Raw genomic sequence first — 127,817 nt, 5'->3', positions numbered from 1 at the left:
TTGAACGCCACCCCCCACCAATAGTCTACTTTAGAACATTTCCCTTGCCCCAGAAGAAATTCTGGACCCTTAAGCAGCTACTCATGGTTCTCCCTGATAACCTCACTAGCTGTAGGCAACCATTAATCTACTTCTGACCCTATAGATTTGCCCGTTGTGGGTATTATCCTTTAATTTTTATTTGAAAGTGCACTTAGGGATTAGGAATCCTGATCCCTAAAATGATAGACTTCTGTGATAAATCAGATTGCTGTGACAAAAATAGGAGGGGAAAGGAAATGGTTTTAATAAGTTCTATGCACCGGCTCAGCATCCATAGCTCAGTGGTTTGGGTGCCGGCCACATACACTGAGTCACGTAGGTTTGAACTCAGCCCAGGCCTGCTGAACAATGACAACTGCAACAACAACAACAACAACAAAATAGCCAGGCGTTGTGGTAGGCGCCTGTAGTCCCAGCTACTTGGGAGGCTGAGGCAAGAGGAATCGCTTAAGCCCAAGAGTTTGAGCTTGCTGTGAGCTGTGACTGTGACGCTACTGCACTCTACCCAGGGCGATAGCTTGAGACTCTGTCTCAAAAAAAAAAAAAAAAAAATATATATATATATGTTGTATGTTCTAACATATATATTATTATTTTCACAACTTTTTTACCAGCCAGGTTTATCAACAGTTTAAAAACCTAGGTTTAAAGAAATTAAGTAACTTGTCAAAGGTTACAAAGTTAGTAACAGATTAAAGTTATAAACCTCCTTTTCTGGCTGGGGGTGTGTGGCTCACACTTGTAATCCTAGCACCCTGGGAGGCTGAGGTGGATTGATTTCCAGCCTGAACAAGAAAGTTCTGTGAACAGAGACTCTATCTCTACTAAAAATAGAAAAACTAGCCGGGTATGTTAGGTAGTGCATGCCTGTAATCTCAGCTACACGGGAGGCTGAGGCAAAAGGATCATCTGAGCTAGAGTTTGAGGTTGCTGTGATGGGCACTTTACTCAGAGCAACAGAGTGAGTCTCTGTTTCAAAAAAAAAAAACGAAGAAGGCTTGGGCGGTGCCTGTGGCTTAGGGAGTAGGGCGCTGGCCCCAAACCTGGTCCCAGCCAAACTGCAACAAAAGGATAGCCAGGCGTTGTGGTAGGTGCCTGTAGTCGCAGCTACTCGGGAGGCTAAGGCAAGAGAATCACCTCCGGGGTCCTCAAACTGCGGCCCGCAGGCCACATGAGGCGATGTGACTGTATTTGTTCCTGTTTTGTTTTTTTTTACTTCAAAATAAGATATGTGCAGTGTTCATAGGAATTTGTTCATAGTTGTTTTTTTTTTTTTTTTAAACTATAGTCCGGCCCTCCATCAGACTGAGGGACAGTGAACTGGCCCCCTGTTTAAAAAGTTTGAGGATGCCAAAAAAAAAAAAAAAAGTTTGAGGATGCCTTGTTGTGTGACCAGAGACGCAAACGAACAGCAGGTTTGCTGTGGGTATAAATTTGCTCTTGTAATTATTAAGTTAATGTAGGATAATATTTAGAAATAAACATATCCTACATGCCTGACCTAAGCCCAAGAACTGGAGGTTGCTGTGAGCTATGATGCCATAGAACTCTACTGAGGGTGACAAAGTGAGACTTGGTCTATAGAAAAAACAAAACAAAACCCATAGAAGGCTCTGCTCCCATAGCACAATGGTTATGGTGCTGGCCACATGCACCAAGGCTGATGGGTTCGAACCCAGCATGGGCCAGCTAAACAACAAAACAAATGTAACAACAATAACAAAAAATAGCCGGGTGTTGTGGTGGGTGCCTGTAGTCCCAGCTACTTGGGAAGCTGAGGCAAGAGAATCACCTAAGCCCAAGAGCTGGAGGTTGCTGTGCGCTGTGCTGCCTCCACACTCTACCGAGGGCAACATAGTCTCAAAAAAGAAAAAACAAACAAACACACAAAACAAAGAAGCAAACAACCCCTCCCCCCTTGGTTTCCTAACTAGATTTTATTCATCTCCTTTGCACCACATCAATGGTTCCCAAACTTTGGTGGGTACTAGAATCAGGTGGAAGGCTTGTCAAACACAGATTGCTGAGCTCCACACACAGAGTTTCTGATTGTCTAGTTCTGGGTGGGGCCCAATCACTTACATTCCCAGATGCTGCTGCTGCTGGTCTGTGTTGCCTAACAGTGTCTGAGAATGTGATTCATTAAGGTCACAGAGCTAGATGTTAAAGTAGCTTTAACATCATCTAGTCATCTCTCTCAGAACAGTACTTATGATCTGTCAAAACAATTGCAGATTGATAAAAGGTGGAAAGCAGTTAGAAAAAGGCAATACAGACAACTGAAATGCTTTGAATGGCGAAGTATGATACCATCTATTTTCCTGTTTGGGGAGTTAGGAAAGCATATAGAGAGTTGATTACTTTGCATGTGGCACCCAGAGGTAGAACATTTCAATTGGATGCAAAATGTAATGTTCCTAGTTTAGTTCAGAACGATGGCTACTTAAGGAGGGAGAAGGCAGGCAAACAAAGGACTGTCCCCGGCAATGTCTCTTATTGTTCTTTGGCTACAGCTGCAGTTGCATACTCATGCTGACTTCATCCCCAAATATTAACTAGGCCAGCACTTGATCAGACTGGATTCTGTATCAAGAAGAAAAAATTATCATAGATATTGAGAAAATGTATTTCCTTGACTCTGCTCTAATTCTGAATTTTATTAAAAGTATTTGATTTTTTTTCTTAATAGGAGAGGAAGGAGGACAGCTTGAAATCACTTAATTTAGAATATGTGGTGCAATTGCTACAGCAGGCTGAAATGTGATTTGAACATTCCCTAGCTATGGGATTTGGTGATCAGGCTCCCAAGAGAGATGACACAGCACAGGGAATAGCAGACGGCTTGCCTTGCTTTGGAGGAAGCAGAGACACGAAAGTCCTTGTTGAGGTCACTGGTGTTGAGAGTACTTTTTTTTTTTTTTTTAGAGACAGAGTCTTACTTTGTCACCCTCGGTGGAGTGCTGTGGTGTCACAGCTCACAGCAATCTCTAGCTCTTGGGCTATTCTCTTGCCTCAGCCACCCAAGTAGCTGGGACTACAGGTGCCTGCCACAATGCCCGGCTATTTTTTTTGTTGCAGTTTGGTTGGGGCCGGGTTCAAACCTGCCACCCTTGGTATATGTGGCTGGCACCCTACTCACTGAGCCACAAGTACCGCCCTGAGAATACTCTTCATAATTTAACTGTACATGGGTAACTTCCTTATATGGAGGCAAGCCAGCCCTAGGGATAGGGAAGGGAAAGGAAGACAGGGAATGCAGAGTGCAGCTGGCTGTCCTTTGCTAATTATGTCTTACCTTTACATAGAATGCTTTTGGGGCAGCGCCTGTGGTTCAGTGAGCAGGGCGCCGGCCTCATATACCGAGGGTGGCGGGTTCAAACCCAGCCCTGGCCAAACTGCAACAAAAAAATAGCCGGGCGTTGTGGCGGGCGCCTGTAGTCCCAGCTACTGGGGAGGCTGAGGCAGGAGAATCGCCTAAGCCCAGGAGTTGGAGGTTGCTGTGAGCTGTGTGACGCCACAGCACTCTACTGAGGGCAATAAAGTGAGACTCTGTCTCTACAAAAAAAAAAAAAAATGCTTTTGATTTTTTTTCAGAGTTCTTTTCATGTATACTATGTATTAACTCATGCACAGAGGCCAAATGTCACTTTTTTTTTTTTTTTTTTTTTTAAGAGACAGAGTCTCACTCTGTTGCCCTCGATAGAGTACTGTGACATCATAGTTCATAGCAACCTCTAGCTCTTGGGCTTAGACAATTCTCTTGCCTCAGCCTCCCAAGTAGCTGGGGCTACAGGTGCCTGCCACAATGCCCAGCTATTTTTTGTTGCAGTTTGGTTGGAGGCCGGTTTGAACCCATCACCCTCGGTATATGGGGCCGGCACCCTACTCACTGAGCTACAGGTGCCACCCCAAATGTCATTATTGTTATACAAGGTGTAGAGAAGCGTGGTGAGTTGGTAATAGATGAATTAGGACTAGATGTAGACAGTTACTCTGAAATGTCAGGAAAACAAAACATTCAAAAGCAAGAGTAGTAATCACATAAATACTATCAAAGGCACCCTGCCTTTCCTTCCAAAGTGGTGGAAATAAAGTTTACTTGTTAGTGCCTTTATACGTCTTCTAAATTCATTCATTTGTTCATTCATTCCTTCAATAACCATGTATTGAATTCTTTCTACTTGCCTGTCATTCTGCTTAGTGAGCCTGGGGAATGTAGAAATGAGACATGGTGTCTCTTCATTTATTGAGGTCCTACTATGTGCACGAAATTGGTCTAGGTGTTGAGGATACAGTAATTAAAAAAGAAAAAGAGCAAGAAATATATAAACTAGTTTGGAGGCAAGGCAATCAAAACTAACAAATCAAAGGGAAACAAATACTGTGAGCCCGTAGTTCAGTGAGTAGGGTGCAGGCCACATACATCAAGGCTGGCGGGTTCCAACCCAATCCCTGGGCCAGCTAAACAACAATGACAATTGCAGCAAAAAAAAAATAGCCAGGCCTTGTGGCGGGCGCCTGTAGTCCCAGCTACTTGGGAGGTTGAGGCAAGAGAATCGCTTAAGCCCAAGAGTTTGAGGTTGCTGTGGGCTGAGACGTCACAGCACTCTAATCAGGGCAACACCTTGAGACTCTGTCTCAAAAAAATAAAAAAAAAGATAAAGCAACTATAGTACAATATGGTATTTGTTTTTGTTTTTGTTTTGAGGCAAGGTCTTGTTCTGTTGCCCAGGCTTGAGAAAAGTGACATCATCACAGCTCACTGCAACCTCCAACTCCTAGGCTTAAGCAATTCCTCTTGCCTCAGCCTGCAAGTAGCTGGGACTATAGGTACACACCACCGTGTCTGGCTAATTTTCCTATTTTCTTTTTTTTAGAATCAGACTCTCATTATGTTGTTCAACCTGGTCTTAAATTCTTGGCCTCAAATGATCCTCCTGCCTGGGCCTCCCTGAGTGCTAGGATTACAGGTTTGTTAATGGCAGCATCTAGGGTATGTTGGTGTTTACTATAGAATCTTTCAACAATGTTTACATTTTTTGTGATAAAATGTTATGGAAGCAAAGCTATAGGAATGACAAGGAAGGTGGGGATTTGGAAAAAGTTCTTGAAGGACATGGCATTCTTTTAATCCTCCTACTTAATATCCCCAGGCTAACACTCAGGCTGGTCTCCAACTCTTGGCCTCAAGCAATCCTCCAGCCCCCACCTCCTGAAGTCCGCTTGAGTACCAGGTGGTGGGTCTTCTCATCTTAGTTTCCTGTCTGAGCTGCTATGGAGTTTGCTGGTGGGAGGTGACACAAAATACAGCCATCTCTTGGTATTTGTGGGAGATTTATTCTAGTAACAGACTGCATATAACCAAATCCAAGACCCTCAGTGCACCCCGTGGAACCCTCAAATAGGAAAAATCAGCCCTCAGTACAAGAGGGTTCTGTGGCAAATACTGTGTTTTCCATTTTTCAACCAAAGGGTTGAAAAAAACAACCACATATAAGTGGACCTGTGTAGTTCAAACCCATGTTATTCAAGGGTCAACTCTATTTCAAAAGTAAGAAGAATGTGTTTTTTAGGCTCAGTGCCTGTAGCTCAGCAGCTAGGGCGCCAGCCACATACACTGGAGCTGGCAGGTTCGAATCCAGCCCAGGCCCGCTGAATGACCACTGCAATAAAACAGCTGGGTGTTATAGTGGGCTCCTGTAGTCCCAGCTACTTGGGAGGCTGAGGCAGGAGAATTGCTTGAGCCCAAGAGTTTGAGGTTTCTGTGAGCTGTGATGCCACAGTACTCTACCCAGGGTGACATAGTGAAACTCTGTCTCAAGAAAAAAAAGAATATGTTTTCTGATACTCTTATTTTTTGTTAGTAACTTATCTTATCTTTCAAAGTAATTTACAATTTAAAGTAAGTTAGTGAATGCTATTGACATAAGTTCTGTTTTAGACTTGAGGCTCCATTAGCTATCAATGACTGGAAGTTACTAGTCTAGTCCCATCCCTGTCAGGTGTGCCCCAGCAAAACTTCCCTTTCCAGTTTCAACTCCTTAGAGTCCTTTTTTTCTTCAAACATTAATATAGGGCATAGACCGTGCTAGACACTATTCTGAGAATTTTACACATAATAATTCATTTAAGCCTCACAAAAATCTTAGGACGTAGTTGCCATTATTATTCCCATTTAACAGATGAGAACACCAAGACCCAGGGAGAGTAAGGAACTTGCTCAGGGACCTGAAAGTGAATATAGAAGTCTGGCTTCAAAGGTGGTGGCTGTTCTTAGCCACCATAATGGTGTTTGAGTGTTATTTGAATGTTTCCACAAACCCCTAACTCCACAGGAACCTGTGTACGGGATTTGAGATGCTGTGGTCTGGAAGAGCACTGATTTTTTTTATGTAGAGAGTACGCGCCTCTCAAGTCACCTTTCTTTGGGGAGTTGCACGAGATCAGGCCTGCTAAAGAGAATGGCACTTGGGGGTTTCCAAGAGCGGAAATATCTAAAGCCAGCGGCTGACATATTATTTTGGCAAACGGGTGGGAGAAAAATCTCATTTTCTGAAACACAAATTTTTTAGCCTGGATAATAGGTAAATGACATTAACTCTTTGTCCATCGTAATCTTCCAAGTGTGTTCAAATTTTGCTCCTAAACCTGGGTCATTCCATACATTATTTAATCTGCCTACTAATCCGTTCAGGCTTTTTTTTCTTTTTGAAATAGTACACCAAACAGTACAGCTTGTTCTTTGCTCCCTGGTCTACTAAGGGAGTGCCGAGAAAGGGTTAATCCGGCGGGTGGGAGGGAGGGAGGGTCGGGCTCACACCTTTCCCAAAGACCTCGGGCGGGGCCGGGAGGGGCGGAGGCTGGGGACAGACGCCTCGCCGCCTCGCCTTGGCGAATAGCAGCGCGCTGCCCGCCCGGATTGGAGCAGCAGCATCACGCTGACCTCTGCCTGGGATGTAAACCCGGCCGGCCGCTGCGGGCAGAGGCAGGCTCTCAGCTCCTCTAGGGAACCCAGCTCTGCCACCAGGCTCCGAGCGGCTCGCTGGCGAGCAGCGGCAGCCTCGGCCCCGGCAGCGCCCAGCCGCGGCTGCGGGAAGCGGAGGGAGCCCGACGCGGGCGCGGGCGGGGAGCGTGCGCCGGTTCGCACAGGCAGCGGGAGGAGGGGCGGTGCGAGCCATGGCCGGGGACAGCGAGCAGACCCTGCAGAACCACCAGCAGCCCAACGGCGGCGAGCCCTTCCTGATCGGCGTCAGCGGGGGCACGGCCAGCGGCAAGGTACTGCGGGGCCGCGGTCCCATCCCGGCCCGGGCCGGCGGGCGGCGCATGTAGCTGGCGGCTGCGGGCCATGTCAGTTGCTGCAGCCACCGCGTGGCCCGCGTGCCTGGGCTCCCGGCCGCGCTCCAGCGCCGAGTGTTCCCCGCGCGGGCTCAGGGTTCCGGGCTGAGGGGCGGGTGGAGACTCGGGTCATCTAGGTTCCGGGGGCACCCGGCCAGGGTGGCAGGGTTGGTGCGCTCTCGGTCGCTTTTTTCCCCCAGCTGCAACTCGTGGCCGGGGTCCTGTGGGGGAGGGGCAGGGAAAGCAGATGCTTATTGTTTTCCGAGTCCAGTGCGGGGGGCGAGGGCTTCAAGCACGATCCCCCACGGGCGCCTGATGTACTCCTTTCCCCCGGCCTTGCACAGACGAGCTCGCCTCGCGGCGCAGCCTGGGTGCCGAGGGCGGAGCGAGCCGGGCCGGGAGGGCTGCGAGGGCGGTGTGAGCGCGCGAGGCGGCGTCCCGGGGAAGGGGAGCCCCATGTGGGGCTGGACGCAGGGGCTGGGGATTACAGGGTTTTCCGGGTAAAAGCCCGAGAGCCCGGTCCGCGCGGTGCATCAATGAACGGTCAGAGCAAGTGGCTCCCGTGTTTCATGGTGATAGGAGCTAACGCGGTCGGCTTCAATGAGAAAGTTGTACTGGCACTGCCTCCAGTGTCCCGGGCGTGCGCCTCTTGGATCCACGGAAAGGGGTCATCATATGGCTTTCTGACCCTTCTAGCAGCCTGTTTCCTTTGTTTTAGCCGCGAGACAAGGGAAATGACTCCCTGGCTTTACCCGGCGCCTTTTCTGCAGGTGGAGAAGGGTGGAGTCCTCCCAGATGGTTCTTTCTTTGCTCCCCTAACTGCCTTTAAGAAGTGGCTACTCGTTTCCTCCGTGGTGTAACAGCCTCCAACTTTATTGGCAGCACGGGTTCCTCAAGAGGAGCCTGCGAGAGCTTGGTGCTGCGTGCCTGGCGAGGCAGGACGATGCTTCCCAGGGCTGGGGAGAGCCGAGCCGAGCAGGAAGGCTGGTTGGCGCCATGAGGAGAGAGCCACGAGGTTTTTGCTCCGGAGCCTACTCGTCCGTACCCCTCCTCCATTTTGCTTTTCCATTTTACCCTCCAGGTCTGACTACTTGGACGCTAGGGGCCCAGACCCGGTGGCGGGTGCTGTGAAACTTCTTTTTTAAGTTAATCTGGTCCCTAGCTTCTGGGGCTAGGAATCTGCCCGCGTTAGGTCCCTGAAGTTTGCATTGTTTGCTCCCTGGTTGCATGCTTTTTTTCAATGTATTCTTTACTAGTGGCACTTCAAAACCAGGATGCCAGCCTTTTCAGGAAGCTTTACCTGTTCTTTTAGAATTCTTGTCTTGTTTCCGTAGTATATTCCTGTTGTTGGATTGAGACTTTGTTGCTGCTGCTGTTGTTGTTCACGGCAGCATTTCCAGCGCTCCCACCATAATGCCTGGCATTTAGTGGGGTCTAAATTTTAACATGAAGTGAAGTCTTTCCTGGGGGGAGGGCTGTCGTCACTTAAATTTGCAGATGGGAGGAATACTTAGAAACAAAATAACCTTGGTAACATCTGGATAATTAATCACCACACAGGTGGACACCGAGACCTTTAAAAGGTTAAGCAACGTGTCTATCTGTGTTTCAGTCCTCACCTTTTGCAGGTGATATTCAGTATAAGCTCGTGTGTTACTTAGGTAACGGTGTGAAACAGAAGATGGTAGTGAGACAAGGTGAGAATAACCAGTTGTCTGCTGTCCCTCTTTTTCATCCAGGAGGAAAAGTATAGCAGCTCCCAGGAAAGGAAGGGTCTGTTTTTATTCACTTTTCAATGAATGTTGTACATTTTTGACATACAATAATTTGTCACCGTTTAGGATTATTTTTATAATTTTTGTTATAAGAAAGGTCCAAAGGAGTATAGGGCTTCTAACATTTTGTATTATGTCAGTCCTTAGCAGCTTGCAAAGAATTTCAGAGTATTTTCTTTCTTGGGGAGACTGTATCCTCTTTGGAAATCTCAAATCTGAACATGGTGGTACAATAAGGTTTGGAAGCAAGGCAGGTTGATACTTGGTGCCAGTTAAAGGGAGTTGGGAGAGGGCAAAGGGCCTTAGAGCATCATCAAAAATCAGGTTTAGCGGTAGAAGGAACCAACCTCAGGTTCTGGAGTCCCAACAGTTAGTCTCAGCACTTGAAAATCAGGAAAATGAGGCTTGAGTTAATAATGGATTCAAATCATGTATATAGTGGTGGATCTAGCAGTGCTCAGTCCCTGCTGTTTCCTTGTTTAAGAAGAATCTAGAAAGGCTTGCAGAAAAGAGTACGTGTTTGTGCCGTCAACTTGAAAAGGGGCTGATTGGAAATGGCTAGGGATGAATGTTGGATTTCAGAGGTACTTAACTAAAGGAAATAGAAATGGAGACTGCCCATACCCTGTTGCCCTGCAGTCCTATATATATCTTGATTGTTTCTCCTTCCTCTTATCTCTCCTTAGTAAACAGTTTCTCTTGAGGGATCGGAGGCATTTTCCTGTGTGGGCTCTAATTTGTCTCAATGTTGTGGCTGCCCAGGGTACAAGTATTTTATCTCAGACTAAATTATTTTGGTTGTAGAAGACAAGAATAGTTATTGCAGCTCCATATATCACATATTTTAGTTTGTTTTAGAAATGAAGATGAATTAGAACTTTACAGTAAACTTTGCTCAGTTGATGTGGCAAATTATTGTTTAAAACTCATCTTTTTTTTTTTTTTTTTTGTAGAGACAGAGTCTCACTTTATGGCCCTCGGTAGAGTGCCGTGGCCTCACACAGCTCACAGCAACCTCCAACTCCTGGGCTTACGCGATTCTCTTGCCTCAGCCTCCCGAGTAGCTGGGACTACAGGCGCCCGCCACAACGCCCGGCTATTTTTTTGTTGTTGCAGTTTTGGCCGGGGCCGGGTTTGAACCCGCCACCCTCGGCATATGGGGCTGGCGCCCTACTCACTGAGCCACAGGCGCAGCCCCTTTAAAACTCATCTTAAAATTGGGGCGGGTTGAGAAAGTTATTCTGACCAATGTTAAAAACCAGATTCTCGGGCGGCGCCTATGGCTTAAGGAGTAGGGCGCCGGTCCCATATGCCGGAGGTGGCGGGTTCAAACCTGTCCCCGGCCAAAAAAAAAAACCAGTTTCTCCTAAATTGAGTTCGGAGATAGCAAGAAGTAACCCTGGAGCCGGGCGTTGTGGCGGGCGCCTGTAGTCCCAGCTACTCGGGAGGCTGAGGCAAGAGAATCGCCTAAGCCCAGGGGTTGGAGGTTGCTGTGAGCTGTGTGAGGCCACGGCACTCTACCGAGGGCCATAGGATGAGACTCTGTCTCTACAAAAAAAAAAAAAAAAAAAAAAAAAAGAAGTAACACTGGAAGGGAAATAAAAAGTTCTAAAATTTTTTGCTGTCTATGTTAGATAGTATGCCTATGACTTTTACATGCCCTTTCTTATCGTTTTCATTTTTGCTGTTCTTGTGACTGTTTCCTTGACCAATTTGCCCCTTTATGCTGCCATCAAGTGGTCTGCAAATTCCTCTAAATTTGCCCCTTTATGCTGCCATCAAAGTGGTCTGCCTTAGGTGTAGTTCTGATTGTGTCATTCTCCTTTTTGGGAACCTTGAATGACTCCTTATTGCCCAGAGTACAGGTCAAATGTTTGAGCACAGTGCAAATCCACTTGGCCCCCAGATGTCCCAGGCTGTTTATTTTTCTACACAGCTAAATACACCCAGGCATATCTTACTGAATTGTCTTTACTTCTGCTTTTGCTATGGTCTTCTCTTTGGAATGCCCTTTAGTCCTTTGAAGCCTTAGCTCTTGTTGATACGTCTCGCATGGAGTTTTGTTATCCGTTTCCTTAATCAGAATTATTTTCTTTTCCTTCTTCTGCTTCCATAAACTTAGCACATTTTGGCTTATACTATGTTTTTTTTTTTTTTTTTGAGAGTGTCTCAAGCTGTTGCCCTGGTTAGAGTGCTGTGGTGTCATAGCTCACAACAATCTACAACTCTTGGACTCAAGTGATCCTCGTGCCTCAGTTTTTCTATTTTTAGTAGCAAAGCGGTTTCACTTTTGCTCAGGCTGGTCTTGAACCCGTGAGCTCAAGCTGTCTACCTGCCTCAGCCTCCCAAAGTGCTAGGATTACAGGCACGAGCCACTGCGCCCAGCCCTATGCTTATTTGTTGACTGCTTCCCTCATTAGCATATATGTACCATAAGAGAATACTGTACTGAGTGCTTAGGATAGGGGGAAATCAGAATTTAAAGAAATATTGGGTGGTGCCTGTGGCTCAGTGAGTAGGGCGCTGGCCCCATATACCAAGGGTGGCGGGTTCAAACTCGGCCCCGGCAAAACTGCAACAAAAAAAAATAGCTGGGTGTTGTGGTGGGCGCCTATAGTTCCAGCTACTTGGGAGGCTGAGGCAAGAGAATCACCTAAGCCCAGGAGCTGGAGATTGCTGTGAGCTGTGATGCCACAGCACTCTACAGAGGGCCACAAAGTGAGACTCTATAAAAAAAAATTTAAGGAAATATTAGGGAAAGTCTTTGTCCTTAGTGTTTACTGTTTATAAAGTGCTTAAATTGTTTATGATCAAGTCTAACTTATATATCTATATGTATCTTTTTTGAGGGGAGGGAGAGGAACAGAGTCTTACTCTGTCTTCCTGGCTAGAGTGCTGTGGCATTGTAGCTCACAGCAACCTCAAACTCCTGAGATCAAGTGATCCACCTGTCTTGGCTGTGAGCTGCCAATCTTGGCCATCTCCTTTGAAGTCAGGCAAGTGTCTTCCCCGCTGGTAGATGACAGTGGAAGATGAGGTTAGGAGAATGTTGGACTTAGTAACAGAACTGGGATTGGGATCCAGATTTCTCCTTTTCTTTCTTTATTTTATTTTATTTTATTTTTTTTTTTGGCTGGGGCTGGGTTTGAACCCACCACCTCCGGCATATGGGACCGGCACCCTACTCCTTAAGCCACAGGCACCGCCCTCTTTATTTTTTTTTTGAGACAGTCTCATGCTGTCACCCCGGGTAGAGTGCTCTGCTGGCGTCACAGCTCACAGCAACCTCAAACTCTTGGGCTTAAGCGATTCTCCTGCCTCAGCCTCTCAAGTAGCTGGGACTACAGGCACCTGCCACAATGCCTGGCTATTTTTCTGTTGCAGTTGTCATTGTTTTAGCTGGCCTGGGCTGGATTTGAACCAGCCAGCCTTGGGTGTATGTTCCTGGTACCCTACCCACTGAGCTAAGAGCGCTGCCAAGAGATTTTTCCTTTTCTAAATCTATACCTGTTTTGAACTTTCTCCACAAGCAGCAGCCCCTCCTCATAAGTATTTTTAGGGAGGTTTGTCAGTGTGTGAGTAATACAGGACACAAGAGGTGTGGACTGTCACCTCAGTGCAGCTTTCCCTTGAGTCAGCATCTGCTTTTGGAAAGCTTCAGAATGTGCTTGGGTCTGTGTCACCTTGGCTCCCATCACCCCATTCTTGGAACCTCAGCATCCATTGCCATCTGGCCAGATCACTTATTCCACATCATCCTTCTGTTCGGTGCGCCCAGAGCTGTGGGAACTGGTTTGGGCCTTCTGCCCTGTTCTTTTCAGTGTTGGCATTGTGCATTCTCTATCATCCCAGACTGCTGCTGTGGCTGGGAAGGCCTGGTGTGATCTGGCCTTTCTGACCTCTTACCCTTTCCCCTTTGCTCTAGTTAGGTCAGCCACACCCACTGTTTGGCACGCCATGCCATCATCTGTCCAAGGATGTATGCACTTGAAGCTTGCTCTGCCTACAGTTCTGCCTTGTTTAGTGTTCAGTGCCGAGCACAGGGCCTGGTAGGATGAAGCAGAAACAGCAGGCCCTGCGGCCTCCAGCAGTTCCTCTCATTATTCCTTTCCCCAGCTTGTGTTCCTTCTTTATTCCTTGGGTGTCTTTGAAGTGTGGTTTCTGATGTTCTCTCTGGCTATGGTCACCTCACTCCAGCTTTCTTTGTTGAGTATTGTGAGTTTCTGCGGTGGGGACAGATTGTATTTGGGAATTTCACAGCTGAAGACCTGACCTTTTCTGCCAGTGGGTTCTGCTAGTGCTGCGGAATTGCTCAAGATCTCTAAATCTTTTAAACGTTATGTCTCCGGTTTTTCAAATCAACAAAAAAAGGTTTGAGAGTGTACTCCTTATGTGTGTATGTATATATAGGCTGCCTTATCTATCCATTATACCATTTATTAAATAACATTTGTTTATCCTTAAAGCATCTGATCATCTTTTCATATGTGTGTCATTTAAGATACATAGATATGACCCATGTGTACTTACGAAATATAAAAACAGGCATTATAAGCCAGATGTGGTGGCTCACGCCTGTAATCCTTGCACTCTGGGAGTCTGAGGCAGGTGGATTGCTTGAGCTCATAGGTTCAAGACCAGCCTGAGTAAGAGTGAGACCCCATCTCTACAAATAGCCGGGTATTGTGGCAGGAGCCTGTAGTCCCAGCTAGTTGGGAGGCTGAGCAAGAGAATTGCTTAAGCCCAAGAGTTTGAGGTTGCTGTGAGCTGTGATGGCATAGCACTCTACTGAGGGTGACGAAGTGAGACTGTCTCAAAAAAAAAAAATAGGCATTATAAAAGAATGAAAAAATGAAACATTTTAGATGCATGATTTCCTTAATGGAATAAACTCTTCTGATTCTTAACTAAAATATTTGTGATTAAAGAATGTTTTATTTTTAAAAGGGATTTTTAAGTCTTGTGTAATACTTGATGATTCTTGGATGACCTTGGTGGTATTAGTTTGGTGATAATACCAGGCTGAAGATTTTGTTCTAAGTTTAGTCTTTTGAATTTTGATTTGATGACTGTCATATTTGAAAAAGTTACCCCATAAAAAGATCCAAGTAGAAGAAAGTCATCATTTGCAGTACTTACTAAATCATTATAGTCCCATCCCCCAATTATGCAGTGGCTTTTTTTTTTAGAGATGCAGTCTCACTTTGTTGCCCTCAATAGAGTGCTGTGGCACCACAGCTTACAGCAACCTCCAGCTCCTGGGCTTAGGTGATTCTCTTGCCTCAGCCTCCTGAGTAAGCTGGGACTACAGGCGCTCGCCACAACGCCTGGCTATTTTTTGTTGTTGTTGTTGCAATTCGGCTGGGCTGGGTTGGAACCCGCCACCCTGGGACTGGCACCCTACCCACTGAGCCACAGACGCCACCCTGCAGTGGATTTTGTTAAAAACCAGCTAGGAAATTTTTCTTTTTCTTTTTTATTATTTTTTATTGTTGGGGGTTCATTAAAGGTACAAGAAACCAGGTTACATTGATTGTATTTCTTAGGTAAAATCCCTCTCAGCTAGGAAATTTTTATCTTGCGTTATCCATCACTTGTTTTGCAGACCAGGGTGCTACATTTATAAAGTTTTAACTAGTAGATTAAAATCCCATTGAAAAGCCTCATTGGGAGTATTGTAAAATACATTAGAAATTTTTAAGTTTTTACAAGTTTCTGTTTATGAGTTTTATAGGTACACACAGTTTTTGGCAACAAAGTTGCTTAACAATGGAAACATTATAACTTTTTTATTTTATTTTTATTTTTAGAGGCAGAGTCTCACTTTGTTGCCCTTGGTAGAGGGCTGTGGCATCACAGTTTACAGCAACCTTTAGCTCTTGGGCTTAGGCAGTTCTCTTGCCTCAGCCTCCCGAGTAGCTGGGACTACAGGCGCCTGCCACAAAGCCCGGCTATATTTTTGTTGTAGTTTGGCTGGGCCGGGTTCGAACCCACCATCCTTGGTATATGGGGCTGGGTGCCCTACTTACTGAGCCACAGGTGCCACCCTATCAAAAAAATTTTTTTTTTTTTTTTTTTTTTTGTGTTTTTTGGCCGGGGCTGGGTTTGAACCCGCCACCTCCGGCATATGGGACCGGCACCCTACTCCTTGAGCCACAGGTGCCGCCCAAAAAATTTTTTTTTTAGACAGAGCCTCAAGCTGTCGCCCTGGGTAGAGTGCTGTGGCATTACAGCTCATAGCAACCTCCAACTCCTGGACTCAAGTGATTCTCTTGCCTCAGCCTCCCAAGTAGCGTAGCTGGGACTACAGGTGCTGCCACAACGCCTGGCTGTTTTTTGCTTGCAGCCGTCATTGTTGTTTGGCGGGCCCAGGCTGGATTTGAACCCGCCTGCTCAGGTGTATGTGGCTGGCGCCTTAGCTGCTTTTGAGCCACAGGCGCCGAGCCCCTATCAAAAATTTTTTTTTTTTTTTTTTTTTTGTAGAGACAGAGTCTCACTGTACGGCCCTCAGTAGAGTGCCGTGGTGTTACACGGCTCACAGCAACCTCTAACTCTTGGGCTTACGCGATTCTCTTGCCTCAGCCTCCCGAGTAGCTGGGACTACAGGCGCCCGCCACAACGCCCAGCTATTTTTTTGTTGCAATTTGGCCGGGGCTGGGTTTGAACCCGCCACCCTCGGCATATGGGGCCGGTACCCTACTCACTGAGCCACAGGCGCCGCCCTATCAAAATTTTTTTAACATTTAATTTTTTTTCTTTTTTTGAGACAGAGTCTCATTATGTAACCCTCAGTAGAGTGCTTTGGGGTCACAGCTCACAGCAACCTCAAACTCTTGGGCTTAAGCGATTCTCTTGCCTCAGCCTCCCGAATAGCTGGGACTACCGGCACCTGTCACAAAGCCCAGCTATATTTGGTTGCACTTGTCATTGTTGTTTAGAAGGCCTAAGCCAGGCTGGAACCCGCCAGCCTTGGTGTATGTGACCCGTGCCCTACTCACTGAGCTAAGTGTGCTGAGCTTTAACAGGTAATTTTTTTTTTTTTTTGTAGAGGCAGAGTCTCACTTTACCGCCCTCGGTAGAGTGCCATGACATCACAGGACTCACAGCAACTTCTAGCTCTTGGGTTTACGTGATTCTCTTGCCTCAGCCTCCCCAGTAGCTGGGACTACAGGCGCCCGCCACAACACCCGACTATTTTTTGGTTGCAGTTTGGCCGGGGCTGGGCTTGAACCCGCCACCCTTGGCATATGGGGCCGGCGCCCTACTCACTGAGCCATAGGTGCCGCCCAACAGGTAATTTTTAATAAATATTTTAGTTTTCTTTCAGTCTCATAAAGCTTCAATCCTGTATAAAATACCAAGTCAAACAACTCTTTAAAAGTGAAATATGAAGAAGTGCCAACTTTATAGGAAAATAAAAAGATTAGACTTTTTCTTTTTTTTTTTTTGTAGAGACAGAGTCTCACTTTATGGCCCTTGGTAGAGTGCTGTGGCCTCACCCAGCTCAAGGATTAGACTTTTTCTTTCCCTTTTTTTTTTTTTTTCTTATTTTTTCCTTTTTTTTTGAGACAGCCTCAAGCTATTGCCCTGGGTAGAGTGCTGTGGCATCACACCTCACAGCAACCTTCAACTCCTGGGCTTAAGCTATTCTCTTGCCTCAGCCTTCCAAGTAGCTGGGACTACAGGCACCCGCCACAATGCCTGGCTGTTTTTTGGTTGTAGTTGTCCTCGTTTGGCAGGCCTGGGCTGGATTCGAATCCGCCAGCTCTGGTGTATGTGGTTGGTGCTTTAGCCACTTGAGCTACAGGCGTCAAGCTTCTTCTTTTTTTTTTTTTTTAAGAGTGGTTTGGTTTACTCTGTTGCCCAGGCTGAAGTACATGGCATCAGACTAGCTCAGAGCAACCTCAAACTCCTGGGTTCAAGTGACTGACACTCCTGCCTCAGCCTCCTGAGTACCTGGGACTACAACTGCCCACCAAAACACCCTAATTTTTTCATCTTTAGTAGAAAATGGAGTCTTGCTCTGAGCTCTTGAGGTCAAGGGATCCTCCTGCCTCCACCTCCCAGAGGGGTGGGAGGGAATATAGGCATGAGCCATCACGGTGGCCATGACAGAATTTCTTAAAATGAAAGGTGTAATAGTTGTCAGAGGTTGACAAAAAATGCTAATCAGCATTCATTCATATGTATGCAACAGTAAAAGTCTTATATGAGAATTCATGTAGAGAAAGCCTAAGTATTTACAATTGTTAAAGTACTGTCAGTAGACAATTTAATATAAATGATCTGAAAAGTATAAACCTCCAGCATTGGGCTTTTAGGCCTCTGAAAAGCCTGATGTAGGGGCAATGGTTTGTTTTTTTTTTTTTTTTTGTAGAGACAAGGTCTCACCCTATGGCCCTCGGTAGAGTGCCATGGCATCACACGGCTCATAGCAACCTCCAGCTCTTGGGCTTACGTGATTCTCTTGCCTCAGCTTCCCGAGCAGCTGGGACCACAGGCGCCTGCCACAATGCCCAGCTATTTTTCTGTTGCAGTTTGGCTTGGGCTGGGCTTGAACCCGCCACCCTTGCTATATGGGACCGGCGCCCTACTCAATGAGCCACAGGTGCCGCCCAGGGGGCAATGGTTTTATATTGAATGTATGTTTTGAGCATTTCAAACAATGGAAGAGGGTGATAATTCTGAAAAAGATCAGTTTGCTTTGCCAGTTCACTATTAAAAAAGATAGCCTGGGCGGTGCTTGTGGCTCAACGGGGTAGGGTGCTGGCCCTATATGCTGGAGGTGGTAGGTTCAAACCCAGCCCCAGCCAAAAAAAAAAAAAAAAGAACTGCAAAAAAAAAAAGAGAAAAAAAGAAAAAAAGATAGCCTTTTGATAGCCTAGGGTTTAAATTTTTTTATTTTTATTTTTCTTGTTTTTCAACAGTAATTTTCAGTTGGTTACCTCCTGTGAAGCTATAGGAATAGTGTCAGTATTTCTTTCTTTCTTTTTTTTTTAAAATATGGAACGCTTCATGAATTTGCGTGTCATCCTTGCGCAGGGGCCATCCTAATCTTCTCTGTATATGTGCTGCCGAAGTGAGCACAAGTGTCTGTATTTTTGTGATTTTTGGGGCTGGGTTTGAACCTGCCACCTCCAGCATATGGGGCTGGCACCTACTCCTCTGAACCACAGGCGCCGCGTCAGTATTTTTGTGAATCCCCACACTTGAGCCTTGTGGGCCCGATGCAAGTGGCCTGTGGTAAGAATTTTGTGCCTGGTTCATACATGGCTGGAGCATTAGAATTTTGTGTGTGGTCTTGTAGAATTGTGCTTCTTTTATTGCTTTAAGTAGTTCATGAGTGTGCTTTTTGGTCTGGTATTTTGGCTATTTTTTTGTCCCTCCCCATCCCCCGTGGTTGTCTAGCAAGAGACAAGGGCCATTTTGTCATCTTAGCAAGCATGCTGTGTTTTACCTGGCTTGTCCTCTAGAAGTCCAGAGTTCTGCTGATGTCTCTGGGATTTCCTTCTTGAAAGGGAAGATAAGCCCTGGCCGGGTGTGGTGGCTCACACCTGTAATTCTAGCATTCTGGGAGGCTGAGGTGGGTGGATTGCCTGAGCTCATGAGTTAGAGACCAGCCTAAGCCAGAGGGAGACCTCATCTCTAAAAAAATAACCGGGCGGCGGCCCCATATGCCGAGGGTGGCGGCCCCATATGCCGAGGGTGGCGGGTTCAAACCCAGCCCCGGCCAAACTGCAACAAAAAAATAGCCGGTGTTGTGGCGGGCGCCTGTAGTCCCAGCTACTTGGGAGGCTGAGGCAGGAGAATCGCCTAAGCCCAGGAGTTGGAGGTTGCGTGAGCTGTGGGATGCCACGGCACTGTACTGAGGGCCATAAAGTGAGACTCTGTCTCTACCAAAAAAAAACAAACAAACAAAAAAAAAAAAACTGGGCATTGTGGCGGGTGCCTATAGCCCCAGCTGCTTGGGAGACTGAGGCAAGAGAATCGCTTAAGCCCAAGACTTTGAGGTGTTTGAGGTTGCTGTGAGCTGTGACGCCAAAAAAAAAAAAAAATAGGAAAGTGAAGATGAGCCCTATCTTTTGCCTTTGTTGGCTCAAGGCTGTCCAGAGAAAGTTTCTGTTGTAATGGACAGGTAAGAGTGCTGATTTTAAACTGTGATCTTCAAACATGTTTGCGTTCATAATCACTAAGAGAATTTTGGAGAATTCCTTCTCCTATTGAATATTTTTGGTATCTTTTTTTTCATCAGAGGAGTAGTAAACAGGGTTACAAAGGAAGTAATTCTGATATACATAAATGCTGACATTTAAAAATAATAGGCCATGGGGTGGCGCCTGTGGCTCAGCGGGTAGGGTGCCGGCCCCATATGCCAAGGGTGGCGGGTTCAAACCCAGCCCCGGCCAAACTGCAACAAAAACATAGCCGGGCGTTGTGGCGGGTGCCTGTAGTCCCAGCTACTTGGGAGGCTGAGTCAAGAGAATCGCCTAAGCCCAAGGATTTGGAGGTTGCTGTGAGCTGTGTGACGCCACGGCACTCTACTGAGGGCGATAAGGTGAGACTCTGTCTCTACAAAAAAATAAATAAATAAAATACTAGGCCATGGCTCGGTGCCTGTGGCTTAAGCGGCTAAGGCACCAGCCACATACACCTGAGCTGGCTGGCAGGTTCGAATTCAGCCCGGGCCCGCCAAACAACAATGATGGCTGCAACCAAAAAAATAGCCGGGCGTTGTGGCGGGCACCTATGGTCCCAGCTACTTAGGAGGCTGAGGCAAGAGAATCGCTTAAGCCCAGGAGTTGGAGGTTGCTGTGAGCGACCCAGGGCGACAAAAAAAAAAAAAAAAAAGGCTAGATGTGGTGGCTCATGCCTATAATCCTAACACTCTGGGAGACCAAGGCCAGTCGATTGCCTGAGCTCATATGTTTGAGACCATCCTGAGCCAGAGTGAGACCCTGGTGTTGTGGTGGGCACCTGTAGTTCCAGCTACTTGGGAGGCTGAGGCAAGACAATCCTGTTAAATCCAAGAGTTTGAGGTTGCTGCGAGCAGTGACATCATGTCACCCAGGGTGACAAAGTGAGGCTCTGTCTCAAAAAATAAAACAAATAAAAATAATAGTTGCTTTATTTATTTATTTTATTTATTTTTTGAGACAGGGTCTCAAGCTGTTGCCCCGGGTAGAGTGCTGTGGCATCATAGCTCATGGCAACCTTAAGCTCATGGATTAAGTGATTATCTTCTTACCTTAGTTTTTCTATTTTTAGTAGAGATGGGATCTCTCCCTTTTGCTCAGGCTGGTCTCAAATTTGTGAGCTCAAGTAATCCACCTGTCTTGGCTTCCCAGAGTGCTAGAATTATAGGCGTGAGCCATTGAGCCAGGTCTGCTGGATTCTTTTTTTTTTTTTAATTTGGACGGGGCTGGGTTTGAACCCGCAACCTCCCGCATATGGGACTGGCGCCCTACCCGCTGAGCCACAGGTGCCGCCCAGCTGGATTCTTTTAAATGTATGTGGTGGGCTCTAAGTACTCTGATAATTTGACCTATTGTCATACATTTAAAGATACATGAAAAAGCTCTTATTTGAGTCATAAATGTCCATGTTTTTATGTCTTTCTTTTTTTTTTTTTTTGAGACAGTGTCTTACTTTCTTGCCCTTGGTAGAGTACCATTGCGTCACAGCTCACAGCAACCTCCAGCTCTTGGGTTAGGTGATTCTTTTGCCTCACCCTCCCTAGTAGCTGCGACTACAGGTGCCTGCCACAATGCCTAGCTATTTTTTTGTTGCAGTTTGGCCTGGGCCGGGTGTGAACCTGCCACCCTCGGTATATGGGGCCGGTGCCCTACTCACTGAGCCACAGGCACTGCCCCTTTTTTCTGTTTTTCTTAAAATCACATTTCAATTCCACTGCCCCCATAAAATGTTAATTTCATTTTATTTATTTATTTATTTTTGAGACAGGGCCTCAAGCTATTGCCCTGGTTATAGTGCCCTGGCGTTGCAGCTCACAGCAACCTCCAACTCCTGGGCTTAAGCGATTCTGTTGCCTCTGCCTCCCAAGTACTGGGACTAAAGGGCACCCACCACAACACCTGGCTAATTTTTGGTTGTAGTTGGCATTGTTGTTTGGCAGGCTCGGGCTGGATTTGAACCCGCAAGCTCTGGTGTATGTGGCTGGCGCCTTGACTGCTTGAGCTACAGGAGCTGAGCCATCATTTCATTTATTAATTAATTAATTTTTTGAGATAGGATTTTGCTCTTTTGCCCAGGCTGGAGTGTTGTGGTGTCATAGCTCACAGCAACCTCAACTGTTAGGCTTAAGTTATCCTCCTGCATAAGCCTCCCTAGTAGCTCAGACTACAGGCACCATCACTATGCCCAGCTAATTTTTCCGTTTTTTGTAGAAACGTAATCTTCTTTTGCTCAGGCTGGTCTTGAATGTTTGGCCTCAACTAATTGTCCTGCCTTAGCCTCCCAAAATGCTGAGATTGCAGGGGTGAGCCACCATACCCAACCAATTTTGATTGTTTTTCTGCTTGGAAACATTATTGGTCATGTTATTAGGTTATTAAGTATTAAATGTCCTATTTCTTGAAGAACTAAGTTTGACAGGTTGTCTTTCTTTCTTTCCTTCTTTTTTATTTAAATTTATTGTTGGGGATTCATTGAGGGTACACAAAACCAGGTTACACTGATTGCGTTTGTTAGGTAACAGGTTGTATTTCACATTGACACTTGTTTTATTTTTTATTTTTATTTTTTGTAGAGACAGAGTCTCACCTTATCGCCCTTGGTAGAGTGCTATGGCATCACACGGCTCACAGCAACCTCCAACTCCTGGGCTTAGGCGATTCTCCTGCCTCAGCCTCCCAAGTAGCTGGGACTACAGGCACCCACCACAACGCCTGGCTATTACACACTTGTTTTATTTTTATTTTGAAGACAAGTCTGTCAAATGTACATGTTGGCTTGTGGTTATTCGCTTTTTTTTTGTAGAGACAGAGTCTCACTTTACTGCTTTCGGTAGAGTGCCATGATGTCACAGGACTCACAGCAACCTCTAGCTCTTGGGCTTCCGCGATTCTCTTGCCTCAGCCTTTCGAGCAGCTGGGACTACAGGCGCCCGCCACAACGCCTGGCTGTTTTTTGGTTGCGGTTCAGCCGGGGCTGGGTTATGAACCCGCCACCCTTGGTATATGGGGCTGGTGCCCTACTCACTGAGCCACAGGCGCCACCTATTATTCGCTTTTTTAAGAGGAATTTTTGTGCAACCATGGTTAAGTCAAAAATTTGTTATTTTCACAGATGAGTTCCATCGTGGTACCAATGCACAGATAGCTTGAAATATTAGTTAAGTGTTTTGGGAAAGATATGGCTAAAGAACGTACACATAATATGTGCCTGGTTCTGTTGATTTTTTTTTCTTTTTCTTTTTTATTTTTGAGACTGAGTCTCACTATGTCACCCGTGATAGTGTGCTGTGACATCACAGTTCACAGCAACCTCAAAACTCTTAGGCTTAAGAGATTCTCTTACCTCAGTCTCCCAAGTAGCTGGGATTACAGGCGACCACCACAATGCTCGGCTGTTTTTTTTATTGCAGCTGCCATTTTTTTGTTTAGCTGGCCTGGGCTGGGTTTGAATCCCCCAACCTGGGTGTATGTGGCCGGCTCCATAATCACTGTGCTACAGGTGCCGAGCCAGGTGATTTTAAACTTGAAAATGAGCCACATGGGTGCCCTGAGACCAACGTGGATAATGATGAGCTGAAAGCTATCGTGGAAGCGAATCCATCTCACCCTATGTGTGAATTAGCAGCAACGTTTGGTATTATTATTACAACAACATTGGACCATTTGAAACCAATCAGCAAGATAAAGTAGGTGGATAGGTGGGTTCTACATATATTAAATGAGCATCAGGGACAAATCTGGAAGCTTGCCTTTCTTTGCTGTCACTACATGAAGGCAAACCATCTCTACATCATATCATTATGTGTGATAAAAAAGGAATACTATTTGATAATTGCAAGTGTTTGGCACAGTGGTTGGCTAAAGATGAAGTGCTGAAACACTGTCGAAAAATAAATATTTATCAAAAAAATGTAAAGGTGTTTATTTGGTGGTCCAGTGCTGCTATTTTCCACTACAGCTTCATGATAGCTGGTCAGTTGTTTACAGTGTGTCTGTTGCAACCATTTGGACAATGTGATGAGGATACTTGCATTTAAGCAGCTGAGATTGTTCAGTAGGGACAGGCCAATCCTTTTGTACCACAACGCAGGGCCATATGTCACACAAAGAACCTTGCTCAAGCTACAGTAGCTCGACTTGGAAACTCTGTCATCCACCATATTCATCAGAGTGTACACCAACTGAGCACCGCTTCTTCCAAGCTTTGGACCACTTCCTGCAAGGAAAATTATTGAATTCTCAATAAGCTGTGGAAATGGCCTTTCATGGCCTTTCATTGTCACTTGCTCTCCAGGCTTCTGGCACAAACCAACTGCCATTAAGATGGCAAAACTGTCAATAGTTTAGGCATGTACTTTTTTCTTTCTTTTTTTTTTGAGACAGACTCTCACTATGTCACCCTTAGTAGAGTGCTCTGGCGTCACAGCTCACAGCAACCTCAGACTCTTGGCTTAGCCTCCCTCAGTAGAGTGCTCTGGCGTCACAGCTCACAGAAACCTCAGACTCTTGGCTTAGCCTCCCAAGCAGCTAGGACTACAGGTGCCTGCCACAACACCTGGCTTGTTTTTTTTTTTGAGACAGAGTCTTACTTTGTCACCCTCGGTAGAGTGCTGTGGCATCACAGCTCACAGCAACCTCAAACTCTTGGGTTCAAGTGATTCTCTTACCTCAGCCTCCCAAGTAGTGAGACTACAGGTGCCTGCCACAGGCATGTACTTTTTTTTAAAATTAATTAATTAATTATTTTTTTTGGTTGTAGTTGTCGTTGTTTGGCAGGCCCGGGCTGGGTTCGAACTGGCCAGCTCCAGTGTACGTGGCTGGTGCCCTAGCCACTGAGCTACAGGTGCCGAGCCAAGGCATGTACTTTTATTAGTAGAACTGCTTTTTTTTTTGAGACAGAGCCTCAAGCTGTCACCCTGGTTAGAGTGCTATGGTGTCACAGCTCACAGCAACCTCCAACTCCTGGGCTCAGCTCACAGCAACCTCCAACTCCTGGCTCAAGCGAGTCTTCTGCCTCCGCCTCCCAAGTAGCTGAGACTACAGGCGCCCGGCTATTTTTTGGTTGCAGTCATTGTTTTTTTTTTTTTTTTTTTGTGGTTTTTGGCCGGGGCTGGGTTTGAACCTGCCACCTCTGGCATATGGGACTGGTGCCCTACTCCTTGAGCCACAGGCGCCACCCTGCAGTCGTCATTGTTTGGTGGGCCCCGGGCTGGATTCACACCCGCCAGCTCCAGTGTTCGTGGCTGGTGCCCTAGCCACTGAGCTACAGGTGCTGAGCCAAGGCATGCACTTTTTTTTTTTTTTTTTTTGTAGAGACAGAGTCTCACTTTATGGCCCTCGGTAGAGTGCCATGGCCTCACACAGCTCACAGCAACCTCCAACTCTTGGGCTTAAGCGATTCTCTTGCCTCAGCCTCCCGAGCAGCTGGGACTACAGGCGCCCGCCACAACGCCCGGCTATTTTCTGGTTGTTTTGCATTTTGGCCGGGGCCGGGTTTGAACCCGCCACCCTCGGTATATGGGGCTGGCGCCCTACCGACTGAGCCACAGGCGCCGCCCAAGGCATGCACTTTTATTAGTAGAACTGCTTTTTGTTTGAGAACTTTAAACTTTTGGTCAAAGTTGGATATTTCATATTTAATATCATACCATGATACTAAAGTACATATATATATTGAGATATTATTTCCTGTTCTCATAAGTCTCTGAAGTATTCATTTCTGTGGATTGCATTACTACTATACTAATTAGTATAACACTGATCAAAACAGACACTTTAGACATTCGGAGGAAAGCATCTTGATGAGATAGACGGAGCCCTCCACCCCCAATTATTTCCTGATTCTGTGGATGATTACTACTTAACGGTAGAATGGGATTTTTCATTTCTATGTATCCAAACTATTGAGACCTTTGTTTACATAAGTAGATGAGAGTGGAAGGGTTTTGTTATATCAAGGTCACAATTACTCGATTTTTAATGTTTCATATATGTCAGAATACAATGGATTTTTGTGGTTCAACCAACTTACCATTCACCTCTTCCAATTTTGTTGAAAGCAGAAAACTAGGTGGGACATGGTGGCTCACACCTATAATCCTAGCGTTCTAGGAGGCTGAGGTAGGTGGATTGCTTGAGCTCAGGTGTTCAAGACCAGCCTGAGCAAGAGTGAGACTCTTTCTCAAAAAAAAAAAAAAAAAAAATAGCTGAGTGTTGTACCGGGTGCCTGCAGTCCCATCTACTTGGAAGGCTGAGGCAAGAGGATCACTTGAGCCCAAAAGTTTAAAGTTGCTGTGAGCTGTGATGCCACAGCGCCCTATGGAAGGTGACAAAGTGACAAAAAAAAAAAAAAGGCAGAAAACTGGAAACCTTTAGACTTGTATAGGATTTATTATCCAGTCTTTCTGTCATTCATTTTCTAGTATTGCACTAGTGTTTCAGATCACCCCTTGCATGGATTCAGAATGGAGGTGTGAGGGTAGGAGACGCCTGATTGTGAAGGGGTAAGTAGGAAAGGGGACACTTGGACACCTCCCCCATATGTCACGTCGTCTTGGAAAGGCTCCTTTTGGGAGAGTTAAATCTGAGACTTGATTAATTGATTCCCTCACAACTATTCTTGCCCACACATGCCTGTGGGCAGTCTCCATGTACCATAGTTTGAAGGTAACTGGTTTAGATAACTTAGTGTTTGTTTTGTGCTGCTATAAGTATGCCTGAGACTGGTATAATTAAAAATGAATAGAATTTATTTCTCACCATTCAGGAGGCTGGGAAGTCCAAGATTGAGGAGCTGGCATTTGGCGAGGGACTTTGTGCTGTATTGTGGTCATCCTATGGTGGAAGGGCAGAGTAGGGGTGAGGGGAGAGAGTATATGTTCATGGAGGCTTGTGCACAAGGAGTCCAAACTCTCCTTCTATAAGGGGCCTACTCCCATGATAACAGCATTATTACCTGCTAACTCCATACCTCCCAGTAGACTCCACCTCCCAACACCACTGCACTGGGAATCAAGCCCCAACACGTGAACTCTGGGGAACACATTCAGACCATAGCGCTTGGGTTCCAGCCGATTGTTGCCACTTAAATAAGTGTCTGTATATTCATCTATGGAAGAGGGTTCTTACAGCTCTTAAAATCTCATAGTTCTATAGCTATCTTTGAGTATCCTGTAATTGTTTTCTTATCTCTGGTCACACAGACCTAGCACTTCTCAATCTGAGCTTGCATAAGTGGGCAGGCATTGGTCAGCTTCCTTTGGAGTTCTTAAAGACTGACATCCCCTGCGTCTTGCCAACTTTACTTCAACTAGTTGTCAGCTAGCTTTCCCACAGGTCCTGTGTGCTCACTCTGAATCCAAACCCCTTGTAAGACACTGCTCCTTTTGGGTGCTCCTCTTGGGTATTGCTAAAGCATGGTAAACAGACCTGAGAGCCCTCCCTCCCCCTCCCCCCACCCACCTCTGTGTGGTCCTTGCTTGTTTAGTCTGTCTTCTCTAGACCAGGCCCTCAGGATCAGAGATGATGTTTTTCCTCACTGTTGCCTGAGGTTAACATACGGTCCAAAGACAGGGTAAGTTCTCAAATGTTTGTTGAATAACCAAATATTAAGGACTGCCTTCCCTCTCTTTCTTCTTTTTTTTTTTTTTTTTGAGACAGAGTCTCACTCTGTCACCTTGGGTAGAGTGCCATGGCATTCTAGCTTGCAGCAACCTCAGACTCTGGAGCTCAGGTGATCTCTATGCCTTAGCCTCCCGAGTAGCTGGGACTACAGGTGCCTGCCACGACATCCGGCTAGTTTTTGGAAATGGGGGTCTTGCTCAGGATGGTCTCAAACTCCTGAGCTATGGTGATTCACGTGCCTCAGCCTCCCAGAGTACTAGAATTACAGGTGTGAGCACAGTGCCTGGCCAACAACCTCCTTCTCAAACTTCATGTAGGATGGGAATCTCAGCATGTCCAGTATTTAACTGTCATCTTACCTCTCAGACATACTCATTCTGTAGCCCTTCCCATCTCTATTGATGGCAGCTTCATCCTTCTAGCTGTTCAGGCCTAAAACCTTTGAGTCATGCTTGGGTACTCTGTTTCTGTCTTGCAGTCACTCAGGCTGTCCAGAGAACTAGTGGTAGAATAGCTGGTGAGAGTGCTGGATGGTGGTCTTTAAACTTGTTTGGGTTTGTGACCACCAAATCAGTCCATCAAGATGTCTTGTTGGCACTGTCTTCACAGCATTCCCACATCCTGACCACCTTCACATCCTGGCTCCCACCCTGGCCCAGGCCACCATCATCTCTCAGTTGGGTCATTGCAGTAGTCTCCTGACTCATCTGCCTCTTCTGCCCTTGTCCCTGTATGTCCTGTTCTCATCATAGCAGCCAGAGTGACCCTGTTCAAGTCAGGTAATTCCCTGCTCTGCATAAAACCCTGCAGTGAAAAAACAACAACAAAAAACAACCCTCCAGTGGCTTCCCATTTTAATACCAGAGTCGTCAAAAAGGTCAATTAAGGCCCTGCAGGCCACACCCGGTGGCTCACACCTGTAATCCTAGCACTCTGGGAGGCCAGGGCAGGTGGATTGCTTGAACTCACGGGTTGGAGACCAGCCTGAGCAAGAGCAAGACCCCATCTCTAAAAATAACTGGGCAGTATAGTGGGCGCCTGTAGTCCCATCTTCTTGGGGGACTGAGATAAGAGAATGGCTTGAGCCCAAGAGTCTTGAGGGTGCTGTGAGCTCTGATGCCATGGCACTCTTCCCAGGGTGCCAAAGTGAGACTCTGTCTCAAAATCAAAAACAAAACCAACAAATGAAAAAACAAGGCCTTGCAAAAAAAAAAAAAAAAGGGTCCTTTGCATTGGCAGGTCATTCTACCAGGACTTCTGTTCCCATGGATATCTGTGTGGTTGACCCTTTTGCCTCCTTGAAATGTCTGTGCGTGTGTCTTGTCATGACCACACCATTTAAAATTGTATGCATGGCGGCGCCCCTAGCTCAGTGGGTAGAGTGCCAGCCAAATACACCAGGATTGGCAGGTTTGAACTTGGCCTGGGCCAGCTAAAATCAACAATGACAACTGCAACAAAAAAATAGCCAGGCGTTGTGATGGGCACCTGTGGTCCCAGCTACTCAGGAGGCTGAGGCAAGAGAATCACTTAAGCCCAAGAGTTAGAGGTTGCTGTGAGCTGTGACACCACAGCACTCTACCCAGGGCAACAGCTTGAGGCTCTGTCTCAAAAAAAAATCATATGCAGTAGGCACTAAAATATCTATTGAAGGAATGCATTACTTCTTTACTCAGTTACCTCTTCTTAGTTTTCAGCATTTGAACCTGTTGCTGGGAGGAGATGCGGACAGTCGTCTCTTTGCTGTACACATTTGTATTCCTCTTGTGTCCCTTCACGCAGATAGAATTGCTGGCCCATTGTGAGTTCCAGAGCCTGGCAGAAGGGCACATGCTAGATGATTTAGGTGCCTGTTTAATGGTTCATCTTAAAAAGAATCTTCTGGAGAGTGATTTTAACAGCTCTTTGTTGTCAAGTTCTGAACAGTGTTGTTACCTATTTTGTTTAAGATGCTTATTTTTAATTTTTTAAGAAATAGTCAGACTTTGTTGCCCTCGGTAGAGTGCCATGGCGTTACAGCTCACAGCGAACACCAGCTCTTGGGCTTAGGTGATTCTCTTGCCTCAGCCTCCTGAGTAGCTGGGACTACAGGTGCCCGTCACAATGCCTGGCTATTTTTTTTTGTTGCAGTTTGTCTGGGGCCGGGTTTGAACCCACCACCCTCGGTATATGGGGCTGGCACCCTACTCATTGAGCCACAGGCACCACTACCTATTTTTAATTTTTTTTTTCTTTCTTTTTTTTTTTTTTTTTTTGTGGTTTTTGGCCAGGCTAGGTTTGAACCCACCACCTCTGGCATATGGGACCAGCGCCCTACTCCTTGAGCCACAGGCGCCGCCCCTATTTTTAATTTTTTGAGACAGTCTTACTGTCACCCTCAGTAGTGTGCTGTGTTGTCATAGGTCACAGCAACTTCAAATTCCTGGGTTTGAGCAATCTTCTTGCCTTAGCCTCCGGAGTAGCTGAGACTATATGTGTCTGCCACAATGCCTGGCTGGTTTTTCTGTTTTTCATAAACACAGGGTATTGCTCTTGCTCAGACTAGTCTCAAACTCCTGAGCTCGAGCAATCCATCTGTCTCAGCCTCCCAGAGTGCTGGGATTACAGGTGTGAGCCACCGTGTCCGGCCAGAATCAGAGAGCCTTTAAAAAGACCTGACAAAGACACTTTGCAAAGCTGTATTGTAATTTCATATTGTCCCATCTGGATGATCAGTGTTCTTCTTTCATCATACACAGATGATATATACGTATTAGAAATGTTACAGTTTCACTGTAGAGCCGCAGTGTTAATGTCTGAGGCAGTACTGTTGGAAACGTTCTTTTTTTGGACAAAAGAAGTGTAACTACCTTTACAATTGTGAAGCAGTTAGGGTGCTTGGCTTTCCGTTCTAGTAAATTTATGATGAGATTGATACAAAGTCGTTCTGGGCAGGTCAGAACTCAGAACATGGGGCAACTACTGAGGACAGCAGGTAGCCGGCCCCATCTGTGTGGCTCACTGGTTGGCATCTCTGCCAACAGATGTGTGGGGATCAGGGTGTGACATTTATTGAGGCAGCTGTCGTTTGACTGCTCTGTTGCTGTAGAGGGTTTCTGAGGCTCTGTTTCTAGCATATGGCACGTTGGTTGTCTGAGGCAACTTTGCCTGGAATTTCTCCAGAATTCTAAATTTGGGGTGGAGATGGGCTAAGAGCCATGTCGTTTTGGGTGAGGCATATCTGGTGGTGACCTATTTTGTTTTTGAGCTGAGACATGCTTTTTTTGATTAGTCAGTGGCTGCATTCTTCTCTACCTCTTTTGTGGTGAAAGTAAACATTTGAAAGTAGCAAGAGCAGAATATTGAGTGGTATACAGTGTTTGAGCAAGAGAGGCGGTGAATACACTTTGGGAAGGAAGCCAGGTGAGCCTTCCTTATCTTGATTGCAGAAGGCGCAGACTGAAGACAAGGTCAGGAGACATCTATGCTTGAGGTGGAAACGACATGTCCTCTGGGAATAACTCCCAGGCTTGTTTCCAGGCTGTATTTGCTAGGTTTTGGTGAATTGACGCTTTTTTTTTTTTTTTTTCCCGAGATTGTGACTGTGTCTCACGCCATTGCTCAGGCTAGAGTGCCATGATGTCATCATAGCTTATAGCTTACTGCAACCCCAAAACTCCTGTGTTCAGGTGATCCCCCAGCCTCAGCCTCCCAAGTAGCTGGGGAGTACAGGCACCCACCACGACACTCAGTTAATTTCTCTCTCTCTCTTTTTTTTTTGGCCGGGGCTGGGTTTGAACCCACTACCTCTAGCATATGGGGCTGGTGCCACAGGCGCCCCCCCCCTTCTCTTTTTTTTTTTTTTTTGTAGAGACAAGGTCTGGCTCTTGCTCAGGCTGGTCTTGAACTTCTCCCGACTCAGCCTTCCAAAGTGCTAGGATTACAGCATGAGTCACCGTCCCTGGCCTAGTTGGCTTGAAGCTTTTTATGTCTCCACTTCAAGTTAGGATTGAGAAGATTAAAAACCCCTAGTTTGTTTGGAAAATGTTTTCTTAAAGTAAGCTCAGGCCAGTTGATGGAGTGGAAAAAACATATGCTTTGGAGTCAGCCAGGCTCCTGTTAGCATCCCTGCTCGGCTACTTTTAATCTGTTTCTGAACCCATTCCTACATCTGTGAAAAGGAGATAATGTCTAGTTTGGAGAGCTGTTAGTATTAAATGATAAAATGTCCGCAGAAGTGTACGTATAGGTTAACATTTTTGTAGTGGGCAGGCTCGTTAGCCAGTGTCTTAAAAAAAACTAAAAAATTTTAAATTGGAAACATGTATTTTATGGTGCGCACATTAATGTTTTGATGTATATATATTGTCGAATGGCTAAATTAGACTAATTAGCATATCCATTACCTCACCCATTTTTTTGGTCTGAAGTCTGCTCTCTGAGAAGTTTTCAAGCATGCAATACATTGTGGTTGACTAGTCGGTGTGTAGTATAATATAGCTCTTTTTTTTTTTTTTTGTAGAGACAGAGCCTCACTTTATCGCCCTCAGTAGGGTATACTGGCATCACACAGCTCACAGCAACCTCCCAACTCCTGGGCGTAGGTGATTCTCTTGCCTCAGCCTTCCAAGTAGCTGGGACTACAGGCATCTGCCACAGTGCCCAGCTATTTTTTTGTTGCAGTTTGACCGGGGCTGGGTTTGAACCCGCCACCCTCGGTATATGGGGCCAGTGCACTACCCACTGAGCCACAGGCACCGCCCTAATATAGCTTTTGAACTTGTTTCTCCTGCCTATCTTTGGCCAGTCTTGGTGCCCGATTCTTTTTTTTTTTTTTTTGAGACAGAGTCTCACTTTGTCTCCCTCAGTAGAGTGCTGTAGCATCACAGCTCACAGCAACCTCCAACTCCTGGGTTTAGGAGATTCTCTTGCCTCAGCCTCCCAAGTAGCTGGGACTACAGGCGCCCACTATAACACCAGGCTATTTTTTGTTGCAGTTTGGCCAGGGCCAGGTTCAAACCCGCCACCCTCAGTATATGGGGCTAGCGCCCTACCCACTGAGCCACAGGCACTGCCCTTTTTTTTTTGAGACAGAGTCTCAAGCTGTCACCCTGGGTAGAGTGCCCTAGTGTCACCACTCACAGCAACCTCAGACTCTTGGGCTTAAGCGATTCTCTTGCCTCAGCCTCCAAAGTAGCTGGGAAAATAGGCACCTGCCACAAGGCCCGGCATTTTTTCTTTTTTTTGGTTGTAATTGTCATTGTTGTTTGGCAGTCCGGGGCTGGATTTGAACCCCACCAACTCTGTTGTATGTGGCCGGCGACCTAGCCGCTGAGCTTGGTGTCCAATTCTAACAAGCACAGCTCCCTGGCACCTGTGTTCTTGCAGGGTTCATGAATGGTGGCATGGATAGCGATATGAACCAGCTAGTTAACAATTTGATTCCATCCCAATAATGTGGTGTTAATTACTTAAGGGCCTTTGTAATTTCTTCTTTGCTGAAAGGCACATAACTCATCAGATATTGGGCACCCTTTTCTAGGAGTGACCTTCAAGTTTTCTTAATCTCTCGTTACCAGCTTGCTGTAGGAAGTCTTGGCTATCTTTGTATATTTAATTAAGTTGGAGCTTTTCTTTAAAAGAGTTAAGGAGACTTGTCTTATAATGGGTACTTAGGGAAACAAAAAGCATTTAATGAACATTTCTCTTTAAAAAAAACCTTTTAGTAGAAGTGGAACATGTAACAAAGTTTATAGATTCTGAGTGCGGGGTTCCGTGTATTATCGCAAAGTGGACATTGGTTATTACCAGCACCACAGATGGCCCCCCCAGCCATCACATCCTCTGTCAGCTATTTCCTGATTACCTGCTAGAGATAAGGCAGTTTTTACAGCTGTAGTTTAACTTACCCTTGTGTAAGAGATACATAATTATGAAAATAAAATCTCCATGTGCCTAGCAAAATCCTTCTTTAATCCAGATCACAAATTTTCTCCTTTGGAACGTCTACCCTTTTCTTGCTCCTAAAAGGTCCATGTCTTTGTTCATTCAATCCTTCATTCAGTAAATATGTATCACTTACCTAAAGGTGTGTCAGGCACCTGCCAGGCACTGGGAACCCAGGAGCGCCTTGGAGAAAGCCCCTGACTGCAGGGAGCTCACATGTCCAGCTCTGACTCTGTTAATCTACCGCCTGACATAGCCCCTCACCACACAGTAGATGTGTAGTAAGTGTCTGTCAGACTGAACAAAATAATACCCCCTTTACTGGTCCCCTGTAGCATTCATTTTCTTGTATTGTGGTCTGCTGTTTTTACCTCTGACGTCTGCATTCCAGAATCCTGGAATGCAGTTGATCCCTCTTGTATCCTCAGCTTCTTATGTGGAGAGGGCTGCAGTCTGAGTGCTGAGGGTGGGATAAGGGCCATGTCAGTGGGATAGTAAGTGCTGTCGCAGGTCAAGAGGATTTGGAAAGTATTCATGGCCATGGTAAAGCTGCTTTTGCCAGAGTCACCGTTCATCACGCAGTCTCCAAATCCCTTAAAGCTGGTGGTTCCTTATCATTTCTGTGACGTTTGCCCATGTCCTCTGGGAGACTAGTGGCTGGTCTGCTTTCTGCCTGTCCCACTGTTCTTTCTCAGTCATCCTTGTGGGCTCTTCTCTGCCTACGTATGGAATTGTTATGGCTCAGAACCTCCTTCTTGGGTCACTGGCTCTCGCCTTCTCCACACCCTGCATTGTCCATTTGTCAGTCATTCTCAGGTTGTCTGTTTATTTCCTGCCCTGAGTCCTTTCCTGGGTTTCTCGCCCATTCATCTGCTACTGAGCATTTCCATTTGATATTCTTGAGCTACATTTATTATCCAGACTAGACTCATATGATAGTCAGCTCTCTCCTGCTCGGTCCTGCTGCCCTGCACACAAATGTCCAGGACAGGAGCCTTACAGTCGTCTCTGTCACGCCTTGCCTCCACACCTCCCACATCCCTCCAGTCTCCTGGTACGCTCAGTTCTACTTTCTGAATTTTTCTTGAAATTACTTGCCCTTCCAGTCGGTATCCATCATTTCCTCCGTGGATAACTCTCCAGTGACTGATTTCCCAGCTGCCAGACCTGGACCTCCTCCAGAATATTCTCCTCATCGCTGCTGGAGTGATCTGTTGCATTTGTTAATGCAACTCTGATCATGTCCGTCCCTCCCCTAGAATTCTGTAGTGGCTTTTCTTTGCCTTTGGTCTTGCTGTCATCATTTCCTCCCAGCTAAGCCACAGAAGGCTTAGTCTCTCCAGCCTTGCTTCCTGTCACTCCCCATCTGCTCAACCTGTCCTCCCCGCCCCTGAATTGTCAGCTGTTCCCCTTTCCCAGCACTCAGGGCTTCCCTTCCACACCTCTGTTCAAGTGGCAGCTGCTTCTGCTATCTGGTCCCTTGCTTATCCTTCAAAGCCCTCCTCAGCTGTCACCTCCCCCAGGAAGTGTTGTCTGTCAGTCCGCTGCAGTCTGAATGGAGGTCCCCACCCTGCCCTTTTCTTCCTCAGACGTCCTGTGCTGCTGTCTACCTATTTGGCCTTCCCAGTTCCCTAGTAGACCATCTTTATCTCTATTGCCTGCCTAAAACGTGTTAAGTGTTCATAAGTGCTTGAGTGAATGTGTCGAAGTATGTTTTTGCCACGAATGTGGGATTGGATTATGTGAGGCTGCATCCACGTCATTTTTCTTTTCTTGTTTTATCACCAGAATTTGAAATGTGATTAAGTTAATCCCACATGTACGGTTTTTGGGAAAGTCTGCTGTAAATGAACTCGGTAAGATAGCAAAAGTTAACTACTTTTCTGTTGAGCTCTTGATTGGAGTTTCGAGAGGTTGTTAGCCCATAGGTAGAGGTGGCACAGGTTTTTTTTTTTTTTTTTTTTTGTAGAGACAGAGTCTCACTTTCTCGCCCTCAGTAGAGTGCGGTGGCATCACAGCTCACAGCAACCTCCAGCTCTTGGGCTTAGGCGATTCTCTTGCCTCAGCCTCCCGAGTAGCTGGGACTACAGGCGCCTACTACAACGTCCAGCCATTTATTTGTTGCAGTTTAGCCGGGGCTGGGTTTGAATCCACCACCCTTGGTATATGGGGTCAGCGCCCCACCCACTGAGCCACAGGTGCTGCCTGGAATTTTAATTTATTAGAAAGAACACCCTTTTCCACATTTTGCCATATATATATATATATATATATATATATTTATTTATTTTTAAATGTTTGAGACAGTCTCACTCTGTTGCCCTGGCTGGGTAGAATGCTGTGGCATCATGGTAGTACACAGCAACCTCAAACTTCTGGGCTTGAGCAATCCTCTTGTCTCAGCCGCACAAATAGCTGGGACTACAGGTGCCCGCCATAACGCCAGGCTATTTTTTAGAGATATGTCTGGCTCTTGCTTAGGCTGGTCCTGAACCTCAAGTGATCCACCTACCTCAGCCTCCCAGAGTGCTGGGACTACAAGTCTGAGCCACCACGCCAGCCCTAAAAAAGAATTGCTCAAGGTCCAGCTAATTTTTCTATTTTTAGTAGAGATGGGGTCTTGAACTCCTGACTTAACGTGATCCACTGGCCTTAGTATCCCAGAGTGCTAGGATTACAGGAGTGAACTACCATGTTCGGCCCATATTTTTTCTTCTTCTTCTTCTTCTTCTTCTTCTTTTTTTTTTTTTTTTGTTGAGACAGAATCTTACTTTGTCGCCGTCAGTAGAGCACTATGGTGTCACAGCAACCTCAAACTCTTGGGCTCTAGTGATTCTCTTGTCTCAGCCTCCTGAATAGTTGGTACTACAGGCACCTGCCTCAACGCCAGGCTATTTTTTTAGAGACAGGGTCTCATTCTTGCTTAGGCTGTTCTTGAACTTGGGAGTTCAGGCAGTCCACCCACCTCAGCTTCCCAGAGTGCTGAGATTATAGGTGTGAGCCACCACCCCTGGCCCTATATATTTATATATATATATTTTTCTTAATCAAAAGTAACATGAAGTTTTTTTTCCTTGAGACAGAGTCTTACTCTGTGGCCCTGGATGGAGTGCCTTGGTCTCCTAGCTCACAGCAACCTCAAATTCCTGGGTTCAAGCAATCCTCTTGCCTCAGCCTTCTGAGACCCTTCTGACTGGCTGGGTCTGTAGGCATGCACCAGTCTAACTTTGTCTTTTTTTTTTTTTTTTTGAGACAGAGTGTCACTAGGTTACCCTTGGTAGAGTGCCTTAGCATCACAGCTCACAGCAACCTCAAACTCTTGGGCTTCAGCAATTCTCTTGCCTCAGCCTCCGAAGTCGCTGGGACAACAGGCACCCTCCACAGCACCCAGCTATTTTTTGTTGCAGTTGTCATTGTTGTTTAGCTGGCTGTTTTGAATCCGCCAGCCCGGGTATATGTGGCCGGCGCCATTAACCACTGTGCTGCGGACGCAGAGCCCTAACTTGTAGTTTTGTAAACCATTGACACAATCCTGTTTGAGTGCCTACTGCTGCTTTCCACCCCACTGCCTTGTTTTATTATCCTTATTATCACTTAATAGTATCTGCAATTATTTATGTGTATATTGTCTATTTCCTTTCAAGGTACCTCTAGTAATTGCTAGTATTTCGCGAGCACTGACTGTATGCTGGGTGCTCTTCCAAGTGTTTTATTTGTGTTAACTCCTGTATTCCCTCCAAGAGGGACCAAGAATTACAGGGACCATGAGGTGTGTCCCTGTAATTATCCCTAGTCTCAACCCAAGGAGACTGCAGCAGAGAGAAGTTAAATGAGTATCCCTGGTGCCACAGCCAGTAAGTGGTGGGGTTGGAATTTAAATCCAAGCAGCCTGGCTCCAAAGTCCAAAGAACCCCCTCTCCTCCTCTGAGTCTCCGTGCAGGCCTGAGAGGGCAGGATGCCTACTCTGGCAGTGTCTGCACCTAGAAACCCTCCTGATAGTTGTCATGAAGTGTGTAATGAACAGGGGGTATTCCAGGTGAAAAGGAGCAATAAAGCCCTTTAGCACCTGTGATACTCTAATATTAAGAAATGCATATTTAGGCCAGATACAGTGGCTCCCACCTGTAATCCTAGGACTCTGGGAGGACGGCATGGGTGCAGTGCTTGAGCTGAGGACTTCAAGACCAGTGGAAGCAAGAATGAGACCTATCTCTACTAAAAGTAGAAAAACTGGGCAGGGCGCAGTGATTGATGCATGTAATCCTAGTACTCTGGGAGGCCGAGGCAGATGGATTGCTTGAGCTCAGGTGTTCAAGACCAGTGGGAACAAGAATGAGACCTCTTTCTACTAAAAGTAGAAAAACTAGCTGGGGCGTTGTGAGCACCTGCAGTCCCAGCTACTCAGGAGGCTGAAGCAGGAGTTTCACTTGAGCCCTAGAGTTTGAGATTGCTGTGAACGAGGATGCCATGGCACTCACTCTACCCAGGGTGATGGAGTGATACTCTGTTTCAAAAAACAAACAAGAAAAAAGTTAAAAAATGTATGCATATTTGATCTTTGCCCTGTGGATAGGGGGACTAGAGAATCTCTTGCTTTTCTGCAGTGATAACAGAGTTCTTAAATCCTTTGGAATTTTCCAGGTGATAGGTGCGTCTTGTTCTAACAAGGCAGCTCTTTGTGGGCTCCTAGATAGCCTCAGGATCAGACTGGTTGACGGGAGAGCCAGCGAGTGATGAGAGGATTAGAACTTTTAACCCTATTCCTCATCTCCAGGGAGGGGAGGGAGCCAAAGGTCAAGTTAATCACCAGTGGTCAATAATGTGATCAACCATGCCCACGTATTGAAGTTTCCGTGAAGACCTAAAGGACAGACAGGGTTCAGATGAGCACGTGGATAGCTGGGCATGTGTAGGTTCCTAAGAGGGTGTGGAAGGCCCGCACCCCTTCCCACATGCCTTGCCCTGTGCATCTCTGCCATCTGCTCTTTATCTGTATCCTTCATAGAAAATGGGTAAATGAGCTCAGTGCCTGCGGCTCAAGCGGCTAAGGCGCCAACCACATACACCTGAGCTGGGGGGTTCAAATCCAGCCCGGTCCCACCAAACAATGACGGCTGCAACCAAAAAATAGCCGGGCATTGTGGCAGGCGCCTAGAGTCCCAGCTATTTGGGTGGTGGAGGCAGTAGAATCGCTTGTGCCCAGGAGTAGGAGATTGCTGTGAGCTGTGATGCCACAGCACTCTACCCAGGGCAAAAGCTTGAGGCTCTGTCTCAAAAAAAAAAAAAAAAAGAAAGAAAATGGGTAAATGCAAGCAAGTAAAGACTTTCCCTGAGTTCTGTGAGGTCCTTTGGCAAATTACTCGATCCTTATTTAAGGATGGTTGGTCCCAGGCCCACAACCTGGGACATGTGTTGGCCTCTGAAGAGGGGGCAATCTTGTGGGACTGAGCCTTTATGTGATCTGGGGGATCTGACACTGACTCTGGGTAGGTGGTGTCAGAATTGAATTATCAGGACCCCTGATTGTCTGCTGGACAACTGACTGCTTGGCTGGTGGGGAGAAATCCCCATGTTTTACTGACTAGAGGTGAAGTAGTCGTGGGGAGTAGAGAGTAGGAAAGGCCCTTTGGTTTTTTTTACTATGACTTCTTGGACTGTCCTTCCTCAGGGGTTATTTGCTATAATTTGATTATTTTTCTCATAAAGCTTTTTCAATTACAAATATGTTTATGCACAGACATAGTACTTATTACATAAGCGTTATCCCTCTTGGGAAACCCATTTTTTTTTCCTTTCACAATTCTTTGGGGGGAACATGTCCCTTGAGAGGTGGCATTATCTTAGCTGCGTAACAATGACCTGGATCTGAGCTTGTTTTAGATTAACCAAATGTCAGTCTCCTTGAGATTTGGGAAACCTTTTAGTCTCATAGCATAGTGTGTGTGTGTGGGGTGGGCGGGGAGGAGCCCTCCTGCAGATGGCCACTGCCATCAGCTTTCCAATGATTTTTTTTTTGTGGTTTTTGGCTGGGGCTCGGTTTGAACCTGCCACCTCCAGCCACCTCCAGCACCCTACTCCTTGAGCCACAGGCGCCGCCCGATTTTTTTTTTTTTTTTTTAAAGAAACGGAGTCTCACTTTATCGCCCTCGGTAGAGTGCTGTGGTGTCACAACTTACAGCAACCTCCAACTCCTGGGCTTAAGCAACTCTCTTGACTCAGCCTCCCAAGTAGCTGGGACTACAGGTGCCCACCAAAATGCCCGATTGGCGGGGGCCGGGTTTGAACCCGCCACCCTCGGTATATGGGGCCATTGCCCTACTCACTGAGCCATAGGTGCTGCCCAGCTTTCCAATGATTCTTACAAGAAGACATCATCCATCTTCTATAAGGAAAGTTTTTTAATTCCTAAGGATATATTTTCTTTTCTTTTGCAGTTTTTTTTGGCTGGGGCTGGGTTTGAACCCACCACCTCTGGCATACGGGGTCAGTGCCCTACCCCTTTGAGCCACAGGCGCCGCCCAGGATGTATTTTCTTTAGAATTTTTTTTTTTTTTTTGTAGAGACAGAGTCTTACTGTACCGCCCTCAGGTAGAGTGCTGTGGAGTCACACGGCTCACAGCAACCTCTAACTCTTGGGCTTACCCAATTCTCTTGCCTCAACCTCCCAAGCAGCTGGGACTACAGGCACCTGCCACAATGCCTGGCTATTTTTTTGTTGTTGTTGTTGCAGTTTGGCCGGGGCTGGGTTTGAACCCACCACCCTCAGCATATGGGGCCAGCGCCCTACTCATTGAGCCACAGGCGCCGCCCTTTTCTTTAGAATTTTAATGGAGTTGTCTTGTCTTAGTCTCTAACTGTGCTGATAAGAAAAAAGAGACTACCTTTTTTTTAGTCTGAAAGGTGTTTATGTCTTATCTTCCCCTGTCTTCTCCTCCAGTGGAACCAGATAGCATAGCATGGCCTACACTGTGCTGTCTTAGATTGCCCTGGGGTCCATAGATGAAATTACGTGAAATTACGTGTAGAATTTTGATAAGTGTGCACATTTTTTGGGAAAGGATTCCATCCCAGATTCCAGTATTGAGGATGGGCAGAGCTCTTTTTGATAAGGGAATCAGCATACTCTGTCTCCTTGGCAACAAGGATCCTGGAAGCTGACTTGATTTAGGAGTTAGAAATTATTTTTTTCATCCCAGTCCCAGAAAATGAGATAGATGGGAATAAAATGAGAGGGAGTTTGGATTGTTTTTCACTCATCAGGTGGATGTGTGGGATATCCCCCTGTATCCAGGGATCTCTTGTTCAGGGTCAGTCTGCTCTTTTTGATCCTTATGTGGATCAAAAACTATACCGACATAGTGTATATATGCCTCATATTTAACTAGCCCTTTTCTTTTTCTTTTCTTCCTCTTTCTCTCTCTCTCTCTTTTGTTTGAGACAGAGTCTTAGTGTTGCCCTTGATAGAGCGCTGTGGTGTCACAGCTCACAGCAACCTCAAAGTCTTGGGCACAAGTGATTCTCTTGCCTCAGCCTCCCAAGGAGCTGGGACTATAGACACTTGCCACAACACATGGCTATTTTTAATTATTTTTTTTTTAAATTGTAGTTGTTGTTGTTTAGCAGGCCCACTGTAACCACTGAGCATACTCTGTTGATTTGCTGTTGTTGAAGATGAGGTTTTCTTTTTTTAAATTTTTTATTTATTTTTTTTTGAGACAGAGTCTCAAGCTATTGCCTTGGGTAGAGTGTTGTCGTGTCGTAGCTCACAGCAACCTCCAGCTGGGGCTTAAGCGATCCTCTTGCCTCAATTTTTCTATTTGTAGAGACAAGGTCTTTCTTTTGGTCAGGCTGGTCTTGAACTGGTGAGCTTAAGCAGTCCACCCACCTCGGCGTCCCAGAGTGCTAGGGTTACAGGTGTGAGCCACTGCACCTGGCCCTGAAGATGAGGCTTTAACTGGCTCTTCACTATACATTTCCCTCTGGTCTCATGAAATTATAATAAGGTTTTGCTGAATTTGACATTTAATGTTACATAACAATCATGATAGTGTGAACATTTTCATTGCTTAATTCAAATTGAAAAAAAAAAAACAGAATAGAGTATTGTCCATTGGCCTTTATTTTGAGTGAGATTAAAGGTTGTCATGTGGTTGCAGTCTGTATTTTGTGACTTGCTCATTGTCCTCAGATCCTCAGTTTTGTCTCATTGGTTTGTACAAACAGCCTGAAATCTAACAAAGAATTGGTAGAGGGTACACGTCTTCTTCTTCTTCTTTTTTTTTGAGACAGTCTCACTATGTCACCCTCAGTAGAGTGCCGCAGCGTCACAGCTCACAGCAACCTCAAACTCTTGGGCTTAAGCAATTCTCTTGCCTCAGCCTCCTGAGTAGCTGGGACTCCAGGCACCTGCCACAACGCCCAGCTTTTTATTTTTTATTATTATTATTTTTTTTTAGTTTAGCTGGCCTGGGCTGGTTTCAATCCCATCAGTCCTGGAGCATGTGGGCCGGCGCCCTAACCCCTGAGCTACGGGCACCCAGCCAAGGATAAACTTTTTGGAGAAACGTGGGCTTCAGATAGATGAGTGTGGGGTAGAAATGGGTGACCTGTTGTCTGGCAGCCTCCCATACTAGCTGCCCTTCATGTCCTTAGTTTTAGGCAGATGTCCTCTGTGGGTAGGAAGCCTTAACTCCTTTCAGAAAATATAGTGTGGGTCACAGGGAAACACACAGGTGGGGCTACCTTGTTGGATATTGTACAAAACGAGCCCAGAGTTGGACAAGTGAAATTAATATGATTATGGAAAGTAAATAAGAATGATAGGGAAGATAAGAGATGTTTTAAAAATGCACTCAAGGGTGGTGCCTGTGGCTCAAGGAGTAGGGCACCGGTCCCATATGCCGGAGGTGGCAGGTTCAAACCCAGCCCCGGCCAAAAAGCACAAAAAAAAAAAAAAAAAAAAAGAATTCTTTGGTGGTGCCTGTGGCTCAAAGGAGTAGGGCGCTAGCCCCATATACCAGAGGTGGTGGGTTCAAACCCAGCCCTGGCCAAAAACTGCAAAAAAAAAAAAAAAAAAAATGCACTCAAAAGTGGACTGGGCTGATCTTACGGTTGGAGTGTCAATATTGATTCACTTTTGCTTGGTATGGTTTGCCTGGGGTATGGGAGGGGCAGGGCATAAGGACAGAGGGAGATTGGTGGCTCTGTGCATCTCAAGTGTTGAACAGGCCAGATGGAGGGATCAGGGGGCGGAGAGCCTCTGCTCTCAGACCCTGGGCAAGAGGCAAACAACTGACTTTGTGTCATGGCATGGCAAAACTGTGGGCTGTGAACTGGGAAGGAGTGGGGTCTCCAGGGCTAAAGCATATTTCTCTCTAGGGCTGCAGTTAGTGAAACAGTCCTGCAGTGAGCCTGGTTGGGGGCTTTCTGGCTTCTGAGATTGAGAGGGATGGGGATAAGGCAGTGAGGTGAGGAAGGCCTGGCTCTTTTCTCCTGAGGAAGCTGGTGCTTGTGTCCTAAATATAGTGTTACACAAAATGACAATTTCCAGCATGCACAGAGAAACATGATGTTAATTTCTGCCTAAAACAGAGTTCCTTTTCAAATTTTTGGCTCTAAGCTTTTTGTGTTGGGAGTTAGTGACTGAATTTGGAGAGTGATTGCAGGGAGGGAATCTAGAAAACCTGTAAAAACCGAAAGGCTAGTTTCAGGCCAGAAACTGGTTTCTTGGATTGAGTAGCACAGGGTTTTCTTGTTCAAGGTAGTTTTTCCTCCCTTTCTGTGTTTGGTGCCTGGCTCCACATTTTTTATCCAGCTTTTACCAGATTTTGCTGAGTAGCTCTTGGCAAGTCATAATCTGTGTAGAGCAGGTGTGATTAATAGCACCTGTTACTCAGAGAGGGCCTGGAGTAACAGGTAAGAGATTTGAGTGGAGTGACCCAGAAATGGTATGGAATAGCAAGAGCCTGAGATCAGGATATGTCCCAGAGCGGTCACCTGCCTTGGGGACTGGATTAAACGGCCTTTAATGTCCCCTCTAGGTCACACAGTCTGAGCCTTTGGGAGGGCAAACTCAAGATTCTGTTATCTGCGTCTCATCCTTGGAGCTGGCCCAGTGCACCTGGGTATCTCTGAGATCCCGCAGTCCCTGGGGCGGCAGCAGAGGGAAAGGCTGTACTGAAAGGTGCTTTGTCATGCTCGCTTTTCTCAGCCGTCTAGCCTTGTCTCCTGGCTTTGCCCACAAGCACAGATTCTCAGGCTCTTGTCTTTGTTTTAGTTTTTTTGGAACAATTGGAAGCCTTCATTTTGTGCCCTTGCTCTTTTCCTGGATCTAGGTGTGGTTTGTGGTTCCATGGAGCGACCGCGGAGCCCAGAGCCCAGTCCAGATACCTGGTACAGTCTGGCTTAATTAGAAAGGCCCCTTGTGGAGTGATGAATCAAAGTCAGGCTGGTAAAACTGCTGTGTGTTACCCCTCTCCCCATATTTACTAAAATATGACACTCTTAGGGCTCAGTGCTTGAAGCTGCTTGTGGATTTCTAACGATTTTTAGGATACAGACATTCAATGTGAATTAATCCATTCAGGGGAATTGGGATCAGAATGCCTACTGAGAGTTACTTTAGGGAGAGGGGAGGAAGCAGGCAAGCTGAGCAGTCTGAAATGGCTTCACCCAGGCACTGAGCAGGCCTGAGAATGTCTGTGTGAAGTTCCTTTATGAAGGAGTAATTAATAATTTGCCAGATACCTTGAACCCTGAAAAGAGAAGGGACAGAATCTGTAAAGCAGCCCATAGGGAAGAATTACCACTGCTACTTTTTGAGCTTTGAATCAAACAGACTATAGTACAGATTGCTTGCCAATGCTTTTTTTTTTTTTTTGAGACAGAGTCTCACTATGTCACCCTCGATGGAGTGCTATGGCATCATAGCTGACAGCAACCTCAAACTCTTGGGCTTAAGTGATTCTCGTGCCTTGGCCTTCCAAGTAGCTGGGACTACAGGAGCCTGCCACAAAGCCCAGCTATTTTTTTTTTGTTGCAGTTGTCATTGTTGTTCAGTTGACCCAGGCCAGGTTTGAACCCAACAGCCTCCGTGTATGTGGTTTATGTTGTAACCACTGTCCTACGGGCACTGAGCCATTGCCAATGATTTTTTTTTCCCCCTCCTCCTCTCTGTTTTAAACTCTCCTACTTTGCAGGGATGAACTCATAAAAAATAAGGAAAAAGGATTGAATTTATCTCTGAAATGACAGGTTGTAATCCATAGGCTTTAACTGGCTCTTACTTACGTGAAGGGGAGTTGCAGTGTGTCAGGCTTTCTGAATTCATTCCATGGACACCTATTCCTAGTCCCTACCTCAATCTCCTATTTATTTTGCAGCGAAGCTGTCCCCAGTTAAGGTGCTTATATATAGCAACAGATCCTACTTCTTGTTTCAGAACAGCTCATGCAGCTTAACACATTTCACCAGGCATAGAATCTGCCATGGTAGGAAGTAAAACGGTGTTTACATATATTCACTCGCTTCCCAGGTTTTTTTTTTCTTGCAAACTTCTTCTGTCCTGCCTAACCAGGACCCACATAACCTCTGTCAGCTGAGTTGCACATTCCAGGATTTCCGTGGCTGTCGGGTACGTTCAGACTGTAGAATGTGCTATTTGAACCTGGCTTTGGGCAATCCACAGTAGCTGCCGAGTCTGAGATGGTAGTGCATAGAAGCTGGGGGTGGGCTACCTGTGAGGGAGAACAGTATCCCAGCAGTGCAGGGGGGTATGGAGTGGGGATGGAGAACTCGTGCAGTGTCACCGAGCCAGCCTGGCCAGGTGGAGACTTGGAACTCTTGATTCCTTGTTCTGACCAATGGTGGAACCTCAGGAAAAGTTGCAGAGTAGAGAGAAATTAAAACTCTATGAACCTGTTCTCTACTCAGCTCTGAATGCCCTGCTGCAAGTTGACTAACCTTTTTCTTTTTTTCTTTTTTGAGGCAGAGTCTCACTATGTTACCCTCAGTAGAGTGCCTTTGTATCACAGCTCACAGCAACCTCAGACTCTTGGGCTCAAGCGATTCTCTTGCCTCAGCCTCCCAAGTAGCTGGGACTACGGGTGCCCACCACAACGCCTGGCTTTTTTTGGTTGTAGTTGTCATTGTTATTTGGCAGGCCCGGGCTGGTTTTGAACCCGCCAGCTCTATGTGGCTGGAACGCTAGCCACTGAGCTCCACAGGCACCAAGCCCTTCATTTTTTTTTTTTTTTAATTAAAGTTATTTTTGTTAATTAAATTTTGAGACAGAGTCTTGCTGTGTTGCCTAGGCTAGGGTATAATGGTGTCATCATAGCTCATTGCAATCTCAAAACTTCTGGTCTCAACAGATCCTCATGCCTCAGCCTCCTGAGTAGCTAGGACTACAGGTGTGTGCCACCACACCTGGCTGGCTAATTTTCCTATTTGATTGTAGAGATGGGATCTCGTTCTTGCTCACGATGGTCTTGAACTCCTGGCTTTAAGCAGTCCTTGCCTTGGTCTCCCAGATATTAGGATTACATGCATGAGGTAGCACACTTGGCTATACCTTCATGGTTTTTGATCATCTCTGTCAAGTGTATTGGAATCTGTTCTCTTTATGGCATGTAGGTATTGTGAGAATAAAATATGTAAACAGATATTAAACTGTTTGTAACCATAAAAAAGTAACTGTCCATGATAAATTTATGTGTATCTTCCAGTGGAGAGGGTTTTATGTATTATATGTTTCTTTTCTTTTCTTTTCTTTTTTTTTTTTTTTTTTGAGACAGTCTCATTTGTCGCCCTTGGTAGAGTGCTGTGGCGTCACAGCTCACAGCAACCTCAAACTCTTGGGCTCAAGTGATTCTCTTGCCTCAGTCTCCTGAGTAACTGAGACTATAGGCACCCACTACAGTGCCTGGCTATTTTTAGAGATGGGGATCTCTCTCTTGCTTAGGCTAGTCTTGAACCCGTGAGCTCAGGCAATCCACCTGCCTTGGCTTCCCAGAGTGCTAGGATTATAGGCATGAGCTACCTCTCCCATATATATTTTTATATTTATATATAAAACATTATATGAAATGTTATACATGTTATAACTATGTATCATGTATTTATAAACCCCACTTAAAACAGATGATAAAGGCTCAGAAATGAAAATGTCTTCCTGAGCTCACATGGATAGTCAATGGCATAGCCAGTACTTGAAACTTGTCTTTGAATCCTGTTTTCTAAGTTGACCCAAGGTCTTTTGAAGCAGTAGGCACCTATTGTACTACATACTGTTCAAAACATTAATTCATTCAGCAAACATTAAGTGCCTGTTATATCCCTGGTTCCTGGCTTTTCAGGTGTTGGATGAGTTTTGATTGTTGTCTTTAAAATTTTTTCCCGAGTAGGTTGTAATGAGCTTTAAAGACATTGGACTTTAAAAGAAAAATCCACCCCTCTTATTTTACCCTTGGTTCTTAGTTGTAAATTCTTTTTTGTTGTTGTTATTATAGTTTGGCCTGGGCCGGTTTTGAACCCGCCACCCTCGGTATATGGGGCCAGCGCCCTACCCACTGAGCCACAGGTGCTGCCCCTTAGTTGTAAATTCTTAGTTGACATTTCTGTGTATATTTGTTCTGTAACTGGCCAGATGGTTATCTATTAGAAAAGGAGTCTTAGAACGATTTCTGTAAGTGTATGGTGAGTTGTGACACATGATGGTTCAAATTGCTTATGTTTGGTTTGCCAAGAGGAGATTTAACTGTTAACCTTCCTAAGTCTTTAGCCTTGGGCTTATCTAGTGGCAGCTGGAAAGCTTTAATAGTAAATTAATTGGAACACACTTCTAGAGTCAAATGTCACTTCTTTGGCAGCTGCAGATGTCAACTGGGACAAGTATTCAGAGTTTGAGAATTAAGAGTAGGTGTTAAATACGGCCCTCATAGGCCCTGGGGTTTCCTTTTTAACTTGCTAACATGTTGACATAGATGAGACTCAGAAGGACTCAGAAGGCAGTCATATACTTGGTGTGGCTCCATTCTCTGCAGGTAGAACATTTTAAGGGGTTTGAGAAAACATCTGGACCCTCAAAGAGCATGCACAGTTACTGGAATTCTCACACCTGCTTTCTAAAGTGATCCGGAGTCAGCCACAGCCTTGTGAGGTCTACGGGATCATCCTTTGTCCCTCCTTCTTCTTTTTTTTTTGGGGGGGTCCCTCCTTTTTTTAATACAAGGTAAAACACAGAAAGGAAAGCGTCTTCCTCATGGGTGTGCATCTAGTCAGTGGCACAGCCAGTACTTGAACCCTGTTGTTTCTCAGGACAGGGTCCACCAGGGCAGTAGGCAATCTAAGGTACTAAGTGTCACTTGAGTCATTGATTTATTCAGCAAACATTGAGTGCCTGTTGTATCCTTGGTACCAGACATGTGAAGATGAGTAAGGCAGTAGACAGATACCTGATATAACCTGTGACAGTGCAGTTGACAAATTTGCAGAACCCTGTGGGGATGCCCACAAGGGAGACATAATTGCTTGGGGGGAGCTGGAGAAGGCAGACAGCAGGAGGGGATGACTGAGCTGCAATGGGAACGATGAGCAGGAGTTGGCCAGATGGGAGAGGGGCGCAGGCGGGGCACAGGCATGTGCGGGGAGGGGGCTTTCCAGGCTGCCCTGGAGGGCTGGGAACGGCAGTATGTGCTCACACCCAGTATGGAGCAGGAGTAAGGGACAGGAACAGCAGGTGGAGGCCAGCTTGACAGCCCTGTGTGCCAAGCAAGGCATTCGAATAGTGTCCCATTACCACTGTACACCACATGTCCCTTGCCTGCAGCGCTGGCTGGCATCAGACAGCCTGTCATCTGACCCCGTCCTCCCTTTTTTTTTTTTGGTTTTTGGCCGGGGCTAGGTTTGAACCCGCCACCTCCGGCATATGGGACCGGCGCCCTACTCCTTGAGCCACAGGCGCCGCCCGTTCTTCTTTTCTCCTTTTCACCCTTCTCAGTTTTTCCCTTAGGCTGTCAGAGTTGACACCACCTTCAAAAGGTTAGATGCTCTTGTCAGGACTAACCTAGATGTCTTCTGAGAGAGCTTTCCCTATGTCTCTGTGTGCTGGAGAGATTGAGAGATAGGGAAGGAGTTTTGCAGATCATGGCATCTAGAATTAGCACTCAGAAAAAGTGGGGGAGGTGAGCATGGTGTAGGATTCGAGAAAGATTTTTTTCCTTCTCTAGACCGTTTGCAAACCGATGCGTTCAGGGTATATCCGTATATCGGTTGTGTTGATGAGATGGGTGTGTGCATGAGGTGGGTGTGAGGCCTCGTTAGCAGCTACCGTGTGTTCTAATCCTTGTATGAGATGCACGTAAAGGTTGCAAACCTGGTCAGGGCGCCTGTAGCTCAGCGGCTAGGGTGCCAGCCACATTCGGAGCTGGAGGGTTCGAATCCAGCCCGGGCCTGCCAAACGACGATGACAGATACAACAACAAAATAGCCGGGTGTTGTGGTGGGCGCCTGTAGTCCCAGCTACTTGGGAGGCTGAGGCAAGAGAATCGCTGAAGCCCATGAGTTTGAGGTTGCTGTGAGCTGTGACGCCATGACACTCTACCCAGGGCTATAGCTTGAGACTCTGTCTCAAAAAAAAAAAAAAGATTGCCGGCCCATGTGCCCCTACCCTAAGGTGTGAGGTACTGTTCCAGTGTTACTGGACAGAGTGGAGGCTCAGAGGTTCAGTTGCCTGCCTCAGTTTGCCCAGCCAGTATGGAATGGAAACAAGGATTCACGGGTGGGCCAGTCCAGCAATTCCTCCATGCCCTGTGTCTCCTTCCTATGTAGGTGGGTCTGTCAGTACTGCCCTGAGTGTCAGACAGAATGGCTGTGGTTCCCAGTCTGCCCCCTGGGCAGCTTTGCTTATATTAGATCAATTTGCCGACAGGTGAACAAGCAAGCAGCCAGCTGGTTTGATAGGCCTGAGAACTTGTCTCTGGAGAGAGTGGCCAAGTGCAGGAAGGTTATGCCAGGCCTTGCAGCAGAATTGTCTGGACAAGTCACAGAATCTGCTGAGCCAGCAGTGCCTGCTTTATTATTCAAGATTGCAGGGCCTGATACTCATTTCTCAGCCCAGAAGAGGTCCAGCTGGAGGAAGGAGAGTTTAGGGGACTTCTGTACCTTGTATTAAAGGAACTTTCCCTTCCTTATCTTCAAGGGGATCCCCCACAAGGACCCATTGCAAGAACAAAGATGAGTTGCTGATGAAGTGACTAGGAAGCTGGGAGTTCAGCTGCATTCAAAGCTGTGGCAATTATGGAGGGAGCGACAATTAGAGAGGGTCCTGTTTCATTTATTCACCATTCTGAGGCTGTTAGGGCTTGTTTTGTTTTTGTGAATGTTGAAAGGACTGTGTTAATCATGAATCAGATCCTAGATTGTCATCTGCTGGATAAATTCTCTGCTTTTTGTTGCTATGCCACATTTTATAACCATGTGTTTTGAAGAATGAAAAAGATAAGATAGTTGACTGAGTTGCCACATTTATGGCACAGGGAATGAAGGTCTGTAATTAAGTCTACATGCAAGGCCACCTTTTCTGTGTGCACTTTGAACTTCCTGGGGAAGGTGTTCCGAGTGAGTGCCATTTTCCCATTTTCCCCTGCGGGGCAGGCTGCTGGCAACCTGAGAACGGAGGTTGACACCACTTGCTACCCCTGGATGTTCTGGATGTCTCGAGAAGGAGCCCCCTCTAGTCTGGAGCCACTGTCCCTTCCTGGTGTCAGAGACTTCTGAGTGTTGGCTAACAGAAGCTCTTCACGGAACTCTTAACTTCTTACTAGTATTCCAGCTCTCAATGAAATGACATTCTGCTTTCTGGGTCCCAAACCTTCTGCATTTCAAACTTAAATAACACCCTGTCAACAAGATCATGGGTGGAAAGTGAGAGTCCCTTCCCAAACTCAACTCTGGCAAAGAAGCCCGTGCCGCCTTTTCTGGACGCTGTGCCGTGAGCTGCAGCACCCGCTCCTCCAGTCTCCTTGCGGGTGACCTGTTCTTCGTTGGGTTGCTCCTTGGGGTCTGGGCTCACCGCTTTCGGGCAGGCTCATATTTTTTAGTTTCTTGTTCTGTTAATATCCTTGCAGCTGTGACGATAAACTCCCAGAGAGTAGGGACCACGTCTGCATGATTTGCTTATGCTTATTACTTTACCAGGACTAAGTGCTTGAAACTGATATTTGTTGAAAAGAGGAAGAAAAAGAAAAGAAAGCAACTGCCTTAGTCTGTTTGAACTGCTATAACAACAGACATTAGACTAGGTAATTAAGAAAGAACAAAATGCATTAACTCCTAATTTTGGAAGCCAGGGAGTCCAAGATCAAGGCTCCCTCAGATTCAGTGTCCCAGCCAGGGCTTGTTCTCTGGTTCATAGGAGGTGCTTTTATGTGTCTTCACTGGTGGAAGGACAAAAGGGCTCCCTCAAGCCTCTTTTAAAGGGAGACTAATCCCTCATATTCTAATTACATCCCAGGGGCCCCACATCTTAAAGCCGTTGCTTTGAGATTAGAGTTTTGGGGGGATACCAGACAGGTAGGCCACAGCAACAACTTGTCAAATATAGTTTGTGTCCTAAAAATGGTAAAAGTTCATTGACTGTTTAGCACATGCCTGTGTAAGATGTTGGTCTCCCACCTGGCTGTCTTGCAGGTGAAGGAAATTGGGGCAAAGGAGATTAACCACCTTGTCCAAGGCCTCAAACATCAGTTTGTGTGATGTAAGCCTCTTTTCCTCTTCACCCTGCCACTTCTACCTCCAGTAAAATATATGCCCATTTTATTGTGCCGCGTTCCTAATTTTGTTAAGTTATTTTTTGTCAAAGTCACCTGACTTGGCTCTCATCCATCTTCGTTCATTTGCATAGTCTGCTAATCTCCGTTTCCCTTCCTTTGGGGCAGTGTAGTCTCTGAGGATAGTTCCCTGAGGCTAATTCCCTTACCTGTGCTCTGGAGCCTCTCTCCCATGAGGCATAAACAGTTGAAGAGAAATGTTGCTCTTGCAAAGGTAGTCAAGGTCAGGACTGTGCTGTATCCAGATCAGAAAACATGCAGAGGACGTGTGTAGTCTAATACAGGCAAAGAAGGGCAATTAGGGCCCTGTTGGTGTTTAAAAAAAAAAACAAAAACCCAAAACCCTTCTGCCTGGAGCCTGGAGGTTGACAGCGTTTCAGATAGCCCCCTGTGAAGTGCTGGCACTTGGGAAAACTTAAGTTTAGAGAGAGATGTTTCAAGAGTATTTCAAGCGCAGCTTTGTGTCCTCAGCATTGTTAGTGAATGGGACTGGTGTAGGCGGAGTCTGATGTCAGCTTTTCTGAGTTCCCTCTAAAGTCAGGTGGCAGCTGGCTGTGATCCTGCCTCCACTGACTTTAGGCCAGCCAGGTGGGTTCTGGTTTCAACTCACAGGTCTTACTTAGGCTGTTGCAGAGAGACTTTGAAAAGGCACTTAAACCCTTAGTTTCCTCTTGTAAATGAGAGCAAAAAAATGTCTGGCACAGAGAGGCACTCAACAAATGTCAGGCACCTTCTCTTTCACTTCCCTTTTTAAGGCTTTTGACATCTAGAAAGGGAGCTTGTTAGAACAAATAGTAGGACCTTCCTTTGTAGAAAACAAAACTTTATTTAAATTGGGGGTTTTGATAGGTGTTTGGCTACTTAGAAAGCGTTCTTACTGTCTGGTGCTCAGCTTCCCTCAGCTTGATGGGGAACATGGAAAATGTGTCATTATGTGTGAGCCTGTGGGTTGGGAGAGAGAGCCACAGGGTTCTGAGAGGGCTGGTCAGAGGGCACCGCTTTCTCCAGCGCCCGGTGCCCAGGTGAGCTGCAGGGCTGCTGCTTTGCAGGTTGACTCCGAGTGCAGATTTATGTACTTGAGGGCTCATTTTTGGAGACACAGAAAATGAGCAGGACCGAGAGATTTGAAGTCGTCTGCAAGAGGTGGCAGGTTCTGTGTTGGAGAACAAGCCACTTTGGCCACTTTCTATGAATGGCATGAATAAAAAAACTTCAGAAATACAGGGTGGACAGAAAGTTTGTGTGCACTTTGAAGTTACACCTATTTTACATTGTACACAAGCTTTATGTCCATCTAGGTTTTTCTATCTCTGTGAGCACCAGCATTTTGGATTTTTTAACTTAAGTTTTAGATTTGTAGCAGTATTGTTTTCTGTTTTGTTAAATAGTTCTTCAGTATTGGGTTAAATTGGCATTAGAAACTATGCTCGGAACCGAATTCTCCTCATCCATTTGTACAGGAAAGAGTGTTCCAGTTTTGCAAAGCTAGTGAACTTTCCAATGGCAATGTGTTTGTAAGTTGAGGGCTGCCTGCCTGCAGGGTGTTTTTGTAAAAAAACAACAACAACAACAAAAAACATTCTTTTTGGGCCAAGGGCTTCTGTGGGGTAAGGGGAGTTATCATTGGAACCAGATGCTAAAAAAGCATGTAGAAAGTTTTGACTTGACCTGAGAACAGTTGAGCCTGAGTAATCTACCAGTGTTTTCTACCAGTGCAGAATAATGGTAGTACAGTTACAGAGATCGTCTGGTGGTTTCTGATTCCAGGTGTGCAGACAGACGGACTCTGTGATAGGTAAAGTTCTCTGACATTTACATATGAAGCATACTGGTATATTTCAATTACATCATATATTTGTTACTTGTGGCAATCACTTTACATTTGTAGTTTTTAGTAGTTCCTGCCTTGTATTCCAATATCCAGGTAAGTGACCTCATAGCTGTCACTTTTTGTGCCTTCTTTGGCTTTTGTGGTAGTCACACCCAGGGTGCCAATGAAGAATAGTTTTTTTTTTTACTTGAGAGAGTCTCACTTTTTCACCCATGGTAGAGTGCCATGGTGTCATAGCTCACATCAACCTCAAGGTCTTGGGCTCAAGCAGTTATCTTGCCTCAGCCTTCTGAGTAGCTGGGACTATAAGTACCTGCCACAACACTGGCTATTTTTTTTTTTTTTTAGCAGGCCTGGGCTGGGTTCGAACCCACCATCCTCAAAGTATGTAGCCAGCGCTTTAATCACTCACTGAGTTAGGTGCACCCAGCCAAGACTTTTTTTGGAAAGCAAGTGTTTTATTAATTTTATGAGTATTAGCATCTTATGTATGCCCCTTAGAGCTTGCCCTCTTTCTGCTTAAACCTTACTGGGTAATTTGAACGGTGTGAAGAAGGCTTGGCGCTCGTGGCTCAGTGGTTAGAGCGCTGGCCATATACACTGAGGCAGGCAGGTTCGAACCCAGCCCAGGCCTGCTAAACAACAATGATAATTGCAACAAAAAAAACAGCTGGGCATTGTGGTGGGCACCTGTAGTCCCAGCTACTTGGGAGGCTGAGTTAAGAGTCTTTTAAGCCCAAGAGTTGGAGGTTGCTGTGAGCTGTGACTCCATAGCACCTACTCAGGGTGACGTAGTGAGACTCTGTCTCAAAAAAAAAAAAAAAAAAAAAAAAAGAAAAAAAGGAACAGTGTAAAGAAGAAAAAAATGATTTATTTTTCCATTCTCCAGATCTAACCATTTCTAACACCCTTCTGTTTCTTTCTGAACTTCTGTATACAGTAGAACCTCCATAATTGACCACCTCCCTACTTTGCCCACCTCCCTAAGTTGACTTAATTTTCATAGACCAGACACACACCACATGTACGTATCAGTACAGTAGGCCTAGTTCCCTATGTTGATCAGTTTGTTGTAGTCCCTTGCGTGGTCAACTTAGAGATTCTACTGACTGTCTGTGTGTGTTTCTGTATATATGTATGGACCTTGTCTTTGGTTTCCGACAACACTGAGATGTTTATGTATAGTTTTGGTAACTTCATGTATCCTGAACATTTTCCACATTATCAGATACTCGTTGGAAGCATGACTTTCAGTAGCTGCGTGCATTACATCATGTTTGTAGTGTACCCAGATTTATTTAGCAACCTGCACTTGCACCATTGTTGACCATGTAGTTGGTTAGCTTTTGTGCCATGATGGACATCTTCCTAAATACACTTTTAATTCTTCTTTAATTATTTCCTTAGGATACATCACATGGAATGTATAGGTTAAAAGAACAGATTTTTTTTTTATACTCTTGGCAAATTGGCAGGCGACATGTTTGGTGATTGCTGTTGGTAGCACCATTACCAGTGTCCCGGGGGCAGTATGCTCCCTACTAGTGCAGTAGCCAAGAGCTAGAGTAGGAAAAACTAGAAAAACTGTTGTTCCTAGCATCTTCTTTTACCCTTGCTTTTTTTCCTTTCATGTAAAAAAAAGTAGACCTCCTATATTATATTACCTTTTTAAAGTTAAAGAAAGAGAGCCATAAACAGACCATCCATTCCTTTTCAGTAGGAAGCTCTTCAAACAAAGCCTGTGCCACAAGAAGCCCATCAGGGGATCCGAAGTGAGCATGCCACCCCTGATCACTGTCCAAGTGCCCTGACAGGGCAGCCAGGGAGGGAGTGGGGGGAGGATAGCTAGGATTACTTACCGTGGGCATAATGACCAATGCTAGTACACTCAACTGGACTTCCATCAACAACGACAGAACTCAGGCCAGGACTTTGGAGTCTGTAAAGTATGAGAGCACATCTAATGCTTACCACTTGCTTTGCCAACGTATTTCATTTCCCTTCCTGAACTTGAGCTTTATTCACAGTTACCAGGTGTGTGTCTGAAAACTGAAGAAAGGCTGCTTAAAGTGGAGTGATGAGCTAGTATGGGGAGTAGGGTGTGGTCAAAAAAGGAGGAGTAGGGAGCAGAGGTACTTACAGGGAACAAGCTTTTAAGTCTTCCTGGAAGAGGAAGTGAACTTGGAGAGACTGGAATGTCTACTGTGCTCTTAGCGGATACCAGGAAGAACCTGGCTGGCTTGAAGTTGACAATTAGTAATGCAAGTTACTGATTATTATTATTATTTAGAGACAGAGTCTCACTTTGTCGCCCTCAGTAGAGTGTCATGGCGTCACACCTCATAGCAACCTTCAGCTCTTGGGCTAGGGCGATTCCCTTCCCTCAGCCTCCCGAGTTGCCGGGACTACAGGCGCCCGCCACAATGCCTGGCTATTTTTGTTGCAGTTGCCACTGCTGTTTTAGCTGGCTGGGGCTGGGTTCGAACCCTCCACCCTTGGTATATGGGGCCAGTGCCCTACCCACTGAGCCACAGGCGCCGCACTGATTATTATTATTATTATTTTTTTTTTGTAGAGACAGAGTCTCACTTTATGGCCCTCGGTAGAGTGCCGTGGCCTCACACAGCTCACAGCAACCTCCAACTCCTGGGCTTAAGGGATTCTCTTGCCTCAGCCTCCCGAGTAGCTGGGACTACAGGCGCCCGCCACAACGCCCGGCTATTTTTTGGTTGCAGTTTGGCTGGGGCTGGGTTTGAACCCGCCACCCTCGGTATATGGGGCCGGCGCCCTACCGACTGAGCCACAGGCGCCGCCCCTGATTATTATTTTTTTTTAGTTAAGTATTTGTTACTGAGTGAATGGACTTTTTTTTTTTTTTTTCGTAGAGACAGAGTCTCACTTTTATGGCCCTCGGTAGAGTGCCGTGGCCTCATACAGCTCACAGCAACCTCCAACTCCTGGTTAAGTGATTCACTTGCCTCAGCCTCCTGAGTAGCTGGGACTACAGGTGCCCGCCACAACGCCCAGCTATTTTTTGGTTGTAGTTTGGCCGGGGCTGGGTTTGAACCCACCACCCTCGGTATATGGGGCCCTCGCCCTACCGACTGAGCCACAGGCGCCGCCCATGAATGGACTTCTGTAACTGAGAAAAGGGCTGTAAGACAAGGTCTCCCCTGTTCGTTATGGTTTCAGGAGGTATTTTTCAGCACTCTGAACCTGGAGGACATCTTGGCTTTAGAGACCTTTGCTGAGAAATGTGACTTAGGTTCAGCATACTTTTTATCGAGGGCTTGGCATGGGGATAGGTGTACAAAGATTGGTTGGTAGGATCCCTGCCCTTGACTTATTAAGTTTAGTGGTGGAGAAAGGAGTAGTTAATACTACACAATAATTTTTTTTTACTGTGGTAAAATAAATATAACATAAAATTGACCATTTTAAAGTTTATGATCATCTTTCCTAACGTCACTTCTGCCAGACAGTAACTCCTCATTTCCCCCCTCACTAGCCCTTGGCACCCACTCCTCTACTCCCCAGCTTGGAATCTGACTACTCTAGATAGTAGTGGAATCACACAATATTTGTCTATTTGTGATTGGCTTATTTTACTTAGCATAATTCCTCACATTTGGTGACACTGGGTTGTTTCTACCTTTTGGCTATTATTAAAAATGCTGTGATAAACATGAGTGTACAAATACAGTTATACCTTGGAGGTACCGTGAGTTCTATTCTAGAACACTCCAATAGAATAGATTTCACAATAAAGCAAGTCAAAAGATTTTTTGTTTTTTTGTGCATATAAAAGTTATGTTTATACTGTATTATAGTCTATTAAGTGTGCAGCAGTATCATGTCTAAAACATGTACATACCTTAATTTAAAAGTGCTTTATTGGTAAACAGAAATGCCAGCAGTTATACGAGCCTTCAATGAGTCATAACCTTTGCTGGTTAACAACTGCTGAATGGTCAGGGTGGTGGGTGGTGAAGGCTGTCAAGGCTGTGCTGCCTATGGCAATTTAGTAAAGTAAGAAGTTCGCTGCTTCTGTTAACTCTTCCTTCCCCAAAAGATTTCTCTGTAGCATGTATTGCTAATTGATAGCATTTCCCCCCCAGTAGAGCTTCTTTCCAGATTGGATTTCTTAACTAAGTTTATGCAATATTCTAAATCCTTTGTCATCATTCCAACCGTGTTCACAGCGTTTTCACCAGGAGTGGTAGATTCCTTCTCAAGAAATCAGTTTTTTGGTCATCCGTATGAAGGCATTCCCTTCAAGTTTTATCAGATGGCAGCAATTCAGTCACATCTTCAGGCTCCATCCACTTCTAGTCCTAGTTCTCTTACTGTTTTCCACGTCCACAGTGACTTCCTCCACTGAAGCCTTGAATCTCTTGAGTCATCTGTGAGACCAACTTTTTATAAACTCCTGTTAATGCTGATGTTTTGATCTCTGATGAATCACAAATAGTATCTAGAATGGGCTTTTTTGTTTTTGTTTTTTTTGAAACAGTCTCACCATGTCACCCTCAGTAGAGTGCCATGGCGTCACAGCTCACAGCAACCTCAAGCTCTTGCGTTTAAGCAATTCGCTTGCCTTAGCCTTCCAAGTAGCTGGGACTACAGGTGCCCACCACATCGCCCAGCTATTTTTTGTTGCTCTTGTTGCAGTTGTCATTGTTTAGCAGGCCTGGGATTGTGTTCAAAACCCGCCAGCCCTGTTGTATGTGGCTGGTGCCGTAAACCACTGAGTTACGGGCGCCGAGCATTTTTTCTACTTTTGTAAGGTGAGAGATGTGTGACTCTTGCTTTCACTAGAACACTTGTGGGGCAGGCAGACTAGGGTTATAAACTGGTCTAGTTTCAATGTTCTTGTGTCTCAGGATAGGGAGAGAGAGAGAAGGAGAGAGATGGGGAACAAGCCATTGGTCGAGCAGTCGGAACACACATAGCATTTATCAATTAATTTTACTATTTTATGGGTGCAGTTCATGGTATTCCAAAATTATTACAATAGTAACACCAAAGATCACTGATCACACATCATCATAACAAGATAATAATGAAAAAGTTTGAAATATTCCAGGAATTAGTAGAATGTGACATACACATAAAGCGAGCACCCGCTATTAGAAAAATGGCCCAGAGGGCGGCGCCTGTGGCTCAGTGAGTAGGGCGCCGGCCCCATATGCCGAGGGTGGCGGGTTCAAACCCAGCCCCGGCCAAATTGCAACAAAAAAATAGCCGGGCGTTGTGGCGGGCGCCTGTAGTCCCAGCTGCTCGGGAGGCTGAGGCAAGAGAATCATGTAAGCCCAAGAGTTAGAGGTTGCTGTGAGCTGTGTGACGCCACGGCACTCTACCTGAGGGCGGTATGTGAGACTCTGTCTCTACAAAAAAAAAAAAAGAAAAATGGCCCAGGTAGGTAGCTTTGCTTGATACTGTAAAAAATGCAGTATCTGTAAAGTGTAATAAAACGAGGTATGCCTCCATATGTTTGAGTCTCTGCTCTCAGTTCTTTAGGTTCATACCCATACATGTGTTGGTCATATGGTAATTCCCTATGTAATTTTTTTGAGGAATTTTTACAGTGGCTGCATCAATTGCCATTCCCCCCTGCAATGTACAAGAGTTCCAGTTGCTCCACATTCTTGCTAACACTTGTTATTTCTTTTTTTAAAAAAAATTTTAAGTGGGTGGCACCTGTGGCCCAGTGAGTAGGGCACTGGCCCCATATACTGGAGGTGGCGAGTTCAAACCTGGCCCCAGCCAAAAAAAAATTTTTTTTAAGTAATTGCCATTTTTTTTGCAGTTTTTGGCTGGGGCTCACCACCTCCAGCATATGGGGCCGGCACCCTACTCCTTTGAGTCACAGGCACTGCCCGTAATTGCCATTTTATTGGGTGTAGGAGGGTATCTCGTTGTGGTTTCGATTTAGATTTTTGTAGTGGTTAGTGATGTTGAACATTTTTTATGTGCTTATTGGCCTTTTTTTTTTTTTTCTTAGAGACAGTCACTTTTTTTTTTTTTTTTAAATCAAATCATAGCCGTGTACAATAATGCAATCATGAGGTACAATGTGCTGGTTCCATATATTTTCACCGAACTGGTTAACATAGCCTTCACGGGATTTTCTTAATTATTGTGTTCAAACCCTCATACTCTACACTTAGTAAACTTCACCTGCACCCTTCCAAGATGCACCCTAGGTGTGGACCCACCAATCAGCCTCCCTCCACCCTTCCTCCCTCTCCTTTCCCCTCCCTTGCCCCCTACCCCATATTCTTGTACTGAGGTTGGGTTGTAGCCTTTGTATGAAAGCTATAAATTAGTTTCATATTAGGGCTGAGTACAGTGGGTACTTTTTCTTCCATTCTTGGGATACCTTGTTAAGAAGAATATTTTCCAGCTCCATCCATGTAAACATGAAAGAGGTAAAGTCTCCATCTTTCTTTAAGGCTGCATAATATTCCATGGTGTACATATACCACAATTTATTAATCCATTCATGAGTCGATGGGCACTTGGGTTTTTTTCATGACTTAGCAATTATGAATTGGGCTGCAATAAACATTCTGGTACAAATGTCTTTGTTATAATATGATTTTTGGTCTTCTGGATATATATCTAGTAGAGGAATTATAGGATCGAATGGCAATTCTATTTTTAGATCTATAAGTGTTCTCCAAACATCTTTCCAAAAGGAACATATTAGTTTGCATTCCCACCAGCAGTGTAGAAGTGTTCCCTTTCCTCCATGTCCACGCCACCATCTCTGGTTTTGGGATTTTGTGATGCGGGCTAATCTTACTGGAGATGGGTGATATCTCAAAGTGGTTTTGATTTGCATTTCTCTGATGTTTAAGGATGATGAGCATTTTTTCATGTGTCTGCAGACCGTGCGCCTGTCTTCTTCAGAAAAGTTTCTCTTCAAGTCCCTTGCCCAGCCTGAGATGGGATTGCTCATTCTTGACACAGTCTCACTTTATCACGTTTGGGGGAGTGCTGTGGCATCACAGCTCACAGCAACCTCCAACTCCTGGTCTTAGGCAATTCTCTTGCCACAGCTTCCCGAGTAGCTGGGACTACAGGAGCCCACCACAATGCCCAGCTATTTTTTTGTGCCATTTTGGCTGGGGCAGAGTTCGAACCCACTACCCTCAGTATATGGGGCTGGCACCCTACCCACTGAGCCACAGGTGCCACCTAGTTATTTGCCCATTTTCTAATCAGTTTTGTTGTTGTTGTATAGGAGTTTTTTTTTTTTTTTTTTGTAGAGACAGAGTCTCACTGTACCGCCCTCGGGTAGAGTGCTGTGGCGTCACACAGCTCACAGCAACGTCTAACTCTTGGGCTTACGCGATTCTCTTGCCTCAGCCTCCGGAGCACCCGGGACTACAGGCGCCCGCCACAATACCTGGCTATATATATTTTTTTGTTGTTGTTGCAGTTTGGCCGGGGCTGGGTTTGAACCCGCCACCCTCTGCGTATGGGGCCGGCGCCCCACTCACTGAGCCACAGGCGCCGCCCCTGTATAGGAGTTCTTTATGCATTCAAGATAATAATCCCTTATCACATAGATGCCTTGCAAATATTTTCTCTTATTTTGTGGGTTCCATTTTTGCTCTGTTGATAGTGCCTGTTGATCCCCAGGTTTGAATTTGATGAAGTCCACCTTACCTTTTAAAGTTGTTGACTATGTTTTAATTTTATCTAAGAAATCATTGCCAAATCCAATGTCACAAAACTTTACCACTATATTTTCTAGTAAGGCAGCGGTTCCTAACCTGTGGGTCGCGACCCACAGGAACTGTATTAAAGGGTTGTGGCATTAGGGAGGTTGAGAACCACTGTCCTAAGGGGTATAAAGTTTGGATTTTGATTCATTTTGAGTTTTTTTTTGGTGAGTGTGTGTGTATGATGTAAGAAAGGATCTACTTTTTTGCATATGAATATCTATGCAAAAGCTTTTCCTGTACCATTTGTTGAAAACTAATTTTAGTATGTGAAAGATGTTACTCCAAGGAGTTACAGAGCCACAGTGTCTGGTTCGAGAGGGGCTGAATGAATGATGTAGGAGGAAGGGGTTCAAGCTGCACTTCATTGTGGGTACAATGCATACCACAGGGGGCTTTCCCTGTATATTTGCTGTGTATTTCTTCCTAGAAATCTGCCAGAAGCATTTCTAGTGTGAAGGGGGAAGGTGAAGGAGACCCTCAGGGTAAGATTAGAAACACATGGTATTATTTTATAATTTTTTTTTTTTTTTTTTTTTCTGGCCGGGGCTGGGCTTGAACCCGCCACCTCCGGCATATGGGACCGGTGCCCTACACGTTGAGCCACAGGCGCCGCCCAACACATGGTATTATTGAGCTTCCTAATTTCCTGTCTTCAGTTGTATATGTATTACTGTTTTACAGAAGCCTTGGTTGGGCAGAAATTCCCTGTTAGTTTTTAGTATGTGGTGTTTTTTTAGAGGGTGAGTCGTGTGTGTGCATATTTTAGCTATTTTTCATGGTAGAGAGAAACAGGATTTTAAACTCTTGACAGAATACCCTGCATGGGGTATGAAAATATACCCTACGTTTTAAAGAAAAATAGGGTAACAAATGACCTTCACAAACAATGATGTATTCCAAGCTTGCTGCAGATTGAGCCACTGAGCCTGATCCCTTAGCATGTGTGCAGCTGTGGGCTGGAGGCTTGAATGCGGATGCTGTGTCTCTTTCCTGATGAACTCCAGAGGGACACAGCTGCAGGTCTTTCTGTGACTCTTTGTATATGCACAGGAAGTTCCTTACAACCCCATCTGTTAGATCTGGTTTCCTTTTGGTTGGTTGCCCTGGTGTTCCCTGTGTGTCCGGCCTTCTTTAGGGTTCAGGGAGCTGCTGGATTGGTGCCCTCTTGTGGTGCTCCTTTGATATGGAGGGAGTTGAAGGCAAAAAGCATGAAATTGAGAAGAAAACTTAGAGAAAGTAAAACAACAACAACAACAAAACTGTGTATGTAAGTCATTGCTTTCCTTCTCCCCCTCCCTCCCTGTTTCCTTCCCTCCCTCCTTTCTCTAGACTGGTCTCAAACTCAGGCTGGTCTCAAACTCCTGATCTCAGGGGGATTGATGTACCTGCCTTGGCCTCCCAGAGTGCGGGGATTACAGGCATGAGCTAATGGCACCTGGCCTGGAAGTCATTTCTAAATACAGCGTGATAAAAGAGATGAGATTAATCAATTTAGGCACATCAGTACAAGTTTTCTTCAGTTACTTCAAGAAAAAAGATAGCTAACTGGAAAGAGTTTCTAATACAAACATGAAATGGCCAGTTTTTCTTAATGTATAAAGAGCCTTTATGAATCAATGTGAAATAAAAGGCCAATAACTTAACAGGAAAGGGAGAATATTGTATCAACAGACTGATTTCAGAAAAAAAGTCTTAGGCTTATAAGAGATGTTTATCCTCACTTCAAATAAAAAGAAGTTAAACAGATCAAAATTAGATATCATTATATAATGGTATATGTAACTTGATGGTGGGGGCTCATCAGGAAATAAAAAAATTCAGAGTCTTTGCCCTAGAAAATCTGCTACTGGAAATTTATCCTACAAATGTGTACTTATTCCCGCATATTAAGTTCCTTTTAGAAAAAAAATCACATGTAATTTTAAAGTCCATCAATGGAGGACTAGCTATCATTCTTTCATACAGTGGAGTGTCGAGAAACCCTTATAAAGGAGATACTGTTAAAAGTGTTATGGGATAATCTTTGAGATACATGAGTGAATGAGGACACAGACAATGTATATTAGTGTTTGTATTTGAAAAGTTTATTTACACATGGTTTTGTATGCAGGGACTGCCTCTGAAGGGATGTGCTTGAGACTGTAAACAGTGGCTGTCAGCAGAATGGTCAGCAGTCTGGCTGGGAGATAGGGTGGGTAGGAGACGGACTTTGGGCCCTTTACTATTTTGTACCTTGTGAATTTCATACCATGTTGAGGATACCAACATTAACTGTCTTTGGAAAGGGTAATAGAAATACAGTAAGATATAATTAGAAAGACTATGGTAGGAACTACCAAAAAACCCCCAAAACAACAAACCTAGAATTTCATGTCTGGTTTTAGATTGCTAAGGTTTAATAATGAAGTAGGGACAGGCTATAGAATTCTGGGAGAGAGAAAAGTTAAACGAAGTTATCTTACAAGAAGTCAGTATTCAGCTGATGGAGTAGGTTTCCTGCTCACAGGAAGCACGGCTTGCATGCAAAGGGAGGGAAAGAGCGAGGGTAGCGGGATGTTGGAGACAAGGTGCCACGCATGCATGGAAAGACGTCGGGGAAGATGCTTGCCAGCACGGTGACCACTTCTATCTCTAGTGGTAGGATCCAGACAGTTGTTTCTGTCTTTGTTTTACTTGTACATTTTTTTTAATTAACAGTTATTACGTATCATTTCTTTTTATGATGAGGAAAAGTTACCCACTTCTGTGGAATTGTTTCCTGACTTCCCTCTTTCACCCCTCCTAGGAGGGTAATCTTTCTTCCCATTGGGCTTTTGGTTCATCACCAGTAAAACCCCCTTATTCTCAACCCCTTCCTTTAGTGTCCTTTACCTCTTCTACCAAAAGCCTGCTCTTTCCTGACTTCCCTTCTCCCCCTACAGCCAGGCCTTAGGAGAAGCTGTCTCAAACTGTTTTTTTGTCTTGAGGCCTTGGTGTCTATAGGTAGGGTGGTGCCTGCCACTCCTTGATTTTTAATACTTTCAGTCCATTCTCTTTCCCTGGAGGATTTTTACAAAGGACCAGAAAGGCATTGCAGTAGTTAGGTAGAGCTAGACAGAAAAAGGACATTCCAGGAGAGGGTGCTGCCTCTGACCCAGTGTTTTCTCAGGTGGCCGTGGTAAGAACACTGACTATGAGGAAGGAGATGCTTTTTCTTTACTGTAACATCACATATAATCACTGGTGCATTGTTTTAATTGTATACCATGGTTCAGCAGTTTGATAATGTATTTTTGTACAATTTTATAGATGTGAGAAAAATAAAACTAATGGTCAGAAATTAATGATGATGTTTTCAACTAAGTTACTTGGTTCCCCCCTCCCCCCCCAAAAGCTTACCAATGGACTTTTGCTGGAATGATTTGTCTAAATGAAAATTTGGGGAGTCTTAAGAGAAGAGAATAATTTTTTTTGAACATATATTTTTTGCTAGCCATTACCTTGTGCATATAAGCCCATTAACACTCGAAGCCTGTTTGTGGAGTGAGTACCCTTTACCCATGATTCACAGTCAGGATGCCAGTGTTCTAAGAGGTTCAGGGGCCTGAGATGTCACTAGCGTGGTAGAGACAGGGATCACGCCAGGTCCTGTGTGCCCAGGCAGGGTCTAAAATGCCCATATTTTGCTTTTTGGAACATTGTAATATGTGGGTCATTTTCATTCATTTTTCAAAAAATCCATCTTTCCCAGAGTTTATTAGGCCTCTTTTCTACGAAAAGACCAAAGCTTGCTTTCTTTTTTTTTTTTTTTTTGTAGAGACAGAGTCTCACTTTAAGGCCCTCGGTAGAGTGCCATGGCGACACACAGCCCACAGCAACCTCCAACTCCTGGGCTTAGGCGATTCTCTTGCCTCAGCCTCCCGAGTAGCTGGGACTACAGGTGCCTGCCACAACGCCCAGATATTTTTTTTTGTTGTTGCAGTTTGGCCAGGGCTGGGTTTGAACCTACCACCCTCGGTACATGGGGCCAGCACCCCCACTGAGCCACAGGCGCCACCCAGACCGAAGCTTTCTTAAATAGCACTTTCACATATCTGCAGCCTAATAATTCCTGTGCACGTTGAAGCCCTAGAAGCACACAGTATTGGGTCTGGAGGGGACTTCTTAGTCACCAGTTCCTGGTGCTTGATGTAGTTGTACTGTTAAGTTGAGATTATTTAGTATGTTTGATAATTATTAACCAGGACGTTTGACGTAGATAATTCTGGTATTCCATGTTAGAGCAAATAGAAAACTCCAAGAAAAATTCTGCAGGAAAAGATTATACAATGAAATAATACATTTTTATGGCATATATCTTCTGGAAGGAGATAAAACAGTCTACGTACATAAGTGTACATAAATAGAAGTTGAAGAAATGGCTCACATCTTCTTGAGATTAAAAAAAAGAAATTGAATTCACCCATTTGAAAAAAAATGACAGGTATATTAATTTGCTATGGTTGGTAACAAATTACCACACTTGGTGGCTTTTTTTTTTTTCCTGAGATGGAGATCTCATTTGTTGCCCAGACTGGAGTGCAGTGGCACTTATGTAGCTTGCTGTAGCTTTGAACTCCTTGGCTCAAGTGATTCTCCCATCTTAGCTTCCCAAGTAGGTGGGACTATAGGTGTGTGGGATCATGCCTAGTTAATTTGCAAGAAAAGTTTTTGGTAGAGATGGGGGTCTCATCATGTTGACCAGGCTGGTCTAGAACTTCTGGCCTCAAGAGATTCTCCTGCCTCAGCCTCCCAAAGTGCTATTATAGACATGATTCATTGGGCCTGCTTTAGGTGGCTTTAAATGACAGGAGTTTATTCCCTTAAAGTTCTGGAGGCCATAAGACAAAAAAATCTTGGTGTTGGGCAGCACTAGTTTCTTCTGGAAGACCTGAAGGAGACCCATACTTACATGTGATGTCAACTAGGTTTGTACTGCCCATTTATGCAGCAAGCCAATCACTGTAAAGGAGAAAAAGAGTTTATTTATTTTTTTTTAGAGACAGAGTCTCACTTTGTTGCCCTCGGTAGAGTGCTGTGGCGTCACAGCTGACAGCAACCTCCAGCTCTTGGGCTTAGGTGATTCTCTTGCCTCAGCCTCCTGAGTAGCTGGGACTACAGGCGCCTGCCACAACGCTTGGCTATTTTTTTGTTGCAGGTTGGCCTGGGCTGGGTTTGAACCTGGCACCCTTGGTATATGGAGCTGGTGCCCTACTCATTGAGCCACAGGCGCCACCTGAAAAGCTGAGTGAGGTGATGGAAAGATGAATTTTAAATCTCATACCCCAGTGCATGGATTCTACATGGGATAGAAAGAAAGCAGGGTCAGCCGAAGTGTCACGAATGGTGATTGGCAGGTAGAAAAGGTGAGGCGATCCAGCTAATGGCGTTGCATCATTCCCACTGCTACCTTTAGGACTCAGGTGCAGCAAATGGTGCTGTAGTGTGATCTGAAGGTAGTTTTTGGCCCCCGATGCCAAAAGGCCTCTTAAGGCACCCCCACAGGCCTAGTTTAAGGGTCCATGATCTCTGTCAGCTGGAACTGGACAAGAGCTGCCCCCTAGTTCCTGAAAAACCACTTTAAGCACCTGTTACTACTATAGTGACCCAGTCAGAGATGTTATCTGTAATGGAGCTAGTGGGAGTTTAGTTATGTGGCCTTTGGCTGTGGGACTTGATAGTGGGAGTTTTAAGATCAGCTGGAAGCCAGCCAGGCAGGTTCAGGTCAGCGTCCTGAGCCTCAGGTTCATGTGCTTCTCTTCTAGAGACATTCCTTGCAGCATTCCAATTTCTTTTTTTTTTTTTTTTTTGTAGAGACAGAGTCTCACTGTACCGCCCTCCGGTAGAGAGCCGTGGCGTCACACGGCTCACAGCAACCTCTAACTCTTGGGCTTACGCGATTCTCTTGCCTCAGCCTCCCGAGCAGCTGGGACTACAGGCGCCCGCCACAACGCCTGGCTATTTTTTTGTTGCAGTTTGGCCGGGGCTGGGTTTGAACCCGCCACCCTCGGCATATGGGGCCGGCGCCCTACTCACTGAGCCACAGGCGCCGCCCAGCATTCCAATTTCTAACTTTAACTTCACCTGGTTTCCATGTGTCCCTGTGGCCTTCCTTGTTTCTTACAGGATACTTGGCTATCTCTTCCTCACCCCTGACTTTTTTTTGTTTTAATTTTTAATTTCAGCTTCCTTGTTCATTCTTCTTCATTTGAAGTACTCTTTTTTGTTGTTCATTTTCTTCTTCCTCTGGCGATGTTTTTGATGTTAGTAGAGAGGGGTCTTACTCTGGTTCACTGCTGTTCATACTGGTCTTGAACCTCTGAGCTCAGACAATCCACCCGCCTCAGCCTCCCACAGCACTGGGACTACAGGCGTGAGCCACCACGCCCGGCCCTCACCCCTGACTTTTTATTATTAAATCATAGCTGTGTCCATTAATGCAGTCATGGGGTACAATGTGCTGGTTTTATATACAATTCGGAATATTTTCATCAAACTGGTTTACATAGCCTTTTTTTTTTTTTTTGTAGGGACAGAGTCTCACGTTATGGCCCTCGGTAGAGTGCCATGGCCTCACACAGCTCACAGCAACCTCCAACTCCCGGGCCCAAGCGATTCTCCTGCCTCAGCCTCCCGAGTAGCTGGGACTACAGGCGCCCGCCACAACGCCCGGCTATTTTTTGGTTGCAGTTTGGCCGGGGCTGGGTTTGAACCCGCCACCCTTGGTATATGGGGCCGGTGCCCTACCGACTGAGCCACAGTGGGCGCCGCCCTACATAGCCTTCTTAGTTATTGTGTTAAGACATTTATATTCTACACTTAGTAAATTTAACATGTACCCTTGTAAAATGAACCATAGGTGTGGTCCCACCAATTACCCTTCCTCCTTCCTCCCCTCCCCTCCCTCTCTTTCCCCTTCTGCTTGGGCTATAGTTGTCACCCCTGACTCTTGGCAACTACTGATTCTAGGGCCCACCCTAATCCAGGAACCTTAATTATACCTGTAAAACCTTTTTTCCAAATAAGGTCACATTCTGAAGTTCTGGAAGTTAGGACATATATTTTGGGAGGGGGCTACGATTCGACACACTATACCCCTCCCCCCAGTTTATTCCATGTACAAAATAAATTCACCTCATCCCAATAAATTATTAATTGATGATGCTTGATGAGGAAAAAAGAATTTTGGAAGGTGACAGTTTGGATTTCCGGAATTAAAAAAAAGACAAGAGAAGATAGTCATTCATCTTTTTTATAGATGATCTTTTTATTTTAAGATAATTATCGATTTATATGCTTTTATATGAAATGTACAGAGATACCATGTACTCTTTACTCAGTTTCCCTGATGGTAATATCTTACACAACACAGCAGAGTATTAACATTGATACAGTGAAGATAGAACATTTTCATCACTGCTGCTGTTCTTGCTAGCCACCCTGTCGTCTCCCACCACCCCCCCCTTTCCCTAACCCCAAACAGTCATCTGTTCCCTATTTCCACAATTTGGCATGGAACCTTTTGGAATCGCCTTTTTTTACTCCGCATAATCTCTGGAGAGTCATATAGTTTGTTGTGTACCAGTGGTTTATTTTTGTTGCCAAATAATGTTCCACGGTATGGATATACCACAGTTGGGCCATCAGAATGAATGTAAGTGATGAATGACCATCGTAATGAATGTAGACAATGGAGACTGGAGGCCTCTGCTGACTTTTTTGCCCTCAAACCCCACAGGGTTGCCAGCCTGACTGTCTCTTCAGCCCAGTTAAAAGACGCTTTAAACCGTTAACCCTGGCTAAGCAGAGGCTTTCCCAGGAAAGCACTGTCACTGGGATCTTTCCTGAAGTGGCTGCCTACTTCTCAGGTGCGCCCAAACCAGCCTCACTGAATGCCCCTGAGGGCCAAGGCTACCAGGCAACTCTCCTACTGCTGAACACTGAAAGCTCCACTCTTGCTCGTTGTCTCAGTCCTGGCACAGCCACTTGATCACTCGCTCAAGGTCTCCCAGCCCGGGCCTCACTCTGCAACCCTGAGGTTGCAGCCTGCTGGGCAGCTCTCCCACAATGGCTGGGCTTGGCCCACAGCTGAACAATGATAGCTCCATTCTGGCCCAGTGGCTCATTCCCGGATCCTGGACAAGAATTAAAGTCACCTTTCTATTTTTTAGCTATTACAAGGAAGGCTTCTATAAACGTTTGTGTTCATATTTCTGTGTGAATGTGTTCTCATTTCTGTGGGATGAGTGCCAAGGAATACAGTTGCCGTATCATATGGTAGTTGTTTTTTATTTTTTCCCAAATAGAGCAGTTTTAGGTTTCTGGCAACACTGAGTGAAAGGTAGGGCCATTTCCCTTGTGTTTCCTGGCCCCACATATGCATAACTTTCCCGAGTATTAACGTCCCCCAGCAGAGTGGTACATTTATTACAGTCATGAACCTACATGGATGCATCGTCATCACCGAAGTCATGGTTCACATCAGTGTTCACTCTTGGTGGTGTACGTTCATTCAGTGTGTTTGGACAGAGGTGTAATGGCATGTATCCACCATTCTAGTAGCACACAGAACAGTTTTACTGCCCTAAAAACCCTTCGTCTTCCACTTACACATCTCCTCCTCACCCCTGAGTCTTGGCCACCATGATCTTTTTACTACGTCCACAGTTTCTCTGTTTCTAGAATGTCATATACTGAACTTACAACCATACCACATGTGGCCTGTTCAGATTGTCTTCCTTCACTTAGTATTCAGGGTTTGAGGTTCTCAAGGTCTGTTCATGGCATGGTGGCTCATTTCTTTTTCTCTTTTTTTCCTTTTTTTAATTTCATAGTATTAGAGGGGTACACATGTTTTGGTTCCTTGGATTGTTTTTGTGTGGTTTGAGTCAAAGTTAAAAGTGTGCCCCTCACCAAGATGGTATGCCTGGTACCTGTTAGGTGTGAATTCACCCATCTCCCTCACCTGGTGGGTTTCTGTTGTGTTTTATTAACATTAGCTCACTTCCTTTTAGCACTGAATCATATTCCATTGTTTGGATGTCCCACAGCTTAGCCACTTACCCAATCCAGTCTCTCTTGGTTGCTTCCAACTTTTGGCAATTACCAATAAAGCTTCTGTAAAGATTGTGTGCAGGTTTGCATGTGAACATGTTTTCCACTCACTTAAAGGTCTAAGAATGTGATTGCTGGGCTGTGGGTAAAACTGTTTCCTTGTATGAAAATGCATCAAATTGTTTTCCAAAGTGGCTGTACCAATCTACATTCCATCAGCAATGAACTAAAGTTCTGTTGCTGGTCCACATCCTTGTCACCGTTAGTGTTGTCAGTGTTCTAGATATTGCCATCCTAATATGTATATAGTGATACAAACAGTTCCTCAGTTACAAACAAGATGGGTTCTGAAGGTTTGCTCTTAACTGAGTTTGCATGTAAGTTGCAACAAGTACATTTACCTACTACCTGTAATGGCCTTCCATTCAAAGTGCCTGTCATACGTTTGATGGATGTTTGTAACTTGGGGACTTACTCTAATAGCCTATATCCATAAGTGGGAGATGGAGGTTTGTAACTTAGGACTGCATGCATCTCATTTTGATTTGCATTTCCTTGATGGCATTCGATGTAGAACATCACTTCATATGCTTATTATCCGTCGCTCTGTCTTTGAAATGTCTGTTAAGGTCTTCGGTCCTTTTTTTTTAGTTGGGTGCTTCTGTTTTTTTTTTTTTTTTTTTTGCAGTTTTTGGCTGGGGCTGGGTTTGAACCTGCCACTTCCAGTATATGGGGCCGGCGCCCTCCTCCTTTGAGCCACAGGCGCCACCCAAGTGCTTACTTTTTTTTTTCTTGAGACAGAGCCTCAAGCTGTCACCCTGGGTAGAGTGCTGTGGCATCACAGCTCACAGCAACCTCCAAGTCTTGGGCTCAGCGATTCTTCTGCCTCCGCCTCCCAAGTAGCTGGGACTGCAGGCACCTGCCACAACACCCAGCTATTTTTTGGTTGCAGCCGTCATTCTTGTTTGGCGGGCCCGGGCTGGATTTGAACCGGCCAGCTCAGGTGTATGTGGCTGGCACCTTGGCCGCTTGAGCCACAGGCGCTGAGCCAAATGCTTATTTCTTATTGTTGACTTTTAAGAGGTTTTTCTGGTGTATTTTGGGTAACAGGTCCCCTAGCTGATAATGTCTTTTTGCAAATATTTGTTCCCGGATTGTGACTTGTCTTTTCATTCTCTTGACAGCGTCCTTTGGTAGAGCAGAACTTTTAAAAGTTATTTCTTTCATAGACCGTGCCTTTAGTGTTGTTTCTAAAAAGTCACTGCTGAATCTAAAGCCATCTTGTTTCTCCTGTTTACTTTATAGTTTTGTGTCTCACATTTAGATCTGTGATTCATTTTGGGTTTATTTTTGTGAAGGGTATGAGGTCTGTGCTGAAGTTCTTGTTGTTTTTGGATGTAGATGTCCAGTTGTTCCATCCCCATCTGTTGAAAAGACTTTTCTTTGCTTCAGCGTATTGTCTTTGCTTCTTAGTCAAAGAAGCAAAAAAAATATGTGACCATATTCATATGGGTCTTTTCCCGGATTTTCTGTTCTGCTCTGTTGATCTGTTTATCTCGTTTTTTTGTTTGTCTAATTGCTTTTTGCCAGTACAGCCACACTGTCTTGATTACTGTAGCTTTAGAATACTTCTGAAGTAGGTAGTGTCAGTTCTCCTAAGAAACTCAGTTCTTCTCCTTCAATGTTGTATGGGGTATTGTGTATCTTTTGCCTCTTCATGTAAACTTTAGACTTTGTTAATATCTGCAAAATAACTGGCTGGGATTTTTTTTTGGGATTGCATTGCATCTATAGATCAAGTTGGAGTTGTCTTCTCTGTAAACATGGGATATGTCTCCATCTGTTTAGTTCTTTGATTTCTTTCTTTCCTTTTTTTTTTTTGTAGAGACAGAGTCTCACTTTAAGGCCCTCGGTAGAGTGCCGTGGTGTCACACGGCTCACAGCAACCTCCAACTCCTGGGCTCAAGCGATTCTCTTGCCTCAGCCTCCCGAGTAGCCGGGACTACAGGCGCCCGCCACAACGCCCGGCTATTTTTTGGTTGCAGTTTGGCCGGGGCCAGGTTTGAACCCACCACCTTCGGTATATGGGGCCGGCGCCTCACCGACTGAGCCATAGGCGCCACCCAGTTCTTTGATTTCTTTCCACAGTTTTTTCTTTTCCACAGATCTTAAACATATTTTGTTAGATTTATGTTTTAGGCTGGGCATGGTGATAGCATTCGGAGAAGCAGAAGTGGGTGGATCCCTTGAGGCCAGGAGTTTGAGACCAGCCTGAAGGAGAGAAGTTAGCCCAGTTTGGTGCACAGCTATGGTCCCAGCTACTTGGAAAGCTGAAACAGCATGATTGCTGGAGCCCAGGAGCTTGAGGTTGCAATGAGCTATGATGATGCCACTGCACTTTAGGGTTGTGTGACACGGCAAGAAACCCTGTCTCATTCAAGACAAAACAAAGAAACTGAAAGTTAAGTATCCCTAAATGCCGTTGACCTGATACTGTGTTTTTATTTTCAAATTCCTCTTTTTCATTATATGGGAAAGTGATTGGGTTTTGTATTTTAACTTCGTGTCTTATATCCTTGCTGTAATTGCTTATTCCAGTATATTCTTCGTTGATTGTTTTCAGATTTTCTACATATGTAATCATGTCATCTGCAAGCTAAGTTTTATTTCTTTCATTCCAAGCAATATACCTTTTATTTCCTTTTCTTATCACCTTAGCTAAGACTTCCAGTATAATGTAGAAGACGGGGGACAAGAAGGAACATCCTTACCTTTTTCCTAACATGTTTAGTTTCTAAAGAAAATGCCAGTCTATTTCCTAAGTAGATGAACATTTCTACCGGCAGCTGAGCACTGACCCAGGATCCCCCCATCACCAGCAGTGTTTAGTGTTACTGTTTGGCCCTGATAGGTGTGTTGTGATGTCTTGTCTTGGTTTTAATTCCCATTTCCTAATCGTGAATGATGTTGAACATCTTTCCATGTGCTCGTGTGCTGTTTGTATACTTTCTTGGGTGAAATGTCTCTTCATGTCATTTGCTTAAGTTATAATTGGATTGTTTTCTTTTTGTTTGTTTGTTTTTTTATTTTTTTTTATTAATTAGGCCCAGGTGAGGATCAAATCTGCCGCCCTTTGTGCGGGACTGTCCCACTAACCACTGAGCTAAGGCACCCAGCTGGGTTTGTTTTCTATTGTTGAGTATTTATATTTATTTATTTATTTTTGAGACAGAGTCTCACTATATTGCCCTTAGTAGAGTGCCATGGCATCACAGCTCACAGCAACCTCAAACTCTTGGGCTTAAGTGATCCTCTTGCCTCGGCCTCCCAAGTAGCTGGGACTACAGGCACCCGCCACAACGCCCACCTATTTTTTGGTTGTAGTTGTCATTGTTGTTTGGCAGGCCCAGGCTGGGTTCGAACCTGCCAGCTCCAGCGTATGTGGCTGGTGCCCAAGCTGCTGAGCTACAGGCACCGAGCCTATTTATTTATTTTTTTGAGACAGAGTCTGACTCTTGCACTTGGTAGAGTGCCCTGACGTTCTTGCACCTCACAACAACCTCAAACTCCTGGGCTTGAGCAATCCTCTTGCCTCAGCCTCCTGAGTAGCTGGAACTACAGGCCTACAGGCATGGCCACAATGCCCGGCTATTTTTGGAGACAGAGTCTCACTCTTGCTCAGGCTGCTCTCCAATTCCTGAATTCAGGCAGTCTACCCTCCCCGGGCTCCCAGAGTGCTAGGAGTATAGGCGAGAGTCATCACGCCTGGCCTATTGTTGAATTTTTAGAATTGTTTTCTTTCTTTCCTTTTTTTCTTTTTTTTAGAGACAGAGTAGAATGCTGTGGCGTCACAGCTCACGGCAACCTCCACTTCCTGGGCTTAGGCAATTCTCTTGCCTCAGCCTCCTGAGTAGCTGGGACTACAGGCACCCACCATAAAGCCCAGCTATTTTTTGTTGGAGTTTGGCCAGGGCCAGGTTCAAACCTGCCACTCTCAGTATATTGTGCTGGCGCTCTACCCACTGAGCCACAGATGCTGCCCCTTAGAATTGTTTTCGTAATCTAGATACTAGTCCTTTGTTAGATATGCATTTCGTGGGTCTTTTTTTTCTTGAGTCTGTAGCTTGTATTTTCATCCTCTTAAGATGGAGCTTGCATTGCAAGTTTTAATTTTGATGAGATTTAGTTCACAGCTTCTTTTATAGGTCATGTTTTTGGAGTCAAGTTTCAAAGACTTTGCCTAGCATTAGATACCAAAGACTTAAGGATTTTTTTCTGTTTCATAGTTTTATGTTTAGAAAACTTCACAATCCATTCGTTTTAATGTAGGGTATAAGGTTTAGGTTTAGAGTCTTTTTTTGTGGTCTGTCAACGTCCAGTGCTTCAGCACCATTTCCTGAAAGGCCATCTTCCTCCACTGGATTGCACCCGTACCTTTGTCATATTTTTTGAATGTATTGGTGTGGGTCTGAAACAAAAATTTGCCCTGTATGTACTGATAGTTACTTCAGTTTCATTATATTCAAAGGTATAGGCAGTCCCCAAGTTAACGAACATCTGACTTCACACTTACAAATGAAGGCTGGTAAACAGGTGCATGCACCTGCTCCAACTTACAAATTCAACTTAAGATCAAACCCACACAACCTATCTTGTTTATAACCTGAGTACAGCCTGTATGTGCTTTAACCTCTCTCTGAACTCTTGCCCCTCCCTTTCTTTTGCTAGTAGTAAATTAGTCCTAATAATTTATGATGACTTCCAATACAGTCAACTCACTATTCTTATACAATGACATGGTTCTGTGTGGTGTTGGAAGTTCTTCTTCTCCCTCTTTTTTTTTTTTTTTTTTTTAATTTTGGTTCTAGAAGGAGTTTTGGGGTCCTGGAGAGGGTGATGATGAATGATGAATTCAGCAAAATTTAGAAGGAAAACACTTGGGGGGATCGTGACTGCTAATAGAGGAATTGAGCCTCTTCCTTTTAATGCCGTGAACAATTAATAATTGAGTCTTCCAAGATGGTAGAAGAGACACTTAAAAAGGAAGGGAAGTAGATACCTGGTCATGCTTTCGTTTCTTCCCCTTGCTGCCCTGTAGTTGGCATTAGATGCCGAGGCTGGAGAATGAACGAGGAAATTTAAAAAAGAATCTTGATAACTAGATAGTCTGAGTAAGGATTACCGGGATGGAAGGGTTAACTAAAATGCATTTTGTACAACAAAGCGCCCGTTGGGGTGTTCAGTCCACATTCAGTGTCGATCCCTGTGTGGTCTCCAATTTGGTAAGATTCAGCTGGGAGTCCCACTGGTCCATTGTGCTCGCCTCCTCTGTCCATTCATGCATTTAACAACCGGGGAAAGTCAGCTTTCTTTTTGTGTTTCTGACATTGAAAGACTTCAGTTCTTTCTTAAAGTCCATCATTTCTGTAATAGGCACATTATCTTTGCTTAGGAAGCCAGACTGTAGCCAGTGGGGGGGCTTTGGTGTGCCTCCTGTGACCAGGGGCGCAGTTGGTTGGGTTTACTATCCCTACTCGCCTCCTCACCCTTAAGTAAAAGGGAAGGGAAATAGGCCCAACCTTACTGGTACCCACAGGTCAGTAATAGTTTATCCTCCAACAGTTCTTCTTTTTGCTTCTGTCTCTTGGAGAGGGCTTCGTAAGCAGCAGGTTTACCAAACCTTGGTCCATTCCATGTGTGTGTGTGAGAGAGGGAGAGAGAGGCCTTTCGTGTTTGTCCGATGGGGACAAATACCAAATAGTGCCCATCAATTCCATATTTACGCTTAGAACATGCAAGGGGAGGCTGAAGTGAATCATTGTTTTAACACAGAGGGATTTTAACGAAGTTGCGAAGGCTGTGTTGCCCCTTGAATACCAAGCACAGCCTGTCTTGCTGGTGTTTTGCCCTGGCTTGCTGGTGGCTGTCAGCCGGGCTGTGGGTAAGCCTAGCAGGCATCCTCAAACTTTTTAAACAAGGGGCCAGTTCACTGTCCCTCAGACCGTTGGAGGGCTGGACTATAGTATAAAAAAAAAAAAAACTATGAACAAATACCTATGCACACTGCACATATCTTATTTCGAAGTCAAAAAACAAACCGGGAACAAGTAACAATCACACCGCCTCATGTGGCCTGCGGGCTGCAGTTTGAGGACCCCTGGGCTAAAGTGTTTCACGGCACCAGTGTAGATACCCCCACCTTTCCTTTTGTTTGACGATATAGAAGAACTACAATAATTTTCATTTTTGACCAACTTGCCTTTTAGATTTACCCCCTCGTGTTACCTGTATCTTTTAATGGTTATAGTGATAATATTTGTAATACAGTCTCCCCTCTCTTGCACCGTTACTCATTCCTTTCTTTCTTTTTTTATTTTTTTAACCATGGGTTTTATCGTCATAGGAATGTTGTTACGATTCTTACTGTGTACTACTTTCTAAAAGGGGTAGTGAGCTCACAGTACTACAGCTGGGGTGAGTGTACTGGTTTGGATGTGACTTTTTTTCCCTTTTGAGACAGATTCTCAATGTAATCATGGTGTCACAGCTCACAGCAACCTCAAACTCTGGGGCTCAAGCCATACTCTTGCCTCAGCCTCCTGAGTAGTTGGCGCTGCAGGCTCCCGCCGCCATGCTTGGCTAATTTTTCTATTTTTAGTAGAGACGGGGTAAGAGGGAGTCTTGCTCTTGCTCAGGCTGGTCTCAAACCCCTGAGCTCAGGCGACCCACCCACCTTGGAGTTCTAAAGTCCTAGTGGTACAGGCTCGAGCCACCACACCTGGCTTATGTGATGAAGTTTTTAAAAGTTTGCTCATTTCTGCTCCCAAACACCTGCTTGGGCTCATCTCTTTCTGAGACCATCCACTCCAGCCCCCTTGAGCATATTCTTGGACACCATTTTCTACTAAAGAATGAATTGTAGGGGATCAGGAGTGACTCACCTTTCTCTTTTACTGACAAAATATTTATCAGAAAAATTAACTTCTAAGGAAGCCCCACATGTGCTTTATGTAGCCCCTAAGGAGTGAGTGGCAGAGCCTTGCTGGGCATATTTTGCTCCTGGCAGTTCCTGCGTATCCCGTTTAACCATGTTGGCACCACAGCCTTGTTGGTAGGGTCATTGTGGCTCTTGGCAAGGGAACAGGTTCCCATCGCTTTCTGATGGTGTAGCAAGGCGAGGCAGTACGTTTCAGGGGTTGAGTGTGTATCCTGTTGCTGGCTCACCTGGATTTGAAGGCTGGCTCAGCGGTTTTCCAGATATATGATGTTGGCACAAGCTATCTGTGACTCAGTTTCCTGTTATGGAAAACAGGGATAATAAGAATACCCACTTCATAGGGCTGGTTTGAGGATTAAATAACATAGCATATGTAAAGTCCTTAGAACAGTTCCTGGCTTATGATATTGTGTGTTAATTGCTGTCATCCTTCACTTGATTTGAAAGTGTTGGTGACTCTAAGGAGAGCAAAGCCAAATGTGTAATTTTATGAAGCCAGTAATGAGGTTTTAAACTGTCTTCCTAGCGATAGAGCTTAATGAGGTTGTAATTTGCTGAAAAGTCCTGGGAAGGTGTTTATGTTGGTGGCTGTTGATCACCCATAGTTGTTCTCAGAGGCAGTCTACTTATGGTCTGGCTCATTCTAGGCTGGGCTGCCTTTGCAGCACTTACAAAGGGAGGGCCAGGAATTAACATTAGGTATTCCTATTGTGGGGACTTCTGTGTAGCATTGTTAGTAATCTTTTGGATTTCCCCCTCCGAGTATTGCTTTCTCTATGGAGAGCTCAGTCTATAGTACTTGCTGTGCTAAAAAGGGTAGGATGTTTAACTCTGTGCTGAGGACTCGGGGTAATTACAGGGAGCCTGGCAGGTGACAGACTTTAAAACCACATGGAAATGACTTGCCTGATTAATAATTAATTATGGCTCCTGCCTCTTGAACCAGAACAAGAGATTTCTTCAGCTTTCAAGAGAACATTTACACCCAGTGACTTCCACTAAGGTGTTGTGGGTCCATGGTGTTGACATCAGGATTAGGATTACTTCTGTCAAATGTGACAGAAAACCACTAAGGACATGGTTTAAGTAAGATAGTTTGCCCTGCTGTCTCACACTCTTTGTGCTGTCATAACATTACCAGATACTGCATAACTTGTAAAGAACAGAAATTTATTTCTCACAGTTCTGGAGGCTGGCAAGTCCAAGATCAAGGTACTGGTAGCTTTGGCCTCTGGTGAGGGCCGCTGTTTGCTTCTAAGGTGGCTCTTTGTCACCACATCCTCTGGAGGAGAAGAATGCTTTGTCCACACATGGTGAAAGGACAGAGGGCAAAAAGGGACGGGTGCTTTGTTCTTATGTGGTGGAAGAGGAGAAGAAAATGAATCCCCTTTCTCGAGCCCTTTCCTAAGGACTCTTGCCCCAGCCATCAGGGCTCTGACTTCATGCTTATCACTTAGGAAAGACCCCACTTCCTGATGCTGTCATTGGGGATTGAGGAGGACACATTCAGATCTTAGTACTCACGCCAGTCTTCTCTTACCTCCAGGGCCATTTAAATCTTGGGCTTCCAAGTGGGTGTGGAGCTCATGTCTATAATCCTAGCACTCTGGGCGGGCGGAGGTGGGAGGGTCACTTGAGCTCAGGAGTTCAAGACCAAGAGCAAGAGTGAGACCCTGTCTCTCTTTTTTTTTTTTTTCAGAGACAGAGTCTCACTTTCTCGCCCTCAGTAGAGTGCTGTAGTATCACAGCTCCCAGCAACCTCCAGCTCTTGGGCTTAGGCGATTCTCTTGCCTTAGCCTCCCAAGTCGCTGGGACTACAGGCGCCTGCCACAACGCCAGCTATTTTTTGTTGCAGTTTGACCCTGGCAGGGTTCAAACCTGCAATCCTCGGTATATGGGGCCGGCACCCAACTCACTGAGCCGCAGGTGCCACCCGAGACCCTGTCTCTATTAAAAAAATGAAAACTAAAAAATAAATAATGGGCTTCCTTCATTTAGCTGCTCTCCCATCCTCTGCATGATACATGGGTCATTATGAAAGTTTTGATACAGAAATCAAGATAGATAAAATCTGCATGGATGGAAACAAATGAAACTGTTCCAGCAACACAAATAAGCAGAGCAGGTTGAAACCTGCAGGGATGAATCAGAAAGGATGCTGTGGACGGTGTTTCTTGGAAGTGAGATAATGGACTATAACCATGTGTCTCAAAACTGTCATAGTGACCCATTTGTTAATGCTGCAAGCCTTGGCTGCTTAAGCTCCAGCTATCAAATCTTCATTCCAGCCAAAAGAAAGGAGGGTCAAAAGAGGGGATAGTTAATTCCTTCAGGAGATTCCAGGAAGCTGCCATTTACCATATCTGCTTATCTAAGTGGCCCAAACTTAGCATAGTCCTTGGAAATGCAGCCGTGTGCTCAGTTGAAACTCAACACACAGCCGTCTCTGCCTAGTAACTCATGTACATAGGAGGGAGACATGGGACCGTGACCTAAATCAAGGCTGATGTTAACAGTGAGCAGGGCAATCTATAATATTTTTGAAATCCCAGGCTTGACAGAAAAAAAAGACTTCTGATGACTCCAGACATTTCTGTTACATTTGGGTGACACTCGCTACTCTAACCAGGTGTCCCGTACTGCCAGGCCCTGGGAATAAAAGCTGAATCAAAATATTAGTCTGTGTGCCTCAGAAATTCTTAGTAATGTTGTGGTGACATGTGCCTGCTTTTTGGTACATAAGACTCTTAGATAGCCATGTAGCGAGTTTTTAATTTAGCTCTTTTGTCTGCAGGGGTGTGCATGTGGTGGTCATTTTATTGTAGCACCAACTCCACAGTGCATGAGTTCTGGGGCCATCTGTGACTCCGAGTCTAGATGGCCTTGCAGATATTCCAGGGAAGCATTTGAGTGATGCCTCCCTATTGCTGCCCCAAGGTCAGTTTGCTTGGAAGTTGAGTCAGCAGGTTTGAACTTTGTTCTTGGTTTTACCCGGGGCAAATTACTAGTGCTCTGGTTTTTTCAGGCTTGTAAATTAGAGCTTCTGAGCTGCCTGGGGAGTGACTGCTGCCCCCAAAAGAGTGATGTAATGTCTGGGGGCTGTGGTGGTTTCTTTCCAGATGGGCACCATATAAGTTAGTGCTGTTACTGATAGTGACAGGGATAGTCTCCTGTCAAGAGAAATTGACGTGACTTGCACATGGTCCCAGAGCCAAGAAGCTAGATGGGGTCATCCTGCCTGAGGAGGCCAAGTGTCTGTCCTTTTGGTGCTATTAGCTGCTATGGTGTGTCCCCATTCCTAACTGCAGGAAGTGAGCAATCCGTGTCCCTACCCTGGGGCTGACTGGCTCTTATAAGCCCTGGGCTATGTGGTTGCCACGGTTACCTCCCCCCCCCCACATGCCTCCCTCTGAGGCTGAGGCAGCCCACCCAGAACGTGACAGGCAGCTGAATACCTTTTGTAAGTTTGCCCATGAGAAATGCCAGCCAGCCATTCCCCTGGGGCCACATATGCCAGCCTGAAGCCCTCTTAGGGCTGTGCTGCTCTGAGCTGGCCGGCCCTGGGCTCTGTCCACTTTTGAGCAGCTAATCGTTGAGGGTGGAGGGCAAAGAGACAGTGGGAACTCCACTGCTGTTTTGTTTTTCTCCAGTACTGAAATGGACACAAGGTTGTTAAGGATTACATTTGGGAAGATACACGCTAGGAATAGCATATAGTAAGTGGGTGTCTTGGCTGTCTGAGCCATCTCCCGGGTGAAAGTGATACTAGAGAAATGTCTGTCCTAGATCAGTTCAGGAGCCTGCACAGGCGTACACTGCAAAACCCCCCCCCCGCCCTAGCTCTTGTCTGTCCTGGGACTTCCCGAATGCGAAGGGGCTGCGAGAGGTCAGTGTTCAGCACATCCAGTGCACGCTAGGCCTCACTGTTACTGGCTCCTAACAGTTGGATTCTTTTGAACATAAAAATTTCTAGAACCGTCTTTGGGGTGGATTTCTGACTTCCTTTTAATATAACACATTACTTGTCTGCCTTTATAGTTATATGAAGTTCTGTGAAATTTAACATAAATACTGACTTTAACAATACAGTGGGATGAAACAGTATTTCTAAACGATTCCCTCCCCTGTCATTGTTCTGCAGAAGTGAAGTATATTTATGGAGAACCCTGGGGCCAATGCCAAAGCCGCTTCAGTTCTGGAAGAGTGAAAAGAATTGTGTGTTTGGAGTTAGATCTGTGGTTTTAGGCTCAGCTCTGGGACTGTGAGCAAATAATTTAACTTGATAATTTCTCTAGCATCAATTTTCTCATGGAGGGGAGGGAAGAGTGACATCTTGTTGTAATGGAATTAAATGAGATAATGTCTTCAGAATGCTGTGTAAGTGAAGTTGTAAATCACCTTCACTGATTCTTCCTGTACGATCCCCCCCCCCTTTCTAAAGATAACTTCGTATTGAGCTTATCTTAACTTAGTATTTGGACAGCAACCTCATAATCCTAGCAGGCCTGTCACCTTCCATCCCTTTTCAATAACGTGCTCAAAGTAGCAGTGACAGAACTTTATCATTCTGGATGCATCTCACTAAACATGGAGATAAATTATGCAAAACTAAACCAAGCATGAGCTCCAGTGGGCAGTGTTAGTTTGCCTGTGAGACGGTGTCTGAGAAGGTCGCTCTGGAGATGGACTGCTAGGGTTGGGACCCTGGCTCCACCACGTGGTGCCCTGGGCAAGCCATTTGAGCTCTCTGCCTCAGTGTTTGCCATCAGTAGAGTGGGTATAATAAGTCCCATCATATAAGGCTGTAATATGCAACTGAGTTATTATTATTATTATTTTTTTTGAGACAGTCTTACTATGTTGCCCTCGGTAGAGGGCCAGGGCGTCACAGCTCACAGTAACCTCAAACTCTTGGGCGTAAGCGATTCTCTTCCTTAAGCAGCTGGGACTGTAGGTGTCCGCCACAGCGTCCAGCTATTTTTTTGTTGGACTTGTCCTTGTTCTTACCTACCAGCCTCTGTGTATGTGGCCGGCGCCCTAACGGCTGTGCTAAGGGTGCCAAGCCTTCAGATCCTTTTCATGGTATACAACTGAAACTATATCCTTAAGGAAATAACTCCTTATTTCCTCCTCCCCTCAGCCCTTCGAAATTGCCATTTAACCATCTATGAATTTCACTGCATACTTCATGTAAGTGGAGTCATACGATATTTGTCTTTTTATGACTATAATGATTTTAAGTCTTCACCCACCCCAACAATCACATCTTTGCATATTCAGGTTTCTTTTTAAAAATTATTTAAGAAATATTTTTAACCGACACATTTCTATGTATTTATGGGGTACATGTGATCTTTTGTTACATGCATAGAACGCACTATGACCAAGTCAGAGTACTCGGGGCGTTCATTACCTGGAGTACTTATCGTTTCTATGTGTTGGAAACCATTTTTTGGGTTTCTGCTGCCCCATGATAGCTTGCCTTCTGAAACCCTAGTCATCAGTGAATTATATCCTTTTTTTAAGGGAAGAAGATGCCACCTCCAAACTCTATTTCATCCTTTTGGGAGAGGAGCAGGATTAGGGAAAAGGAGAACACTGAAATTAAAGCAAAGGAGATGAAAGAGGTGGGCACGAAGTAAGGGAAAGAAAATCAACTAGGACAGAATGAAGGCTGGGTAGAGCTCCTCTCTCTCTCCCTCCCTCTCCACTGTGTGAAAATTCAGTCCTATAAACAACACAGGTGTGTAAAACCAACCCCTATGCACCTTTCACCCAGACCCAACAGTTACCTAGATTTTTTTAGGGCTTATTTCTAATGTAGTCCTGGAAGGAGAAAATCGCTAAAAAATTTAGATTAACTCAGAGGCAGGTATTTCTTTACTTGTTCATGCAGCATATTTGTCTCCTAAGTGCTGAAGGACTTCTTCTGCCTTGGGATGACTTACTGCCTTTAGGTCAAGGTGAAGAGCTGGAATGTCTGATTGTGGGCAAGTCATTTAACTCCATTTCCTCATTCACGAAGCAGAGCACATGTGACTTCTAAGGGTGGCTGTACCGGAGCATTGGGCACAGGGCCTGCCATCTAGTAAGTAGTCAGAGTTTCAGCAGTTGTTGGTGGTGTTTTTGTAGAAGGGAAGGGTCATTGGCTAGGTCCTTCTTGAAAACAGAGGACTGAGACATTAAACTGTGAATCAAAAATGAAAGCTACACTACATCTTCTTCCTTTTGTTTTTTTACACAGGGTCTTGCTCTGTTGCCCAGGCTAGGGCTCAGTAGTGTTGTCATAGCTCACTACAGCCTCAAACTCCTGTCTTCCAGCTATCCTCCTGCCTTAGCTTCCCACAGTGCTGAGATTACAGATGCGAGCCACCACACCCAGCCTTATTTTATTGGTGATCAAGAATTGTGCTGACTTTCTAGGTACAGGTTCATTGACCTAGTTTTATCAGCTTTTGTACAGATTCAGTTCTAGGTTATGCCCTGGCTAAGGGAAATGATGGTTTATCACCAAAATTATGTGGTGTAACTCTTAATAGGATTACTGTTCAATTATTAAAAACATTTAATGGTAGCCAGGCATTGTGGCGGGCGCCTGTAGTCCCAGCTACTCGGGAGGCTGAGGCAAGAGAATCGCTTAAGCCCAGGAGTTGGAGGTTGCTGTGAGCTGTGTGAGGCCACGGCACTCTACAGAGGGCCATAAAGTGAGACTCTGTCTCTACAAAAAAACAAAAAAAAAACAACAAAACAACATTTAATGGGGCTGGGCAGGTAACTCACACCTGTAATCCAAGCACTCTGGAAGGCTGAGGCAGGACGATGGATCCCTTGAGCTTAGGAGTTTGAGACCGGCCTGAGCAGGAGATAGCCCTCACCTCTACTAAGAATTAGAAAAATGAGCCCAGCGTTGTGGTGGGAGCCTATATGTAGTCCCAGCTCTGCAGGAGGATCACTTGAACCTGAGAGTTTGAGGTTGCTATGAGCTATGATGCCACAGGACTCTACCCAGGGCCACAGATTGAGACTCTGTCTCAAGCAAAACAAAACACCACAAAAACACAACACACCAGAAACAAAACAATGGGTTTTAACTATCAACAAAAATATCATAATGTGAACAAACAGATGATATACATCTGGCTCCATCAATACTTCTTTTCATTTTTGTATCTTGAACTTGTAAAAGGAATTCTGTCTAAAACTGGTTAAGGCTGCAGTTACAAGCTTTACTTGTCTGCAACTTGAGGACGAAAGAAACAGATGACAGTTAGCAAAAGGAAATTGTGGGGCTACAGATGTTTAAAATCTTACAGTTGATTTTGTTGTAACATTTTCATTGTTGAATGTGGTTTGCCATGTGCAAGTTTTACTTTCCTGTGATTTGGTGATGGTGGCAGGGGGAGGCATGAATTTGCAGTCCAGAGTAGCTTTAAATGTTTTCCTGTGTTAGTATGCAAAAAAAGTCATGAAAGTATGAGAAATTGTTTTCAATAAAACAGATATTAATTGTTCTTCCGAAGAACCTTATTTGGTTACCTGTTACAACATGCACAACAGGACATACTGTTTAAAGCAGTTTAATTTGTATTGACTAGTATGACAGGAATAGTCAGTTCTCTGACGTTTAGAAAAATCAAATCTACAACTTCATAAGAATTGTAACTTTTGAAAGATCTAGTGGTTTTTCTTTGTTAAGATTATTTGGTAAAATAAGTTCAAGAGTAAAATAAATTCAAAAGTAAGGCTTCTAAGATTGAGTACCACTAACCTTGAAATACGCTATTTTTTCATCTCTTATAATTAAGAGCCACCACACCCAGCCTTATTTTATTGTTCTATAAGTAAGGTTCTATAAGGAGGCTTAGGTTTTTTTTTTTTCGTTTTTGTTTTGTGGCCCCACCAGGAGGCTTAGGTTTTGTCTTTTAGAGTTTTTGTAATATAGACATTCTTATTTTAAATTAATTTTTGTATCAATTGAAAAAATATAATGAGTTATTTAATGAATATAACTCTTTGCTACCTCTTTTTTGTTTTTGTTTGTTTGTTTTTTGAGACAGAGTCTCACTTTGTTGCCCTCAGTAGGGCGCCGTGGTATCACAGCTCACAGCAACCTCAAACTCTCGGGCTTAAGGGATTCTCTTGCCTCAGCCTCCCGAGTAGCTGGGACTATAGATGCCCGCCACAGCACCCGGCCATTATTCTGTTGCAGTTGTCCTTGTTTAGCTGGCCGAGCTGGGTTTGAACCCGCTAGCTTGGGGTTTATGTGGCTGGCTCCGTAACCACTGTGCTATGGGTGCCCAGCCTACCTCATTCTCTTAAATGTACTTGTTTTTATAATTTTCCTTTTACAAAGTACATGTTATTGGAGACAAAAAGGGGGCAGGTATATGTATGTATTACAACATAACACGAAGCATGTGGGTTTCAGTTGGTTTGGAACTGGCTTCTCTACTTTTTATTTTTATTTTTATCTATTTATTTATTTATTTGAGACAGAGCCTCAAGCTGTCACCCTGCATAGAATACCATGGCATCACAGCTCATAGCAACCTCAAACTCCTGGGCTTAAGCAATTCTCTTGCCTCAGCCTCCCAAGTACCTGGGACTATAGGTGCCCACCACAATGCCTGGGCATTTTTTGATTGTAGCTATCATTGTTGTTTGGCAGGCCCAGGCTGGATTCGAACCTGCCAGCTCTGGTGTATGTGGCTGGCACCGTAGCTGCTTGAGCTACAGGCACCGAGCTAGCTTCTCTACACTTGTTTGGGTTAAGGTGCCCCAGAATTGTTTGATGTGAAGGTGATGTTTGTGTCCCTAATCAGGGTCACATAAGTGGTAATACACCTTTGTGAAAAGGCTGCCCGGTTTACTGTAAGGATGAAGAAGTTCATGGCTATGAACTAGAACAAAAGTAGCCAATAGCAGTAGGATTGAAGCCATGAATGTGGCCTTACTACTGCTAACTGGCTGAGCCACCTGGCTGTGTTTGATTCTGTTGATAGAAAGGGAAGTGCTGGGCTGAGATGTCCCGTGGAGCATGTCCCTCATGATGCCAAGACTCATCAGCATATCATCAACACACCCGCGGTCCACTTCTCTGCTGCCTCTTTGGTTTATCTGTACCAGAGCAGAAGCAGGCTGAACACATTTGTGTTATATCAGTGGCTTTGGGAATGGCTGGTGTGGAAGAATAGAGAACTATTGCTGCAGATACCAGGAGAAGGGAGGCAGGGCCTCTCAGGATCCCTACACTCCCCTGCAGCAGGCGTAGCGGGTGGACCCTTCTCTCTCTCTTTCAGTTCACCATACACGATGGCTGCTCCTGATTTCTTCTTTCCAAAGCTTTCGTGGGGAGCGTGCTTCAGCTGGGCGACTCTGGGCTCCTCTGGCACAGCCCTGGCCCTGCTCTCATCCCTTGCTCTTCTCTCCTCTTCTACAGTCCTCCGTCTGTGCTAAGATCGTGCAGCTCCTGGGGCAGAATGAGGTGGACTACCACCAGAAGCAGGTAGTCATCCTGAGCCAGGACAGCTTCTACCGTGTCCTCACCTCAGAGCAGAAGGCCAAGGCCCTGAAGGGCCAGTTCAACTTCGATCACCCGGGTGAGTTGGGGTGTCCAGGAGCATGTTTTTTTTTTTTTTTTTAGACAGAGTCAGTTTGTCACTTCCAGTAGAGAGTTGTAGTGCTGTGGCGTCATAGCTCACAGCAACCTCAAATTCTTGGGCTTCATTTGCCCCAGCCTCCCAGGTAGCTGGGACTATAGCTGAGGGCAGCTATTTTTAGAGCCTGGATCTCACTCTGGTCTGGAACTCCTGAGCTCGGGCAATCCATCCACCTTGGCTTCCCAGAGTGCTAGGATTACAGTCGTGAGCCAATGTGCCTGGAGGTGGGAGGAGTGTTTTCTTCTGCTTGAGAGGAAGTTGCTTAACCTCTCTGAGTCTTGTTTCCATCTTGAAAACAGGGGTCTAACAACTTCTTTGCGGAGTTGTAGGGCTTCCATCAAAGACAGGATTTTGAAAGGCTTCATGCTGTGCTTGGCTCATTCAGTACTGATTAAGTCTGAATCCAAACAAGGGCGACTACTTCCCATGAGCCCTGTAATGGGAGACGGGCCAGACGTAGGTGGTCCTTCTCCTCCTGACTGTGTCACACGCCCTTCCTCACCATGAACACACAGGGCACACACGTGCCAAGCTCAATGACTGGCAGTCAGGGTGGTGGGAGGACTCAGGGTGGCTGCCGGGATGAGTTGTGCCCTGTTCCCCCCCAGACCAGCACATTTCTCCCCTAGCCGGGTGGGGAGCTGTGATTTCTTGTGATTGCTGGAGTCACACTTTCTTGGCACAATGCCTGTTGTACTCTCCCAGTCATGGGTGTGCTTTCCAGGTAAACATGGAAATCCCAGGGTAACAGCTGAAATTGGAGAGAGGGAAGAGCTTTCTAAAGCCAGGGACGGAATGTCAAAGGATAAAAGAAGCCAGTTTGCCAGAACCCATTCATGCATCCATTTCCACACACAGGGAACCTGCATTTGGCTTTGGATAGAAATCCAGCTTTGGCCGGCGGTGTGCTGCTTTCGGGTGTGGCGTGCCAAAGTATTGTTGATTATGCCCCGTGTGTGGTTATGGGAGAGAAAGTATTTTAAAATCAAGAAACACTTTAACAGTTTGATTTCCTTCAGATGCCTTTGACAATGAACTCATCTTCAAAACACTCAAAGAAATCACTGAAGGGAAAACAGTTCAGATTCCCGTGTACGACTTTGTCTCCCATTCCCGGTAAGTGAGCTGTTCTGGGCTGGGATTGCTGCCTGGTGCTCTCCAGAGCACCCCCAGTCTGCACTGAGATCCCCCACGCTTTGCACTTCAGACCTATGCAGCTGGCAGTGGTGGGGCAGGGGTGTCAGCTCGCGCTTCAGGGTACATAGGTTGGGGAGTTCATCCAGACACTTCCTGGAACACTCTCCTCATCACCTTTTGTTAGCTCTGAAGGTTCATGATTGAGCTTGGATGAGGGACTGCACAAGTGTTCTGATCCACGTCCCTGAGGTGTTGTTCTTGGAACAAAATGAAGAGGGGTAGAGGAAGGGCGGGAAGAACAAAGAAAACTGTTCTTTGTGAACTCTCCTGGTTCACATGGGATTGGACCATGTGAGGGTTTGAGATCATTAGACACTGATGTCAGCATCAACCAAGCCTCCCTACTTCTCAGAGTTTCTCATTCAGATCAAACCAGTCATTTCCACTGCTTTGATTTTCATGATCCTGGTTAGAGGAGTGGCCACACCTCTTGTCTCTCCCCTCTTCCCTCTGAGTGGTGGGAAGAGGCCCCTGGAGGACGGTCCTCCTGCTGGCCAGAGCCCCCACCCTCCCTCAGAACTGTGCAGAGCACCAGCCTATAATACAGTGCACACCCAGCCTGTGTCTTTCTCGTGAGTCAGAACTTGAGAGTGTGGCAGGGATTTGGTGGGAGAAGGGTGATTGACATGCAGAGTGGGGCTGCTGTGGTGCTCCCCTCCACCTCTCACCAGGGTCCTCGGAAACACCCACGCTGTGGGCTGGATTCCATGTGCGATAGAATCTCCCAGTCTTCCTAATGTACCCATATTCTGCCACTTGGCAATTACGACGCCTGCTTTAAAACTCAGACCTAAACCCGTGATCCAAGCTGATAGGGAATCAGAGAGTGTTTAAGGGAGGGAAGTTCCCAAGAGCTTCCTCGCTAGTTGGTGGCTGCTGACCTCGCTGTGTTTGCACCTAGAACTGTTGTTTTAAGGGACTTAAGGAATTTTTTTGGTTTTATTCACAGATGTTTTCCAGTCTGTTAGTCACAGTGAACAAAAACCTTGCACTGATGATCATAATTTCTCTTTCAGTGAACTCTGAGCAAGAGGCAGTGGGTGATGTGGAAGGTGGTTATAGGACAAGAGTCAAAGGATAGAAGGAACACAGAGAAACTGAGGCACGCAGAGCTGGTCCCAGCAGGCTCACCTGCGAAAGGACAACATTATTGTTGAGCACCCCTGAGGCTTTTGAAAAGTCCTGTTGGCATTAGTATCTGCCTCAGGCTTCCCAGCTATGTGGGGCAAGTGCACTAGATCATTTGTGTCCCTGCCTTACTGATAAGGAAGCGGAGCCTGAGGGAGCGAGGGATTGACTCATCAGGGCCACCGCACTGGCTGGTGGTAGAGCCAAGCCGGACAGGACCCTGGATTCTGTACTTCTACACACATGCTGCTGACTGTATCCTCTTTCCCAATACTTTTCCTTTTCCCGTCCTTTCCTCCCCCTGCCTATTCCTCCCTTCTTTGGTTGCCTCCATCTTGCGGGAGGGAGTGGGGTGGCTGAGAGAAAACTTGAGTTTCTGTTTTTAAAGTTCAGAGTGTCAGGTTCCATAAATGCCAGGCATGAGAGCATTCTTGGAGACGCCTTCGGAGAAAAAAGAAATCACATCTGCTTTTGTCTGTCTTTATTCTTCATTCAAGGCAGGCTTTTTTTTTTTTTTTTAATTCCAAGAAGGATGTCTGCCCTCTTCTTTGTGCTTTATGGTAAAAACTTGGAAGAGCAGGTCAAAGGAGACCTTTGTCCCAGCTGCTGTGGCCCCTTTTTTGACTGTTTCGGGACTCCATATAGGAGTCTTTGGTGGTGGTGCTAGGGGTTTGTTGGCTGAGCCTTGCACCTCTGCTTTTGAAGTCGGAGCGGGGGATGAAACCCTGAGCCCCAGCCCAGCCAGATGCTTTGGCCCTTGTTCTCTTCTGTGCTGACTCCTGCCTGGCTCGGCCCATCACCTGCTCTGTGCTTTGCTTTGCAGGAAGGAGGAGACAGTTACTGTCTACCCTGCAGATGTGGTGCTCTTTGAAGGGATCCTGGCCTTCTACTCCCAGGAGGTACGAGACCTGTTCCAGATGAAGCTCTTTGTGGACACAGATGCGGACACCCGGCTCTCCCGCAGAGGTAAGTCCCTACGGCCTCACATGGTCCTGTGGGTGGCTACCTTGGGGGCAGGGAGCTGGGATCCCATAATAGGGTACCCCCTCCGTCTAGTTCCAAAGCCCATGCCCTCCCTGAGGCAGCTGTGTTGTCACGTGGCACAGCCCGCTGCATCAGCCCCAGGACATCCTGCTGTCCAAAGGTTGGGTGACATTTGAGAAAGTGTTAGTCACCTAGTATTTTGGATAATACAAGGCTTGTGAGGTCATGGAGATGAAATAAGAAGTTGATGTTCTGGTTTTGCTGGGAAAAAGCTTGGTTATGTGCTTAGTTCTTTGTGATTCCCCCCCACCCCCATAAGACATCAAAGTCTTTTTTTTTTTTTTTTTCTTGAGACAGAGTTTTACTGTGTTGCCCTTGTTAGATCCCTCACAGCAACCTCAACTCTTGCCTCAGCCTCCCGAGTAGCTGGGGACTATAGGCGCCCACCACAATGCCTGGCTATTTTTTTGTTGTAGTTGTCATTGTTGTTTAGCAGGCCCAGGCCGGGTTCGAACCCTACAGCTCCGATGTATGCGGCTGGAGCCCTACTCACTGAGCTATGGGTGCCAAGCTAAGATATCAAAGTCTTGATTTCGTGGACTAAGTGTAGAACCCCTGAGGACAGATGCCCCCTTTTCTGTAGCACTGGGCACCTTGTCCTGTTATTCTGCTTTTCTACCTCTTTATTTCCAGAAAGCTTTGTGAGCCTTTGCTACTTTCTCTAGCCAGCTCAGGAGCTCATTAGTTTGTGGTTTTCTCTGTAGGCCTTGAGCGTGCACCTTCTTGCCTAGGCCCTATGCCTGCCCGATAGTGAAGGTGCAGAAATGCCCTTTGGTTGGGGAACCAAGCCTCTGAGTTAAGCCCCATGGATGCTGAGCAGAGAGCTTGCTTTCATAGGGAGGCTTGCTTTCATAAGGAGGGATTGGGTGACTTCATGGAGAAGAGGAGGGAATTGAGACTTGGATGTTGCTGGGTAGGGTGACGATGTAGGCAACCCACAAAGGTGCATGGCACACAGTGGCTTGTTCCAAGAGTGTCGGGCTGGCGAGTACAGAGGATTGCATGAAGAGACCCTAGAAAGTAGTGTGGGGCCAGAAACTTCTAATTTGGTTTCCGATAGGCATAGGAAAGCTCTGAGCTTCCAGCAAGACAAGTGAAATGCCTTTGCTCTGTGTTGGACACTGTTCTTGCAGAAGAAACTCAAGTGAAGGTACAGCCTGGGGGTAGCTACTTGGGGACTGTTCTGCTAATCTGGACACGTGATGGGGGAGGGAGCAGAGAATCGGGGAGAGCAGAGAATTGGCAGAGTTAGATGGGTAGGACCCAGAAGGGTGGTGGGTGGGGGTGAGGGAGAAGGAATGGAAGGTGACTAAGGTTTGAACTCCACTGTGAGGAGGAGGGAGGGAGACACTGGAAATGACAGAGGCAGCTTCTAGTCACAGGACAAATTACTGGCAGGTTCAAATTCTGTAAACTCTAGCTCAGAGCCTTCTGACTTCGAAGTCTGAGCAGTTTTCTCTTCTTGGTTCATGAAATAATCATGAGATGATCCATTTTAGTATTATTGCAGGAATTGTTAATGAACCAGCAGAGCATAGAGAAACAAGTCCTGGGTTTTGCTCTTCTAAGTAGTAGTAGGATCCATATTCCATTAAGTTGGTGAGAGCTGCACTCCTCTTCCAGGTGGGCTGGGGACAGGTATTAACCACGTGATAGAAAAAAGAATGGGAGTGGAAAGGGCCTGTGTTTTAGTAACAGTGGAGCCCCAGCCAGCTTTGTGACTAGTTTCTAGTGACATCCTAGACCTGGGTTTCTTTGTGGGTAACCTGGGGGGAGACAGGGCTGCCTTTAATGCCAGGACTCTGGCTAGATAAGAGCTGTGTTGTCTTCTTTTTCGACAAGTCACTGAAGCCGGAGCCTGACAAACTCCCCTACTTCTTCTCCAGGGCCTGGTTTGTCACCTTAGTCCACACACACACCCAGGTTGCTCAAATGTCCATAGTAGCTTGCCAAATTAGGGAGGTAGCATGGTACAGCGGGGAAAATAAATTTTGGAGTCAAGTATACAAGGCTGAGATCCTGGTTTCACCACTTACTGGATATGTGACCTTGGCGCATTGTGTCTTAACCTCCGTGTGCCTCACTTTTCCATTAGTACTCCTGGGACAGTTGTGAAGATAAGAGGAAATGCGGGTGAAGTACCCGGTGGCGCATTAGTGGATACATGACTCTGGTGGGTCACGGACCTGCCTCAACTGAGGTGGTTGGTGCTGTTCTGTTTCCTGGGTTTTCTGTCAGGACTTCTGAGGGGGTCTGGTGTCATATCCTTAGGAGCTGGCGATACCTGGGCTAATGCCACTCTTAGTCCAGCAGGTGATACACAGGCTCAGGGGTGCCACGATGCTGCCGGAGGCCCCCTGGGAGAGGGTGCGAGAGGAGATGGGAGCTAAGGTCTGAGTAGTGGTGATGACCTTGGAAATAAAGTGAGTCTTAGTGTCCAGTTAAAACAGATCATCGTGGGTAGGTTAAATGGAGCATTCTCTGTCCCTTTCTTATCCTGGGATCCTTATGTGAAACGGGAGCATTGCCCTGGTGATGGCGGCTGTCCCCAGGGGCTTCTCGGGGGCCAGTTGTACCACCTACCACCTTCCATGGTGCTGCCTGGGCGGCTCTGCTTTCTCCTCTCAGATCCGCTGACTTCACATGTCACATGTCACTCTGTGACAGGTCACTTTTCTGGTATACTCTTGGGACTTTCCCACATGCTATTTTTACAAATTCATTTTCTCTCCACATGGAATAAAAAACATCCCTGGCATGCGCATTGTGGGGCGCGGGGGCACTGTGGGATGGGGAGTTAGTCAGATGAAGCTGGTGGCCTTGAGAACACTCTCGGAGAGTTGAGTTAGTTCCATTCCTGCATTCCAAGCTGGCCCCTGCACCTCCTTCCTGTCAGCCCCCCCTGTACTCGTAGGCGTTAGTTTCCAGCCATGACTGCACCCCTACCCTCTGCACTCCTTGCCCCAACCTGCCCTTGAACACAGGGGCAGGAGATTTGTGATGCTGACCCCCTTGCCTGCCTGGCACGCTGTTCTCTGTGCCTGTGTGTGTAGTGGGCTGCCCTGAGCCTTTGGCGTGTCCATTCTTTTCTTTTACTATCAGGTGACACACCTCTCATCTCATGTTCAAAGTAAAGGGACTTCACCATTAGGTATTATTGTCTTTATTTTGGGTCCTTCTACATTTTGGCCTTGGCTTTGGCTAACTGTAATGAGTTACTTGGATTTGGAAAGGCTGAAGTGGAAAGCCCAGCAGGGAATGTAGGTAGATTTGTAGCTTCCTGCCCTTTGCCCTGTCCTCTGACCCAGCAAATGTGCCGGGGGCAGAGTGATGTTGCAGGAGCTGGTTTTGAGTCCCTGGAGTTTCCAGTTTGTGCCAAGACCTTGTTCTGACTCAGACCTTGGCCTGGCTCTGTTTCCTGGCTGCCTGAGGACGAGGGCCTTTCAGTGCAGTGACCTGGCTGGCCCTGTGTTGTCCTTGGCTCAAGGAGGGGACCCAGGCAGCTTAAGGGGATAACTCTTGCCAAGGCTTCTGGGGAGCAGAGGTGGGCAGTGCCTTTTGGGTAAGATTCTGACCCATTTCCTGTTTCCTGTTTCAGAGTGAAGGCTGTGACTCCTCCCTACCTTCCCTGTTTCTCCCTCTTCCCAGATGTCTTTTCTTGGGTCTGTGCTCTGCCATCCCCTCCTGCATAGCATCCCTGCACACCTCTGCTTTTCTAGGGGCCCTGCAGCACTCCCTCCCGCCTGCATCAGCTAGGTCTGACTAGACTCTGGTCGGTTCCTGCGTCCCGCTGCATTGGGCCGCCCATCAAGGAGCCGCCATGCTCCAGAAGCTTCCTTAGGTTCTGTTGGCATCACAGAAACACGTGTTACTGCATGTGTAGTGGGAGCCAGCTACAGTGCCGAAGAGTTTTTTGCAAGCCTGTGTCCCTGTCTTCCTAAATAATAACATTTAAGAGGAAGATAGCATTATTGCCCCTGTTTCAGTGTGGGAAACTGAGATTCAAAGAGGATACTAAGTAGCTTGTCCAAGGTCACAGAGCTAGAACTTTCAGGGGTCAGGATCGGCCCCAGGGCTCACACGGGCTAGATGGTAGGGTGAGAGGCAGCAGAGTCACTGTGACTTGTCCTCAGTTTCTTCCCTCCAGTGACAAAAGTTGCAGCTACCAGATCTGCACATACGCAGGGGTGGTGGCCAAGGCCCCAGCAGAGGGCAGTAGGGGGGTTGGAGCCAGTGTGTGTGTGCACATGTGCTGGGGAATGACAGAGCTTCCTTGGTGCCAGTGCTCTCAGCACTCGTGAAGAGCGTGTGTTGCCACACAGACCTGGCATCAGGTGTTTGTAAGGCTTTAATTAAAAGCCACTCGAGTTCTGGTGTGTGTTTGTTTTTTCCCCCTGGCTCTGATACCCTTTTGATCTGGTTTGCTTTCTTCTCTGGGCTTTGTCTGGAGACATGTGAAGAATTGGAGGCTACAGTTGCTGTGTGTTTTGGACGTGTCTATCTCATTAACTCCAGGTGCCAGGTCTGGGAGGACTTCTAGGGGCGAGCCACGTGGCAGCTCCTTGGGTGGCTCCTTGGCTGAGTCTCCGCAATAGGTCAGCAGGGGCAGCGGGAGCCGCATGGGAGCAGGGCGGCCCCTGAGCAGGGCCCTGTGTGGTGATGCCAGGAAAACCAGCTGGGGGAGGCATGGCTACCCAGCCTGGTGGGCACATCCTAACATATTGGGGCCCAACCGACCGTTTTATTACCCAGGCTCCTGTGCGAAAACTGTGTAAATTAAGGAGCTAGTGCGGAAGTCGGATGATGATAGTGTTAGTTTCTGGCTTTCTGGAATGTGCTCTTCCTGACAGTTCGTAGCTTTTCACATTTTGTGTCAGTCTGAATCACAGCAGAGAGACCCTTCCTCCTTCCCTGCCCCTGCCCACATGCATGTCTAAACACGCGCCCATGTAGTAATGTATAAACGCAGAATTAGTTACAGACAGGGCTTTCCAGAAATTCATTCATACATAGTTCCCATATTTATGTGTGAGTTTCCCCCCATGCATGGGTCTGTTAACTGAGAGATGATTGAGAAGGAGCTGACGGGTCACTGCAATCATTGTAGATAGGGATGACAACCTTTAGCATGGTGGGATGGTAAAGCTTTAGCAGCTCAGGTGATAAGATTTAAAATGACACCTGTAGTATCCTTTGTACCCTCATATTAATCTGAAATAATAATAATAATAATAATAAAAAAGATGTATCACAAGAATGGAGAAGTATCCAATGTACTCAATACTAATAAGAAGCCAGTAGGTGATCTAACACACTCCCACGTAAGAGAAAAACTCAGTTCAATTCAAGATGGGGGGGGAGGGGTGATGGGTGTGTTTCCACTTAATGGGCACAATGTAAGGGTATATGGCACACCTTCTGGGCACAGGAGACAACCTACAACAGGTACTCTCCCTAACAGATACAAACATTGTAACCTAATTGTACCCTAACATTAATCTGAAATAAAAAAATTTTATTTTGTGTCTTGTCTCCCTCTGTAGGGAGAGGCTATTTTGATTGAGAAAATCTCCTTGCAAACTCACTGTTTAATTCATCTTTTTGAGTCTATGCGTTCTATTTTAGGCATTATTCTATTTTATTCAGATCTTTATTCTAGTCTACTTTCTGTTCTCTGAATTGTTAAACTGCTGCTTAACCTACTCCTGCAATTTCTTACTTCACTTGTTTTGGTTTTGATAAAAGTTTTAATTGATTCTTTTCTCAAATATGTTCAACTTACAGTGGTATATGCTATCTTATCATTTTTTTTATTTTTAAGCTTATTAAACAAAACTATTTTCAAAACAAACAAAAAACAAATTCACTGCTTAAGAGGAAACTGAGGTTCAGGGGGTTAGTTAACTGGTGGGACCAGGATGATCAGTCTCCTTTTTATTTTTTGACAAAACACTATTTAGGGCAGTGCATGTAGCTCAATGGGTAGGTCACCAGCCACATACATTGAGGCTGGTGGGTTCAAACCCAGCCTGGGCCAACTAAAACAACAATGACAACTGCAACATAAAAATAGCCGGGTGTTGTGGCGGGTGCCTGTAGTCCCAGATACTTGGGAGTCTGAGGCAAGAGAATCACTTAAGCCGAAGAGTTGGAGGTTGCCATGAGCTGTGATGCCCTGGCACTCTACCCAGGGTGACAGCCTGAGACTCTGTCCCAAAAGAAAACAAGAAAGTGACTTTAAAAAAAAAAAAAGCATCTGGTGAAAAGAAGGTAGCAGAGAAGATGGCGAGTGGTTTCACCTGGGCGTTATCATAGCCCAGCTCACCGTGTCCTAGACCATGGCTTTCTCATCTTACACTGAGTGATTGTCCTCTTTGTAAACCTCTGTGTTTGTGGTGAGTGGGATGGGCTAACCACAGCTGGGTCCCCTGCTGCTCCCTGTGCCTTGGGGGTGTGGTGTGGGTAGGCCTTGGGAGCAAGGAGCTGACACCTGAGTGGTAGGTCCCAGACTTACCTTCTGAGCACAGGTAAGTGCGTGCAAGGGGACAGTGGAAGCCCAGACTGCTTCCTATTACAATGAGCTCTCCAGGCTATCCTGCCTTTTTTTTTAGTTGTTCTTCCTCACTGAAATTATGTTTGGGTCAAATATTAGGCCTCAGCTGGGTAGCCTTTTGTTTCAGAGACTATTTTGTCACAGCAGAATTTGACCATTGTAAGAAGTTACAGAAACATAACTTCTTCCCGAAGCTGCTGCTCATCTGCTGTCAGTCCAGCCTCTCAGGAATCCAGCTCGTGAATTGTCCGGAGCGTTTGTGAATCCGTGTGAGCCTGGCCGGCCTTGCAAGGGCACATAGTTGCTGGCTCCCCACCGTTTTCTTCCCCTCACCGTTTTCTTGATTCTTGTTTTTCCTTCTCTTGTAGTATTGAGGGACATCAGTGAAAGAGGCAGGGACCTGGAGCAGATTTTATCTCAGTACATTACGTTCGTCAAGCCCGCCTTTGAGGAGTTCTGCTTGCCAGTGAGTTGCGTTCTCGGTTTGTTTCTGTTGAATGTAGAACTTACAATTTAATGACACCCACGGCACATGGGAAGATATGTAAGTTGATGGCGTCAAGGGGAGCTTGACTCTCACTCCTCTGTCGGAGTGAACCCCTGTTCTGAAGTCACATGAGAGGGTGCCTTTGGTCCCTTTATCCTGCCCCCAAGTTTTCTGGGAGCTCTGTCCTGCTGTTCTTTCTTGGGGTGGCCCTGTCACGTCCTGCTAATCCTTAGGCTGCCTCTTTAATTCCCAGCAAGTTCTGATTTTTCTCACGTGGCGGTCATGACGTGAGACCTCTTACTGAGGGCATGTCCTGCCTGGGGATTGCTCTCAGCCATTTGGATCTCTCCAAGGTCTGAGATGGTCTGGGGTGGATGTTGGTGCATTGAGGGCTGAGCCCCAAGGTGTTTCCTTTGACCCTTCCCACTGCTGCAGGTTAGCACTGCTTGAGGGTGTCTAGGGTGTCTTTGGGCCCCTGTGCAGGGCCCGACTGGGAAGTGTTGTGCCATATCGGGATAACCTTCCTTCCTTTTGCTCTGGCACAGACTTTCCTGTCCTTCCCCATGGCAGCTGGAAATTCCCTAGGGAAATGCTTTCAGAGAAAGGGGAGTGGGGGGGTGTCGAATTATAAGCTATTTAGCAAATCAGCCTTCAGCCCAGGAAATGCCCTCCATTTCCTGGAGAAAGACAGAGAAGGGCACCAGAGATGAGATGGGAGGTAGGGCTCAGTGGGATTCTGGGGGAGGAAAGAGGAAAGAGAGAACTTCATTTTGGAAATAGAAGTACTTAACTCAGGAGGAGCCTACATCTGAGTGTCTTCTCCAGCATGGTCAAGCCATGGTCTAAACCTCTTAAATATTTATAATTAAGCTGTGAGAGAAAAAAGGAGGGAAAAGTTGGTGTTTAACTTGTCTTGGGTGTGGTCTTTTGGAAGGGCTGGGATTTCTGAAGGCATTGAGAATAGCTTTAGAGTAAGGCTGGGTATGGGCCTTTATCCTTCTAATAATTAACTTCTTTCTTTTTTCTGTCCTGGAAAGAAAGGATCCCAAACTGTCTCTGTTTCTTTAAGTCTGTTAGCAGGTTTTCCATCAAACCAGACTTTTGTTTCAGGTCAGGGATGGTGGGCTTCTGAGTCAGCTGAGTACCCTTGACACCAGATTCATCACCCTGGAGACGGTTGGGTTACAAGATTAGGTTATTGGGAAGAGGCCTGTGAAATTCTTTCCATCCCTTTATATATCTGAGGACTTCTCTCTCTCTCTCTTTTTAACTTAACAATAAGAATACAAAGTTCATTTATAAAGAGTAAAATGCTAGTTTCCTGTTGCTTAACTTAGTTGTAATGGAGCTCAGAATTCTGTGCAAATGTTTTCTAGGTTGTTTCTGCTTGTCCCGTGGGCTAGCCACTCTTTACTCAGGGAAGACTAGCATTCCCCTCTAAAGCCAGGAACTTGGACCTAGTAAATGGCTGCATAGTTCCCGTTCGGATTGGGCCTGACACTTAAATTTTAACAGCTCTAGCATGGAGGCTGCACAGAGTAAGGATGCCCACACACTTAAGGTGTTGTTTTTGTGGTCTCATGCTCAACTCAGGTTGTATGCCAAGATGAAGCTATTTGTAGAATGGTCTACAAAACAATCAGAAAAACTTTTTTTTTTTTGGAGAGACAAGGTCCTGCTCTGTTGTCTACCATGTAGCTGAGGCTGCAGTTTTGTGCCACCATGCCAAGATTTTTTTTTTTTTTTTAATGAAAGAAACAGTTTTGCTATGTTGATCAAACTTGTCTGGAACTCCTGGCCTCCAGTGACCCTCCTGCCTTGGCCTCTCAAAGTGGTAGGATTATAGACGGTGAGCCACTGTGTCCAGCCAAATAAACAGGAAGCAAAAACAAAAGGAACATCTCTGTGGCTTTACTTTTTTTTTTTTTTTTAAAGAGAATTTTATTTTATTTATTTATTTTTTCTTTGTAGGGACCGAGTCTCACCTGATCGCCCTCGGTAGAGTGCCGTGGCGTCACACAGCTCACAGCAACCTCCAAATCCTTGGGCTTAGGCAATTCTCTTGACTCAGCCTCCCAAGTAGCTGGGACTACGGGCGCCCGCCACAACACCCGGCTATTTTTTGGTTGCAGTTTGGCCGGGGCTGGGTTTGAACCCGCCACCCTCGGCATATGGGGCTGGCGCCCTACCCGCTGAGCCACAGGCGCCACCCGGCTTTACTTTTTACATTTTATTTAATTTTAATTTTTTTTAGACAGAGTTTCACTTTGTTGCCCTAATTTTTTTTAGACAGAGTTTCACTTTGTTGTCCTCGATTGAGTGTCATGGCGTCATAGCTCACAGCAACCTGAAACTCTTAGGATCAAGCGATCCTCTTGCCTCAGCCTCCCGAGTAGCTGAGATGCAGGTGCCTACCACAACACCCAGCTTACCTTTTCTTTTTTTTGGGGGGGGGGGCAGAGTCTCATTGTGTCACCTTCAGTAGCATGTGGTGCCATCATAGCTCACAGCAACCTCAAACTTTTGGGCTCAAGTGATTCTCTTGCCTTAGCCTCCTGAGTAGCTGGGACTACTGGCACCTGCCATAGTGCCTGGCTATTTTTTGTTTTTGCCTTCTTTCATTCACATTTTACCCACACAAGGCACTTTAGGGTTCCCCACATTTCAAGATGGCTTCCCTATGAAATTATAAATAACACTTATACTTGAGGTTTCATGCTAGGCTGCCCCCTTCCCCATATGCCCTTGGGGAAGTGCAGTTTGTCCCTGCACTTCTCTGTTAATTCATTGTAAATATCTTTCTCCACAGACAAAGAAGTACGCTGATGTGATCATCCCCAGAGGTGCAGATAATCTAGGTGAGTCCTGGTGGGTGTTATCCTGTGATGCATAATGCCTGTCCTTTATCTATCACAATTTGGGGCAGAATGTGGTGACCACATGGGCTCTGTACACCAGTGGGCTGCCCCACTGGTCTGTGCTTATGAGCCAGAAAGGTATTTCTGCCTGCCTGTCTGGCCTTGGGGACGCATATACCTGGGCATATGTGCATCCCTGTATGTGGACAGACTGAACTTTTGCCTCTCTGGTGGAAATAGATTACTGTAGATGACTTCGGCGTGGAGGAAGGTGCTCTCCCCAGCAAAGACATGTGGATACCTTGCATCTGAAGCCACCTTCCAGCTAAAGCAGATTTCCTCTTTGACCTAATTTAGAGTGACCAGAGTTGATATATAAGATGGGAGTTTGTCTTCTGATTCTCTCAATAATTAATATCTTTTTTCTTTTTTTTTTTTTTTTTTGGCTGTTTTTGGCCGGGGCCGGGGCCAGGTTTGAACTGGCCACCTCCAGTATATGGGGCCAGTGCCCTACTCCTTGAGCCACTGGCACCACCCATGAATATTATTTTTTCTTCCCTTATTTTTTTGGCTGAGCTGTTTGGGAGTCAGTCACAGCAATAAATAGCTCACTGTACTATGTATATTTTTAAGAACAAGGACATTATCATTAATCCCCATGGTACAGTAATCAAATTTAGGAAACTTACTATTGATATTAATCTTGAACGTATTGGTATTCCTCAGCCTGTCTTGGTTTTCCATGATGCTGGTGTTTTGGAAGAGTATATGCCCATCGTTTAGGAGAATTCCCCTCTATCGGGGTTTGTCCCTTGTTTCCTCATGATTAGATTCACCTCATACCAACTAGAGGAACAGTGTAGGAGAGCTCTCCTGTGTTGTTTTTCTTTATGTGTCCTATCAGAACGCACTGATATTTATTCCATTTTTGGTGATATAACATCGATCAGTTGGTCAAGGTATGTAATTTATTTCCAATGTTAATGAAGGATAGCTCCACCTTACTCTGGAGAGTGAGGAGAGGAAAAGATCTTCCATGGAGATGCCATCCATGTCTTGGGATGGGAAGCTGGTAGGTGCCCTTGTAGCAGGATCTTCAAGTTGAGAGATGGTGTTGGAACTGTGGCCAGTCATTGAGTCTTCAGAATTCTGGTTGATTGCTTCTTCCAGTGGTGATTTAGATCATCTGAATAGAAGCCCATTCATTGAGGGCTTGCTCTGTGCTAGACATTATCTGTCTTACTCCTGAGGGCCCCCCACAAGGGAGGTCCCATCAGCCCAGTCAGTGGGGAGGTTGCATGGCAGAACCACCTCCCGGGAGGTCTCCCCCCACCCCCGCCAGTTCCTGTGTGCCCTTCCACTCAGACACAGACCCCTGGTCACAGCTCTGCATGTATGCCTGCACCCCTAATGCTCTGCTGCTCTCCACCCCACAGTGGCCATCAACCTCATCGTGCAGCACATCCAGGACATCCTAAATGGAGGGCTCTCTAAACGGCAGACCAACGGCTATCTCAATGGCTACACCCCTTCCCGCAAGAGGCAGGCATCAGAGTCTGGCAGCCGGCCCCACTGACCCCATCTCTTGCAGACCCCAGCTCGTCTCCAAGAGACAGAGAAGGCAGGAGGCAGCATTTGTCTGTACAGACCATTTCCTGCGAAATGATCATATTTAAGAACACCTCATGGAGATAAAAATGCCTTTTCCTCTCCTTTTTTTTTTTTTTTTAATCATTCTTCAGAAGAGAGAGGCCATTCTTGTTTTTGTTTTATAAGACAGGGTCTCACTTGGTTGCCCAGGCTAGAGAGCAGTGGCAGCAACCTCAAACTCCTGGGCTCAAGCGATCCTCCTGCCTTGGTCTCCCACGTAGCTGGGACCATAGGTGTATGCCACCACCCCTGGCTAATTTATCTATTTTTTTGTAGAGACAGGATCTTGCTGTGTTGCTCAGGCTGGTCTCAAACTCTTGGCCTCAAGTGCTCCTCCCGCCTTGGCCTCCCAAAGTGCTGGGATTACAGGTGCAAGCCATCACACCTGGTCCTTTGATTTTTTTTTTTTTTTTTTTCTTTTTCTTTCCCCCCTTCCCTTTCTCTTTTTGTACTTTGGAATGGCAAAATGAAACAGAACTTGACCCTGAGCTTAAATGACAAAACTGTGCCAATTACTACTGGTGATGCCTAATTATGAATCCAATGTGTAACCAGTTATAAATACATATACATATATATACATATATATATATAAAAGGATCTATTTTTGTGTAAATGTACAAATACTGTAAAGCTGTTTGCTGTAAGTATCTGGCAGGAGGACCTGGACTTGAGTGTTTTGGGACCGGAGCTGGTGTTTCACAGAGGAGTAGGTTCTATTGCATTCCAGGTGGGGAGGGCTCAGGCATCTGTGGGGATGAGGGGTGCAGGAGGGTGGCCTATGTCCCGTTGTTCTTGAGTCCCCATTGAACTTGATGGGAATGGGGTTTGAAACCCTCGATTGGTGTCATTTGCCACCTTTTTGGAGCTACAGCTTAATGACTTGTCGATGAGGGATAATCTTATGTTTTTGAGTTGAAATTAGGTAAATCCTCAACTCAAAAATCCAACTCAGGGAAGAGGCCCAGGAGGAGAGCAAGTCTTTTGCATTTTCTCCCCCCCGCCCCCCACCTCTGGTTGTTCAGATGGCTCGATGGCCACCTTCTTACTCTATCGAGTCTCAGTGTCTCCATGAAGCCAGAGCTGCCCTTTTGTGCCCTGGCAGGGTTCTGTGGGGTTACCCTGATGGAAATAGGGACGGAGGGAGCGGAACTATGCCCGCTTTCAGGTCTGAGGAAGCACTGTTCCTTCTGTTCCAGGGCAGTGGCTGATCAATATGGGCCCTTCCTGTATTGTGGGAACCGCACGGCCCCCTGCAGTCTGGGCTGTGTTGAGGGCTTTTGCTACCTGACAGCTGACAGCTCAAAGTGGGTGGCTGGATATCTCTGCCTGGGGAGGAGGGTGTAGGTGTTACCGAGACATGGGGGTTTTACGGTGTAGTGAGGATGGCATACACCTGTCATCAGGGCTTGTCACCCGCAGCATCGTGGCTGCCACGGTTTACCTATTTATAATACCACCGTAGGAACTGTCTGCTGTTGAGCTTACAGGACTGGGGAAAGGGCAAGTCTTTTTTTACAAAGTATTTAAAAGGAGAGTATTTAAGTCATGGGTACCTAAGTTGAAGTCTTGTGTTGAAAGCATTTGCGGTGGAGATTTCTAGCTTACCTGACAGCTTCCTCTTGGTGGAAGCTTCTGGGAGAAGTACGGATCTCTTGTAGTCTCGGTTGGCGGGGTAGAGGAAGTGGGTGGCCCACGCCAGGTGGACGAGATGTGATGACAGTCCTAAGCCTCCGTTTCTAGCTGCACAGGAGCCGGGTATTTCCATTTTCGTGTTGACCATCCTAGAGGATGGTAGGCCAGGCCCTGTGGCTTCCATTGCCGAAACATTTCGGAGAACTTTCTCATTCCCTCACTCTCAGAGCCCATTTGAGCCATTCAGGTCAGCCCCCCTCCATTAATTGTCTACTCACACCAAAATTTCCCATTACACACAGCACCATCTGATCTGATTACCCTTTTCTGGGCTCACTTGACTCTAAATCTGTTCGGTTATTTCAAAAAGTCAAATCTAGTCCCCAGCAGAGCTTTGCCACCACTGAGGCATTCAGTAGTCCCAAGGAAGCTCCCAACCACTGCAGTGGCTCCTGGGAGCAAGTGAAGGCTCCCACATGCCTTTTTTGGAAGCTGGTAGTCACCTCATGGATAGGTCCTGGAGTATGTGCGTCAGGGTTGATCTTTATCTTTGTAGTCACGCCTCAATCCATTCCGAGAGAAAGGATGGATGGCAGGCCTAGGTCAGCATCCTGAGGACACCAGGGCCCTGGCCTGGAGGGGCTTTCTGTGCCCATCCCTCCTGGGAGCGCCTTGGCCATTCAGTGGGCAGCACACTCAACTCTACTTGAAGCTCCTGGTGCCAAACCATTTAGTGCCTTGGCTGCCTGTCCCACTGCCTTGGAAGATGCATCTCTCATCTCTGAGCTTTGACTTGGCTGCTTCCTCATCCACCTGTGGTGTTGGGACCAAGCCTGCAGTGTCTCTGCGTAGCCCACTCCTCACTTGGAAACAGCTCTACTGTTCTTGTGACATGGGCACTCCCATCACATGATCACCAATTCTTGGTGGCTTGTCTGGGGGCCCTGAGCAGTGCTTGCTTGCCAGGTTCTGTGACACCCTGCGTCTGGGGCAAGGAAGGAGTGGGCAGCCTTGCCCCTCTGTGGCAGCCCAGCCAAGGTGTGTCTGCACGTGGGATTTCTGTAGGACTCATCCTGGTCTTAGTGTTTTAAGAGCCTCCGGCTCTCTGATTCCATGGAGAGTCAGGTATAGAATCAGAGCAGAATCATGACATTTGTCATCTAAGTTCTCTGTGTTGTCTAAGGTGGAGGCACAGATGAGCAGAGTGGTCGTGTGTGGTGGGAGTCTCCAGCTGCAGAGCCGCCCAATGGTGCTTGATTTTCTCTCCCTGCTCAGGCATGGTCTGTGTGTGGGCCCAGTGTTGAGGAAACATGTCACAGTGGGTCATGGGAAGGCCTGGCCTCATGCCCTCCACACTGACAGGACTTCTCCTGGCCCATGTCTCTTACTCTTTTTAGGCTGCCTAAGGCCAGTGTGGAGAGAGTTGGGAGTCTAAGAAGGATGCGTGCGTTGTGACCTCAGGTGTCCTTTGATTGGGAGTGGGTTAAAACATGGGATTGCTGCAGAACAGGCCCGGGCAGGAGAGAGGAGAACAGTGTCCAGCCCACCTAACCTTGTCACCCCTGCTTCTGGTCTGGGCCATTCAGTGATTGTGGGTTAGTTGGTTATCCACGTGGCCCGGTCTTTAAATCGGATGCCATGGCCACACCCAGGGCGGATATAGGTCTGCTGTTAGGCACCCGGTCACACTGCAGACTTGGACACGCCTCTGAGCAGTGGTGGGGGGTGGGTCAGTCTCAAGCATGGTTAGTTTATACATCACCTCCCTTGCTGCTCTCAGGCAGGTTCCTTGATTCAGCCACCTCAACCTGCGCCAACACCCATGGCTGTGGGAGGGAGGTAGCCTCCTGCAGGGAAATACGGAGTCTCCTGTGTGCCTGTTAAAGATTCCAGGGCCAAGGAACTGGGATGGTTTAGGAGAAACCAGGGTAAGTTCTGGGGAACAGGGCTGTACTTCTGGAAAGGGCCAGCTGGACTTCTCTACCACCCTTGCCCTTCACAGTTTCTCAGGGTGGAGTGGGGGGACATAATCGGTGTCAGACGAAATGAGGATGTTAGCAGTCTGGGAAAAGCCGGGGTGTGTCTGGAGCACTTTGTCCCCCTTAATCTTGTGTCTCTGGCGTTCTGCTGCCGTCCTTGTGGCATGGGACTGGCATTTCACATCGGCTTTCCCATGGCTCCTAGAGGCAGGGAGTGCCTACCCCGGGCTGCCCCAGCTGCAGGGTCAGCAGCTCAATAGCGACTTAAGCTTCTTTCCCCTTTCAGATGCTTGCTGCCCTCCCCCTTTTCTTTTAACCGCCTTACTTTTGTTGTTAGTAGTTACAAAATGACCGTTATGTACTTTGCTGTAAATAAAGACTGAACAAAGATGATCCAACTCTTGCCTTCTGTGTGGTGTTTGGCCCTGATTGAGGCTGCCGGCTGCCATTGCCAGAGTGGCTCAGGGCAGGCCTGGTTTGGGGAGCACCAGGCGTGTGCTGTGTGGGCGCAGTCCCGGGCTGTGAGCAGGGCTGATGGCAGACCTCAGCCTGGCAGGATGCTGCTGAGACTAGTGGACCTGCCATTCTCATTGTCAGTGCGATGGGAAGCCCACGCCAGCGTGCCTGGGAGGCTGTGGTTCTCAGACCTTCTGGCTCTGTGTCCCTGTGTCATCCAGTTTACATTCTCCACTCTTGCTGCCTGCCCGGGCCAGTCACCCAGCCCTTCCTTGCTCAAGACCTTCAGAGTGAACTTTTGAGGGATGGGTGGTGGATGGAGGAAAGTTTACATCATAACCATGCACACGGTTTCAGGTGGACTACACAAGCACACTGTGTGTGCTTTGGAATGAATGACTATATCAGTATATGTATGTCCATTCCTGTTTTCCAAAAGTCACCCACCACCTGGGATTAAAAAATGATTGGCTTTTGTGCTCTCTGTAGCACCCCAGGCCCTGACAACTCCCCACAGCTGCTCTGCTCCCCTTTCCTCCTCACACACTGTCTGCTGGACACCGAATGGCCCTCAGCCAGGAGCAGTACCTTCTATGGTTTCCAGCTACTCTTTCCACTTGAACAGGCGTAACCCCATCTGGGAATTCAGCAGACCTTGTAACCGAATCCACCCGTGGAGGGCTACTGTGTTTTTAAATAAGACTTAGGTGTCTCCACAAGAGCTGGTGTTGTCAAGCGTTACTCTCATCTGTTGGCATTGCAGACATTGTGAGTCACAGTGAGTAACTTGCCTGATGTCACACAGGTAGTGGTTGTGCAAGCAGGTGTGCTTATCTGTAGTCCAATTTCCCTCTTGGCCCTGCTCACCCATCACCCCCAACTGCACCCCCCCCCCCCATCTCACGCAGACCTCATCTGGACTTGGAAGCTTTGCTTGAGACTGCACTCAATTCCCAAGACCCAGTTCCTGCCCCTTTGTTGAAGTTGGAGGAGCTGGAGGAGCAGAGGTGCAGGCCAAGAAGCCCCGCTTTGCTTGGTCTTCCCACCCTTGAGAAGAGGCACCTGTTTGACTAGTGTTGCTTTAATTGAGCCATTAACTGGCGAACCTGTTAGGACCTGCTGAAAGGTTTTAGATAAGAGCAGGCATCCTCAAACTGCGGCCTGTGGGCCAACATGAAGTGGTGTGAATTGTATTTGTTCCCATTTTGTTTTTTACTTCAAAATAAGATATGTGCAGTGTGCATAGGAATTTGTTCATAGTTTTTTTTTTAAACTATAGTCTGGCCCTCCAAGTGTCTGAGGGACAGTGAATTGGTCCCTTGTTTAAAAAGTTTGGATGGTGCCTGTGGCTCAAAGGAGTAGGGCACTGGTCCCATATGCTGGAGGTGGCGGGTTCAAACCCAGCCCCAGCCAAAAAAAAAAAACAAAACCCAAAATCCAGAAAACAAACAAACAAAAAAAGTTTGAGGATGCCTGAATAAGAGGGGAGAGGAGACCTGGAATGTGAGAAAGTCTGCTTGGGGAGGATGGAACTGGAGACATGGATTTCTGTCATTTGACACTGAGGGATGTCTAGACGTTCAAGCAGGTTTTAATCAGATCATTTTCTCTCCTGAGAATGAAGTAAAGTCACTTGTCAAATTTTGGACTATGCTTAGGTTTTTTCCCCACTATGAACTAAGATAGGAAGGGTCAAGTGAATCAGTTTGAGTTAGGACTAAACCCAAGAGTGTATTTTCAGTTAACTGAATGGAAAGGTAGGGAGCAGGAAGGAGAACATGAGATTGTGCCTTAGACAGACACATTTTTCATACAGTCAAACCAATGCTTGGTGTTTTTTCATACTGAAGATTTGTTTGGACAAAGACCTGTGGTGCCCGTAACCTGTTAGATGAGGTTCAAGGCAGTGTTGAGTTCTGACTGTCCTGGTCCTGGGGAAGCCGGCGTGCCCTCTGCCCATGGAGATGGGGTTTACGCTGACACAGGCACCCATGGTTGTGGATGTTCTTACCTTTTCTTTATCATTGCCATATACTTTCTCTTCTGTTCTTGAAATTTCCAACTTGCATTGTAATATTTACGTCTCACTTTTCCAGTCTTCTTTCTGGTTTCACTTTCCTGCTTTCTATCCTTGAAAGAGTCCTGCAAAGTATGTAAGAAATGTATGTGGTCATGCACCAGTTTTACTGCGGGGGAAGCCCGCTAAGTTGTGTGGCCAGGCCTGGTGTGTGCCTACCATCTAGTGGTGGGATCCAGATTGCAGCAGGAGTGTTGCCCTGGGCTGCTGGGGTAATGCCATTTACTTGGCTGCAGTGTTTTTTTTTTTTTGGTAGAGACAGAGTCTCATTTTACTGCCCTCGGTAGAGTGCCGTGGCTCACAGCAACCTCCAGCTCTTGGGCTTACGCGATTCTCTTGCCTCAGCCTCCCGAGCAGCCGGGACTACAGGCGCCCGCCACAACGCCCGGATATTTTTTTTGTTGTTGTTGTTGCAGTTTGGCTGGGGCCGGGTTGGAACCCGCCACCCTCGGTATATGGGAACGGCGCCCTATTCACTGAGCCACAGGCGCCGCCTGGCTGCAGTGTTTCTTCTGAACGTTATCAGAATGCCCTGCGAAGACTAAGTACTGATGTGATTTCTGTTTTGTTTTTCTGGAAAATGTTGACTAAAGCCTTCATAGAACAGATTGAAGCTGACCCTCTTAATTTCACAAAACTGTTCTAAACCTGTGTCGCGACCCCTTTGTAACAATGATGTAACAACATCGCAGCATTAGAAAGATTGAGAACCACTGTGTTATAGGGGATTGGCTTGGTTCCACAGGTGGTCATCGTAATCAGTGAGGTCTTGTTAAAAACGCTGCTGTTTGTTTCTGCGAATTCTGGTTCTCTTGGTCTGGGAAGGAGCTCTTTGGGAACAAACTGTACAGGTGAGTTTCCTACACTGGCAGGTTTGGAAACCAGGAACCTGTGTATTTAACCATGTAGACCATTAAAATCTGTGGTGTTCATTGGGTTTTGGTGATCCCATTTCTCCCAGAAATGTTCTAGGTGTTGCTTACGGCCCTCCCGGGCTGCAGGGAGACTGGAAAGAGGCTTCTGAGGCTGTGCTGAAGCCCAGGCAAGGCCAGCATTGATCTCTGAGATTGTCAGACTCCAGGAGTCTCGGTGCTGAGGTTTCCTGGCAGAATTCCTTAGGGTGTCTTCCAGAACTGGGCAGGCTTTTAGGAGTCAGCCAGTCCACTGGCCCTCAAAGGTGTTTTAGTCATGGAGCCCTTTCAGGAAATTGTTTCAGGAGTCTCAGTGTAGAAATCAGAGAACAGCAAAGCTGTGTGGTTGAAGGGTTTCAAACCCTCCCTTGGCCTCTCTTGAAATTCTCAGGGCTGTCTTGGAAACAAAGTTCAGGCTTTTCGTTCCACAGAGGAGGAAAGGAGCACAGAGGCAAAGCGACGGGGCTGAGATCCTCCTGTTGGGTCTGCAGTGGATTGGATTAGAACTTTGCAGAGAGAATCAAACATCTTTTGAACAGTACATTTGGTGTTGGGGTCAGCTGAGTTCTATGAAAAGGAGCCTAACTTCGCAAGAATTTTGGTGTTGGCTGTTGGCTAAATGGGGAGGCAGCTTGTTTGGGAAAATAGTTCTGGGGTTAAACAGATTAAAAACTTGGTTCCTTCACTTAGGAGCTGTATGGCTTGGGGCAGGCGTTTGGCTTCAGTGTCCTCAAACTGCACCCCTTAGGCCACATGTGGCGGTGTGATTGTATTTGTTCCCGTTTTTTTTTTTTTTTTTTTACTTCAAAATAAGATATGTGCAGTGTGCATAGGAATTTGTTCATTTTTTTTTTTTTTTTTTTAACTATAGTCTGGCCCACCAACAGTCTGAGGGACAGTGAATTGGCCCCCTGTTAGTTTGAGGACGCCTGATCTAGGATAAGCCTCTGCTTTGCCTAATCAGGAGTAACCAACCAACGTATTGTTTTCTCTGGACCACACTGGAATAAGAATTATCTTGGACCACACATTAAATATGCAAACGCTAAGGAAAGCTGATGAGCAAAAAAAAAAGTCTGTGCACATTTTTTTTTTTTGATATTTGACACCACACATAAGCAAACAAGTCCTCATGTAGTAATCCTAACAGTGCACCCACCCATCCAGAGTCTTCAAAAATAGTCAAGCAGTTCCCAAGTTTGTGATCACTAATATGGAAAATGTACATATCTAATAAACGTCTTTGACTTTTTTTTTTATAGAAGTAAAAAGTGGGCAACATAAAACTACTGGGATATTTGACATTGTACTTGAGAAACTTATGCCTCAATATTTAGCTCAATGGAAGTAGTTGCAATTCTCAGTGAGTTCTCAAGGTGCTTATCAGATATTTTGGTTCTAATTTTACTGTTAATGTGCTTCATTCTTAAAATAGTTGCTTGCATTAATTGTCATTAATTGTCCTTATATCAAAATTGAGTACATAGGATTCATGCTTCTCCATTCTTGTGATGCTTTACTAAGAATAATGTCTTCCACTTCCATCCAGGTTAATACGAAGGATGTTTGACAATTAAGGTCACAGTGGGGATGGGGGAAGGGGTGAGCAGAGAGAGAAAGAAGGAGGGAGGGGTGGGGAAAGGAAGAGCAGAGAGAGGGAAAGAGAGAGGGGGCTGGGGCCTTGGTGTGTGCCACACCTCTTGGGGTCAAGACATGATTGCAAGAGGGACTTTACCTAACAAATGCAATCAGTGTAATCTGGCTTATTGTACCCTCAACGAATCCCCAGCAATTAAAAAAAAAAGTTATTACTTTTATAATTAGAAAAATACATGGGACAGAAAGTACAGAAAAGTTACTTTTGTAATCTGAAATATATTGGTTTAAGTGATATATCTGAGAGACCAAGAGACAACTGGAGGTTCCTGGCTTGGGTCCCCCAACCCTGTCTCTTTTTCCCATGCTGCTCCCAGCCTCTGTTCAGTCTGCCCAAGGACCCACTCCCTGGGAAATTCTGCCCCAGCCCACTTTCTGGAACAATGGAAACAATGGTGTTTTCCTATAGCAACGTCAAGGGCAACCTTTAGAATAAACCCTGAGCTAACCTCAGTCCCTTTGCAAGGGAAGCAAATATGTGAAGGTCCCACAGCTTTGGAAAAGCTGAGCAGGGTGGACCTTTGGAGACAGGCATCCTTTTCCATGCCCTTGCTCAGCTTTGTTTCAAGGTCACACTGCCTGTGGCTTCTGCCCTGACCAGTCTTAGAACTCATTGGCTTCATCTGTGACTCTAGGGTGTGAACTAACAAGGTGTAGACAGAAAATCAAATCAACCAGAATGGGGATAAGAGGGAAGGGCATTATTTTAACCCAAAAGCTCTATGAGAAAGGAGGCAATATGATAAAACGATATTTGCTAATGTTTCACATCAGCTATGTGCTTAACATGTGTTGGTTAAGCCTTGGGGTCAGTGGCTTTGGACAAGAACCTAAATTCTACATGCCTCAGTTTTTTCATCTGAAATGAGATTGTATATAACACCTGTCTTTTAGGGTTGCTGTGTGGAATAAATGAATTATGTATGTAAAATACTTAACTCAGTGCCTGGCAGATTAACTGATCAATAAACAGTTATTGTTATATTAAAAAAAAAATAGTTGCTTGCAAATGTAGGTGGTGTCACAAAGTATTGATGTGAATAAGGCGTGATTGAGAAGCGAGCGATAGAAGACAGGACATAAAAGTTCAGTAAAGAGACATGATCATATTATTCTTTAAGTGGAATGTCAGATGGTGGCTCTATTCATTCCATTTGAAAATTGGCAGGTAACATATTTATGTCGACTAAAAATGAAGTTGCAAATGCACCAAAATATTGATGATTTTTCCAGAGATCTTGGAAGTCTGTTTCCAAATTCTTGTATCAAATTGAAAAGCAAGGCTGCATGTTTTCCATATGTTTTCATATTTTTCACTGTTCTTAGGACTGTGTTTAGCCAATTTATGAAAAGCATAATATTGTTTGCCTTAATTTGACTTGGTCATAATTTCAGTTTCATTTGAAAAGCTGTTACGGTTTGAAACATTGTATTGATGTTTGTTTTCACCGTGAAGACGCATGTTTAATTCATTTTAATGAGCGGTTAAATCTACTAAAAAATGCTAAATCTGTAAGTTAGTTTTCATCACCATGTTCTGGCACCAGTTTGATTTTTGAGACCATAAACAACTTGATAACATGTTACAAATCCAAAATCTTTTCAACATTTGGCCTTGACTTAGCCATCTTACATCTGAAAAGAAAAATGATGTCACCACAGTCAGCATCTATACTTTTAGGAAATTCCTAGAATTGACGATGATTCAGTCCCTTGGCCCTTGTGAAATTCAGTCTTGATGACAATTTGCATAACATCCATTTTTATTTTTTTTTGTAGAGACAGAGTCTCACTGTACCGCCCTCGGTAGAGTGCCGTGGCGTCACACGGCTCACAGCAACCTCTAACTCTTGGGCTTATGCGATTCTCTTGCCTCAGCCTCCCGAGCAGCTGGGACTACAGGCGTGCGCCACAACGCCCGGCTATTTTTCTGTTGCAGTTTGGCCGGGGCTGGGTCCGAACCTGCCACCCTCGGCATATGGGGCCGGCGCCCTACTCACTGAGCCATAGGCGCCGCCCACATTATCCATTTTTAAAGCTTTTGCGCATCAGTTTTCTTGATGTGATGATACTTCATCAAATGTGAATTTTTTGCGGCAATTGTATCATTGTCTATAAATTTTACAAGTCCCTCTCTTTTACTCACCATCACCAGGGTACCATCAGTAACTACCAAATATGTTGACAATGGACAAATAAAGTCATTCTAACATTTTTTACTTCTTCATATGCATATCTTGATTTAGTTGTGTTTTTTATTGACACTAAAGGAGCCATTTCTTTAGTGACCTTATATTTGTCATTAAGACCTCTAATAAAGGCTTGGTGCCTATAGCACAGTGGTTATAGTGCCAGCCACATACACTGAGGCTGGCAGGTTCAAACCTGGCCTGGGCCAGCTAAAAGACAATGACAACTATAATAAAAAAATACCAGGAGTTGTGGTGGGTATCTGTAGTCCCAGTTACTTGGGAGGCTGAGGCAAGAGAATCGCTTACACCCAAGAGATTGAGGTTGCTGTGAGCTGTGATGCCATGGCACTCTACTGAGGCAACATAGTGAGACCCTGTCTCCAAAAAAGAAAAAAAAAAAAAAACAAAACACAAGACCTCTAATAAAAATGGCAAGTTGAGCCGTATTTGTACCATCAGTGCTGTTACCCATCACCAAAGCATAATATTGAAAATTAGCAAGCAGCTTTACTCTCCAAACTTCTTTTGATAGACTTTGCAGTTTTTTCAGTTTGCCTGGCTATAGTCAGGTGAGACAAACTGATTTTAGAAATATCCCTCTTTTTTTTTTTTCAAGGCAAATTATATCTGCCACACTTTCCATACATTGCTTAATAAACTCACCATCAGTAAATGGATTTGATATTTTTGCTATTAGATACACTGCCACATAACTAGCTTTTACAACGGAATCCATCTGAGTTCTAACTTTAAAAAACCTTTTTTGTTGAGAAGGCAGACTTTTTATCAGTTCTGTTCTTCTGTCCTTAAGACACAATCTTATGCATTGAATTTGGCAGCATGTTTTTGCATTTAATGACTTTTCAAATCATAGGGGGTTTTTTTGTTGGTTTTTTTTTTTTTTTTTGAGACAGAGCTTCACTTTGTCATCCTGGGTAGAGTGGCCGTGGCATCACAGCTCACAGCAACCTCAAACTCTTGGGCTCAAGCAGTCTTCTTGCCTCAGCCTCCCAAGTAGCAGGTTCTACAGGTGCCCACCCCCATGCCTGGCTAATTTTTCTCTTCTTAGCAGAGATGGGGTCTCACTCTTGTTCAGGCTGTTCTTTAACTCCTAAGATCAAGCAAACCACCTGCCTCAGCCTTCTAGAGTTACAGGTGTGAGCCACTGCGCCTGGCTAAATCACAGTTTTTCAAAAATTGCACAAGTTCTCTACAAATTACACTGAATGCCTCCCTGTTTGCCCAGATAAAAGAGTAGTCACCTGTCCACTTTTCATTGAACAATTTTCCTTCATCTGTAATTTTTCTTTTTTTTGGGTTCTATTTTTTTTTGAGACTTGTAGAAGTCATGCTGGGATTACAAAAGTAATAATACATAAAAGATTATATTTACTTTTATTATGAAAATTGACAGGAAAATAGCAATTAAGGCCTGGGTTCTTCCACATCTGAGCTGCCAATGCAGGGCGAGGCAGAAGCCAACTGTAAAGTGCTGAGGGCCAGTGTGTGTGGTGCTGCCAAGGTGGGGAAGTACCTTAATAACCCAGTAAGAATGCTCACCCGACTACTAAATAACATTAAATGCCTGCCATTGTAATGGTAGGTTGAAATGTTATTGGTACTTGCTGCCTCACCAAGTCACCACAAGCACACGTAACAAACATCTCATGGTGTGGATTCCACTGTCTGCGCTTGGAAGATGACGCGCTGGAAGCCATGTACCACTGTAAAATGGAAGGCACCATCGAGTTCCACCAAAAAAAGTCACAAAAAAACTTACAATTTTTTTTTTTGGCCAGGGCTGGGTTTGAACCCACCACCTCTGGTATATGGGGCTGGCGCCCTACTCCTTTGACTCACAGGCGCCACCCACAATGTTTTAACTAAGTTTACGATTTTGCAATGGGGTCAGCATTCATAGCCATCTTGGACCATGGTTTACATGCCACTGGCCTAGAGTATTAAGAGAGACCAGGTAGGCAGAGTGGCAGGACCGTGCCTGAGCATGAGCTGCCCACTGAGTGGTGGCTGTTTTTGTGCTTGTAGTGTGGCCCTGGTGCTTGGGCTATGGGAAGGGGCCTTGCTGGGGGTTTGGGGGTGGACGGCTTAGGGCAGAATCCCTGGACTAGATGTCTTAGCAGCCCCTGCTAGAACCCTGCCGTCAGGCTAACCTCAGCTGTTGCAGAGTAGGGCTTAGCAAAACAAAGAACGTTTTGATGCAGAGACATACTCTCTGGGTTTCTGGGTTCAGCCCACTCCTGTAGATCTGAGGCCCTCCTTGGCCTGAGGCCCACCCATTTTGGGGCCCACCCTGGGATGACCCTTTGAGATGGAAACTCAATTTGGGGATTAAGAAAGGATATTTATTGAAACATATTAGCAATTTAAAGTTGATCTTAAAATTCAATGGTGTGTGTTAGAGGACCTCAGAATAATGATAGGCAAAAAGTCCTGGAATGAGAGCTAAGGGATCAGATTTGGTGTCCTGGTTCTGCAGCTGGAGGGTCTGCCTGGAGGTCAGATAACCTGAAGGGCGCTGGGGGTCTTCAGTGGGACAGCCCACGTCAAACCTGGAACCCCCTGTAGGGCCAGGGTCCCCTTCTCTCAGGAAGTGCTGGTACCCTGTCTCATGAAAATGGTGTATCTTTCTCAATTAGTGTTTAAAAAAATTTTTATTTTGGTGCTATGGACTCTTAGTAGTCTTCAGAAGGGCCCTGTCTTCTCAGAATATTTTTACATACACGCAGTAACACCAAAGGAAATAAATTACTTTGAAGGACAGTTACCAAAATACCAAAACAAACCAATGATAGAGTAATGTGTGTTGCTTTGTTCACACATCAAACAACAAGATCCAGTGGCAGATCTAATAAGTACCACAGCTGTGTGGGGATGTAAGCTTAAGTGATATTTGGAAAATAGGCAATGATAGTGTGTCATGAGAATAACTGATTTCGATTGCTGACTAACAAGTACAGCCAATACTCCTAAGATTTGTTGCCTACAAATTGCCTTCATAATGGAAGGAGATGCTTAATGTCAGTTAGTCTGGTGAGTAATAAGATGTCATTTTTCAAGTTCACGGATCACCTGAATTCTCAATGCTGCTTCTGCCATTAATCCTCAGATTAACAACCCCTGATGTAGACCCAGATTTTTTGGGTCACCTGGTGGCTAACGCAGGCCCCAGATTTCCCCTTTGTGTGTATGTTGAAAGAGCTGGGCCTCGGCCAGTGGGGCTAGGTTTCTTGTGAGACAGCTGTGCAGGCTTTGGCCCACAAAAACACTGAGCATCACAAACGTAATTTAAAATGTTCTTGGAACCACATTTAAAAAAATAAAAAGCAGGTGAAATTCATTTTAGCATTTTATGTATACAATATATCTAAAATACTATTATTTCAGAATGTCATCAACATAAACATTCATGAAATGTTTATGGGTACAAGGTTTTGGCATCTATTTTATACTCACAGTGTATCTCTAGTTGGACTAGCCCCACATTTCTAGGGCTCAGTGGCCACCTGGCTAGTGGCCATCTCCTTGGGTGACACAGGTCAACAGAGTTGGAATTGTGTGGTGTGAAGGCTGGGCAAGGGCCTCAGTTAAACGCTGTCTTTTCTCTAAGGGGATAGCTGGGCTCAGACTCACGGGGACTTGTCCAAGGTAGTTGGCTAGCTAGTTGGAGCCCAGGGCTTTGGTTAGGGTCTGGCATGAGGAAGGGTAGTTCTACCATCTCCTGGCCCTTCATTAAAGGTTACCGTTTTCCAGCCCTAAGACCTTGAGTCCTTCAGGAGAAGTCCAGACTTTGGGGTGCCCTCTCTGAAAGCCAATGGCAGTGGTGCAGGGGGAATAGCCAAGCAGAGCTGAGGAGAGGAAGGCCTGGAGCATGGAGTGCTTGTGAGCAAGTGTAAATGCTGGTTAAGGGCTGGTGAAGGTAAAGTGAGTCTTTTCCAAAGAAACCTGGGTGGGGGGAAGTAAAAACAAAGCTGCCAGTAAGGAATAGGATACAGCAAAATCTTTGGGATGACATTGGACAGGAAAACATTAAAAATCCACTTACTTCACAGAGGTCAAAAGGAGATGATTATGAAAAGGAGGGTGGAAATCATTGGTCACTAAAAGGAAAGAGGAGGAAGTACCAGAATACCCTCATTCTTTTTTTTTTTTAATTTAATTTAGTTTGATTTAACTTGATTTTATTTTATTATTTTTGAGACAGAGTCTCAAACTGTCACCCTTGGTAGAGTGCTGTAGTGTCATAGCTCACGGCCACCTCCAACTCTTGGGCTCAAGCAATCCTCTTGCCTCAGTTTTTCTATTTTTAGTACTGAGTCTTGCTCTTATTCAGGCTGGTCTCAAGCAATCCATCTGCCTTGGCCTCCCCGAGTGCTAGGATTATAGGTGAGAGCCACCGCACCTGGCCTGGAATGCCATCTTTCTTCTGTAAGAACAGATAAGGGAGAGTGCAGGGACTGGTCCTTTTCATCACCTCTCAGTTGTCAACATGGAGACTGCTGTGGGCTCACTCGCCCATCAGTGTGTGTGGTGAATGGTCTCTCTCGGGCTGGTGGCTCCTTGGCATCTGAGAGCTTGTCTGGCTCCTTGGGATTGTCATAGTTCCTGCCCCAGGACAGGTGATTGACAAACATTTGACAAACAGAAGGGAATAAAGAATGGGTGACCAAGGGAGGGCTGCGGCTGCACCACAGCACCTCACAGCCAAGGCCTCCTGGTCTGAACTGCCTTAGGATGTGGGCAGATCACACGGTCATCCGTCTTCTTGGTTTGAGAGAGTGAAACATGATCCCTGACCTCCTCAATTTAGTGGTTTAATGGAAGCACATGTGAAATAATCGATAACAACATGAGTTAGAAATAATAAAAGCTATAATGCAAACATAAAGCGTGTTATTTTCAGTACAAAGTGCAACACGGCCAAACTGGTATTAAGAATTGATCAAGTTCTAGGGCTGGGCGTGGTGGCTCACGCCTGTAATCCTAGCACTTTGGGAGGCTGAGGTGGGTGAATTGTCTGAGCTCAGGAGTTCAAGATCAGTCTGAGCAAGAGCGAGACCCCATTTCTAAAAAAATAGTCAGACATTGTGGTGGGCACCTGTAGTCCCAGCTGCTTGGGAGGCAGAGGAAAGAGAATAGCTTGAGCCCAACAGTTTGAGGTTGCTGTGAGCTGTGATGCCACAGCACTCTACCAAGGGTGACAAAGTGAGACTCTGTCTCAAAAGAAAAAAAATCGAATTCAGCTCAGACCAATGTACAGGTGAGGAAAAGATGTCCACACAAAGCTACAAAGGCGATTAGAGCAGATGAGAACAGCAAAGTAGATTTGAAGATTCAAAGCTTGTGTCTGCCACACCTGGGATGGTGTCTGCGACTCAGGAAGAAGTATGAAGACAACATTCATTTCTTTACTTCCAGTCAAAGCCTCAGCTTGTCACAAGATCAACCTCGGCAATGTCTAAGAAGTAGCTCCACCATACCCAGTATCATACCTGATCATGAACCTATTAGGATTAGGTTCAGCTCCATATAACAGGAAAACAAAGAGTCAGAACAACTGGCTGAAGCAAAGTAGAAGTTTGTTTTGGCTGGGCACACTGGCTCACACCTGTAGTCCTGGCACTGTGGAGGCCAGGGCAGGAGGATTGCCTGAGACCAGGAGTTTAAGACCAGTTACAGCAACATGGCAAGTTCTTCCCCCTATCCCCCATATTTACCAAAGAAAGAAAAAAATGTGTCTGGGCATGGTGGTGCACTCCTGTAGTCCTGGCTAGTGGGGAGGGGTGAGGGTGGGCTGAGGCAGGAGGATTGTTTGAGCCCAGGAGTTTGAAGTCACAGCAAACTGATGATGCCACTGCACCTTAGCCTGGGTAACAGGGTGAGACTCTGTCCCAAAAAAAATTTAAAAAAAGTCTAGGGTTTGGAAGCCTAGAGATAATAGAGTATTTTTTGTTGTTGTTGTTATTGTTGTTTTGAGACAGAGTTTCAAGCTGTCACCCTGGGTAGAATTTCCTGGCATCATAGCTCACAGCAACCTCCAATTCTTGGGCTCAAGTGATCCTCTTGCCTCAGTTTTTGAATTTTTTAGTAGAGATGGAATCTTGATTTTTGCTCAGGCTGGTCTTGAACTCATGAGCTCAAGCAATCCACCCGCCTCAGCCTCCCAGAGTGCTGGGATTATAGGCGTAAAATAGAGAAGTTTTATCATGTCACTAGGGACTCAGGCTCCTAGTTTTCTGTCACCAGCACTTGGGTTGGTATTTTGAAAATCACTTCCTGGCCTACAAAGGCTGTTGGAGCTCTGGCCAACAGACCTTCATTCCTTATAGAAGGAGGAAGTGAAGAAAGGCATGCTTTATTTTTGTTTCAAGAGGTACCATGTGACCCTTCTGCTTACATCTCTTTGGCCAGAACTTAGTCTAGTCTATGTCTACCTGCTAGGGAGTTTTTAGCTGAGTGTGTTTCTACTCTGAATAAAATCAGAAATATGCAATGGTAATATAAGCAAAAACAAACATGGCAAGTATGCATAGGTCAGTGTTTTTCAGCCTTATTTATCTCACAGCACACTTGAACCTATAGTTAAACTTCCATGGCACGCTTTTTTGAACTTATTTTGAAAATAATTTAATGATCTTTAAAAATTTTTGCGGCACACCTAAGATCCTCTCATAGCACATCAGTGTGCCATGGCATACCGGCTGAAAATCAGTGCAATAGATGATAGCTATTAATATAATTTTATTAAAATTATTGAGGGCAGGATGCAGTGGCTCATGCCTATCATCTTAGTACTTTGGAAGGCAGAGGTAAGAACATTGCTCGAGGCCAGGAGGTTAAGACCAGCGTGAGCAAGAGCAAGACTGTCTTTATAAAAAACAGAAAAACTTAGTGGGATGTGGTGGTGGGGGCCTGCAGTCCCAGCTATTAAGGAGGCAGGAAGATTGCTTGAACCTAGGAGTTGGACAGTACTTTATTCTAGCCCTGGTGACAGAATGAGACCTTGTCTCAAGAAAAAAAAATTATTGAGACATAATTGACAAGCAATAAACTTCACATATTTAAAGTATACAACTTGATAAGTTTTGACATGTGTATACCTGTGAAGCCATTGTCACAATCAAGAAAGTGAACCGTTTATCACCTCCTGAAGTTCCTTGTGCCCTTTGTAATTCTTATTCCTTCTGATCTGCCTTCTCACTATAAATTGCCTTTTTTTTTTTTTTTTGAGACAGAGTCTCACTTTGTCACCCCCAGTAGAGTGCAGTGGAATCACAGCTGACAGCAACCTCAAACTCTTGGACTCAAGCGATTCTCTTGTCTCAGCCTCCCAAGTAGCTGGGACTACAGGTGCCTGCCACGTCTCAATTTTTTAGAGAGGGGGGCTCGCACTTGCTCAAGCTGGTCTCCAACCTGTGAGCTCAGGCAATCCACCCCCTCGGCGTCCCAGAGTGCTGTGATTACAGGTGTGCGCCACCGTGCCCAGCCTTTCGTTGATTTTCTACAGTATCTCATACTCACGATTTCAATTCCTATTCTTGCCCCATGTTTAATTTTTGCATTTTCTTACGTACTCCCCAGTTATGCATCAAGCAAGTCTTAAAATTTTTTTGGACCTGGAAATGTTTAGGTATGTTGTAGTTGAAGAGTTTTCTGGTTATCTAAGCTATGCTAATGAAAAAAAAAATCAAAGTGTCTCTTTGGTTTTCTCGAACATTTTTTCTCTAGAGAAATTCTGTTTTGGTCACAGGGTCAAATATTGCTTGGAGTTTTACAACTTCCATTGCCTTAGGAATGTGATGCCTGGGCTGTGGAGTATTGTGATTTCGAATTAAATTGTAGATTTTTAACATTAAGAACTGTGGAATGTGTTTTTTATTACATCCTCACGTGTCCCTGCAGAGTACTTGTCCCCACAATCAATACCTGACAAACAGGTGGCATTTCCTTATTTGACTTTTGTTTTAGAGCCAGACGCGGTGGCATCCTGAGGTGCACATTGCGTCGTTAAAGAGTGTTGTGGATGTCTTGTCTGAGCAGGAGTGAACGTGGCTGTGCCACCAGCTGGGCTTGGGAAACTTGTTCCCATCTGCTGTGTTTCCTCTGAGAACTGGCCAGTAGATGGAGAGAGTGAGCCAAGCATCGTCAAATCCGGCTGTAACCTTCAGAATAGCTGGAGGACAGTCAATTCAAAACATTCTAGAACAACTACCACATGCCAGGTGCTATGCCAAGCCCTCCCCACCTTCCAGGACCTTTTAAGTGGCCAGTGGCCACTCTCATATAAACATACAAGGCAGAATGCTCCTAAAGAGTGACAGTAGTTTTCTCAGCCCTGAGGTTTATCTGAACCAGCCTCGTATACATCACCCAGTTGTGGGTTCTGGTCATACAAGGCAGAGTGGAAAACCCACAGACAGGTACGTTTCTAATTCCTAGATCCAGGGGTCTCAAGAAGGAGAAACCTACAGACAGGTACGTTTCTAATTCCTAGATCCAGGGGTCTCAAGAAGGAGAAACCTACAGACAGGTACATTTCTAATTCCTAGATCCAGGGCGTCTCAAGAAGGAGAAGCTGTTAGCATCTTTCCTGTGAAATCCGATAGGTCAGTCTCTAAGAAGGAAATCTACAGGACTTGTGCCCCGCCCCCCCACCCCCCACCCCACACACAGCCATTTCACGGGCATGTTTTATCATTGCCTACTAGAAACCTTGGGCCTAGCATCACAATTGACTAGTTGGATGACCCTAGGTTAACATTCTCCATTTTTTAATCTCTTTATTTGGGAATGATAATACCAAGTCCTTAGTACCTCACACAGCTGTGCTAAATTTAAGTCAAATCATGAAAGTTAAAATATTTCTAAAATTTGTAAGTACCATATGTTTATGAGGCATTAAAATCATTGTTAATATAAATGTCCCTAAAATTCCTTCAGAGCCCTGGAAGGTTGGGTCCACCATGTGTACTTATTGAATTAATTAGAATGGAGGGATCCACAAGTGGGTGATGTGTACAAGGCTGGTTCAGATGAACCACAGAGCTGAGAAAGCTATTGTCACTCTTTTGGACCAATGTGATAAAGGAACTGAATGGAAAAAAAAAGGAACTGAATGGCTGGCGAGGGCTTTGCCATCCCCTCTCACTCTTGAGGGAATGAGACCTACCCCTTCTGCAGCTGATGGGAGACTTAAAGTGCCTCTCCATGATCCATGGGAGGTTGATGACGACAGACTGGAAATGTCGCCATACCTATCTTCCTGCCACACTGAACAGCACCTCAGTGAGATCTGTGGGTCTCCCTTCAGATTCCTGCTTATTGATTTGACCACAACTGGCATTATTATTATTTTTTTAGAATTTTATTTTATTTTATTATTTTTTGCAGTGTTTGGCTGGGGCTGGGCTTGAACCCGCCACCGCCGGCATATGGGGCTGGCACCCCACTCCTTTGAGCCACAGGTACCTCCCAACACAACTGGCATTTTAAAACCTTCAATTAAGGTGAAATTTCTCTGTAGACACTTTGCAGGGTGTGTGTGTGTGTGCACCTGCAGGGGGTCGCTGAGGCAGAAATGGGCACCAAGGGAAAGGCGATTTTAGGAGAACGTTTTTCTGAGAGGGTTTTAATCTGTTTTCTGACTCCTGGGTTATGTGAGAGATTTATTTGCTACTGCAATGATCATGCAGTGTGCAACCACAGGACGTACTCAGATCTGGAGATTTTTTCCTCTGGGTTACATTTTTGTGTGTGTGAGCACAGGGAGAAAGCCCTAATACATGGACACCTCTGTTTGTGCTGTAGACTCCTGGCAAAGGTCGACGTTATGTGCTCGTGTATGTGTGTTGCACAGGACGCGTCCTGTGGTAAATTACACCATCCCCTGATCTAAGCGCTTTCCCTCTTGTAACGTGCGAGGTCTCGAAGCTCCACCAGGGGGCGCAGTCGCAGTTCCTCTCACTCCTTTCATTCATCAACCATTTATCTAGTTAGCTTCTACCGTCTGCCGGTCGCTGAAATGCACTATTTTGTTTTAAACCTCCTTTGGATCCTGTGAGGTAGATTATATTACCCCTCTTTCCATAAAGGCAATTGAGGTTTAGGAGAGGTTAAGGCAATTACGTCAAGTCAGCGATATGTGGAGAAGCTGCAATTTGAACCCTGATCTTTCTGGCTACAAAACTTAAGCCCTATCCCTTTACACCCTGCTACCTCCTCTCTGTCATGTTATCCCAGAGTTTGAGTTCTGTCCTCCCACCCTCCTCTGGCTGGGTACCTTCACCGTGCTCAGCTTTCCCCTGAGCTTGTCCCTAGAAGTCACTGCTCACTTGAGCAGCCGATGACAACTCTGTCCCCAGCTTGGCCCTCATGTTCCCTCATAACATCCCTGCTTGGGACTTTCTCATTCATATCTGCATTTTAAAGGCACTTTTCCAACTTAGATTCTATGAAGACATCGACATTTCCTTTTACCTGGCTCTGTGGCTTGGCCTCAGTCTCCCATTAGGTAGCTGCTCCCTAAACTCAGCCAGGAGGGAGGGACTTTGCTTGGGAGAGGGGCGACCCAGGAACTCTCCCCACTCAGTAATGCAGCGCTCTCATCAGGCCTGTCCAGAGAGAAGGACACTTGAGAAAGTCAGCAGTGGCTCATCCTGTTCTGAGTGAAGGATGGAAGAAAAACAAAGCCAGCTGAGAGGAGAGTGGTCAGCAGGGTCACGGCCTTGGAATTCTGTATGGAGATTTGGCTAAGATACAATTGGAGGTGGCACTAGGTGGGCTGGGGCTTACTGGGACTTAGCGCTTCGGAGGAGCTCCAGCTAATCACCATCTTAACATCCATGCTTATTATTATTATTTTTTTTTTGTATCAGAATATAAGCCAGGGAGTGGGGTGAGGGGTGTGGGTGGTGAGTCTATTATCCGTGTGACAAACTGGGATCTTTCTATTTTATTTTGTAATGACTATATAGAGTTTTCTTCACATTTCACAGTGAAGAAAATTCTTGACTTTGCAACTATGGTTAAATCTATTGATTTGACCTCTCCAAAAGGACATCCTTGTTATTAGGTTGTATTTTCCTGAAGAAGGGATGTGGGAATCCTCGTTGGCCTGCTGTCTGGTGCACATCCAGTTCAATGAGTTCTTTTGCTCTGGACACAGGTGGCTCCCACACTTCCAGAGCTTCTCTTCAGAGCTGTCACTTGTTTCCCACCTGCCCCCGAGGATACTGCAAGAAGAACAGCACAGAGTGGGGTGTGGTTTGGGAAAACACCCCAGAGACCCTGTGCAGACCCACCCAGGCTGGGAAAATCCCTCTATCCCTTACTGTGTGCCCCGAAAATCCTAGTCTCAGGATTCCCACAGACTAGATGCCAACTTCAATTCCAAAACCTAATCTATGGAATTAGAAGTCAGAACAGTGTTTACTTTGAGAAGGAGGGAAGGAGAGGGATTGGGAAGGGGCCCAAGGAGGGCTTCAGATGGTAAGATCCAGTTTCTTGGTAAGGGCAAGACCCTTTTTAACTGGGGTGGTAGCTACTGTGCATGGTCTCTCTGTGGTATTTTATCAAGCTGTACTCTCAGGATTTGCGATCCTTTCTACATGTATATTTCAATAAAAGACATTTATTTATAAAAAATCCAAGTTTCATATCTTATATATCACGGGATCTTGCACAAGTCACTCAAGGCCTTGGAGCCTTAATTTTCTCGTCCCTGGCTATGAAAGCGCCTGCGTCACAGAGCAGTGAGGAATGAATGAGTCAGTGGCTGTGTGCTCCATGCACGGCTGGCCGCACCGCTCAGTAAATAGCAACTGTTTCTGCTGCCCAGGCCACCCTCGACCCTGCACAAGACCGCTCTGCGCCCTCATACCTTCAGATCTCTGTGCACATGCTGTCTTGCCTGATTGTCCCCTCCCCACACTCTGTCACCAAATCCCATTCAGGGCACACGTTGAAGACTCTCTTCACCCCTGGATTTATCTTTTGCTCTGTCTCTTGTCTCCCACAGCCCCTGGTGAACGGTCCCCCGGCCCCTTAGTTCATACCTCTCTCTCCCACCAGCAGACTGAGGGCACAGGCTCCGTAGTACATAGCCTGGCTTCCCGGCAAGCACCTGGCAAGGCTGTGCTCAGGGACATTTCTTCAAATGAAGTGTCACCTCTTTGGGGGACGTACAGTGTGGCCTCCCTCAGAGTCGTTCCTTTGTTCCTCCATCTTGCATTAAAGTGGCAAGCTGTGTTTTCGCTGCTGAGAAAATGTCAATGGAAAAATACACAGCAAGTGTTAGATGGTGCATCTGGCCTACCATCTTGACAGGAGAGGGTTGAGGGACCAGGGATGGAGCCAGGGTTGGCCTAGGCCTCTGCTTGGACTTTCTGTGTTGTTTCCGGGCATCTGATGCGGAGAACCCAGGCTGGAGGTGGGGGAGCTGCTTCCAGGGTGGGCTCATCTCTCATCACCGGGCTCCTGACACTTTGCACACTCATCTGCCTCTTCCTGTTCCTGGGCTCTGGGCTCTCTTTCTGCTTCTGGGAATAGTACTCGCCCTGCTGCCGTCACAGTAGCTCCTGAGTCCAACCACTTCTCTACATCTTCCCCGCGCACCTCTGGTACTCTAAGGCTTTCTGCCTGGACTGGATTCCCTGCCTCTTTATTCTTGCCCTTCATAGCCTGTTCTCTCCATCACAGCCATGGTCGTATTTTTACAAGATCAAGCCACTCAGACTAGGTCTATAATCCTCTAGTTTCTAACACACTGAAGAATTAAAAAAAGAAACCCAAAGTCTTTCTTGTGATCCACAAGGTTATATCCCCGACTCTAAGACCTCACCTCCCCCCACTCTGCTCCTGGCCATTTTCCAGCTGTGAGGAAAATGTGAGGTCTGTCTTGCTGGTACTTCATGACCGCCTGCTCCCTTCTTCGGAACATGGCATTGGCTACTTGCCCTGCCTGCAATGTTTTTCTCCCGATATTCACATTTCCTCACTATTTGGGTTTCTGCTGGATGTGACACTCAGAATAGTCATCCCTGAAAAGTCTGTCTGCCCTTTAGCCCTGACTTAAATTTTTCATTACATTTATCTACATCGATATCTTTATCATCTCCTTACCGTTCTCTCTACACTGTAGAGAGTTCTTCTTGGTCTCACTAGAATGGAAACTTTTGTGGGCAGGGACTTGTGGTGTTATCCTGCTGCATCCTCAGAGTCTAGAAGACTGTTTGGGCCATGGAAATGTTCAATAAATATTTTTAAATGGGTAAGTGAATGCAATGAGATAATGAAGATGAAATCCTCTTGGAGAGTGTAAGCACTGCCCCTTGGTCAACGTGTTCTCCCAGGAACAGGAAGGGCAGAATGAGTGTGTGGTGTGTAAGGTGTCCAGAGGCTGTCCTGAGCCTCTGCCTTCAGCTGCAGCAAAGCCACTTGCTTGTTAGCTGGGCTCTGGGGAAGCCTGACTCCAAAGCCAACTAATTGGGTTCAGGTCCCAGCTCAGCTGCTTATTAGTTGTGTGACTTAGTTTGCTTCCTCTCTTGGGGTCTCATGCCCTCTTGTGTAACAAGTACTAGCCACACCTGCGTCAGGTCTTGTGCGTGATTATTGGAGGTAAAGATGGCGCACTCTTCAGCCCGTGTTCCACACACACATTCCTACCATGTTCACATCTGCATTCAGGAAGGACATATTGGCCTTGGCCCTGAATCTAATTCATGTTCTCCAGGTTAGCTCTACCAATGAAATGGACTTTAAAAAACATACTCTGCTTTTTTTTTTTTCTTTGAGACAGAGTCTCACTTTGTCACCCTTGGTAGAGTGCTATGCTATCATAGCTCACAGCAACCTCAAACTCCGGGGCTTAAGCGATTCTCTAGCCTCAGCCTCCCAAGTAGCTAGAATTACATGTACCCACCACAAATGCCTGGCTATTTTTATTTTTATTTTTTTGCAGTTTTTGGCTGGGGCTAGGTTTGAACCTGCCATCTCTGGTATATGGGGCTGGCACCCTACTCCTTTGAGCCACAGGCGCCACCCATGCCTGGGTATTTTTAGAGATGAGGTATTGCTCTGGCTCAGGATGGTCTCAAAACTGTGAGCTGAGGCAATCCACCTGCCTCAGCTTCCCAAGTGCTGGGATTACAGGCGTGAACCACTGTGCCCCACCCTACTCTGCTTCATTTTTATCTTTTTTCTCAATTCTGAACTCAGGAGGGGAAGAAAAGAGCATCCTTTTATGACCCCTATATGCATAATTTTACTTGACCTTCACAACAGCTCTGGGGAGTGGGCAGGGGTTTGCTTCCTTCCCGCGTCTCAGGTGAGCAAGCCGAGGCTTAGAGGTGATGTGTCCACTCATGGCTAATGAGTGGCAGAGGTGGAGTCACACCTGAATCACCAGCAGCAAGCCCAGAGCATTTCCATTTTACCATGGGTGTGTGCGCCGTGTGAGGTGTGAAACAACTGTCGCTTGTGTCATGGGAGGGGAGTCTGTGGAGGGCATGTGTGGTGGGTCAGTTCTGGAGATGGCAGGGGTGTGGCAGTCAAAGGCACTTTGTGAGACACAGAGGCCCACTGCAAGTGTGTGGAGGTGTGCAGTGGGGCTGGGGTGGGGTGGGTGGCACAGAGTGGGTGCAGCAGGAAGGGCCAGAGGGACCCCTCTCAGACTGGACTGGCATAGAGCCCACGGGGCCCATTAGCTGGCACCCTTATGAGAAAGGAAACAGGCAGGGGCCCCTGAAAGCCAGTGAGTCCTGCCCAGTGCAATAAAAAAGTAATGAGAAGCCACCTGGTAGGGAGGGCTTCAGTAGGAAACAGAATAATAGCACTTGGGAAATCACAACCTTTCCAGGTCTAGGAAAGGCGTCCCTTCTCTCTCAAGCACACCTCCCTCTCCCAAGGTGACTGTTAAAATGCAAATGTGACCCAGGAGGGCTGACATTTGAAGCCACTCCCAGCTGTTAAGCTGCAGCTGGCTTTAGTTGGCCAGTTTAGCTTCAGTGAGCTGCCTTCCCAGGCAGGTCTTAAAGAAGTGATGCCCAGAGGGCCAGCTGTCCTGAGTCCAAGTTGGTTAGTTTGGCCTTCTGAACTTCAGACAGAGTTGTCACCTTTACCTGGATCCTGACTGTGATTCCTATTGGGAACACCTGAGCTGGTTTCATTCCCACCTGGGCACAGACTGGGCCTAACTGCTTGAATTTTACTTTAATTGCTGCAGACCAGGGCTCTGAGGGGAGGAGGTTCAGTCCAGATAATAGGGGAAGCCTTGGTTCTCTAGACTCCTCCACCCCATGTTTGAATGGGAGGCTGGGCATGGGGGTGGGGTGCTGGCTTCTCCTGGTGGGTAGAGCGGTTCTCTCTCCTCCCAGAGGGGGATGGGCATGTGATTTTAGGATCAGAAGATCCTGGCTGGGTGTTTTGCTAGCTGTGTGACTCTTAAGAAAGTTCCCCAAAGCTCTCTCACCACAGATTCCTCATTTGTAAAATTGGCCTAAGTCCAGTGACCCAGGCAGCCATCTCAGCAGGAATAAAGGCTTTCTTGCCCTCTATATCTTATCTTTTGTCCCCTTGCATTTTTTTGTGGTGCTGCAAATTTTTACATCCCTCATTCCTTTGAGCTAAAAAATAGTCTCCAAAAGACCTGTAAGAAAAATGTGAATCTATGTTTATTGAATTAGTGTTTCAAGGGAAGGGTAACACTAACAAGTCACTATCTGCTGGCCCCGCATTTAGTTAAGCAGGAACAGCAGGGAATGGGGTCCAGAGAGAAAAGAGACAAGGCCTGGGTAAGCAGTGAAAGGATCCCAAACAGTGGGCGTCACCCTGGGAGAAAGGGCAGCAGTGAGGAGAAGGCCCAGGGGATCAGGGGAGCTCTCAGAGAGCAGTGGTGCTGGAGGGAAGAAGGTGGACGAGGGCAGGGCTGGCCATGCTGCTGGCCCACTGCTGGGACCCATGATG

The 127,817-nt window shown here is 45.8% G+C and overlaps 1 protein-coding gene and 1 pseudogene across 1 annotated transcript; one reads left to right on the top strand and one right to left on the bottom strand.

The window, feature by feature from the left end:
• Positions 1-6,882: 6,882 nt before the first annotated feature.
• Positions 6,883-104,964, top strand: UCK2 (uridine-cytidine kinase 2). Its single transcript, XM_053606647.1, has 7 exons — positions 6,883-7,317; positions 85,797-85,956; positions 87,036-87,132; positions 89,165-89,307; positions 96,307-96,404; positions 99,235-99,283; positions 100,720-104,964. The coding sequence occupies exons 1-7, from the start codon at positions 7,219-7,221 to the stop codon at positions 100,857-100,859; spliced, it is 786 nt and encodes a 261-aa protein (XP_053462622.1). The 5' UTR covers positions 6,883-7,218; the 3' UTR covers positions 100,860-104,964.
• On the bottom strand, positions 18,150-18,239 carry LOC128597905 (uncharacterized; annotated as a pseudogene).
• Positions 104,965-127,817: the final 22,853 nt, after the last annotated feature.

This window comes from Nycticebus coucang, chromosome 10 (genome assembly GCF_027406575.1).
Source record: "Nycticebus coucang isolate mNycCou1 chromosome 10, mNycCou1.pri, whole genome shotgun sequence".
Lineage (NCBI taxonomy): Eukaryota > Metazoa > Chordata > Mammalia > Primates > Lorisidae > Nycticebus > Nycticebus coucang.
The sequence above is the reverse complement of the archived record's forward strand: the minus strand, read 5'-3'. Positions and strand labels throughout refer to the sequence as shown.

Excerpts from the sequence above, each read along its gene's own strand:
- UCK2 (XM_053606647.1), top strand. The coding sequence starts at position 7,219 with ATGGCCGGGGACAGCGAGCAGACCCTGCAGAACCACCAGCAGCCCAAC. Across the intron at positions 87,133-89,164 it reads GACTTTGTCTCCCATTCCCG|GAAGGAGGAGACAGTTACTG; the intron begins GTAAGTGAGCTG and ends TTTGCTTTGCAG. Across the intron at positions 99,284-100,719 it reads CAGAGGTGCAGATAATCTAG|TGGCCATCAACCTCATCGTG; the intron begins GTGAGTCCTGGT and ends TCCACCCCACAG.